Below are 123,287 nucleotides of genomic sequence, written 5' to 3' on the forward strand. Positions count from 1 at the left end.
GAGAGGTATAGCACGGTCGTGTTGATCCTCGTCTCATCGCTCTTCACTTTGTTACACTTGAAGTAATTCTCCAAGTGCCAAAGGAAGTTCTCCACCTCTTGTGCATCACGGGCACCTTTGAACATTGGTGGCTTGGGAGCCTCAATCTTGGCCTCCCGGTCCGCACTGGACGTCATGCATCTCTCAGCACCTATGTCTTCTTTGAGTGTTGCCATCTCGATCTTCATGGTCTCCATCGTGCTTAGTGCGTCCATGAGCCGACACTTCAAGGAAGTGATTACCTCCTTCATCTCGTACTCGGCAGTCTTGCGCCCCTCCAACTCCTTCCGGATGTTGTCGTTCTCCTCAAGGGTGAACTCCTCTAGAGACTTGAACTTGACGTCGACCTTGTTCAAGCACTTGCCTAATATCTCCACTGCTTGCCGGGCAGCATCCACCCTTGCAATCCACTCCATGCCGGGTGTGACGTCCACGGGCTCCTTGCCTCGCTCATCGTCACTCACCTTAGTGGTCGAGGGTGAGTAGGATGTTAGGGCCTCGCTTGGTGTAGGCTCAAGCGGCACCTCCTCATTTCTCTTAGAGTTTTTCTTTCCCTTGCGGTGCTTCCTTCCAACATCTTGCTTGACGTTGGTGGCGGTAGTGGCGTTGATGTCTCCCTCACTTGCCATATCCCTTAGTAGAACCTCGCTCTGATACCACGTTGTCACAGACTTAGACTTCCACTTCCACTAAGACTTCCGTGCGGCACTTGACAACTTACTCACGAATCTTTCACGATCTTGTAAGCTCAAGTAAGCCTTTAAGACTAGATCGCTAAGGGAATGCTAGATTGCAAGAAAGACAAGAGAGCTTTTATGAAGAAGGCTTTTGTATTGCTTTGGAAGAATGCTTGATTGCTTGATGGATTTCTACAAATGAATGCCCCTCTATTTATACTACTCCTAAGGGGCTCAAGTATAAATAAAAATTGCTATACAAGTCCCTCCATATTTACAAAGAAGTCCCTCTCTAGAATTCTCTACACACTCTAAAGAATTCTAAGTCTTTCAAGACTTCTCTACAAGCTTCTATAAGGATCTAGAGTCTTCCACTAACCTCTTCAAGACTCTAGATTCTTCTACCTTTTTCAAGATCAAGTGGCGGGTCATAAAAATATGTTCTAAAAATCAGGAGATTCGATACCAACCCATAGGGTTGATGGTCTGACAATTAATTTGCCTTGATAACAAATAACACATGAAAATTCATTTGTAAGAATCTTCAGGTTCTTTAACGGATGTCCAATCGAATTTTCAAGAATTCGTCTCATCATTATTGATCCAGGATGACTTATTCGATTTTACCATAACACAAATATATTTAGATCAGTAAACTTCTGGTTTACGATTAAATGTGCTTCAATTGCACTAATTTTTGCATAGTATAGCCAGATGACAAAGTTGGTAATTTTTCCAAAATATATTTATGCTTGAGACACTCTTGATTATACCAAGGTATTCAGTATTCATTTTATTTAGTGTCTCAACATGATATCCATTTCTGCGGATATCTTTAAAACTTAACAAGTTTTTTGGAGATTTAGAAGAGAATAATGCATCTTCTATAACAATCTTTGTCCCCTTAGGCAGAAATATAGTAGTTTTTTCGGAGCCTTCAATAATTTTTGAAGTACTAGAAATTGTAGTAATATTTGTTTTTCTTCTAAGCAAGTAGGAAAAATATTTCTCGTCTTTAAAAATGATATGAGTCGTTCCACTATCAATTACACAAATATCCTCGTGATTAATCATTGATCCAAATAAAATTTGAGGCATATTCATATTTTTTTTCAAAAAAAAATAAAGTAAACATTATAATTAATACATGACTCATTATATAAATTTTATTTATTTACATAAATTAGAAAAATACAAACATATTATTGAGTACGAACAAATAAAAAGGAAATTCTTTAAATATTATTAGGCTTATCAATATTAATATTTTCTTTTGAAAAATTAAAGAAATCAGCAACATCCAGATGCATAAGCTCAATATTATCTTCAGAAAGAGCAACAAATTTAAGCTTAGAGATATTTGACATTTTTAAAAAATAAAATTTTTATTTTTTTTGTATTTTTTTAAAATAGCCCAAAATAATTGAATCTCATACTGTATTATAAAGTATTATAAAGTATATTAACTTAGCTATTTAATAATAAGAAACAGTAACTAAGATGGTAGATTAATGATGAAGTAAACAAGTTGGTTTGGGGGGGGGGAGTTGAAGTGGAGAGGGAGGAAAAGGGCAAAGAAAAAGAAGGAAAAGTTTAAAAAGGAAGGAAAAAAACAAATAAAGAAATGGACGTCCACTTTCAAAAAGTAGGCAGAGCCAGATAAAGGCAAAATGGGTGTGAACTGTGCCCCCGTGGCACTATAGCCTTTCAGGCGTGTGATGCATGCTAGTATAAACTACCCACACTTCTCAGTCTTTTGCTATTCCTTGTCCATTTCTCCCAAAAACCAAACCCTTTCTTTTCCAATTTCTTCTTTTAAGAAACTTCTTCTGTATATATTTTCTGCAAATTGCCATTTGCTACTAGCTTCAAGGAAAGATAAATGTAAGTCACCAATCAAAAATTTCTTTATACTCGACAACAAAGTATCCATATACATGATCTCATTTTCCATGCATACGTGTAGTAAACATCTATATGGACTCAAGTCAAAAAATGAGTCAAAAATCTGTTGTTTTACAGTTTTCTTGCTTAAAATTCGTTTATTTTGCTTCATTGATGTTTCGTTTTCCTTACATCTTTGTTATATGTATGTATGTCCGTGTTATTTTTTGTATAGGAATAAGTGAAAAACTGAGATGCTTTCACTTTGTTTAAGTTTGATCAAATTTTTCAAGTAAGGTTTTGTTTATGTAACAGATATTATGTGTTTTTGCTATGTGGCAGGTCGAGTAAAAGGCACTGTGATGATTTTTCGGCTGAAACGCTGAGAAAGAAACCAGCTAGGGTTTTAAGAATCCAACTTGATTCAAATGAGGAAGTTGGTACTAATGAAGTAAAAGTTTTTTATTTTCGGGTTCTTTTGCCTAATGGAATAACTTTAGAGTTGCAAGTACCTGGGCCACCTAGTGAAATGCCTGTTGAGGACTTTGTTATTTTAGTGAGGCGAGAATACCAAAATCTCGGGCGAAGAACAGAGTTACGTAAGCCCAAAAGACAGATTAATTGGACTAGCAAGGATTTGCATTTTGTAGATGCTTTCGAGAACAGGATAACGAAGATGTTGGATTTCAGGAATTTTAAATCCGACAAGTCTCATATGCTAAGGCTCTGTGTATGTTTTTGCCTTCAGTGTTTTCAGTTTCTCAACTATTTTGGTAGTAAATGTTCCCATTGGTTTTTTTTTTCTTAACTTGCATTTTCCATACAGGATGGTTTAGCTGAAGCAGATAAATATGAGGTTGGTTCTTCGGCCTCTGGTGGCAAGATATTAAAGAATAAATGTTGTATATAGAATTTATATGTAACTGAGTGTATGCTTTCACTTGGCAGAATATGTGGGACCTTACACCAGATACTGATTTGTTGAAGGAACTGCCTGAAGAGTATACATTTGAAACCGCACTGGCGGATTTGATCGTAAGTAACTTTTGCAGATAACTTTTTTCTCCCAATCAATTGAATAACTTTCTTTATTTATGTTGATCACTTTAAGCATTAACTTCATTTCAATGGTGTATCAGGATAATTCATTGCAGGCAGTATGGTCTAAGTCTACAGACCAGAGAAGATTAATAAGGTATGGAATTTCGTAGTTCGATAGCTCAAGAAATCATATAATCAGTTCAAATTCTTAAATTGCAAGTTATTAATGTCCTGAGATGGTGTATATTCACTAAAGACTAAATTTTTTTCGAAAGATGCCAAAATATACTTGAGCGTATTCATGTTTATTTTCATTCGGGATTGAGTGTCAAGTGTTCACTTAAAATGGTGATCCCGACATGCAGTAATAAAATCTTTTCTGTAACATGTCATCTTGTTTGTGTCCTGCTCTTTTGAAAGTGAATTAAGTACACATCAATCTTTCCTGATCATTTTAATACCTTGTAAGTGTGCCTTGTCAATAATATGTATTCTCTATTGGGATATTAACTGTACAGGATGCTCCCAATTTTTCTTATTCAATTCAGTTCATGCTTCATTTAACTTCTTAACTAAATTACCCTTTTGTTTTTTTAGCCTAACAATGAATTCCAAGGAAGTATAATTGAATATTTGGAAAGTTAGATACTTGCCTCTTTTTGTCTCTCGTTTTAGTTAAATTTATTCTTATAGTGCAGATATATTCTTATAGTGTTCTGCATGTAGTCACATTTATTTGTTTGACCTGCTGTCGACAGTAGTTGCTTACCTCTGCTATTCTAGTTATTTGTAATCCTACATCTTAGTAAGATTGGACTACTTCTCCTTCTTTTTACTTGCTTTCAGTTGTGTAATAATTTGTTAGATCGAATGGCACCTAAGGCTGTTTCATTGTCTTTACCTGTAGCTCGTATTTCATACTGCCCTGAAACTGTCCACTGTTTCTCTTATTTTGCAGTCTGGAGCTAACTAAGAACAGGATTACAATATTTGACACAGGCCCTGGAATGGATGGAAGTGCTGAAAACTCAATCGTGAAATGGTAATTTCTTTTCCCTGATATAACTGGCATCTTGTTAGTTATCATAATTATTAAAGCATCAGTGAACTTAAGAGCTACATTAATATAATACCATCTTATGGGTTGCCTAAGTGTTTCTTCTTGAGGTTGGCACCAAAATATTAGAAATCAGTCTAATTTGGTGTCTTGGATGGTTCAAGTTTTAAGTTATATGGATGAACAACTATTCCTTTGAATGGCCTCAATTTCTCTCTTCTTTGACTGTTTTAGACCATTGCTTATGATGCCTTGTCTCTAGCATATATTGATAGATTGTTTTGCTTCCATATGTTGTACTTTTAAAAATAACTTCAGAAAAATCAGGTCTGTTTTTGTTTCTGCTATTTGCATTTATGTTTGGTCTATCTGCACCTACTAAAAAAGTTCATGTTAGGGATATTTTTTTATGATGCTTATCCTTTTGTTTTGAAAGAACTTGTCGTGAATTGAGGGAACACCACTGGTTAAAGATATGAGCTTAATGACAAATCTTTTTTTTTTTTTTTTTGAAAAAAGGATGTCAAAAGAAATTATAGACTTCTTTGACAATGCGATTGATACTTCTGTAACACTCAAGAACTCCAGAAAGGGATTGATACTGTGCTTGTATCCCAAGTTTGTATTGGCTGGAAATCCGATAAATAGCTCTGCAAAGTTGGTGCAGTGAAAAGCTGCATGTATTTTATTAATTTTCACCTTAACTGCAACTATCTTCATTCGATTCTCTCGTTATTTCCATCTTAAAACCATCTTGGAAACGTGATATTGTTTTCTTAAATTACGTTGGAAGTTCTTCTATTTTTACTGTATTTTACTGCACTTTCATGGTTTTTCAATTACGTGTTGCTGTATGTGTTTCAGGGGCAAGATGGGAGCTTCTCTACATAGATTATCAAGAGACAGAGGCATAGGAGGAAAACCTCCATACTTAACGGTTGTTGCATCATTCCAATACACAGTTTGATTAGCTGTGGTCAAAAGACTTTTATTAGAAATAAATTTCAAATATGCAGAACTAGATGTTTATTTTCTGTTGCTTTTGTCGAGTTTTGAAATCTGTATGCTAGTAATTGTTCCAGCTTGAACTTAGAGACAAGTAGTTACATATCAATGAACTCATGTTTGATTTTGATCTTGTCATTCCCCTGCAACTTGGCACTGTGAAGTATCCTGTATGTTATCCCATGAGTGTTTTGAACAAAAATGAGTTAAGTAACAGGAGATAATTTCAATTTTGAATTGGATTCAGAAAATCTTGAATGATCAATGAATATGTTCATTTCTACTATTAGGTGTAGTATCTTCAAATTCTTGGCTTTCCACGACTGGTTTTCCCTTGATCAATGAGATAGGTAAATACAAAAAATTTGCACCAGTTTTGACAAGAAATCACAAAATGACAATTACTGCTTAGGTTATATTAGTTCAGATATATTTACTAGAGTTTTTTGTTACTTCTATCGAAGAGCAGCCTCTACTTGAAGTTCTTTGGTGTTTTCGGAGTCATCTGCTAATGAGTTACAGTAGATACCTTTTTCAAATGTCAGTTTGATATTAGTTTACTTTGCAATTATGTTCCTTGTAAAGGTCTATATTACAATAGCTGTGAGAAATTCTCTGGAAATTTATATGTCAATTTGAAGGTGGTGTAGTTGACCCATGTTGAAAGTTTACCTATTTTTGAGGCAAATACTGAAATTCATAGTCAGCCATCAATAGTAGAAAGTCCTAAATTAATACTCTTTTATAGGAAGAAAGTAAAAAGCAACAAGATGATTTCAAGTATTTAAATGGAATATATAACTGTCTCTCGATATATCTTTGAAAACTTACCAACTTGTACGTATAACTTTCTTTCTTCCTTTTTAATCTCTTTTTTCTACAGATGGTTCTTGTCTCTTAATAAAAACCACGGCTGCTTTTACCTTATATAATGTGATTCTTAATTCATCCAACCGGCAAACTGGGAATCCAACAATATTTTGGTTCTATATCTAGCAGTTTCTTTATCCTCTTGGCTGACTTTTGCTTTTATGTTATCTGACATGGTGGTTGCTTTTACAGCCTTACTTTGGTATGTTTGGTTATGGAGGACCTATTGCATCTATGCATTTGGGAAGGTATGTCTTTCTAAAGTTTTGAATGACTTCATTTTAGACAAAAGCAAGGACTTATTTTTTTTCATGCTGCCTTTTCTGTAGACGAGCCTCAGTTTCTTCAAAGACAAAGGAGTGTAAGAAAGTATTCGTGTTACATCTTGAGAGAGAATCTTTACTCTGCTGTTCTTCTTCTCAACAAACTTGGAGGGTGCTCATCATTGTTTAATATTACTCTCTTCTTATCATTTGCTTCTCGTCCTTGTATACAGTTCTATCTCTTTATCTTATCTTCGTACGTTTATATATTCTTTCATTTAGACTGATGGAAATGTTAGAGACCCATTGGAAGATGAACTACAAGACTCAACTGATGGTAGCTTCACTAAAGTAAAATATTCTTCTGGGCTCTTACTGATCTTTTGATTATTAGAGTTCTTTAGTATCATCTTCCTATGCAGTAGATTTTTGCACTGACTTCCTATGAAGTCAATTTTGAGTTCATTTCCCATCCTAATGTTTTAGCTTGATATGATTGATATCCTAATAGATACTTTCTCTTGCAACCTGTATGGTTCTTGATTGTGTTGTGGTAGGTTGTATCCATGGACTGAGGCCTTTCTCAAGTCACTGAATAATAATACCTTTTATTAAATTGTTTTTATATGGTTTGTTATTGTGGTGGTGTCCAAATTATTTTTCTGAATAACAAATGTCGATAATCGTTGAAGGTTTATGGTTAAGGCTTCTCTTAGCATTTTGATGTTTTAAATGCTTATTTGTTTCGGTATATGATAATACTTCCATAAAATCAGTTTCAAACATGGTATGGAATTGTTGGTGAAAGTATATGATCAGCTTTGACACAATTGTTGCTATCATTATTGACAGGTTGAAATTTTTTATCCAAAGATGAGAAGCGAAAGCGTACAGAAACTACAATACACACTGAAAGATATATACTTTCCTTATATTCAGGTTAGTGGCTTATGGAGTTTTTCTGATAAGTTGGTTTAAGAGGTAGAAGCCCCTTGACTAATTTTCTGTTTTTACTTTCAAAGTTGATTCATAACATATGGACTAAGTACTATTATCCATGTGGGGGTCTGGGTATTGTGATTTTGAAATTATTACTTTTTGCTTTAAGCATGATTTTTCGTTTCTTTTGCTTATTAACCTATTCCATTTGTAGTCCAACTTTTTTAATACCCCCTTCGAACAGGCCTTGCTGTATTACACGGTTCACACTTCTTTTCTCTTAGTTGGATTTTGCTCAGTGTATGCTACTATAAAATTTCCTACTGTTAGTATATGAACTTTGCTGGTATGGAATTTACTTGACCTTTTCAAACTTTGGTAGCTCCCCAACTGGTTGGCACTGACGAAAAATTAGTTGTTATTGTTCAAACTTTGAGAATTCTTTTGCAGAATTTAATGTCAAATAGTCATTGGGATGACTATTATTTTAGTTAGATGACAATCATTAGAGCGCTGGAAGGTCACATTAAAAGGTTTGTGGATCAGCAGCCATTGTCGCTGATGATAGTACCATAGTCTGGTGCATGTGTTTATGTGATGATAATCTCTGCCTTTACATGATTTATCCTGTGCCGTCTGCCCTTCTGTATCTTACTCATTGTTATTTCTTTGGGCAGTGTGATGAAGTATCAAAATCAGGAAAAACCATGATGCCTATTGAGTTTCAGGTACAGTGTCTATATTTATTTTAATATTAAGAAGGGGTAGGGGAAGGGAAAACGGGGGAGGGGATTCCAAGGTGGAGAATCGTACTCTCATCAACCAGGTGAAAGCTTAGATAGCCAACCAATAGAGCTACTAAAATTTTCCAGGTACAGTATCTATATATTGTTGTAACTCAGGGATAACTTTATTAATCCCTGCAGTTGATGTCTCTATAAAGCTAAACAGACCCCAGACACTTTGTACACTTTAGGACTCCTTCATATTTTTGGTGTTCTTCTTCGAAAACCAGGAAATACCAATTAGTCTCAGATGATTGGTTGCTTTTTGTTGAGAATCATCTTAAATGTCCCCTTGGACTTTTGTATGCCTATTTTATACACAATCTTCCCTTTTGTAGATAAAAATGAATGAAAAGTCAGCATGTTACTTCCTGAACCTGATTGCATCGAACTGCGTCTCATCTTTAAAATTAATGTGGAGTTCCGTTTTCCTATAATTTCACCACATTGAGTTCCTCAATGAATGTGTTTTTACTCTCTTTATCTTAAACATCACCTTTTTCTGGCAATGTTAATCTCTATATCTTGTTGAGTATTTCTTTTTCGGGTCTATTCTGAAGGTTGAAAAATGAGCTGTACTGTAAATGTTATCCAATGTGGAGTTTATTTTTCATCATGACCTCTTATGTCGACACACCACATTATCATTATTCATTTGGTATCTTGGTTGTGTATTGATCTTGCATGTCGTGAACCAATCTTGTTACTTGCGAATTACGTTGGCCAAGTTTATCCTCTTCCTCAGTACCTGCTCTTTCCATTATCTTACTGCTTTATTCCCGATTTTGTCTATTATTCTGTGAGAAAGAAGAAAGTTTGAGAGAGAACCCAACTTTGATTATTCCCTCAAGCTATTGGGATTTAAATAACTATGTGATACATGTTCTAAAAAGGGAAGGAAGTCAATACCTAATTTCTTAAAGAGCTTTTTCTGGTAAGAAATTCAATCCTGTCTGTTGTGTAAATTAGTTGTCTAAGCAGATGTGGCACGAATGTTTCATCTCCGGCATTTCGTAATTGTTTTCTTTTAAACTGATGCTTGTAGCTGTTCTCTCTTTTTTAATCTTTAATGCACTTCAATGAGACTTGCCCTTGCATTTTGTTTTATGATGAGTATCCTGGTCCATTTGTCATGCAGTCTTAGAGTAAGCTTTACTGATCATATAAATAGGTAAACGGTCATTTGAGTGAGAATTTACAGCTACTATTTAAGTTTCCGTCATAACTTATGAACAGTTGTTTTCTTATCACCACGAAATAAGTGACTAGCTGGTCAAATTTCTCAGAAATATCAATCAGAGTTCCTTTTACCAATTTTTACTAAAGCAAATTTTAATATTTTTGGGAAATCTCAATCATAGTACCCTTTGCCAATTATTGTTCTAGTAGACAATCTCTTTCTTTTTAAGCAGATCTTTCCGCTTATGCAAATCCACAGGTCAATGGCACTAATTTAGCGGAAATTGAAGGTGGAGAGGTGGCAACGACAAACTTACTGTCCTGCAATGGTCCAGAGTTTGTAATGCAACTTAGCTTTCACGTAAAGGATAGCAATGGTTTGAAAGTTGGTTCAGGTAACATGTGCATCATTTGTCACGACAAACATCTGCCAAGTATTTTTCTCAAATCCTGTTATCGTAGTGAATTATATAGTCTGAGATCAATTTTCTCAGGACCAAAATCATTCCTCGAAGCACATGCTCGCCTGAGGTGTGTTTATTTTCCGGTGGTGCAGGTAAAACTATATTGTATAGTTCTGTTATGTTTCATTGAACCTTGCAATTTCTTTTTGATGTCATACAGATACTACACCATTTAAGAAAAAGAAGAGCCTGTTCTTAAAACCTTTTAAAGGATGTTGCATGCTTTTAATTGCAGGGTAAAGAGAGTATTGAGGTGATATTGGAAAAGCTAGAGGCAGATGGGTATGGAATTACTGAGAATTTTGAAAGTTTCAGCCATGTTTCTGTCCGTCGGTTGGGTCGTCTACTTCCAGATGCTCGATGGGTTAGATCAGAATCTTTCTGTTATTCCTAGTTTACAAATTATAAATTGCCAGTCTTGTATTCTGTCACTACACAGTCTACCAAAGAATACTCTCATGATAATATTTCTCCAAACTTTGAAAGAAAGAACATGTGTGCCTATCTTATTTACTAGAATCAGTGTATATTATGTTATTCTATATGAACTACTTGCCTTTGTCTTGCTGTCCAATCTTTAACTTTTTCTACTTATTTTTATTATGCCCTCAAAAAGCTTAAAAAATGTCAACTATATTTTCTGCTTTGTTTCTTTCAGTCTTGGCTTCCCTTTATGGAACCAAAGCTAAAAAAGAGTGATAGGGCGGAAGTCCTGAAGAGATGCTGCTTTAGAGTAAAATGCTTCATAGGTATAAAACCATTTGTACCAAACAAGTGCTCTTTTATTAATGAATAAGCAATTGCTTTGTTATTTTTCCAAGCATCACAGAGCAATATTCTGCTTGCAGAGACCGATGCTGGTTTCAACCCAACACCGTCAAAGGTACAAGACGACTTTCTTAAATGCATTCTGATGACTTGAGTGAGGATTTAATTGCACGTGTCCATACAGAAACTCATTTCCTGGAATGCAACAATGAGAATATTTATATACATGTCTATATATCAATGGAGGAACTAACTATGTGGAAAACAGGAGAAATACTTGTTCTGTAGACTAGGAAATTCTAAATATGCAAGTAATAGCTCCTTAGGAAGTTGAAATTTTTCTATTCCCAACATATTTGATCTGTTTTTTTAACACCACCAGAAACCATAAAGTTCATACTCAATGTGCATTTGGTATTGTTGCGCGTTCACCTAATTCTATTTGTCTAGGACAACCTTCTTATCTTTTCATATCTTCTGGAACAATCACTAACATATTCTTGAATTTGAACCTTTCCCTCCATTTTGTGCCCTTAGTAGGCCTAATATTTTTGGCAATTGCAATGATGAATCTTATCCCCTTCGTCTCTATAGCCGCCTGAATCTAACAACAGTTCGCATTAATGAAGGAAAGTCTAATCCTATATGTTGAAATAGAAGGTCGTGAGCTCAATTAATTTGGACCTAACCATTATGTAAGATTTATGTACTTGGTTATCTGTGGCATCCGGGCCTTAGAGGTACTCCAGATGTATTAAGGAAGAGAATTGGCACCATTGCAAAAACTATTTTTGTTGATATCAAAATTAGAGTTTAAAGCTTGATTGAATGAAGCCCCACCCCACTTCCACTAGATCTCTTCCCAGTAGACTCCAATTCATTGGAAATAGTAAAATCAAAGTGGCATTATTGGAATGAATCCAATTGTGACTTCGTTTTCAAAAGAATCATATCTCCAGAATCAAAGATAAGTGCCTCCAAAATTATATTCTGGAGTAAATGTTGAATGGTGGACAGTGTTAGCAATTATATGGATTTTCTAGATTTACTTGAAAGAAGATGTAACCAACTGCATGGCCATCCCTTGCAGGTCTTTTGTATCCTTTTTTAGTGTACCTTCTTGGTACCTTAATAATAGACCCCGCCTTATCAAAAAAATATAAAAATTATTGGAATGAAGGAGTTCCAATAGTGCGAAATGGATGTAGAGGATCCGTATTGCCGACCCCAACAACTTTGCAATTGAAGTCTAGTTGATTGATTTAAGTTAGCAAATCCTTCAGTTGAGGATCCACTCAAATGGATATGGGTATGAGAAATGGAAGCTCTTTGGCATGAACTATCTCTCTGCTTTTCATAATCAAGTTGTGCCTGTTGATGAGATTTTAGGGCTTTAGGGTGAGTTATGTTGGAGATTTCCTGGTGAAAGTGAAAGGATAGCTGTATAAGGTATGATAATAGGAAATTATGTCGTACTCTACCAACACTTTGAAAGAGAAGGGAATTGTAAGGCTTCCCTGACTATTACACAATGTAAATCAACTGAACCAGAACGATGCCTTCCCAACTACAAGTTTCCAATTTGTTTTTCTCAAGTCTTATTTCGATATATTATGTGCATGATTTCATGAATGATATGATTACATGTATTTTCCTCTTTTATCTCATGAAATCTGCTGTATGTATTTTCCCAGACCGACTTAGCACATCACCATCCTTGCACCATTGCATTAAGGAACTTTGGTAACAAGCCTTCAGATAAAGAGAATGGTAATGACTTATGGTTTGTTCCTCACTGTTGAAATGATATCCCACAACTATCCAATGAGGTGTCTTTGCTTTATGTTTCAAATCCTTTTTAGATGTTCTCATTGAGATAACCAAAGATGGAAAGAAGTTGTCTATCTTGCAATTGGAGAAGCTATATCAGGACTGGCTGTTTGAGATGCATGATCGCTATGACGAGGAGATTGACTGTGGAGAGGATCAACCTACTTTTGTAATTGGCCCTTTGCACAAGAAAGAGCTTGGCGTTTCTTCCGATGGTATAGATTGAAAAAAAAATTAGGAAATCTTACGATAAATTCTTACAACCTTATATAAGATTGTGATTCAGTTACAATTGATACTTATTGTTGGTTCCCTGTTTTTGTCTTTTAGTTCTGAGAATTCACAAGGCTTTCCAGAGGAAAGGCATAACTTGGAAAGCAGGGCAGAAGATTAAAATTTTGAAGGGAGCTTGTAGGGGTTTCCATAAGAACAACATTTTCGCCACATTGGAATTTATTATCCTTGAAGGATGGCAGGGGGACTCGGGCGGTAAGTTTTTATATGGTTCATGAAGCATGCCCTTCAGTATGCGTAATCCTTTGGGTAGGTAGTTAGTTTCTACTGGTACTATCCATTGACTTTGGCTTGATGTTGTAACATTTTTCTCAATATGTTTCAGGTGAGGCTCGAATCATCTGCAGGTTTGCAATTCACTATTTATATTTCATACCACTACTTTTCATGGTGTGTTTCCCTCCTTCAACCAGTGTTACCTGAAAAATTGTCTTTACCATGTCATTTACAGGCCATTAAATGTCCCTGCTGAGAGTGGTTGTCGCCTCACATGTGATAAAGGATGTGCTTGCTTTGAAATCCGCGATTCAAAATCTTTGCCGATTAGTGTGATTGATGCTGGAAAGGTTATGACTTTGGCTTCATATTTTCTGTTGCTCAATTGTCTCTCTCTCTCTCTCTCTCTCTCTCTACATATCTATCTTTTCTGAAGAATTAATGTCATCTTTTGCAGTGCTTATCTGTTGATAGTACAGAATGGGAGAACCAAATTTTGAAACACCAAGAGAAAACCACTCCATCATCAATTGACATATTTGATGCCGAGCAATGTCAGGAATTGGACATTGAGGGGGTTAGTCTACAAAGCAGCTTGCTTCTTCTATCCACTTGTTTATTGTCTGCCCTTTTCTTTTATCAAGGACTAATTTCATTAATAAAAACTACAAACTCCTGTATACAAGATATATACTAACCAAAAAAGGAACCTACAAAAATAATTTTTTCTCTACAATAGACATGCAATCATTGTACATATAGGAATCTCATGGGTGCACCAAAAAGAAATGAGGGCTATTATTCAAATGTGCAAAATCATGTTCAATTCCTTCAAAATCTCTTCTATTTCTTTCTCTCCTCACTACCCACATGAAAGCTAATACAATGTCCCATTGAACAAAGCATACTTTATCGTCCCCAACATAATCCACGGTTGTCCAACCCATCTAAGAATCATCCACTATAACCTTGAAGCAACCTGACAATGTAATCAAAGGTGATTCACATCCTCTCCCGATCTTTTGCACATAAAGTACCAACTAATATAGGGGATCCTCTAATTAGTTGCTAATTTTCTTTTATCGTACTCTATAGATTCATTTTGCTACATCTTCTTGAGGTCCAAGTCAGATTATATAGTCTTTTCACTAAAGGAAATCAATTTGAACAGTTCTACAGGGTTTTCAATGTATTCAGCCTGGTAGATATTGTTGTCTGTGTGTGTCCAGTGGAACATGTTTCTCCATTTCCTTCTAAGTTTCCTGTGCTTAATTCTTTGAATATCTTCGAAATTGATCAGATTTCAGCTGTTTATGATCTTTAGATTGTACCACATATGAATATGTTTTCATTAAATCGCTTAATTAGGGTTGCAATTGCAGGCGCTACCTCAGGATGTTGTTGATGCTGGACATGAACCTCCAGAGGAGATTACTGCAGTTGTTCGTCCAGCTTCTTTTAGTTCTGTTACCGCATCCAAAAGTTTGGATCAGAAATACATTATGAAAGATAATTTTGAGATGACTCTAGAGATCAAATTTAAAGCAGATGAGAATGAGAAAGAACTTAGACATATTTACTCTGGGCAATTGACTCCTTCATCGCTTAAAGGATTTCATGGTCTATATATGTTCCCCCTGAAGAAGAAGTCACCAAATCTTTTTCAGAAAGCAGGCATTTATCTATTTCGATTTTCTCTTGTAAGTAATATGATCTGTATATCTCCATTCTACTATATACGGAATAATGTATTTCACTTGATTTTCCTTGCTATTGGATATCTTCTTTTCAGAAAGAAAGTCGTACAATTTCTTTAAAGGAAGTGCGCGTAAAAGCATTGTCTGAAGCTGCTAGTTGGGAACTTGTAAGTGATGGGAAGAGTACACACAGTGTAAGGTGGGGCTCTCAAGTCTAAATGAACTTCTTATACAAGTTGTGCAAAATGAAAAAAATTCCATCACCGAGTCATAAGATTGTCATATAAATGTGTGATATCTTTGATGTTCTTAATTTTCAGACAATTCTTAAGCTTGAAATTATAAGGAAACATCAGAAGGACAGAGAGTAATTAGTCACCCTGCATTAAATCAATAAAATATGCTATGTTCTGTAGACAGAGTAATGTCAAGACTGAAAGCAAATAGAGGTAAAAAGATAGAGGAGAACTGCCTTATCTTAACGCTAACTCTGTTAAAGAGATGTCTCTTTTATTTGTTTTTTTTAGTTCTTCAACATGCTTCCTTGGCTGATTCTTTTCCTTGGGCTAAGCACATAGAAATATATTTGTTGAAGGTTGGCAGTGAGACTAGAACTCAAGACCTCTTCATATACTGAATTTCTGAATTGCTTCATCTATTGTTTTAGCTATAAGAGACGAGACTTTTGTTAAATTGTAGGATTTCAACAATATTGAATGCTCATTTCTCTTAATTCTTATGCATTCAGTCTATGAATTAATGGATTTTCATTTATTCCATTAAGAACTTTATCAAGTTGTGAGATGTATAGGAAATAGAAAATAATCTTTTTCCTGTAATAGTTCGATCACAAAATAGTTTCATAATCATCAGTATGATGTTTGAGAGGTTTCCTTAATTATGCATTCTTCCATTGTTTGTGAAGATATTTTGGATAAACCTATATACCAATTATTCAATATAACTCAAGAGTGTCGTGCAACATTTTGTTACTTTCTCCATTTAACTTAAGTATCTTGATTTATCAAAATTGAGAATCATCATCTGGTTTTTTCTAAGACAAGCTGACAATTTCTTTCACCTTTTTATAAGCAAGTCTTGCTCCTCCTTGTCAAAGTTATGTTTGATATTTTCCAAATGTGTATCTTTGGCAGGGTTGGTTCTTGTTTTCCAGAGGTTTTAAGTGTTGGATGTTGTGATAAATTCTCCAATCGTATACCATTCAAGTCGAAGACAAAGATAGAGATGAAGTTAAGTTCTGGCGGCAGAGCCATTTCATCCGAATGCAGTTATGATCAATGTATTACACATGACAGATATACCATGAAGTTTAAGGTGACGTTATATATTCCAGCTTCATGTCCTCTTCAGTACTAGCAAATCTTCTTGAATAAATAACTGTCAAAAATTTCCACTATACAGAATGTAACCATTGAAAGTAGTGAATTGGATATGATTCGACCAAGTTATAAAGCTACATTACGTATAGATTCAAAGGAGGATCCATTTTTTGTAGCTATTCCATGTGCAGGTAGATGATATTATCTTGTTGACCATTATTTGAGATATATAACATTCTGTTATTTCTTAGTTATTTTCGCTCTGTTCACAGTTATTCCAGGACCATTGCAACGAGTCCTTCTGCGTCCTGTAGATTTGGGCAAGAAATTGGTTCCTGGGATGGTACTTAAGGAGCTTGCTCTTGAGGTCTGTGTAATTGTATTTTAATTCAATATACTACTATCACTATAAGGTGTCTTGAGTGTCACATGAAGCAAATTTCAGCATTTATATCAAGACACAGATCTATGTTCCAGTGAATAGCTCTTTAAAATCCTTTCATGCTTGAAATTGTGAAAAACACTGTTAACTACAGTGTCATTTTGTGCCCTTGAGGAGTATAATAACAGAAATTTCTTTGCAAGTGTATTATCGAAAGTTTTATAGAATAGAGAGAAAAGGGGTACCATTTAAAAAAAGGTGTCCAATATGTAATTTATTCTTAGAAAATAAAGGCCTGGTATAGGATAGTAAAATCAGGAAGCAAAAGAAGCCAATACTAGTACCAGAAGATTGGATTTTTTGATGTCTTTGGTGACCCATCATCTTGGTGAGTGTTGAATATTGCAAAAGAGTTATGATGGAATAAACCAAGGTCCTGTTTTTTAGGTTTTGATGAGAAGTATAATACGATGATTACTTCTATGTTGCATCTCTGTGTTGAGTTTAAATGAAGAGTGCAAATTCCTTTCTCCTTCTTTAAAGGATATGATATTTGTGCTAGTGGTTTAATACAAAAAGCAACCACATGTGGATCAAAGCTGCTTGAAGCAAGCTCTAGTGAGTCCACTTTTTGCTTCCCTGTATGACAGTTTGACATAAGTTCATTGTGACCGGTAAGCATTCCTTGATAGTGCATTATATATTCATCCTTGTTTTCCTGAAAGGTAAATACAGTCTTCTTCTTTTTTCCATGAAATGTACATACAGCAATCCTTGATTTTAATCTATGGATTATATTTTCCTATATGTTTGTCAATGAGCATTGCTATATGTGCCTCTAATAATTACTGCAGAATTGATATTAACTGAAACTAATGGGATCTGAAAATGGTAAAGGATTTCACCGAATAGGATTGATCCGTTCAGTTTTGAACTTAGTCTTCTGCTCGCTGGAATCAGTGTGAGCGTTTTGCCTTCCTTGACAGAGTTTATAAAGTATAATTATATAAGCAAATCTGTACAAATCAACCAATTGTAATATTTTGCATCAGCATACTACATTTTTCTTAATTATACATCAATGTTGATGGAAACAATGGCAATCTTGTATCACAAGAATCAATCAATGACTGTGTACGATATGAGGAAGAGCATATGCTTGATTGCTGCTGAAAGCAAAAATAGCTAACTTAACAGCTGCTTGATAAACAATAATAACTCGTTCACTTCTTTGCTGAAGGGAAAAAAAAAAGCTCTAATGTCCCACTTGTTTATTCTTGTTTTCTGGTTTATTAGTGCATGTAGCTCCAGTTGGTTTTCCTGGTAGCTCAATTTTTTCGCTTGCATTTTGTCTAGTTGTATATTATTATTTTATCTTATTGATACAGACATTTGACAAATATGGTAACCATATGAGAAAAGATGAGCACATCAAGCTGGCGCTGGAAGGATTACATTTACTAGATAAAGGAGATTCTTTTTATAAGGTGGTTTTCGTTTTTCTTTTGGGTTGTCACATCCAGGTTCTAGTTTGTTAGAGGGAAAATCACATTTAAGAAGATAGTTTATACTTTCTTTTCTTCATTTATTACCATCTTTTTAGCAATTTGAAGAGTGAGAAATATTGGCTTTCCTATTTGACTTGTTTGATCTGATTATGTGCGTCAAGATTTGTGTTTTGGGGTCATTTCAAAGTCTCTCATATTTCTGAGCTGACAAGAAGTTTCAAACAGTCAGATGTATTAAGAAATAAAACTACGGATGATAAATAAAGTTTTCTCTTCCTAATTTATGCTTTAATTAGTTTAATCATTGCCAGACAAATTCCATTGGAGACCACGTATCCGAGATCTTATCTCACTTGGTAACTTATCAATGTTCAAATGCCCACTGATAAGCGGGGACCTTATATGATGATGATACTTGGAAAGAATGTTTATGGTTTGAAGATGACCAATGTATTGAAACTTTTTTGTCGAAAACAGTCCAAAAATCATGAATCACTCTTTTCAAGTTTGACCTATCACAATATAACAGGTTTAATATCAATCAAGGTGTTATTGGGTTTGGTATGGTTCCTATATACATTTATTTTTGGGGCTTAGCTAAAATTGAGAAAGTAGATATTTTCAAAGAGGTCTGAGCCAATTAGGAGTTATCCTAGTTGTACCATCTATTGTGCTATGTAGCTTGTATACTTGTTCGTGTGTACATAGGCGCACGAAAGTTTTTAAATATTACACCTTGAGTCACGTGGATTAGTAATGCCCCTTTATTTGAGTTTGTGGCTTGGTGCATGCCTTTTTGATTTTTGATGTCTAAGGTCTTTTAAACTTGTTTGTTTCGTTCTTTTGCTATTTCCAGCTTTCAAGTTGTTTACATTCATCAGATTTTGTGATGTAGGTCGATGATCATGGGTGTGTAAATCTAAGTGGAACCTTGAAAGTAACAGCAGGATATGGTAAACCTGGTATGTACTTCAACATAACGTCAAAGTTGTTGCAGTAATAAAGGTTTTGTGTTTAATATCTACTGTCATGTACAAAGTTTCATCACCTGTGTAACTTTTTGAGGTGGCATAAGAATATCAGGCTAACAGTGTTACTACATAGCAATGTGCTGAGTGCTGGTAATCTTGCATCTGCAGTAACTCCGTTTGTCCATAATGACTGAGACTTCTTCGAGGAACTGTTAAAATTGAATTTGGATCTAACTTAATCCCAAAAACTAGTTCATGAGGTGAGATTATCCAAGACCATATAAAGAAACAACAATTCATTCTCTACCAATTTAGGACACTTAAAACACACACACACTACTGGCGGCTGGACATCGAGCATGGACAACATAACGTGGCTCTGTTTCATTGTTAAGAAATTGGACCTTGGGCCTTAACCCTAAAAATAGATATGAGGTTGGAGATTGCCCAAGAACTTATAAGGAGATAATAGCCAATGTGCTTTGGGAATAACTTTTGAAAAGGAAGACCTTTAATCCTCTTGAATTATGTACTCCGCGGAACCAACAGGGAGTTATCATTAAGGATCCACAATAGTTTGGTACTTTTTTTCCATAGCTGTGTTAAGGTCTCTCTATATTGGTGGCAGTGATGGTGTGGAGAAAGTGGTGTGTGAAGAATAGCTAGATAATATGGTCCCCAGTCCTTTAACCAATAACTTTTGAAAAGGTTGACTTTTTAACCTCTTGAATTATGTACTTTGCAGAACCAACATGGAGTTATCATTGAGGATCCACAACAGTGTAGTATTGTTTTTTCCATATCTGTGTTAAGGTCCTTTATTTTAGTGGGAAATGGAGGTGTGGAGAAAGTGGTGTTTGAAGAATAGCTAGATCATATGGTCTCCAGTCCTTTAACCTATTATTTTTTGTGTCCACAGTTTCCCTTTCTGTTTTGTCTGGTGATGAAGTAGTTTTCAAGAAAGAGTTTCAAACTGATAGGAGATCGTTGCGAGTTGCATCTGAGGTTTGTCAATACTCCTCAAATCCTATATTTTTTGCCAATAGTTCAACTTTTGTTTGTCACAAACTTTGCACGACTTTTTTGCTTTCTAGCATTGCCCTTAACATACAGAAGAGTGGGGCCAATAATATTTAATTTTTCAATCTTTGAAACTGGAAATTACTTGGCTTTTCAGTTTCTTGACATTCTGAATCATGTCTCTTTAAGAATTTGAAGTCTCAAAGATGGACATAAATTAGGGGACAGAGAACTGTTTGTTATGGTAATGATGAAATGGTTTAATGCACCCAACCTACATCAGGTACCTAAAGTTTGTGCTGCCGGTTCTCATTTGGAAGAAATCGTTTTTGAGGTTATAAATTCTGCTGGTGAAGTGGATGAAGATATCAATAGTGAAGAGGAAGATGGCCACTCCCATACCCTTCTGATAAGGCAGGACTCATTGAGGGGAGAAGACAATGTGAGATACAGCTTCCATCGTGGGCGCTGCATTGTCCGCTCCATTCCTCTTCCGAATAACGAAGGGCTTTTCTGCTTTGTAGCCAGTCACTCTCGTTTCCATGAGCTGCAGACAAGCATAGAGGTTGTATTCTAGGTGATTTACCTTTCTATCTTTCTGGTATCATGGCCTCATACTTTTATCTGCAGGTGCATGTTGAGAAAGCAGTAATCAGTACGCATGAACCTACCCAACCTAGAAGTCCCATGAAAGAGATTCTGCTTCTTGAGGATTCATATTTTAAAGGCCGAGGAACGGTGTCTGATAACACCTATGATGGAAGTATAATGCTCTTCAACGATTCATGTTCTTCCAGGGATCTGGAAGACAGACTAAAAGTATGTGTTTTTGGATCAAGAGACCATTAATATTCTTTTTTTTGGTGGAGGGAAGAATGGCCTTTTTTTGAATGTGTTAAGTTTGAAACAATCTTTTAATGGATCTGGTCGATCATTTTAATGTATGTCTCCAAGTGCTATAAGTGTCTTGGCAATTGTTTCACGTAGTAGTAGTAGAAGTAGTTGTTGGTGTAGTAATAGAAGGACTAGAAGTAGCGGCAGGTCCTGCATGAATGACGCATATCTACCATCTTTCTTTTTTGGCTTGTTCGCTATCTCTCTTTGCTGCATTTATTGCTATTTAGACTGTCACTAAACTTGAGTATGTTTCGCGACAGAAACTTGGGGATGATATTTGCAGATATGGCCTATGCATCAGACAGTGTGAAGCAAATGTGGAGTCACTTAATATTAAGCAATCAAATATTGAGCTTGAGATGTCCAACTTGGGAGGTATTAATTCAGCTGATGCTTGTATGCTACATAACTGTCTACACCTCATGCCTTCAGCTTTCTCTAAAAGTTATCACGATTATGTCATGCTAGTGTGTTGCTGCAATTGTTTGGCTTTATGTAGTCTGGAATATTTTTTAACTGGCACATGAAATCAAAACAATCTTTTGTTATGTGTGCATCATGATCCATGCCTATTTCATACGATCTGCTTGGCATGTTTGCATTAGATGCCACGACCTAAACGTGTTAATTAGGGATATCTTGACATGTAACCATCTACTTATTATCTCTTCTTTATGTTTAATATTTGCAAGTTCCAGGGACGAATGCAAAAGGCAGTGGTAACTTCTTCTTTGAATTACTCATTCTTTAAGTTAATGATAAATCATGATCTTGAACCTTGTAGCTTAAAGTCTAAAGATTACAATTTGCGGAGATTCCATATCCGTTATATATTCTGCAATATTTTCTTGCTTTCAGTTTGTCTCTAGAAATTAATATGGTGTTAATGCAGCATTGTGAAATATTTCACCGAAAAATCTATTAAACTGACTGTCACTTTCCATAAAGTGAAATTTAAAAGATTTCAATATTGTTCTCTTCTTCTTTTTTTTGCGACTGAAATTTAAAAACGATAATTGGGGAGAGAAGTTTCATAGCATGTCGACATTGTAGATACTCTTGTTCTTACACATTGTATTCTTTATTTTACGTATGATCAAAGTTCTGCACTAATTTTCAAAAGAGACCTATAATATATAGGGGATTGCTGATAAATGCTGAATCATCCCGGTTTGATCTTCATTTGAAGGCTTTTTCGGTGATTCTTGTCAGTAGCTAGAGTAACATGTGTATCATTTCTAAAACTTATCCTTTAGATTATACATAGAAGGCTATGTCTTCTTCTTAAACTATCTTCTGGACTGAACACCGACTGTCTATAATTATCTAAGAATTAAGATAATAAATGCCAGAAAGGAAATTTAAACATTTATGAGGTAAGCCTTTGAAGTGGCTAATAGAGGTGAGGTAATTGAAATTGTGTTTTTTTCTAATTTAACTCTGCATAATTATTCATTGGCTATAGAATTGCATAGTGTGAATGTGAGTGAAAGAAGTCAACCAAAGAATAGGAATTTTGATTGGTGGCACCAGGTCCATGTTGTCCTCTGACAATTTCAAGGCAATGTTTCAACTTTCAAGGAGAAAAACTAGTTATTTTAGGAAGAGGATCAATGAAAGAAAAAAGAAAATTGATGATGGAGAAACTCTTGCAAGTTTCTGTTACTTCAGTATGGATGGTTTAAAGGTGGTCCTGACATTTCTTTTATGTTCCTTTTGTCTCTGGAGCTCTCCCCGAACTTCTCCTTACTTTTTGTTCCTGGTGCTATAACTAGTCTTGCAATTTAACAATCTGTTAAATTGGAGAGATTCTGTAGTTACTTGTAGTATAGTGATACCTAATTAGCAACAGACTGTCTTTAACTTCTTTTTAGACATATTAAATGCATCGTAAAAATTGTAACATGAAATTCTCATGGCTGCAGCTTGTATCGGTCTTGATTCTTTTCACGACGTGGGCTATGATAAAGACATGGTTGTGGAGAAGATTGAAGGGAAGGCGGACAGTGCAGCTGCTGTTATCCACAAGCTGCTCAGATCACCAAAACCTGAACAGCTTTATCACAAACTTGCTCATGACATACTTGGCGCGGTTGCACTTCTTGGAGAGGTTCAGACCCATAAGCTTAGCAGGTTGATGCTGGTATCCTTTTCTTTAAAACGACTGAGTATAAGGACTTCCTTGTCAGTATGGGAGTAATTGAGTGTGTTTTCTTGCCTTAGCATGCTTGCAGCATATCTTGGAGAAGATCAGATGCTTGCTGTAGTATGCAAATCCCGTGCAGCTGCCAGAGCTCTTGAAAATTATCAAATGGATGGAAATGTGAATTGTGCCAGTGATCTTAACATATTAGCAGCTAAGCTTGGAATTTCCATCAAGGGTCGATATCTGGTTATATGCCTAGAGGATATAAGGTAAAAGCCTTTCTTTCTCTGGTTTACTTTATACTAAATGTTTTCAATTGTTAGGATTTTAGGTTTCTCGATCCAGTTAACAAATCATGTTTCAGCAATGTCTGGTCAATGCTCTCTGAAAAAGAAAAACAATGTGTAAGGTCCCTGCTTTTTATTTCAGGCCATATACGCGAGGAGTCAGCAGTGATCCCCAAAGAGAACTTGCTCTTCCGCACCTTACTTTATCAAACGGAAAAACTCCCCCAGGCTTTTTGGGCTATGCGGTTAATATGATATTCCTTCCTGCAGAACATTTGCAGTTTAGAACTGCTTCAGGTCATGGTCTCCGAGAGACATTATTTTATCGTCTGCTTGGTAAGCTTCAAGTCTACAGGTCTAGAGAGCAACTTTACATGGCAAGTTCCTGCATTGAAGATGGTGCGGTTTCCTTGGATGGTGGAATGATGAGAGGAAATGGAGTTGTATCTGCATCTGTTGGATCTGAGTATGTACTTTTTCCTACTTCTCTACCATTTATTTGTTTCTCACATAGATGAGTAGATTTTGCATGACATATTTGGGCCTTAAATGATTAATGTCTCTCTTTATTTTTCTCCAGGGAACCATGCATTCTATTTCCAGTCATCTGTCTGGAAAGACAGTTGCTCCTCTCACCTGAGAAAGTAGAAAGAATGAAGAGAATCGAAGACTTGAAGCTGAAACGAAATCAATTGCAAGATCAGATACAGGAAGAGCTTAGGAATGGAGCAAAGTACAAGAAGAAGTTGGTCAAAAAGCTAGAGTATAAAAAGCATATAGATGATCGGTTGGAACCTTCGCCCGGAATGTACTACTCTGACATGGATATCAGTTGACGCTGGTTTTCTTCTTCTGAGGCCTGTACATGTAATTACCTAAAACAAGGCCTCTATGTTTATTTATGCCAGAGACTTCCCTTTATTTAAACATATTTTTGTGAAGAAACACAGGATAGTATACTGTACAAATCAACACCTACAGCCGTTCAAGTAAATGAATTATCAAGTTGGATCTTTTCACCTACTGTCTCAGTTTTGTCTCAGTTTTGGTGGTCAGAGTTAGTTGTCTTTCCTAAGGTCATAGGAATCATTTATTTTTCTTTGTTTGGAAAAGAATTAAAGGTGAAGCTGCTACATCTGGTTCCCTATTTAGATGTTTGTATGTGATTAAAATTGTTTTGGCTCATATATTTATATATACTAGTTTAGTGTACGTACTTTGCATGTGTGTATCGTGTTAATTAATAAAAATATAAGTAAATTGAATAAATTATTACATGTACTGTAACTCATATCATTGAGTACTCAACTTTTAAAAAAATATGTAAATATTACTAAATAATATATTTGAGTTACAAAATAAATGCCAAAGAAACTATTTAAGTTCCTAAAAATAATTAATATTGTTCCGATAAGGCCTCATTATTTGCACTTATACTTAAGCAAAAATGGGCAAAATATTGTAAAATTCTATTATCGCATGTTTCAAACCTTCTAGAGATATATATGGCATTAGAAGTATAGGCGGATGATTTCATCCTTAGACGTATTATGATTCTTGAATTGAGACTCTAATTGTATTTACCAAATAACATATGAAGTTGCAATGGAAGAAAATACTTCTTTTAAGTGAAAATCATATATGCACAAAGAGAATAAATGATACCATAACTCCTTAGGGTTAGTGGATTGATGAAAATTTAAAGTCTTTTTAACTTATATTTTATAGACATCACATGATGAGAGTTTTCGTTGGAGAAGGATACAACTCCACTAACTAATCAAAATATGACTTCATGTTGATGAAGAGATTCATGTTATTGTGTAGTACGTCACGTGTTTTCCAAGTAAACGTCCAAACATCCTTTCTAACATACCCGTCCGAAGAGTCAAAGGTAAGCTAGGACTGAAAATTCAAATGGAGCAAATTCTACTTCAATCTGAACACACTTTAAAGAAGTTTCTTATTTTTTCAAATCAAAATTTTAGTTGATTTGCTAGGACTAAATATTATAAAGATAATTAGATAATAATTTAAAGAAAATAATAAATGACAATTTTGTCTATTGTTTAAATTATATATATAGTATAATAATAATGACTCCTAAATCTAAAAGAAGTTTTAAGTGCGCATAATTTTTCTTCTCTGAGTCTTTCTTTCCCGGTGTTTCTAAGCCATGAGAATTGTTTTTAAAATTATTTTCTTTGACTATTTTAGGGTCAACTCTATTTTAGTTGAAAAAAAATTCTCCATATAGAAATTTAACCATAATAACAAAATCTTCTCAATTTATTTTTTATTATGTTTATTATAATCAATATTTAATATCATTAAAATAATGGTAATTATAATTGAACGAAAATGGTAAAAAGACGATTTTGTCTAAAGTAAATTTTTTTAATAAAGAGCAAAAAATTCAAATAACATTCTAAGATCCTTCGTGCTTTTAATATAGTGTAGATACATAGGCTCATCTATTTATTCATTCCCTTAAACTATTCTACCAATTCTTCTATGTCCCCTATTCATTCTAGGGTTACTTACCAATACGTATAGGCAACAAAAATTATTGGCAATAAAATGGTTATATGAATATTTAATTTATCTATCTATATATATATATATATATTGTATTGATATTGTATAAATAATGTGTAATTTTATATAGACGATACATAACTATATATCAATGATGTATATATATAAAGTATACATTGCAAATCATTTTTTGAAATTCCAACCAACTCAAATATTTTCTGAACAGTCCCAAATTTAGATAATCACTCTCAATATTTTGAGTGTTTTGATTTATTATTTACGGCACATCAATTTTTAAAGTGGAGGTTTGAATAAGATTCGAACATGGAAGAAGAAGAAAGAGGTAGAGGAGGAGGAGGAAGGCAAGAAGGAAAGCAACAAAGAAATAAGGAAGAAAATGGAAGGAAGGAGGAGAAGAACAAAGAAGGAAGAAGCCATTAAAGGCCGTAAGAGGAAGACAAAGCTGAAAGGAAAAGCAATAGCGAAAAATCAGTACACTTAAAATTGAAAGTGGTTGAATGATAATTGGTTATTTTAGATAACAAATTTTGACCTAATGATGTTTTGTCTAGTTTTCCCAAAGTTTATTTTAGTTGCTTTATCTTTTTTATATAATTTTCAATTCACCCAACTCTAATTAGAATCGGGGGTCATGACTCAATTAACTCAACTCTAATTAAATTTTAGTTGCTTTATTGTTTTTTTAATAATTTTCAATGCCTTAAAAAATAATATTTTCTTGCAATTATGATTATATATTACATTTTAAATAAAAAATATTTTGAATTTTTTTTCATGAATTAGTCTAGAGTAGATATAGGTCCAAAATTTTAATGGACTGAAATAGATGAACTGATAAATAACAAATCAATAATCAATTCAAATATGTATGAGCAAATTAGACGGATCATGATTTGCTATTTTGCCACCTCAAAATTAAAAAAAGGAGAAAATTAAAAGGAATTTCCATTCAATCATTTCTCTAATCAAAATATTAATTTACTACTCAAAATGACTATTCGATCATTGTACAAACCAAATTTGGCTCAACTAGAGTTCATGAAAAACTACATAAAATAAATCTAATTGTGAAACAATTTACCAGTTATTTATCCTTTTATTCGACTTTTTCGTTTCTTATTTCATGCATAACGTCAGTATCATTGCTATGAATTAATCCTTCGTGATACTCCATCAGTATATTGATATCATGCCGGACGATCGACTATTGAAGCAATCAATCTTATGCGGAGACTGGTGAAGAAATTTAAAGAAAGAAAAGGGGATCTCCATATGGTGTTCATTGACCTTGAAAAAAACTTATGACAAAGTTCTGAGGGATGTTCTCTAGAGGTGTCTGGAGGCTAAAGGAGTCCCCATGGTGTATATTAGGGCGATAAAAGACATGTATGCTGGAGCGAAGACTCTAGTTAGGACGGTGGGAGGTGACTCAAAGCATTTTTCTATTGAGATGGAACTACATCAGGGATCTGTGCTGAGTCCTTTTCTTTTTGCCTTGGTGATGGATCAGCTGACACGGTCTATTCAGGAGGAGGTTCCATGGTGTATGCTATTTGCGTACGACATAATTTTGATTGATGAGACTCGAGACAGAGTTAATGATAGGTTGGAGGTTTGGAGACAAACGCTGGAGTCCAAAGGGTTCAGATTGAGCAGGACCAAAACAGAATACTTTGAGTGCAAATTTAGTGCTACGATGGATGAAGAGGGCACGGAAGTGAGGCTTGCCACTCAACCTATTCCCAAGACAGAAAGCTTTAAATATCTTGGATCCATCATCCAGAGTAGTGGGGACATCAATGATGATGTCACGCACCGCATTGGGGCAGTGTGGATGAAATTGAGGTTTGCCTTTGAAATTTTGTGTGATAAAAAAGTACCACCTAGACTTAAAGGTATGTTCTACAGAATGGTGGTTAGACCAGCGTTGTTATATGGAGTGGAGTGCTAGCCAGTAAAGAATTTTCATGTTCAAAAGATGCATGTTGCGGAGATGAGGATGTTGAGATAGATGTGTGGACATACTAGGAATGATAAGATTAGGAATGAGGTTATTCGGGAGAAGGTGGGAGTGACATCTGTGACATACAAGATGATAGAAGCGAGACTGATATGGTTTGGGCATGTGCAGAGGAGAGGTGTCGACCCCCAGTTAGGAGTTGCGAGCAGTTGGAGTGGGGGGTTATGTGGAGGGGTAGGGGTAGACCAAAAAAGAACTGGAGAGAGGTGATTAGATAAGTTATGTCACTACTCCATATTACCGAGGATATGACCTTAGATAAAAATGAGCGGAGGTCGTGGATTAGGGTAGAAGGTTAGTTGGGATAGAATGATGTCTTGTTGTGTGTCGGTTTAAGGGGGTCGTAGCTCTAGGCGTGCCTTTATAGTTGTGTTGTTATTGCGTTTGATTATCACATTACTTTGCTATCGTTATTGTTCTTGTCTTGTCAAATTTGCATCATTTTTTTGCCATTATGGTATATATATTATTTGTTTTTCTCTCTTACCAAGATAATGACTTTTGAACCGGGGCTTTTTCGGAAACAACATGTCTATCTCCATGAGGTAGTGGTAAGGTCTGCGTACATCTTACCCTCTCCACACCCCACTTGTGGAATTTCACTGGGTGTGTTGTTGTTGTTGTTCTTACTCTGTCGGTATATTGATACCCTATTGATATCATATAGGATTAAACTTCTTTTTTTTTAAGAAATAAAATGAAACAATTAAGAGAAAATTATTAAAGTCACAATTTTATTTATTAAACTCTAAATTAGTAAAAAAATATATTCTTTGTGATACTTCATCGATATATTGATGATATCATATCGGTATCACATAGGACCGAGCTTAATCTTTTATGATACTTTATCGGTATATTGATATCCTATCGGTATCATATAGGGTAGACGCTGATGTCAGCGTGCGAATTTTAAAATAAATTTATGTCATTTTAAAATAAAAAGAAGATGTGAAAGTAATAAGGCATTTAAGGATAAATACTTTTCCCTTTTTGGGTATAAGTTCTTTTCCCTCTTATTAATCCTTGGTCTCCACCTCTTTTTCTCTTTCACGTAATTCTTTTAACTATTCCAAATTTGTATTTTTTTCTCATCCTGTAAAAGATTCCTTAGATCAATTTTGTAACAGTAAAAAGTTTGCAAATGAGTTGTTTCATGGAACTCACCTCTGATGGTGCAACACAAAGCATATAAAGACAATGATAGTTTTTGCTTATTTAGCGATAACTAGCTTCTTAAAACAAAGGTTGTCTCTCAATAAAATGTACGTGAATTGATTATCAACGAGCTAGATTTACCGCAAGTATAAAATCGTTTTGAGTGAATAATATATTAAAAGAATTGAAACATCAAAAAGAATGCATATTAAAAATTCGAGACTGTTTAGAGGAGATTTGAGTTGTTTAGAATTAAAAAAAAATAGTCTACATATATACTTTATTATATCAACAATATATGTGGATATAGATAAATCTCTAATATATATATATATATATATACACACATCATCTATGCACGAATATACACTATTTATACAATATCGATACATTATATATAAATATATTGTATATCATTTTTATATATGTCATTTTATTAAAAATATTTTTCTTTGCTTGTATCGCTAATTTAGGACTATTTTATATAAATAAAAATTTGACTATATTTGGTGCAATCTAAATTACTTTATTATATATTTATGAAATTTTTTCTTCAAAATATACTAGCAAAAAAATTGAAAAATTTGTACACGTGTAGAGTGAGAGCTAGTATTTTATGCACCAAATAAATGCCAAAATGCCTTCACACCAAATCACTTTGCTGTCAGAACTCACGCTCGTTGTTGTTCTCCACTCTTCCCCTGGCCTTAACGGCGCCAGTCTCACTCTTCTCGGAATCTCCGGCGATTCAAAGATGGACGGCGGCCAACGGAGAATGTCGATAGACAATAAGAAGGTGCAGGTTCTCCCTTTCCCTCTCCCCCCCCCCCCCCGTTTTACCTTCGATTGTTTAGTGAATTAAATGACTTTCCTACTTAATTGAAAATGCTCATTCTGTCAATTGAGTTTCAGGATAAGAGATATAAACTATAAAAAACACTTAATTAATGCTAAAGGGCACCGATAAAGACGTCATGCATCTATGCTGATACAATTCTTCGTCAACTTCGATGTTCCTTTGGCTGCTAGTTTAAGGTATCAGGGAATCTAGGGTTCTAGTTAGAAATTTTTATGATATCCAACTGTATATCAATGTAGATCATGATTACGTAGGAAGGAGGATGTTAGGATCTTTTGGAAATGGAAATTTTACATAGCAAGAGCAGGCGAGTGAGGTGAAATCGTGAAATGCTTTTTCTTTAAAGGAAAAGTCTCTCATAAAATCCACCAGTTCCTTTCTCGCCAGGGGTATATCGACCCTCAAGTTCCATTTGATCGATTTCTCCAAATTTTAGTTCTCTTAGCAACTGTTTAATTTAGGCTAGCTCACAAGTTGCTAAAACCATTGCTCGATATTCTACTTCTACACTAGATTGAACAATCATACTCTGCTTCTTACTCTTCTAGGATACCAAATTACCTCCTACTTGTGAGAAATATAGGAGAAGAATATTATTGAATTGTGTCTCTACATTATTACATTGACGCCCTATTTGTAGACACTACATTAGACTCCTTTTCCAACTAGGACACTAAATTATAATCCCTTTTCAAGTAGGATTCTATATACTATTCCTATCTAAGTAGGATTGTATATACTATTCTTGTTCCTATTCATATTCCAACACTACCCCTCAAGCTGGTTCATACAAGTCATATGTACCTAGCTTGCTGTAAATGTAATTAATATGAGGACCGGTGAGGGGTTTGATGAATTTGCAATTTGATCACTCGACTTCACAAAATTGACATTCAATCTCAATGTGCTTAGTCTTCTCATAAAAAAATGGATTTAGGTGAACATATGTTATTTTAGCCACAAAAGAGAGAGTATCACTGTCACTGGAAAAACAAACGGAGTTATGCAAATCAGATCTAAGGAGCTATCAAAAAGACGCACGGTGCTACGTAACTTAGATATGAGAAAGTAGTCATCCAAAGATGCACGGTGCTACACAAATCTGATATGAGAAAGTAGTTATCGGAAAGATGGCACAGTGCTACAGAAATCAGATATGATAAAGTAGTCACCAGAAGAATGTCACAGTGATACACAAATTAGATATGAAAAAGTAGTCACTGAAAGGATGGCGCGGTGCTACACAAATTAGATATAAGAAAGTAGTCACCGAAAATATGGCACAGTGCTGCACAAATCATATATGAGAAAGTAGTCACCGGAAGGATGTCATGGTGCTACGCAAATTAAATATAAGAAAGTAGTCACCGAAAGGATGACACGATGCTACGCAAATTAGATATGAGAAAGTAGTCATCGAAAGGATGGCACGGTGCTACACATATTAGATATGAAAAAGTAGTCATCGAAAAGATGCACGGTGCTACGCAAATCGAATATGAAAAAATAGTCATCGAAAAGATAGCACACTACACAAACACTGACGGATACGGGTTGACCAAAACAGTCCTAGAAAGTCGTCGGAAATTGATGCATAGTGACATGTTTGACTGAGTTTTCTTCTCCTGAATTTGGGGTTCATGCATATATCATTGGTCCTACTTTTGTTAACATAGTCATTAGCCAGACGGGCGACATATATGGGTCATAGCCGCCCGCCAGCAGCAGAAGCCCTTTGATTCTCTACCAGGATCGTAGAAGCTTTGATACCATGTGAGAAATATAGGAGAAGAATATTATTGAATTGTGTCTCTATATTATTACATTGAGACCCTTATTTATAGACACTACATTAGACTCCTTTTCCAACTAGGACACTAAATTATAATCCCTTTTCAGGTAGGATTCTATATACTATTCCTATTTCTATTCTAAGTGGAATTGTGTATACTATTCTTGTTCCTATTTATATTCTAACATCACTAAAACACAATATTCAAATGTAAAATGCCTATCCGAGGGTGATCCTGCTCAATCAACGTTTGTATATCCAATGATATGCTTATGACCTAGTTCATCGAAGAGTAGTCCTTTACCTGGAGATTACTTTATATATTGCAAATTACAAACAACTGCATCCCAATGACTACTACTGGCAAAGTCAACTATCTTGCGAAACTCACAGGAAAAGAGATGTCAGGTCTAGTCACCGTAATTCAACTTTCCTACTATCTATCTATACTTTCCAGGATCGCTGAGTAGCTGCCTCTGTCTTGGCAGGAGTTTAGCATTGGGATCCATATGAGTGTCAATGGGTCTACATCCCATCATTCTTGTCTCCTTAAGAATGGCCAAGGCATACTTGCGTTGCGAAATAGCAATACCTAGTCTACCAAGGTCTTTAGTCTGGAAATGCTGAGAGAGACTATACTTCAAATTAGTGATACCATGCTGATCATTGACGGTGATAATGATAACGTCAACTTAAACCACCAAATGAATACATAGGTTAGATGCAAAATATCGATAAAACAAGAGTGATCAACTTCATTACGAGTCATGCCAAACTCCTACATTACTTGCTAAATTTCCCAAATCAAGCTCGAGAAAACTGTTTCAGACCATAGATTGACCTGCACAATCGATATACAAAGATAATAGACTCCCCTTGGGTAACAAAACCATGTGGTTTCTCCATATAGACTTCTTCCTCACGATCACCTTGGAGTAAAGTATTCTTAATGTCCAACTGATGAAGAGGGCCAATAGAGAACGACAACCATAGGTAGAAAAAGGCAGGCATATGCTATTTTAGCAATGGGAGAGAAATTATCACTGTAATCCAGCCCAAGTGTTTGAGTATATCCTTTGGTAAAAGTGAAATTGAAACAAAGAGAAAACACTGTTGGAAAACTTAGATCGGTTGAAAATAGTGCAGTAGTCACCGAAAAGTGCTCGAAATTTGGTATAACATATATGGATCGCCTCGAAATCACGAGTCGATATTGAACAAGAAAGTCGCGAGGCTCACGCATCGGTGCGTGGTACTATGCGGTTGCTGGAATCCATGATCTAGCCTTGCGTGAGGTATTTGCGACCATCGATACTGGTTGAGCTTTGGTCGCCGGAGGTTGCTGACTTTGTGGTGGTGTTGGATTTTGCGCAACACCAAAAAAAAACAGAGTTCGTTGCGAGTAGTCACTGGAATTTGTCAGTGACTGCTCATTTCGCTGGAATGATGTACATGATACTATTTTTGAAAAAGTGTCAGAAGGAGGTTCACGTGCCCGGGTTTGGTGTTGATCTCACTGGAGAAGATTGCGTCCAATTGGGCATGGGGCATGTAGGAAGTTTTCTGCCGTTGGAATTTTGTGGGTTATGGTCGCAAGAGGCTGGGGGACCCTGTTGTGGAGTTGGTTTTCACACAACACTGACGGATGCGACGTTGACGCAAAACAGCCCTAGAAAGTCGCTGGAATTTGACTCACGACAATTGTTTTGACCTAATTTTCTTAAACCATATGTTTCTCACCAGTGCTCCAACACTGTGAGAAATATAGGACAAAAATATTATTGAATTGTTATTTACATTATTTCACTTAGCCATATTTATAGACACTACATTACAATCCTTATCCAAGTAGAATTCTATATTATTCCTATTCCTCTTCTAATTCGAACAGTAGCCTTGTCAATCACAAGTGGTTCCTGCACAACTTTAGCCATTGAGAACATGGATTCTTTATCAAACAAGTTTGTAGGAGGCCTGGGAATGATATCCATGCTATAGCAATCGTGGTCTCTTCCTCAGGATTAAACCACAGATGCTACTCCAAGAATCTTATTGGAAAATATCAATTTCGAATATGTAACTCTCATGCTTATGACATTAAGTCAGCATAGTCTTCCAATAATGATAATCTAATCAAAACATGCCTTTCTTCAAGATAGCCAATATTGCCTGCTCCTTTGATCTCCAATTGTGTTGGCACATTCTTTTTCAATGAGTATCAAACAGGTCTGCCATATGAAAATTTTGCCACTAGTGCATATAGAAGGTTTTGCCAGATACACAACCTATCAAAATCTTTCTTAGTCCATGGGATGGGGGGTTCTCCATGTAAATATGTGATAGGTTTAAGCATAATAAGTTCGGTTTTCTCTTGGTTAGTGGTATTGTGTAGGGCTGCAATGTAGTTCGTCGTTGTAGAGGGAGCTGTAATGTGCAGACCAGCCACTGGTGGTGGCTTGCTGCCGGCGGCCATGGCCATATCAGTTATTCTGGAGAGGTTAGGGTCACAATGGTAGAATTTTCACTTGGAGAGTATTTTACTCAAGTGTAAGTTATGAGACCTGTTTAACTAAATTATTTCACCCAAGCCCCAACACTGAACCTAACTCTAAAACCTACATCTTAATGTAGTTTCACTCAAGATGGTGTCAATTTATAGGCAGATTCGGCCTTCATGCAAATCCTTTGTGTTTGATGTAACAAATCTTCATAATACAACCTAATTTAATTCTTCACATCACACTTCCTCAAAGAATCTGCTTGTGGCACCCATTTTGTCAAAACAATGCATGACTTGCTAATGGTTGTGTTACGTGCTCCTGACACCACAACAAAGCCCCAATTTAGATAATGACATCCCCTATCATATCACATCTGGTGGAATTAGATTTAAATGATTGTGGAGTTACTGTTGATTTTGCTAGCTCATTACATACTTTTTATAGTTTCCTCTTTCAATTGCAAGTTTTAACCTTTTCATTCTCTTTTTGTTGATGTATCTATAAAAGTTACTCTTTACCAATTAACAAGAAATATCTGGTGGAATTAATGAGGCTGCCGAGTTGAATAAAGATTACCCACCAACTTGTTTTGAGAAGATATGCCAGCTGAAATAAGGAGAAACAAACAAAGGAATTTGTGTGTCTACTTACAAAAAAGTTAAAGACTCCTAAATGTTTTTGGTTTTATCACCATACCTGAATATTATATTTAATTTTTATTATTCTGTTACCTTGACAAAGTAAGCAGAGGGTCTACCGGAAACGACCTCTCTATCTCTATGAGGTAGGGTAAGGTCTGGGTACACTCTACCATCCCAAGACCCCACTTGTGGGATTACACTGGGTATGTTGTTGTGTACCTTTGACAAAGCTGCAAGTTAATTTTTACTTGTGCATTAATTTTCAACAACTACTAGAGGCTTGATGACATGATAGTTGTGTTCTTTTGAGACACTCATTAGAAGGGAGCTACATGGATATAACTAACAGGCAAAACATTGTCAAGTTTCTAGCAAATCAGCTTGATTTATGGGAGCAAACATGCTCTTTTTAACTTTGGATCTGATTACATGATTGAAGGCCCTTAATATAGTTCTTATGTAGTAGGATTCGTCAAGTCTAGTAATGGCAAGTAAAACGAGGTTACTTATAAAATGGCATGTAAAATGGGGTTTATCTTGTGGTTGAGAAATAAATTAGGACTATTTTCAAGAACTGAGATTACTATTTAGTCCCTGCCTTATTTTATTTAGTTTTATTACCATTTAACTGCTCACACTTTGGATATGGGAGAGTCCTCTTGTTTGCAAGATATGTTGCGTTGGTGAGGTTGGCTAAGGGTTTAGCTGACTTGCCTGGATGTTACTAGGTAGGTCTTGGTGGCAGATGCTGGTCTGCTGGTATTCATCTGTATGCCAATTGACTGTGGAAAACCTGAGAGTCCTACTATTATTTTTTGATCGGTAAAGGATAAGTATATTGATACTTGATGCTGGAGAAATGTACAATTAGCAACCTTACAAGGAAGTCCTACTATTATTTCATTTTTCACTTTATATTTATGTTGCCCGTGCCCTTCAAACAGTTTGAGAATGCACTTGTGAGTAGTTTTTTATTTCTGAACACAATAATATCAATCCCTTTGCGGCTCCCCTTTACCAATTTTTATTTTATATCTACAAACTTAAGGGACTTGGCTTCAAAGCACTTCCATTAGTTAATGTTGATGCCTGTATTTGAACTAGTACCTGAAATTGTCAAGTTTGTTTTCCATTGCCCAATAGTTGGTCGCACGTTCTAAATTTACTAAAAATGAGGGCTGTTCGATTAAAACCTCAGCCTCAGCTTGGCCTCTTTCCATCTATGTAGTTTATTGCCCGAAGAAACTTTGGCATGCTGTTGCGGAAATATGAATGTTCAACCTTCATTATGTATTTTCAGAAGGAAAGTATAGTTTATGTTCCTCCTAAATGAAACAAAGATTAAAAAAAATGGCAAGTATGATTTGTGCGTTAGTATTACTTGTTACACTGTAGATTCTAGTACCTTATAATAGACACTTGTTGAATTGTTTCTTAATAAGCAACTCTAACAAACTGATGTTTACTTTTACGCTCCTTTTCCAGCTACCAATCAGCCCTAAGGTACTACTTATGCATGATCCATCGCTCAATCAAGGAGGTCAGATTAATACCTTTACTTTTGCTGGTAATCGTGACATAATGCAAAATGGAACTGCTGAGGCTGTTATTTTCAATTCCAAGGTGGTTAAGATTATGAAAGATATCTGCCTAGTTTATTTTATTTTGTCATTCATGGATGCAATAGACACTATATTCTTGATGATAGGTATAGATATTCACGACTGCATCATTTAATTACTGCAGAAACTTGAGGATGCAATGAAGGAGATTGGTCTTAAAATTAAACACCATGAAGATAATATCAAATTCTTAGAGGGTCAGAAGAACAGGTTGGATGGTTCAATTTTGGATATACAAGGTATTGTTTCCTTCTTTTCAAATTAATTAGGTGTGCTGTAGATTGCATGTGCAAAATTTTAAAAGGTTACTGTAGTTATTTTGTTCTTTCAGTAACCTAGAATATAATGCTCTTATTCTGTCTTTATGGGAAGGAAACAATAAAACATTGTAAAGACCATTTTGAAAAAAAAGAGAAAGAAAAGAGTTAAAGTGAATGCTATAGTCTACACGGGAGTGCTTATAAATAGGCAATACACAACATTAAACCCATGAACAATATATTAAGCTCACTCAAACAAGCTGATGGCTGATATTTTGCGCTACAGGTAATCACGACCATATTTACTTGAAATGTGAAAGACGTCCATTGATATAAAAATCTTACAATGTTTGATTGTTTCCTTCCCATAAAGACAGAATAAGAGCATTATATTCTAGGTTACTAAAAGAACAAAATAACTACAGTAACCTTTTTGCATAATCCTTTTCACTGTTTCTCAATTTTAATGTCTTGTGCTTGTGGGGTATTGTAGTTGCTCTAGGCAAGATTTATTCAGCAAGTGGAACTGGTTCTGAAAATAAGGAATCTTCTAATGGGTGGAATGAGTTGGAGACCATTGAACAAATGTTAAGATGGAACAGATGCCAGCTGCAAACTCATAATGGAACTCATATTCCGTTTATGAAGGACGTGATAGGAATTGTTGCTTTGCTTGGGAAAGTTGATGATGATAATCTCAGCAGGTTAGTTTCACCTAGCATCCAGTAATTGCTGGCTTTTTCTACAAAAAATTAATAAAGAAGAAAAAAGAAATAAGCTTTCTAAGAGTCCACTTTCTATGCTAGTTCTCTACAGCCATGTTCAAGAGATTATAGCACTTGTTCACTCTGTCCCAATCAAGATGATAATATGTGGCTTCATGAAGGTGAAGACTTAAGTCAAAAAGTTTGATATATTCTGGTCTTTGAATTTGTCACAGGTATACTTAGAGTGATTAGGGTTTGGAGGTTGCAAATTAGGGTAGAAGGTTAGTTGGTAGACTCGCTTTCTTACATGATAGGCTTGGTGTTCGTACTAAGTATACTATTATTATTATTATCATAAATAATAATATTTTTATTATGCTTTTCATCCTCTCACTGGGTATGTTGTTGTTGTTGTTAATACTTTTGGACCTTTACTTTGTACAATTGACCTGGGAATAACCCCTTAGCATGTGGAGATTCTTTTGTGTATGAAAATGAACATCTCTTTGGTTAAAGTTAGGTCTTGTCATGACGTAGGAGTTAGAATATGAATAGTTCTTTGCATTTTGAGATAGAAGATGAAAGAAGCATGGCGTTTAAAGAATGTTAGAGTAGGTTAAAGTCCCATGTTGGTTGGGGAATAGACGTGTGGTTTGCGTATATGGACTTTGGCAATCCTCCCCTCATGAGCTAGCTTTTGGGATTGAGTTTGGCCCAAGTGTCATATCTTTACATGATATCAGTGCCAGGTCAGTCCCTGTTTGGGCTTTCGGTCCATGTTCCAATTGGGTATGGGCATGAAAGGGGTGTGAGAGTGGGTTAAAGTCCCACATTGGTTGGGGAATGGAGTGGTGGAATGCTTATATAGACCTGGGCAATCTTCCCCTCAAGAGCTACTTTTGGAGTTGAGTGATGCCCAAGTGTATATCTTTACATCCCTGTTTGGGCTCGGGGTCCACACTCCAGTTGAGCCTGAGCGTGAAGGGGGTCTTTGAGTAGGTTAGAGTCCCACATTAGTTGGGGAATGAATGTGTGGTTTGCATATATAGGCTTGGGCAATCTTCCTCTCATGAGATATATTTTGGGGTTGAGTTTGGCCCAAGTGCCATATCTTTGCCAAGAAGTAGGCAGATAATGAAAGTTCACTGTACTTATCAAAAGAAAATGGAAGTTCACTGTATAATGACTGACATTTGTATCTTAATGTCTGAAATCCAGGACTCTCTCAGATTATCTTGGGCTAGAAACCATGTTAGCAGTTGTTTGCAAGACGCATGATGGACTTAAAGCACTGGAAGCATATGATAAGGAATGTCGTATAAATAAAAGTTTTGGTCTTCATGGAGTTGGAGCTTCAATTGGGAGACCTTTGGATGACCGATATCTTGTAATCTGTCTTGAGAACTTAAGGTTTGAGGTTATGATGATCTCTTCTTGTAAATGCATCTCATATTCCTTAGCACTTCTTTACTTTCTTTTCTTTTTCCTTTTTTGGTTATCATTTTAGACCATACACTGGTGAATTTATTGCCGATGACCCTCAGAGGAGGCTTGCCATAAAGAAGCCAAGATGCCTCAATGAGGAAACTCCTCCTGGTTTTCTTGGTTTTGCTGTCAATATGATCAATATTGACACTGCAAACTTATATTGTGTTACAAGCACTGGTCATGGCCTGAGAGAGACCCTCTTCTATAGACTCTTCTCTCGGTTGCAAGTATACAAAACAAGGGCAGACATGCTGCAGGCACTACCTCTTATAGCTGATGGAGCCATATCATTGGACGGTGGGATCATAAAGAGTCATGGTGTATTTTCCCTAGGCGAAAGGTAAAGAGGCTTGTCTTAAATAGTGTGATTATTATATTCATAAGTTTTCTTCTTTCATAGTTCAACTTGTTTGTTAAGATACTTCAAAGAATTGATTGCCTATTAACTTGTTCCTTTTTGAGTATCAAGTAATATACTTGATCTCTAACTGTGCGCCTTAACTGGGAAGCTGGTGTTATTTTGTGACCATGTTGCTTGACCTTTGTGGAGTTCAGTAGTTCGACCTTTCACGAACTTCCTCTGTCAATCTGTATAGAATGGTGTATGAAAGCATGTTCTTCCATTTCTTTCAGTACATCTACAGTAAATCTTCTGCAGGTAATCTTTGTTACATTTGTTTGTATTGCATTTTCATTTCAAAATGATTAACAAACCATTGGCATATTTAATGAATTATTCTAAAAGAGGGGGGTGGGGGTGGGGGTGGGGGGAGGATTGGGAGGGGGGAGAAGAAAAGAGTGATCAACACATTATAGAAGTTAATCTGGAAAGATAATCTATAATATAATTTTCTGGGGGAGGAGTTTTCTGGATTTATCACGTTCCGAGTATACAACACATTTTAGATTTACCTGAATGACTTCTGTCAATTATTTATATCTTAATCTCACTGTCTCCTAGGAGTTGTTTTTAATCCTATTCCTATGTTTATATATCATATGTATTTGAGTTTGTATGTTTATATATTAGATGTATTTGAATTTGCAGCATTTTTTATTTTTCTTGTTGATTGCTTCACTGAATCATTATCCTCTCTACCTTCCCAAGGTAGGGGTAAGGCCGTGTACACAACACCCTCCCCAGACCCCACTTGTGGGATTACACTGGATATGTTGTTGTTGTTTGTTTGTATTACATCACTTAATCATTTGGATTCTTTCTTTCTCTTGCACATTTTTTATAAAGGGAAGTAGAGATCAAATTTCCAAAGAGTTCTGGAAGCTCGAATCTACCTGAAAACTATTTTGACACTCAGAGACGGATGAAGGAGCTGAAGTGGAAAAGGGTAAGATTTGTGGAAGATTTACAGAGAGAGCAATCATTGCTGGACCATGCAAAGAACGACTTTGAAATAAAGAAACAAGAGTTTGTCAAGTTTCTTGCTCATCCTATGTTTCAGGGCTAATTACTTGAGTGTGTCTAGTTAGACTATGCATGCTAGTCATTGATTTTTTATTTAGTGTTGTTGATGCAAAGCAGATATAAATTAAGTCATCTCTGAGTTGGTTTAGGCAAAAGCTTGAGCATTTTTTACTTGATCCTCATTGTTCTTACATCCTGCATTAATTGATTGACGATGTCATTTAATAACTGCACACTATGCTTACATTTTATCATGCTAGCAGAGCACTCTGCATGGATAGATATGCTATTTTTTTCCCTGGGAACTTTTAAGCTTGTGCTTGCTTTAGTATGCAAGTTATAGATGTTTTCTTTGAGAAGTCTAAAGATGTAGATATAGGAAGTGAGATGCTAAAACATAGGTAATTTTGGCTAACAATTTCATGAGAAAGGGACGAAATGGGTTTTTCTAGGATGCAGTAAAACTGTCCTTTCTCAACTGAAGATGTTCATATTCTAATCTCATTACAGGTGAGAGAGAACACATTTGCTTCAAGTTTGTACTGGAATATTTAAATAACAAGTAAAGTTTTGGCGTCTACATATTAGCTTTTTTTGAAAAAGGTAATAACTTGTATATATATTAAAAGTCAACACCAGGTATGTTTCTGGAGAGTAATTACAAACTCCATAAAAAGGAGCCAAAGGAGGGGCTAAAACAGAGGACTAACAGCTTTCTTTATTGCACTTTGCCTGTCAGTTCTATGAGATCCCCTGTATCCTCCAAAAGATCATGTTTACACCAAAAAAAGAAGAGACAGACAGTTCATCCTAGTTTAGTGGATGGATTGCTTGACTCTTCAAAGAGTCCTGAATTCCTTTTTTTTCAGGCTACCCATCAAATGCAGGCTGGAATGATTTGCCACCAGTGCTCCTCTCCATTCCTTTTGCCAATCCCCTTTCAAATGTTAAGGAGTTCCATAGTGGTTTTTGGCATATTGTCACTGCACACAATCTTCCTTTAATCTGCAAATATCATTCTCGATACCTGCTGGTCCAAAGGGGGACCTCTGTATTCTGCTCCAATGGAGTAAGTTGCTGGTCGGTTCCATCCATGCTTGGTATCGTGAAGAAAATCCACCATTCTCTATTGTCACTATCTTCGGAATGTCATTGCCGTCTCCTTTTATTTTGACCCTCGCTCATTTGAGATCATCCCGGAGTTGTGTTTCCTCCTCCGTCTCCATGCATCCCCCACTATGATCTCCAACAGATCTGAAGGTCTTTTGCGACCACAAATGTTACGGTAGTCCTACAAACTTAACCCGAAGCTCGGTTTCCTGTCCTGCTCGATGGCTCCAATTGTTGGTGACCACCATTGGAGTTGAATTCGAGATTTCTTCCATTTCCATTCACCATGTAAGACCTGCTCTTCATCTGCTTTGGAAGCAAATTCTAAAAGGAAACTGTGGTTACCCATCTCATAGATATTTAATCCATGAGCTTGTTTCCAGAGGCTATAGAACCACTTCCTAATATCTTAAAGTGTGGCTAACTCAGAGAGTTTTCGTGGAAACTGCAGACCTCACATCTGTTCAGAACTTCGTTCTGAGATGGGTCAAAAGATTCATCAATGTGAATGGCTCTTTCCTTCGACAGACCAGTTCCTTTTTCTTTGGAGTTGCTAATAAATTCCATATTTCCCCATTTACTGCTCCTAACAGCCTCTGAATAGGGGATGTCTTTGTTGATCAATCTTGAATTGATTGTCGATGGTAGAGCGGCATTTATGAATCTGCCTATCTTGTTAGCAATGTCTTCCCACCCAACATTAAAATCTGGATCAGGGATGACAAGTACAGATCTTCTTCTTCCAGACTTCCACGTAGGTTTGGTATTGACATATTTGCTTCCTTGTATTTGGAGTCCTCAAGTGGCAATATCTGAAACTGTGGACATTGGTTAGGCAAGTCAAATGAGGAGCTTGGGAAGGATCTTTTGCAGAACTTACTTTTAAAAGAAAGATCTAATTTATGTAAACTTCTGCTGAAGTAATTTGTTCCAAGAGGAGACATGGAAAAATTGGAAATTTAGTAGTTCAGGTATTAAATAGTCATTTAGTCGCGATGTTTTTGCCATAATGTTAAATCTCCTAGTAATACTGGTAAAAAATTAGGAGAGAGAATATTGGAGAAATGAGTGGAATATATGTCAAGGGTACCAAAGGAAGACTACTAGTAGATTGAGGATGCAATTTAGGTAGATCTGGATAACATGTCCTTTGTATATCATCTGGACTGTTTGTAAAGAAGAAGTTGGAGTTGTTTTGAGTGTAGAGCAAAGTGATAGTATATAGTATATGTACATGTTTGTGAATCTAGCTTTTTACAGTAAACGCAAATGCTGAATCTGTAGAATCTAATGGGGAATTCCCATCCACACCCGAATTGGCTAAAATCTATGGGTCTTGTTTTGATGCGGGGAAAAAATCTTTTTGAAAGGCATCTCGGCGAAAGAGGACAGCGAACCACGGACCATAAGGCAAGTGCCTAAACGCTAGTACAAACTTCTCCCACATACACACATGATAAAGGGGGTGGGGACAACCAGGCCCCCACTTTCTCCAGATGAGTCCAGAGACCCAAGAGCCCGCCACTAGAACCCAACCCTTAAGAGGCTAAGGTTCAAGTGGCTACCGCAGGAAGTAAGCTTCACCTGTAACCTTAAGGAATAGCAAGTTATTCGAAATTCCTAGCAAGGACTTTGCATGCTATTCCTAAATTCCTTTCACCCTTAACTAGCTAACTCGAATCAAATAGAGTGAGGCCATGGATTTTTTTCGAAGACTTGAAGATATCTCGAGAGTAGAACAGGAGAAGCTCCAACCGGAGCGAAGGTTGGGTCTGTTTTGGTTGCATTTTCCTCATCTCGACCCTGAGGCTGTTGCAAACATGATGCAACAAATCTGGAACCACATTTGCGGTCCGGAAGAGAGAAAGGAGAGCCTGCTCCACGAATGAAGAGAACTAACTGCACGGGTCGCCGGCATAGCTTCAATTCCCAAAGAGAGTAGAGTAGAAGAGTCCGTCAATTCTTTTTTGTTTTAGAAGGTTTAAGTAAGTGTAGACACAAAGCAATGTGTTTAAATTTCGGGTGTTCTTAGTCTTTTTTAGTGGAGATCTACTATGATGCCGACTGGAGATAGACTTCCATCTATGCTCAGTTTTATCAAAAGCAAAAAGCGCAACAAACCTCTAAGGTTCGTTGGATCTTTAAGCGCAAAGTACAAATAAGACGCGAGCTTTAGTGAAAAAAGACGCAAAGGGTGAAAAAAAGGATACAATTATATATATGTTTAGTCCAAGACTAATAATTATTAGCATGAATGACAAATATAAGAACAAAGCAATTGAATTTCTCTTCTGATAAAGTGAAATATCAATTGTTTAGTGTCGCATCTTCATAAGAGTTTCATTAACAAGGAAAAGCACACCTTAGAATCTTGATGACGACACTGAACCGCACATTTAGCAAGGCAAAGTGCTCTACACGTTTTGAGCCTCACTTCAGGTCTTATGCGCGCTATGCTAACTATCTTTGTTCGGTTTTATTTATTATGTTTGCATGTATGGCAAAAACCCTAATTGACAACGTTTGCTACTTATGCTAATATAGTAATAAAGACTTATTCGTATAGATGTGCTGAAAATGTTATTCTTCCCATTTTTTCTTTCTATAGTGATAGTCGCACGTAATGACAAACATTTTATGAAAGGACTCTACCTTTGCTTCCTTATCCTTGCTAAGTAGAAATGAACCTTCACGAGTTGAGTTAAAGCACCTAGCCTATCTTACGCCCTTCACAAATTGCAAAACAGATGTATAATATGATTTTGACTCCGATGGACCTTACAGATTCCATTGCATTGTTGTAAGTCTTTTGGAATAAAATGCAAGATGATTTTAACTCTTTATAGAATCTATTACAGAGTTTTAAGAAAGGTAGTCGATACTCTACCTACATGTTTCTCCCTCACTGCTACTTTTTGTAAAGTTATCCGTGTATTACTCACTACTAGTACCTTATGTCAGGATGTATTACTTACCACTAGTACCTTCTGAAGTTTTGCTCTCAGTGTATGACCTATTGTCGCCATGTATGCAGCCTCAACTTCCGTCAAGAGGAGAGCGGTCAGCCCCGATATCATGATTGTGTGGGAAATTCGAGATCCTGTAATTACTTGTAGTAGAGTCATACCTCATTAGCAACAGACTATCTTAACTTCTTTCTAGACATATTAAATGCATCTTACAAATTGTAACACAAAATGCTCTGTTACCTTTGTCAAAAAAAATTGTAACATAAAATGCTCATGGATGCAGCTTATCGCGGTCTTGATTCTTTTCACTACGTGGGCTATAATAAAGAAGTGGTTGTGGAGAAGATTGAAGGAAAGGAAGACAGTGCTGCTGCTGTTATCCACAAGCTGCTCAGATCACCAAAACCTGAACAGCTATATCTCAAATATGCTCATGACATACTTGGTGTGGTTGCACTTCTTGGAGAGGTTCGGACCCATAAGCTTAGCAGGTAGGTACTGGTATCCTTTTCTTTAAAACGACTGTGTATAAGAACTTCCTTGGCAGTATGGATGTAATTACGTGTGTTTTCTTTCCCTAGCATGCTTTCAACACATCTTGGAGAAGATCAGTTGCTTGCTGTAGTATGCAAATCCCATGCAGCTGCCTGCTCTTGCAAATTATCAAATGGATGGAAATGTGAATTGCGCCAGTGCTCTTGACATATTAGCATCTAAGCTTGGAATTTCCATTAAGGGTCGATATTTGGTTATATGCCTTGAGGATATAAGGGTAAAAGCATTTCTTTCTCTGGTTTACCTTATACTGACTGTTTTCAATTGTTAAGATTTTAGGTTTCTCGATCCAGTTAACACATCATGTTTCAGCCAATCTAAACGTGTTAATTAGGGATATCTTGACATGTAACCATCTCTTATTATCTCTTCTTTATGTTTTATATTTGCAAGTTCAGGGACGCATGCAAAAGACAGTGGTAACTTCTTTGAATTATTCATTCTTTAAGTTAATGATAAATCATGATCTTGAACCTTGTAGCTTAAAGTCTAAAGATTACAATTTGCGGAGATTCCATATCCGTTATATATTCTGCAATATTTTCTTTCTTTCAGTTTGTCTCTACAAATTAATATGGTGTTAATGCAGCATTGTGAAATATTTCACCGAAAAATCTATTAAGCTGACTGTCACTTTCCATAAAGTGAAATTTAAAAGATTTCAATATTGTTCTCTTTTTTTTTTGCGACTGAAATTTAAAAACGATAATTGGTGAGAGAAGTTTCATAGCATGTCGACATTGTAGATACTCTTGTTCTTACACATTGTCTTCTTTATTTTACGTATGATCAAAGTTCTGCACTAATTTTCAAAAGAAACCTATAATATATAGGGGATTGCTGATAAATGCTGAATCATCCCGGTTTGATCTTCATTTGAAGGCTTTTTCTGTGATCTCTTGTCAGTTTCTAGAGCAACATGTGTATAATTTCTAAAACTTATCCTTTAGATTATACAGAGAAGGCTACATTTTCTTTTTAGACTAGCTTCTGGACTGAACACCAACTGTCTATAATTGTCTAAGAATTAAGACAATAAATACCAGAAAGGAAATTTAAACATTTATGAGGCAAACAGGTAGACCTTTGAAATGGCTAATAGAGGTGAGGTAATTGAAGTTGTTTTTTTTTTTTTCTGATTTAACTCTGCATAATTATTCTTTGGCTATAGAATTGCATAGTGTGAATGTGAGTGAAAGAAGTCAACCAAAGAATAGGAATATTTGGTTGAAAGAAGTCAACCAAATAACTCTGCATAATTATTCTTTTTAGACATATTAAATGCATCTTAAGAAATTGTAACATGAAATGCTCATGGATGCCGCTTATATCGGTCTTGGTTCTTTTCACGACTTGGGCTATGATAAAGACGTGGTTGTGGAGAAGATTGAAGGAAAGGTGGACAATGCAGCTGCTGTTATCCACAAGCTGCTAAGATCACCAAAACCTGAACAGCTTTATCTCAAATATGCTCATGACATACTTGGTGCGGTTGCACTTCTTATAGAGGTTCGGACCCATAGGCTTAGCAGGTTGGTGCTGGTATCCTTTTCTTTAAAACGACTGAGTATAACAACTTCCTTGTCAGTATGGATGTAATTGAGTGTGTTTTCTTGCCTTAGCATGCTTTCAACATATCTTGGAGAAGATCAGATGCTTGCTGTAGTATGCAAATCCCGTGCAGCTGCCAGATCTCTTGAAAATTATCAAATGGATGGAAATGTGAATTGCGCCAGTGCTCATGACATATTAGCACCTAAGCTTGGAATATCCATCAGGGGTTGATATTTGGTTATATGCCTTGAGGATATAAGGTGAAAGCCTTTCTTTCTCTGGTTTACTTTATACCAAATGTTTTCAACTGTTAGGATTTTAGGTTTCTCGATCCAGTTAACAAATCATGTTTCAGCCATGTCTGGTCAGTGCTCTCTGAAAAAAAAACAATGTGTAAGGTCCTTGCTTTTTATTTCAGGCCATATATGCAAGGAGTCAGCAGTGATCCCCAAAGAGAACTTGCTATTCCGCACTCTACTTTATCAAACGGAGAAACTCCCCCAGGCTTTTTGGGCTATGCGGTTAATATGATATTCCTTCCTGCAGAACATTTGCAGTTTAGAACTGCTCCAGGTCATGGTCTCCGAGAGACATTATTTTATCTTCTGCTTGGTAAGCTTCAAGTCTACAAGTCCAGAGAGCAACTTTACATGGCAAGTTCCTGCATTAAAGATGGTGCGGTTTCCTTGGATGGTGGAATGATGAGAGGAAATGGAGTTGTATCTGCATCTGTTGGATCTGAGTATGTACTTTCTTTTTCCTACTTCTCTACCATTTATTTGTTTCTCACAAAGATGAGTAGATTTTGCATGACATCCTTGGGCCTTAAATGATTAATGTCTCTTTATTTTTCTTCAGGGAACCATGCATTCTATTTCCAGTCATCTGCCTGGAAAGACAGTTGCCCCTCTCACCTGAGAAGGTAGAAAGATTGAAGAGAATCAAAGACTTGAAGCTGGAACAAAATCAATTGCAAGATCAGATACAGGAAGAGCTTAGGAATGGAGCAAAGTACAAGAAGAAGTTGGCCAAAAAGCTCAAGTATAAAAAGCAGATTGATGATCAGTTGGAACCTTCGCCTGAAATGTACATCTCTGACATGGATATCAGTTGATGCTGGTTTGCTTCTTCTGAGGCTTGTACATGTAATAACGCTGTAGACTTCCGTTTTTTGGAACATATCTCTGTGAAGATACACAGGGTAGTATACTGTACAAATCAACACCTATAGCCGTCCAAGTAAATGAATGATTTAAGTTGCATCTTTCTACCTACTCTGTCTCAGTTTTGGTGCGCAGAGTTAGTTGTCTTTTATAGAGTCATAGGAATCATTTATTGATCTTTATTTGGAAAAGAATGAAAAGTGAAGCTGCCGCATCTGGTTCCCTTTCAGATATGCTTGTATGTGACAGTGGGAATAACTACTGATTCAGTGTCCTTTGCCGTGTTGCAAACAGTTGCAGTAATATATAGTTACATATTACTAATTCAAGTAAAATACATGCCATGGTCAATCTTTAATCAATCTCCTGTCTTTGTATATTATTTCATAGAAATGTGATTGAATTTTTTGTCCTTCCTTAAAAGACTCTAGACAAAATTCTCAATTTACTATTTTACTCTAATAGTTATGACATAACAGGAGTCCACTGTTAAGACTCAAAATATTTGATTTTGGCTCATTAAGAGTCTTCTATAGAAAAGTAAGAAAAATCAAAGCAGGACAATAATTTTTTTCTCTTAGACCATGTTCTTTGTCTTTTAATTTGGAAATTTTTATTTCCTTCGTTCGAAAAGTATAATGATTTTTTATTTGCTTGTAGGTAATATTAATTGTTTGGAGATTTTCAAATGGAATCATATGACAGATTTAGAAGGAGTATTAATTTTTAGAGGTCTTCTACTCTTTTAAATTCTTTAATTCAATATAGTTGAAGAATTATCAAAAGCCGATGGAGGTATTTTTTTTTTGTCGTAATTAATAATAGAAACTCTTTATTTACTCCTTTTGGTTTTTATTATTTGGCCCTTATTTACAGAATCCTGAAATTTTGAACTTGAATTAGATGTGAATTTTATCACTCTCTTAATTAGATATGTATTTTGTCAATCTCTAAATTTTACTATTACTATTTATGTAGTTATTAATACCAAGAGTTGAAATGGAAAAATATAATAAATTCTATTTGTTTCATAATTAAAATAACTATATTTAGTATATGAGCCAAGTAATATGAAATAGAAAGAGTAATTTCAAGTCATATACGATAAATGTTAGAAACAAAATAAAATTAATGATGTAATTTCAAGTCATAAATTATATATGATCTAAATCTCAATCTCGAATTTCACCACAACAATCAATGTTTGTAATACTCCAAATCCATCATTTCACTCAATCCATAACATGCCTTATACAATAAGTTATCACCCCAGCAAAAAAAATAAGTTATAACCTAACTTAATGTCGAGCAAACATGTCATGATTCATAAACCCTCATATCATTGTTTTTCCTTTGAATAAAGCCTCAAAACGATCTCAATCTATCAAAATTATGATTTATTAGTGAATACGGGTCTATCGATACTCATATTGCAATATAAAAATCTAAGTCAAAATTTAGTCCAAAAAGTCAATCATGTGAGCCGACGTCGAAACTAATTTTTTCTTTCAAAATCAATTCACGCATAAAACAGTGAACTCAAATCTTAAATTTTGTCGAAAACAAATTTCAAATCAACCCTTAAGTCATCAAAATATAATTGTAACTAATATAACTACAACAAAAAAACCCTAATTTTTCATATTCAAACGATAAAATCAACAATAAATCAATATAAGATTGTCAAATAGTAAGTTATAATCTTACCAGTACAATGATAATTCGAAAGAACTTCAAAATCTCTCTAATGCGAGCTCGAAATCTCACAACTTAAAAATCAATAGTCCAAATTCTATAATAGAATTTTATTTGTCTAATTAGTCCCATGAGTTTTTCGTGAATGCAAGTTGACGAACCAACCCAAACTCTCTCGAACGCAAGCCCGTCCCTTTAAACTCGATGAACAATGTGACATGGTCCATAAACTCTTCTTCGTGAATGCCTCCAAAATAATTATATTCTATCTAACTCCTATTTTGTAGCTGCAATCGTATCAGGCTCTTTGATTTGGTTGGAACTGTAACCTTGAATTATTGGGGAGACTCCTCTTCTTCGCAAATGCAAAAAAGGATTTAGTTAGAAGTAGAAACAACAAAATTAATAGTTCTAGATATGAGTAATTTACAGAATGAATCTTCAAAATTCATTCGAAACCTCTTGAATATAAATTAACAGTGCAAATCGATCACCAAACACATTTCATATCTATTGGAATCATCAAATCACCATTCTAAGGTTGTTTTTACCAAATGTTACCGTGGTCAACTCTAAGCTTATAAAAATTAGAATATCCCTATAGAGTCTAAAACTCCCCGAAATTTTTGAGAATCATTCAACCCTTTATCTGAGTCATAAATCACCATTCAGATCTAGTAAAATCGTCAAAACTAGAAATTGACCTCATTAACTTTAAATATTGACTTTGATCAAAATTTTCGCGTTTTAAATTTTCAAACCTCAAAAACTTATTTAAAATATATCCGATCATCTCGAAAATTGGGTCATCCATTCTCACAAAAGTCACAAACAGCTATCCAATGCGCTAGGGAGGGTCAACCAAACACGGGACTGGAAAATTATTTTGAAAAATTTGTACACGTGTATAGTGAGTTAGTTTATATGCACCAAACAAATGCCAAAGCGCTTTCATTTCCCAAGCCCTATATTCACTTTGCTGTCAGAACTCACGCCCATTGTTGTTCTCCACTCTTCCGCCTAACGGCGCCAGTGTCACTCCTCTCGGAATCTCCGGCGACCCAACGATGGACGGAGGCCAACGGAGAATGTCGATAGACAATGAGAAGGTGCAGGTTCTCCCTTTCCCTCTCCCCCCCCCCCCCCTCCATGTTTTACCTTCGATTGTTTAGTGAATTAAATGACTTTTCTACTCAATTGAAAATGCTCATTCTGTCAATTGAGTTTCAGGATAAGAGATATAAACTATAAAAAACACTTAATTAATGCTAAAGGGCACCGATAAAGACGTCATGCATCTATGCTGATACAATTCTTCGTCAACTTCGATGTTCCTTTGGCTGCTAGTTTAAGGTATCAGGAAATCTAGGGTTCTAGTTAGAGATTTTTATGATATCCAACTGTATATCAATGTACATCATGATTACGTAGGAAGGGGGATGTTAGGATCTAGTGGAAATGGAAATTTTACAAAGCAAGAGTGGTGAGGTGAAACCGTGACATGGTTTTCCTTTAAAGGAAAAGTCTCTCATAAAATCCATCAGTTCCTTTCTCGCCGGGGGTTTACCGATCCTCAAGCCTCTTCAATATTTATCTTCCCTTTCCTTTTAGAGTCAGAGTTCTTTTTCTTTTCGTTCACTAAAAATTAAAATGACATAAAATATCCTCGACTGAGGATCGAGGGGGTGGGAAGCCTCAGGAAGAAGTAAATCTGATGACTTCACTAAGACAGTAAATCATAATATGATGGAACACAGTGTCTGCGTGCATTCTGGTTGACTTTAGGGAAAGAAAGGAACTCTAGATGATGGATGGTTGAAAAGGAGAAAAGCCAAAAGTTGGGCATACTTCCTGGGAAAACAAGAATGCTTCAGATGAAGATAAATGTAAAACCTTTCAGCATGAGTGACATACCATTTTTAGAAGAAATTTGGTTTTAACGAAATGCTCAGGCACGAACCCAAGGTAGAAAGTTGAAGCCCCTTCCGAGCTTCTGATCCCACTCCGGTGGTCTTACACCGCCGGGCAACCTTTTCTTTTTTCTTTCTTTCTGCGCCTTGGCTCTTTTCTTCAGGTTTGAGATGGAAAATAACATTTTCTTCCTAATGTGGGGGGCAGGAGTCTTATGAGATTACAACCTCTTTGATGGCGGCGGGGTATGGCTCGATTGGGTGGAGAGTTCGAAATTCTCCATGAGCAAAGTGATCCTCAACAAAGGTGCTTTGTTATGGCTATGCAAGAGGCTTCGCGAAGCATCAAAAAATAGGGGGAAAGTTTCAAGTCATGGAGATGCAAGGACATCACCGCCTATATTTATTGCACTCAAAAGTTCAATAAATTTGGGCAGTAAATCTCAGTTATTACAGTTAAAGGACTCAGCAGAACAATTATCATAGTTCCAAAGAATAAATTTAATGAAGGTTGGGAGAATCTAGCAGATGGGATAGAAGCCTTTATTATGAAATTCTCAGGCACACAAGGTGCGTTTATTACAGTAAGGGAAAGTAACAAAAAATTTACAGGGAAAGGGAACTACATCAGTGCCATTTAAAAAATGGAGTTAGGAGGGGACTGCAACAAGGAAGGAAGGAGAACCAGGAACAAATGAGAAGTGAAAATAATGCACTTCTGCATAGATCCTGCTTAGAAATTTTAAAGGTGGAGAAGAAACCCCTCTACTCAATGAGGTGAGAAGATGGGCAACCTAGACCTAGAGAGGGATCCCAAATATCCAGTTATGTGATATGAACAGATTCTACTTTCTCTTTGACTTCCAAAGAAGGAAAGCTGATGAGCACATATTCACGAGAAAATGGAGGAGACAAGGTCAAGTTTTAGAACTTGAGTAGTGGTCACCAATGATAAGTGCTCTACCAGAATCCCTCCGTCTCGATTGGTTTTGAATCAGAGTACTGGGCTTACCACTCCATTTGTGGAACTCAGAGGTGATGAAGCAGATCGAAGATGCATGTGGTGGATGGCTGGAAAATAAAGAAGAGATGGAACTCAAGAATCATCTTAGATAGGTGAGAATTAGGGTTAGAGGTCCAAGACAAAAAATTCCATCGGAGATAGAGATGGATGACGACGACTTCATCTATTTACTTCTGATTTGGTGTGAAGCTCCGGCATTATTCTAGAAAAGGAAAGTGAAGATAGGATGTAATAGAGAGGACATGTTTAGTTTTAGCTCTGTCCTTGACACAATAAAGAACTCAACAGATAATCATGAAAAGGTAATGCCTTTACAGTGGAAGACTCTTTTGAAATCTGACTTATACAAGAAAAGGAGAATAATAGCTGTTGAGGACCATGTGCCAAGAGGAGATCTTTTATTGTAGATGGGCCCCAGTTTGAGTGCATGTGAGGAAAGGGGAATAATAGCTGGCAAGCACCATGTGTCGATGCTAGGTTTTAGCTCTGTCCTTGACACAATAAAGAACTCAGTAGATAAACATGAAAAGGTAATGCCTTTACAGCGGAAGACTTTTTTGAAATCTGACTTATACAAGGAAAGGAGAATAATAGCTGTCGAGGACCATGTGCCAAGAGGAGATCTTTTACTGTAGATGGCCCCAGTTTGAGTGCATGTGAGAAAAGGAGAATAATAGCTAGCAAGCACCATGTGTCGAGATGAGATCTTCTACGGCAAATGGGCCCCAATTTGAGTGCATGTGACTTGCACAGGAAAGCTTTAATTGTAGAAAAGTCTAGTAACTTTGAAATTGGGCATGTAGAGCCCAACACAAATATGGACCTACTGCCTACAAAGGGGAAATTTATCTCAAGCCCAAGGAGTCAGGATTCCAGAAAACACACAAGTTTTTTATTGAACCTTTTGTTGGTCAATTATTCACAATGGCACATACATCTGAAGGGAGGGATTTCGTCCTCTTCAATGGAGAAAAGGAGAAAGGGCTGTGCATGCAATAAAGAAGGGAAGTCAACAAATGGGTAACCAACTTTTACTAAATAAAGTTGAGGGTGATATTCTACAAAATGTCTGGTAATTCATAAAGATGAAAATAGGAAAAAACAGGGAGAAGTTGTGGATGATGATTTCTCTAAAACTTTAGTATGCATGTATAACGAACATGAACCAATCCCGTTACAGATTGATAATAACGCATATGAAAAGGGCTTCAACAAAAGCAACTAAATTGGTACAAGCCAACATGATCAAATTGAGTCAATTTGGAGTGGATATCAAAGGATGTAGGTAGGAAGCTTTGGAACTACTAAGAAGCTAGATCGATGAAGGGAGGAAGGGAAGAATAAGGGGGAAGCTTTAGTGATCTCATCTCCAAAATCTACCATTCCAAAGGAGGTTAGGAACTTGATTTTTGATGTAAATTTCAAGAATGGGGAACCTAGAACCAAAGGGAGAATTCTAACTCTCACTCATCAATGAGAGTCAAGTTAATCTCTTGGAATGTTAGGGGGTTGAATGGGGAAGTAAGAGGGAGTTGGTGAGAAAGCTTTCTTAATAGTAGGGGTTGTTGTCTTTGTGTGAGTAGAAATAAAACTTAATGGTCAGATAGACAATATTATTCAGAGTATATGACACAATAGATGGATGGGAAAGATCCAAAAGAAGGCTTAGGGGAGCAGTGGAGGAATCCTAAATCTTTGGGATAAAAGAATTTGAAATGGGGAGATGGTGGTGGATGGCAATCAATGTATAACAGACAAGTTCACCAGTTTAAATGATAACTGGAGCTGGCACTTGACTGGTGTGTATGTTGACTGCAATAGAGTGATCAGGAGAGGGTAAGGAGATATGCCATCTAATGTATGCAGGTGACACCATCATATTTTGTGAGCCAACAATGGATCAGATTAGGTTTATCATACTAATTCTGATACTCTTTGAGGGTGTTTCAGGGTTGAGAGTTGAGGGTTAACGGGGAAAAAGTAGCCTTTTTCAAGTTTTGGAGGTTCCTCAGGTTCAGAGCTTGGCCAACATACTAGGATGTAGAATAGAAAAGCTACCAACCACTTATCTTGGTATGCCCTTGGGTTAAAAACACAAAGCACTAGAGATATGGGATGTGATTTTAGAGAAAACTGAGAGGAAATTAGCTAAGTGGAAGGCCAAGTACCTATCTCTTGAAGGTAGATTGATCTTAATAAATTTTGTCCTTGATTCATTACCTACTTATGTGATGTCACTTTTTTCTAATCCCAGCAAAGGTGGTGAAAAAACTGGATAGGATGAGTAGGAAGTTTCTGTGGCAAGGGAATAAGAGGGGAAGGGTTACTATTTGGTGAAATGGAAAACACCACTGCTTAGTAAAAAAGTTAGGGGTCTGGGAATTAGAAATCTCAGGCTGCAGAATGAGAGTCTTCTATTAAAATGGTTATGGAGATACATCACTGAGGACCTAAGTTATGCGGACTCTTCATTTTTACTACCACACTTGTGTCGACACGAGCCGGGTGCGGGATGTGTGGGATTCGGTCAATCCACATCAGATACTTTGACCAAGAGTCCATGGATAACCCATATCAGATACATCAGACTGGTGCGTGTGCGGGTGCAAGATACTTGTGGGATTCGGTCAACTCACATCAGATAAGATACTTGTCCTCTTGGTCAATATTCGTTGCTTCATGTTTCAAGCCAAACAGAGAGATGCTAAATATTTAAGCGGTTGTGTTCCGACTTATGGTAGGCAGTAGCAATGATCTGTAAGGAGAGTCGGTGGAAGGTCTTGAATGACTTTCTTTTTCTTTTCTGAGGGGAAGAATATCTTTATCTTTATAACTATGTTTTTATAATATTGAATAGTTTTAGCCGAATCCCCGCACCCATATCCATACTCGGATTCTTATCCCCGAATCTTAAAATTTAGATTTTGCTGAATCCGACTCGGATTTGCAGTCGGATTTGTATCCGTCTCAGACACCCGCACCCCAGTACGAGCAACTTAGTTGAGGACAAGGCTCGGTGGAAGGAAGTCATTGTGTCTAAGGCCCTGTTTGGATTGGCTTATTTTAAGTGCTTTTAAGTCAATATAGTTTTTAAGCACTTTTGGAGTGTTTGGATAAGTTTAAAAGTGCTTATAAGCACTCATTTTTAAGCTTAAAAGACAAAAATAAGCCAAAAGCCATAAGTTAGAATTTCTTACTTATGGCTTTTGACTTATAAATCAAAAGCAATAAGCCCATCCAAAAAGGCTCTGTGTATGGTGAAGCTAGCCCATGGTGCACAGAAATGGTAACTGATACCTATGGAGTGGGAATATGGAGAACAATTAGGAATTTATGGCAATCAATGGAAGACAAGATTTGCCTCAATGTTGGCAATGGAGCAAAGACAATTTTGGAGAGCTAGGTGGATTGATCAAACTCCTTTAAAGCACCTCTGTGTATGGTGACTGAGGAGACAAACAGGCACCTTTTTTTGCATTGCAAGTACACTGCTCAGCTGTGGAAGTTGTTTCTCAACATGGCTATAGCTGGTCCATGCCTGCGCATACAACAGACCTTTTTAGCTGCAGGATTAGAAGAGGGGCAAGTAAGAGCCAATATGGTGGAGATTGATTCCCTCATGTATATGGTGGTCAGTATTGAGGGAGAGAAATGCCAGATGTTTTAAAGATAGGTCCAATTCCATTCATAAAGTCAAATGGAATTGTGTTGTATCTTTACTTTTTTGGTGTAAGCAGCTATATATAGAAGATACTGAACAGATTATAGATCTGATAGGGAGTTTGGAATTTAACTTTTGGTGGTGGCCAGCATATACTTATTGCTGAAAAATACAAACTTACCAGTTTCCAAAAAAAAAAGGAAGAATGGAACTCTAGATGTTTTGAAGACAAAGCAAACTCTATACAGTGGATCAAGTCTAATTGTACACTTTTGTTTTCTTTTTGGTGCTAGGAAGAAGTTGTAAATGAAGCAGAATCAATACTTAGCCTCTTAGTATCCTACAAGATTAGAAAGGGATTATTCTTTTGTTTTTTGCATACCTATACCTGTACATTTTTCAGCACTTGCTTAGTGCTGTTGTTATAATGAAATTACATTTTCTATAAAAAAGAATATGGAAGAGAAATATACTATGAAGGACAAAACATATTACATGGTTGGCCAATCAGACCTACGTCCACAAGTGGAGAGGAGCAATTCACTATTTCAGTGATGGATATAAAGAGTAAAGAAGAGATGACACTCTAATAATCTCGGTAAGACTTAGAAGATAGAATAATCTCACATAATACTGTCACAAATGCTCACAAAGAGGTTTACTCTTTTTTTTGTTTTGTTTTTGTTTAAAAGACGAGGTCTCACAGCGCTATTTTATGGATAAGTTAAATGATAAAAACAAAGTAAAGGGAAAAAGGTAAGTGTACTCGGAATCAAATGAAAGTAGAAGGAAAGAAGCCCTATTCTAGAAAGTGCAAGGAAAAATCTTCTCGGAGAGGGACTGCACTCCCACTTTCGAGCTTCGATTCCGGTGCTTGAGCTGAGCACATTGTTACCGTTGAAGATCAGGAGCTGTAGTTGTATAACCCAGATTGTAATTTAGCGTTTTGTTCATCTGGTATCTTCTCTGTTGTCCAATTGTATTTGGTCTTGTTGTAAATTGTCTTTTGTTTCCTGTTCATCCTGCTATTTTGAATCTTATGCTGTTTTATTCTTGTGGATTTGTTATTAGCTGTTGTTGCATGTATCTTGTTCTTCTACTTTTTGTTGTCTTGATTTCCTTTTGATTGTTGCTGGTTTCCTTGTTGCATCTGTTCTTGGTATCTGTTTTTATTTTCCCCGTTGCCACTTTATCCCCCTCCTTCTGTCTCATGCTTTAGCAGTTACCAGTTGGATTAGTATGTTACAGGAAGAAAAGGTGTTTCCCATTGTTATTAGCCTCTGTATTTCCCATAAAATCTGCTGATTCTCCTCTTGTTGTGGTAGTTGGTTCCCATTGTATGTACCCTTAATACTTCCTTGCTCCTGCAAAATGAAACAAACTGTTAGTCAACAAAATCCCTTTGCTTTCTTCCCAAAGGATTTGAGCATAGAGATTCCAAATTCTCCAAATCTTTTCCTAGCTCCATCATCTGCATGGTCTTCTCCTCAAATAGTACAACTTCAATTTTGTCATTGTTGATTAGTCTTCTCCCTTCCACCTTCATCTGCTGAAATGATGTAATCTGGACTCTGCCTTGATCTAGAGCTAAATTTGCTAAGTGATCAGCAATTTTATTTCCTTCCCTTTGAGTGTGTGTCACTGTAATACTCATGTTGCCCATAATTTCCCATAATTCCTCCATCAGAGTTACTATTGCCATGGCACCTCCGAAGTTTTGTGTATCACTTTCAGAAGTAATAGGGAATCTGTTTTAATAATCACGTGTGTATTCTGTGAATATTTAATGAATCTCAGAGCATGTAGAATAGCCATTGCTTCTTCTTTTGTATTTATAGTCTATGAATCCTCCATTTCTTCTGCCTGTGCATATATGATATCCCCTCTGTCATCTGTAACACATAAACCTTATGAACTCCTTTCTAGATTTACCCCTTGATGCTCCGTCTGTATTACATTTGATCCATCCCATCTTAGGGGATTTTCATAGCACCTGTCTAACCTTGAACTTAGGAGTATAAACCTGTAGTGCCTTCAACAGTTCATTCCATTAAGGTGCATACTTGATATTACTCCTCCTTGCTTTCATGAACATGACAACGGCATGCATAACTTGATACATAAGATTTACATGCAGCATCTTCCCCCATGTTTGATAGCATTCCTTCTTTTCCATTGTTCCCATATTATGATGATTGGGACAACTTGGAAAACATATCTAACATTCGGGTTAACATGAGCCTCCCACTAAAGATTAATTACTTGAGTAATCTGTAGACCTTGTATATTCACTCCAACTGGTCTATCGAATTGTTCCCATAGAAACTGAGCTGCAGGAGACTGTCAGAAATTATGTGTAAAGTTCTCAACCTTGGGATCTTGACAACAATAGAACTGGGAGGGAATTGAAATCCCCATATTCCTCACATCATCATCTAAAGGTAGTTCGTATTTCCAGAATCTCCACAGAAGGAAAGAACCTCAACTGGTAGCCCTATAATCCACATTTTCTTATATAATAATATGCTTGTTTCTGAATTTACCAGTTTCAAAAAAAAAAAATGCTCGTTTCCATTCTTTGCCTCATCAACTGATATGCAAACCATAGCAAACTCCACTTGAAATTTGTCTCTTGCTTCTAGCTTCCAAAATGGTTTATCGGTTGTTTCATGCTCACTTGGAGGTAGTATGTTACTCAAAATATGCTCCACTATAGCATTAGGAATCAACTTCATCAGTTTTGCATTCCATCTCCCTAGTTCCAGTACCTCATGTACCTGCACCACAGTTCTATCACAGTCATGATTTGTTATTTGTACCAGTAGCATGATCTAGTGCTCCTAATCCACTCCAGTTGTCCAGTGAGATTGCCCTTGTTTTTTTGTTACCGCCATAGTCCTATTCTATTTGATTTCTCACCTGTAACATCTTCTTCCACAACTTCCATTTAGCCAGCACAACATGCTCCTTCTTTAAGTATTTGTTGCTTAGAAACATCCTCCACAAAGATTGTTTGGTTCTAAAGTTCCACCACAATTTAGCAAATAAAGCTTTTGAGACATCCTGTAGGCTTTTAAATCCCAGTCCACCTTCATCATAAGGATGACATAGCACAGTCCAAGAAGTTCAATGTTTGCTAGAATTTCCTATTCAATTACTCCCGAAAAACTTAGCAAACATCCTGTGATAACCCCTGCAGGAGGGTCAGTCACAAGCTTACAACAGTCTGACAACAAATGTATGGGCATGTTTTGTAAGACATGAGAGTGATCCTCCCACCAATAGATAGCCATTTTCCTATCCAGGAAAAGAGTTTGTTACTCACTTTATCAGTGATTTCTTTGTAATGTGCATTCTTCTTCCTGCTATAGTAGATTAGCACCCCTAAGTATGTAAAGGGAAACTCCTCTTGTAATTCTTGTAATTGTGTTCTCTAATGTCACCACCTCTCCCTTTGTATTGTCATGCATACACACTGCAGTGCACTCTTTCCTTTGTTAATCAGCTGTCCACTCACTTTCTCATATGTAGCCAATGTTTCCATCACCAATTTTTAGGAATATTCTTTTGCTGAAGTGAAAATTATAGTGTCATCAGCCTATGCTAGTGGTTGATGTATGGGCTCCACTTTGGCATTCCAAATCCTCTGAACTTCTCATCCTTGTGTAAGGCATTCAAGGCTCTTGACATGCATTCAGCACCTATGATGAATAAAGTTGCTTTACTCCCCTAGTAGATTTAAAGAAACCCTGTGGCTTACCATTTATTGGAATAAAATTAAAATTGTTAGAGACTATTCTGTATACCATGTCAATTAGCAAGTCTCCAAAGACCATTCTTCTTAGCACTTTAGTCAGGAACAACCATGAAACTCTATCATATGCTTTGTCGTGTCCAGCGTTATCACTGCTGGCTTATCCTCTATCTTAATATCATTCACAATTTCTTGTACCAATAATATACTTTCAACTATTTGGAGGTCCATTAGAAATCTCTGGTTGACACTCAAGGCTAACACAAAGGTCAAAGTTGGAAGGGGGGATAAAATCTCTTTCTGGAAAGAGGATTGGAGTGATCATGGCACCTTACAGTCTCTATTTCCAGGACTCTTTTCAAAGTTGGAAGGAAGGATAAAATCTCTTTCTGGAAAGAGGATTGGAGTGGTCATGGCACCTTACAGTCTCTATTTCCAGGACTGTTTTCTCTATGTGTAAACCCTGAGTGCAGCATACAGGAAATGTGGTCACCACATGGATGGAACTTGGTCTTTAGGAGGATGCTTAATGATTGGGAAATACCCTGGGTAACAGATTTGCTGAATATGATTGTTGGATTCCCTGGTACCAACATGGAAGAAGACAAATTGATTTGGGGGCACCACAAGGATGGCTTGTTCTCTGCAAATAAAGTTTACAAATGGGGATTAGCTGAAACTTCAGGTAGAACAGCAGGTCCTTGGAATACCATTTGGAAGAGTGTGGCTCCACCAAAGGTGAAGTGCTTTACTTGGTTAGTGGCTAAGAGAGCCTGCTTGACACGTGAGGCTATGCAGAAAAGTAAAATTAATATAGCCTCTAGATGTACATTTTGCAAAGAGGAATTTGAGACAAACAAGCACCTCTTTCTTCACTGCAAAGTAGCTGCACAAGTGTGGGAACTCTTCTTCAGCATAGCTAATCTGAACTGGAGCATGCCAGAGCACACAGCAGACCTCCTTAGCTGCTGGATGAAGAGAGGAGGCAGTAAGAGTCAAAAGAGGTGGTGGAGAACAGTTCCAGCCTGCATATGGTGTATTATATGGAAGGAGAGAAATCATAGGACCTTTCAAGGGAAAGAGTGCTCTGTACAGAAGATTAAGTGGAAAGTTATTACTATGTTAGGTTTTTGGTGTAAAGAATGGAATATAGAAAAAGAAATCCAATTAGTGGATTTTATAGGATCCTTGTAAGTATCCATGACTCTTTTGTAAATTTTTGGAGGTGGCCAGCATAGCCCTGAATGCTGATGAATACAAATTTACCAATTTCAATAAAAATAAATAATATAGTTTCAACTATGCTTCTTCCTTCCACAAAACCTGGTTGCTGGAGAGATGAGGTGTACCAGTTTTTCATGTATGATCTTGGAGAAAATCTTTCATGTGAAGTTGCTCAAACTGATCTGAAAAGGTCACGGTCTCCTTTCTTTTGGGCAATAACACAAGATTTATGCATGTGACAATGACATGTCCAGGTAATTCATGTCACAGAAGAAAGATTGCACCATTGTTACCACATCTGTTGCAATTATGTCCCAACAGTTTCGGTAGAGCTTTCCAGTGAAACCATGTGGACCATCTGCACTATCTACATTTAGAAACAAAAAACAACTTTTTTCACATCTTTTATCTCTGGAATTTCATGAATCTAATAATTCTGTTCTGCATTAATCAATTGAGGTATATGATTCAGTATCATCTCAAAGTTTGTAGGAATGTGATCCTCAACAATTTGATCTGTGTAAAATGTATATCCTCCTCCTTATCTTGCCAGTTCCCATTAGGATCTTTAATCTTCTTGAGTTGTAGTTTATTTCTCTTACCCGTTACATGAGAATGAAAAAACTTGGTGTTCCTATTCAGCGTTTTTAAACCACTTCATTCCAGCTTTTTGCTTCCAGAACTTTTCCTCCATATCATAGAATTTGATAAGTTCAGCTTGTACTTTTTTGTAGCCTCTTCCTGTTTCCATTGGTAGGATTTTGTTCAAATTCCAGCTCATGACCTTAGCTACTTCTTCTAGAGTTGCTATCTCTTTGAGTATGTCACCATATGTATCGCTATTTCATTTAGACAATGCTTTATTGACCTTCTTCAAATTATTATGTACATGAAAAATAGGGTCTGGACCAAAGTTCCCTGACCAATTTCGTCTGACTACCTCCCAGAATGTCTCATGTTCCACCCAAAAATTATGAAATCGGAAATATTTGTTAGTTACTCTGCTATCCTCTTTGTAATTTGTTAAGAGAGGTGCATGGTTGGATCCTTGTTTAATCAAATGCTCCACTTCCAGGTTAGGAAACATATTCTTACCTGATTACCCAAACATTTATCCAGTCTTTTAGAAATGCAAGTTTCATCCGATCTACCATTCAACCAAGTGAGCATGCTACCAGTGAAGTGAATCCCATATCTGATAATTGACATTCATTTAGGCAGTGCAAGAAGTCTTCAGTTTCAGCCCACCAAACTTCTGATGTTCATCCAGAATCAGATTAAAATCTTCCCCTACTTCCAAGGAGTTTGTATTTGAGTAGGTAGATCATAAAGTGCATCCCAAAGTTCTATTCTACTATCTCTGTCATTACTAGCATATTTCTGTAAGATGAGTCAATTGTAATGTTAATACCTGGTCTGTGTCCATCATTATTTCAACTCAAAATTCATCTATCACAAACACCCAGATCTTCCCATTGATATTATGCCTTTTTGTACCCATTCCCAACCAACGTCTTTTTTAAAAAAATTGAAGCTGCCCATCAACCAATGTCTGTACTATGTCTAACATGTTTAAAAGGCTCCATCAGGACTATAAAGTTGAAGTGTTTTTGTCTATTCATCACGACAACTCTTTCAAAGGCATGTTGAGTGTTTACCGACCTTATAATCCATATTAGTGAATTATTCATTGATGACTAGCTTTGGCACTAGCTAAGATTGTTTGCACACTCCTTGCTGGCATAGGAGGCACAATCTTATCTCTGGTTGCTTTTGTTTGTCTGTTTTCTTTCCTTGCTTTTGAGGTGTGTCTAGGTAATCAATCTCCCCTGTTGTTTCTGGCCTCTTCATTTTGTATGCTTGTATTGTTTTACACTTCATCATTATCTTCAATATCTATTTGATCCTCCTTGTTGTCTTCCCATTTAAGCCCCTTGTTTCAAAATTCTTAGCAGCTATCTGGCCTTTGTCCGTATATGTTTCTCGATCAGAGTTTTGTGGTCTCTCTTGTATCCCCTTCTCTCTGTCTTGACTATGCGATGTGTCTGATGTATTTGATTGTGTCTCTTCATTCCCCTGTTCTTATGTTCTACTCATGCCTTCTTTTAACTCTTCTGCCAGTTTAGTTTAATCAAGTGGGTTTCTCCTTTGATGGTTCAACATCAGGATGGTTATTATTGATACCATCCTCAAATTTATCCTCCTTCTCATGTATCATTTTCCCGTTATGATCCTAGATTTCTGCCTTGTCTTGTTCCTCTTGTACCTGCTCTTCATTATTTTGCATTAGTTCACTATCAATGGATTTGATTTCCTCTGGCTTTGAACTATCACTATCAGCGACACCATTGATATCTTTATTCAACCTTCATTATGTATTTTCTGAAGGAAAGTATATTTTATGTTCCTTCTAAATGAAACAAAGATAAAAGAAAATTGGCAAGTACAATTGGCGCGTTACTATTACTTGTTACACTGTATATGTGGTGAGCACTCTAGGACCTTATAATAGACACTTGCTGAATCTTTCCTTAATAAGCAACTCTAATAAACTGACGTTTGCTTTTATGTTCCTTTTCCAGCTACCAATCAGTCCTAAGGCACTAGTTGTGCATGATCCATCGCTCAATCAAGGAGGCCAGACTAATTCCTTCGTTTTTGCTGCCAATCGTGACCCAATGCAAAATGGAACTGCTGAGGCAGTTATCTGCAATTCCAAGGTTATGATTATGAAAGATATCTGCCTAGTTTATTTTATTTTATCATTCATGGATGCAATATTCACAATAGTCTTGATAATAGGTATAGATATGTGTACTTACATCCATCATTTGAGATGATAATGCACATGATATATATTGTGAAGTAGATGGGTCAATACTCATGACTGTGTCATTTAATTCCGGCAGAAACTTGAGGATGAAATGCAGGAGATTGGTCTTAAAATTAAACACCATGAAGATAATGTCAAATTCTTGAAGGCTCAGAAGAACAGGTTGGATGATTCAATTTTGGATATACGAGGTATTGTTTCCTTCTTTTCAAGTTAATTAGGTGTGCTGTAAAATGCATGTGCAAAATATTTGAAGGTTACTGTAGTTATTTTGTTCTCTCAGTATCCTAGAACGTAATGCTTGTACTCAGTCTTTATGGGAAGGAAACAATCAAACATTGTAAGATTTTCATATCAAGGGACGTCTTTGTCATTTCAAGTAAATATGGATTTTGTGATTGCCTGTAGGGGAAAATATCAGACATAGGCTTGTTTGAGTGAGCTGACAGAGACCTAATATATTTTTCATGAGTTTAATGCTGTGTATTGCCTATTTAAAAGCACTCTGTGTAGACTATAATATTCATTTTAACTTTTTTTTTCTTTCCCTTTTTTCATATGCCTTTTCACTGTTGCTCAATTTTGATTCCTTGTGCTTGTGAGGTATTGTAGTTGTTCTTGGCAAGATTCATTCAGCAAGTGTAACTGGTTCTGAAAATAAGGAATCGTCCAATGGGCGGAATGAGGAGGAGACCATTGAACAAATCTTAAGATATGATAAATCTGCAGCTGGCATCTGTTGCGAGCTGCAAAAGCGTAATGGAACTCAGATTACTCATATTCCATTTTTGAAGGACATGATAGGAATTGTTGCTTTGCTTGGGAAGGTTGATGATGATAATCTCAGCAGGTTAGTTCACGTAGCATCCAGTAATTGCTGGCGTTTTCTACAAAAAATAGATAAAGTAGAAAAAAGAAATAAGTTGTTCTATGAGTCCATTTTCTATGCTAGCTCTTTACAGCCATGTTCAAGAAATTATAGCACTTGTTCACTCTGTCCCAATTAAGATGACAGTATGTGGCTGCATGAAGGTGAAGACTTCAGACAAAAAGTTTGATATGTTCTGGTCTTTGAATCTGTCACAGGTATACTTAGAGTGATTAGGGTTTGGAGGTCGCAAATTAGGGTAGAAGGTTAGTTGGTAGTTGAACATTCTCTCACTTTCTTACAAGATAGGCTTGGTGTTCGTACAAAATATTATTATTATCATTATTAATAATAATATTTATATTCTACTTTTTATCCACTCACTGGGTATGTTGTTGTTATTAATACTTTTGAACCTTCACTTTGTACAATTGACCTAGGAATAACCCCTTAGCATGTGAGACCCTTTTGTGTATGAAAATGAGCATCGCTTTGCTTAAATTAGGTCTTGTCGTGACGTAGGAGTTAGAATCTGAATAGTTCTATGCATTTTGAGAATAGAAGATGAAAGAGGCATGGCATTTTAAGAATGTTAGAGTGGGTTTGAAGTCCCACATTGGTTTGGGAATGGACGTGTAGTTTGCATATAGTGACTAGGGCAATCCTCCCCTCATGAGCTAGCTTTTAGAGTTGAGTTAGGTCCAGGTACCATATCTTTACAAGATATCAGAGCCAGAGGTCTTTCCCTGTTTGGGCTCCTGGTCCACATTCTAGTTGGGCCTGGGCATGAGGGGGTGCTAGAGTGGGTTAGAATCGCACATTGGTTCGGGAATGAAGTGGTGGTATGCTTATATGGACTTTGTCATCCTCCCCTCATGAGCTAGCTTTTTGAGTTGAGTTAGGCCCAAGGTCATATCTTTACATCCTTGTTTGGGCTCCCGGTCCACCTTCTAGTTGAGCCTGGGCGTGAATGGGGTATTAGAGTGGGTTAGAGTCCCACATTAGTTGGCAAATGAACGTGTAATTTGCATATATGGACTTGGGCAATCCTTCTCTCATAAGCTATATTTTAGGGTTGAGTTAGGCCTAGGTGCCATATCTTTACCAAGAAGTAGGCAGATAATGGAAGTTCACTGTACTTATCAAAAAATGGAAGTTCACTGTATTATGGCTGACATTTGTTTCTTAATCTCTTAAATCCAGGACTCTCTCAGATTATCTTGGGCTCGAAACCATGTTAGCAGTTGTTTGCAAGACGCGTGATGGACTTAAAGCACTGGAAACATATGATAAGGAAGGTCTTATAAATAAAAGTTCCGGTCTTCATGGACTTGGAGCTTCAATTGGGAGACCTTTGGATGACCGATATCTTGTAATCTGTCTTGAGAGCTTAAGGTTTGAGGTTATGATGATCTCTGCTTGCAAATGCTACTCATATTCTTTGACACTTCTTTACTCTCTTTTCTTTTTCTTTTTTGAATTATCATGTTAGACCTTACACTGGTGAATTTATTGCTGATGACCCTCAGAGGAGGCTTGCCATAAAGAAGCCAAGATACCTCAATGAGGAAACTCCTCCTGGTTTTCTTGGTTTTGCTGTCAATATGATCAATATTGACACTGCAAACTTATATTGTGTTACAAGCACTGGTCATGGCCTGAGAGAGACCCTCTTCTATAGACTCTTCTCACGGTTGCAAGTATACAAAACAAGGGCAGACATGCTGCAGGCACTACCTTTTATAGCTGATGGAGCCATATCTTTGGACGGTGGGATCATAAAGAGTGGTGGTATATCTTCCCTAGGCGAGAGGTAAAGAGGCTTGTCTTAAATAGTGTCTTTATTTCATTCATAACTTTTTCTTCTTTCATAGTTCAACTTGTTTGTGAAGATACCCTAAAGAATTGATTCCCTATTAACTTGTTCCTTTGAGTATCACGTAATATACTTGATATCTAACTTTGTGTCTTAACTGGTAAGCTGATGTTATTTTCTGACCATGTTGCTTGACCTTTGTGGAGTTTAGTAGTTCGAGCTTTCACGAACTTCCTCTTTCAATCTGTATAGAAAGGTGTATGAAAGCATGTTCTTCCATTTCTATATTCATCTCAAAATGATTAACAGACCATTGCCATCTTTAAAGAATCATTAGATTTACCTGAATGATTTCTGTCAATTATGTATATCTTAATCTCACTGTCTCCTGGGAGTTGTTTTTAGGGACAATTTCAAATATATTCAATAAACTAATTAGTTTACAACAAATACAGTCATGTTTTATTTACATAAAAAATAGCCAAAAATCATAGGAAATATACAGTGACTATACAATATAGCTTGCCAAAAGCCATAAAAAGTATACACTGAGCTATACACTATAGAAAGTATACACTAAGCTATACACTAGAGAAAGTATACAATATAGATTACTTATACATGAGTTATACACCGAATATACATTATAATACATTCTATACATGAAATATACACTGAGTATACATGAATATACCGAATATACACCGAATGACCAGCTTTTTGGCAATTAAAATGGCCGAATGGTCATCTGCTGTAATCATCCCTTGTTTTTAATCCTATTCCTATGTTTATATATCATATGTATTTGAGTTCGTATGTTTATATATTAGATGAACTTGAATTTGTAGCACACTTTATTTTTCTTGTTGATTGCATCACTGAATCATTATCTACCTTCCCAAGGTAGGGGTAAGGCTGCGTATAAACCACCCTCCCCAGAACCCACTTGTGGGATTACACTGGATATATTGTTATTGCTTCTTTGTATTGCATCACTAAATTATTTGGATTCTTTCTTTCTCCTGTATGTGTAAAGGGAAGTAGAGATCAAATTTCCTAAGAGTTCTGGAAGGTCGAATCTACCTGAAAACTATTTTGACACTGAGAACCGGATGAAGGAGCTGAAGTGGAAAAGGACAAGATTTGTGGAAGATTTACAGAGAGAACAAACATTGCTGGACCATGCTAAGTTCAACTTTGAAGTAAAGAAACAAGAATTTGTCAAGTTTCTTGCACAAAGCTCATCCTATATTTCAGCGGTAATTACTTATAGTGTTTCTACTTGGGACTATGCATGCTAGTCAATGGTTTATTCATAATAATTTGTGTTGTTGATACCAAGTAGATATAAATTAAGTCATCTCTGAGTTGGTTTAGGTTGCTTGAGCATTTTTAACTTGATCCTCGTTGTCCTTACATCCTGCTTTAATTGATTGACGATGTCAATTGATAGCTGCGAACTATGGTTACATTTTATCATGCTAGCAGAGAACTCTGCGTGGAAAGAGATGCTTTTTTTTCCCCTTGGAAAGAGATATAGGAAATGAGATACTAAAACATTGGTAATTTTGGCTACAACAATTTCATGAGAAAAGGACGAAATGGGTTTTTCTAGGATGCAGTAAAACTGTCCTTTTTCAATTGAAGATGTTCATATTCTAACCTCATTACAGGTGAGAGAGAACACATTTGCTTCAAGTTTGTGAATGTGAATGGCTCTTTCCTTCGACTGACTAGTTCCTTCTTGTTTGGAGGTGCTAAAAAATTTCCTATTTCCCCTTACTCCTCTGAATAGGGAATGTCTTTGTCTGTCTATCTTGAATTGAATGTCGATGGTAGAGAGGCATTTATGAATCTGCCTATCTTCTTAGCAATGTCCTTCCACCCAACATTAAAAGCTAGTCAGGGATGACAAGTGCAAAACTTCTTCGTCCACGTAGGTTTGGCATCTACATATTTGGTTCCTCGTATTTGAAGTCCTCTAGGGGCAATTATCTGAAATTTTGGACATTGTTAGGCAAGACAAATGAGGAGCTTGGGAAGGATCTTTTGCAGAACTTACTGTAAAAGAAAGGTCTAATTTATGTGAACTTCTGCTGAAGTTATTTGTTACAAGAAGAGACGTGGATAAATAAAAAATTTAGTAGTTCAGGTATGATATATTCAATTTGTTGCGATGTTTTCCCCGATCCCTACATCAATTTGTTAAATCTCCAAGTAATAGTGTTAAGAATTAATGAGAGAGAAAATATTGAAGAAATGTGTGGAATATATGTTAAGGTTGCCAAAGGAAAACCAAGTAGATTAAGGATGCAATTTAGGAAGATCTGGATAACAGGTCCCTGGTATATCATCTGGACTGTTTATAAAGAAGAAATTGGAGTTGTTTCGAATGGAGAACATAAGTAATAGTATATAGTATAAAATGTACATGTTTGTGAAACCTAGCCTTTACAGTAAAACTCAAATGCCGAATCTGTAGAATCTATTGGGGAATCCCCATCCGCACCTGAATTGGCTAAATCTAGTATAGTTGGTCTTGTTTTGATGCAGGAAAAATCTTTTTAGAAGGCATCTCGACTAAAAAGGACCGAGAACTATAAGGCAAGCGCCAAAACGCTAGCACAAACTACTCCCACTGTCCCACATACATGCATGATAAGGGAGGGTGGGGACAACCAGACCACCATTTTTATTACCAAATATAAATCCGGACGACCCAAGAGTTCGCCATTAGAACCCAACCCTTTAAGAGGCTAAGGTCCAAGGGGCTCTTGCAGGAAGTAAGCTTCACCCTTAACCTTAAGGATTAAGGAATATAGAAAGTTACTCGAAATTCCTATCAAGGACTTTGCCTACCATTCATTTCCTAAATTTCTTTCACCCTTAACTAGCTAACTTGAAACAAATTGAGTGTAGCCATGGATTCTTTTCTAGGACTTCAAGATATCTCGAGAGTAGAAGAGGAGAAGCTCCCATCAGAGTGAAGGTTGGGTCTAAATTGGGAGCATTTGCCTCCTCTCGACCCTGAGGTCATTGCATATATGATGCAACAAACCTGGAACCACAATCGCAGTGTGGAAGGGAGGAAGGATGCCCTATTCCACAAACAGCGGGAACTAACTGGAGCAAACGAAAACTAACTGCGTGGGTCGGCCACATAAATTCATATTCCCAGAGAGAGTAGAATAGAAGAGTCAAATAAGTGTAGACGCGAAGTAATGTGTTTTAATTTAGGGTGTTCTTTGTCTTTTTTTAGTGGAGATCTACGACGATGCCTATTGAAGATAGACTCCTATTTATGCTCGGTGTTATCAAAAGAAAAAAGCGTAAAAAAGCTCTAAGGTTCGTTGGGGCTTTAAGCGCAAAGTGCAAATAAGGCGTGGGATTTAATGCAAAAAGGTGCAAAGAGAGATAAAAATACAATTATATATATGTTTAGTCCAAGACTAATAATTATAAGCACAAATGACAAATCCAAGATTCAAGAACAAAGAAATTGAAAAAATAATTATGATAAAGTGAAATATCAATTTTTTAGTATTGCCTCTTCATAAGAGGTTCATTGACAAGGAAAAGTATGCCTTAGAATCTTGATGACGACATTGAAAGCGAAACGCTCAACACGTTTTGAGTCTCGCTTCAGGGCTTAAGCGCGCTATGCTAAATATTTTGTTTAGTTTTATTTATTATGTTTGCATGTATGGCAAAACCCTAGTTGAAAACGTTGACTACCTATGCTAATATAATACTGATAAAGGCTTATTTGTACAAATGTGCTGAAAATGTTATTCTTTCCTTCTTTTCTTTCTATAGTGGATAGTCACACAAAATGACAGACATATTATTAAAGGAATTTACCTTTACTTCCTTATCCTTGCTTACTAGAAATGAACCTTCACAAGTGGAGAAAAATAACCCAGCCTAGCTTGCTCCCCCTATGCAAGACAGATGTATAATATGATTTTGACTCTGATGGACCTTATAGATTCCATTGCATTGTTGTAAGCTTTTTGGCATAAAATGCAAGATGATTTTAACTCTTTATAGAATCCATTACAGAGATGTAAGAAAGGTAGTCAATACTCTACCTACATATTTCTCCCTCACTGGTATTATTCTTTGTAAATAAAGTTATCCATCCTTATAAACTGAAAAAGAGGATATCAGGTTATACTTCTCTTTTGACAGTAAGTATTACTTACCACTAGTACTTGTGAAGTTTTGCTTTCAGTGTATGACCTATTGTTGCTGTGTATGCAGCCTCAGTTTCCAGCAGGGGGGGAGCGGTCAACTCCGATATCATGATTGTGTGGGAAATTAGAGACCATTTCTACATTAGACGGATGCTTTATCAGTTGATTTAAAGCTCCAGCTTTTAATTTATATTCTGGACAAAGCCCTCTTGGATAATATGTGCAGTTTAATGCCATCCTTGTTTGGGTCAATTTCAGCATTGGGTGAAGTGTTATGCCAGTCTGATTCTTGTTTAGGTCAATTTTCATAGATGAGGCGTTCAGCCACTTGAGTGGTTGGAGAGGGGCGTTGGTAGTTCGTTCATTCAGGACAGGTTCCTTTTTCTCTTTTCCCATCTTTTAGGTGTAGAAAATGCTGTATCAATGAACAGCATCGTGTTAGTTGTTGAACTTTCACTTGACGCTTAAGGTTGAACTGTATTGCAACTAGCGTCCCCCCTACTATTGGTTATTGATCTAGTTTCAATTGGCAAACTGGCTATGCTTTTCCCTGACTCACACCTACAGATTATGTTCGCTTTTATTTTGTTGCTTCCATCAAAAAATTATGTAGATGACTTATATAGTAAATTTTAATTTTGTTTTGTATCATGTTCGTTTGAGATGAATATGAAGGTAGAAAAGTGAGGATTCATATATCTGACTTCTCATTCTTATGTCGTCACATTTCCAAATAGCAAATTAGACATAGAGAGAGTAAATGGTGGTTCTCATTTTATTACCACTAGTTTACATACATGTGAGGAATTACATGTGTTATGTAAATGATAATATTAGTAATGGAGAATATAAAAAAAGAAAACCTTTTCTCCTAATTCTAAATTGTAGTTGATAGAAATACACAAGTAATCAAGTATAATAATAATCTAAAATCTTCTTCCTTTCATTACCCCCACCCAACACACATCCTATGGTAATTAAAGGAAGATTGTCTTCCACGTAATGGGATATAAAATGAAGCACTCACTTTTCTGAAAAGGTGTCATTGAGCGTCTTATTTGGCTCTCCACTCCCTTCTCAATTTCATTTCAACATTTTTCTAAAATTAATTTCGAGTAATGCGCATCTGAAAGCACACCTAAAAGTTTTCTTAAAATTTAAATTAAAAGTGTTTAATGTGTTTAATGTGTTTATCATGTGTTTAGATACTCAATTAGAACAAGTCATAGTTAGAGTATCCAATTAAAATTTGCTAGCGAAATTGGAGGCTATCGATGTTTTAAGCCTATTACCTTTTTAAGTTATCGCAATGATTAGTTTGGCTCGTGACTTGAAAAGTTTGGGTTTACTATCACAACATGGTAGTAAATATAAACATATGAATTTTCAAGTAATGACTACACATTGTATTTGCCTTCTTTTTTCTTTTCTTGAAAAAAAAGAAAAGTACGAGCAAATTGATTACTTTCTCCATTCATTTTATTTGTCTAGTATACTAAAAAAATTGTCAATTTAAAAATAAAGAGATAATGCACCACTTTGTGTCTATTTTATCCTTATGATTAAATACTACTCTTCCCAACATTTAGTTGACTTATAATTAATAAGAGTGATATAGTAAAATTATACTTCTATTTACTATTTCTTAAGAATGTGTCAAGTCAAATACGGACAAATAAAAATGGACGAAGGGAATATTACTTGCAAAACAAAACCAGAAAAAAACATAGAAAAAGGAAAGGTTCCACCGAGACTTGAACTCGGGTTACTGGATTCAGAGTCCAATGTCCTGACCACTAGACCATGGAACCAATTGTTACTAACTCTGGTATCCATTTTATATATACATATTTAGATATGGTTAAGTTTTTCAAATATTAAAACAAAGCCTTCACCAGTAGAATTTTTGGCCAAAATCATCCTTAAACTATACTCCAAGCTTAGATTACATCCTTAAAATATTTTTCTTAGCAGAAAATATCCTTCAAATATTTAAAATTTAATAATTTTCATCCTTCTACTAGAATTTTTCAGAAAACTAACAAATCCTACAAAAATCAAGTCTCCCATTTGTATTTATTATTCTAAAATACGTCAAAATATTATTGTGAACTTTTTGGAAATTGAGTTTAGCATTATGCAAAATCTTTTAATTCATAGTTTTTTTCATTTATTTTTCATGTGATTTAATATTAAAAAATTACCAGTTGAAATATGTTTCTTCTCAACTGAATCTGCTTAAGCGGTGTTTGTAGGAGACTTCCAATTCTAATAATGGAGAATGAAACTCAAATGCGAGACATAATCAGAATTTTGATTAAAAACTCGAATTCGAGACATAAATAAAATTTTGATCACCTTAATATCAGATTGCACCAAAAAATTATTGATCTAACTATAATTTGACTTTAAAAAAAGGTGAAGATAATTAAGCTACAGCTTCTTTCCGTTGGTAAAAGAGAAGAAGAGCGGATCTTGTATCCTCACACCTTTCTAACATTTTTTGTTTCGGCAAGCAATGGTGTCCACGATTTTTAATATTCTTTTTTTTCAGGAGCTTTTTATAGAAGGTAACGAATTATGTAGAAAAACTTTTTGTTCACATGAATTGCACATGTTTTTGTAGGATCCCTTAATTTTTTGACAATATCTAATTGAATGATGAAAATTGTTAACTTTTAAATACTTGGAGAATGCTTTCTGTCAAAAAAAATATTTTAAGGATGTAATTTAAGTTTGGGGTATAGTTTAAAGATGTTTTTGGCCAAAACTCTTCACCAGTATGTATTGTTATTTTCAATCAACTACAAAATGATTTTTACTTCGCAAATTATAGATAATTTTTTTGGACGAAAAAATGTAAGGATGTATATACTTTGGTAATTATTAAATTACTAAAAAAAATAGTAGTATGATTTCAATATTACGATATTTAATATGAATTTTCAATTTTTTTAATATTCAATATTCATAAAAAGATATATATCAAAATAATGAATTACTTATTACGTACAATATTCATATAAATTACTCTTATATAATTTAATAATCTTGATATAAACTATTTAATAAACTGAAATTCTGCTAACTTTTTCTATTAAATATAAGCTAAGTACTTAATTATATATAATCATATCAAATGTTGCTTTCGCATTATTGTTTGTCTTTGCCTTTCGAATATTACCCATATTTATAAGATATTATGACAACCCCCAGATGGCAGAGGTTATCATGCAAATGCCCAAGTTTCACTATTAATATATGGTAGAACTACACTATTTTGCAGTGACAATGTGTTATTGATGGTAAGTCAAATCAAATATATGTATTTACAGGGAGAAAAGTCCCATAATTCAGATAGATAAAAGAGAAATGTGAGTTTGGTCTAGATTTCTTTGGTTTTTGAATCATACATCAAGGATCTATTTTTATTCTTTGTCTACTCTTTTTTTTATGTGAATCAATATTAATAAAAGAAAGTTTTACAATTACTCACTCAAATTCATTGTTCTATTGGGGCTTTCTCTTTCGATGGTAAGGTTTTTTCCTTTTTCTCTCAAAGGGTTGGGCTATTTCAGAGCACTTGTGTCACAACTCTTTCTACCCATATTATATATTGTCTCATTTATTTCATGTTGAAATAGAACCTTAATTTATTACTTTATTATTAAATTTTAGATTGTTAGATTATTTAGTGATTAGATATTAATATAGACGGGATTTTATGCCCTCTGAACGATTAGAATAAGATAAAGTTTGAAGATAAGTTCATTCGACAGTTATCACGGCCCCTGCTTCTTCGGTGGAACTCCAGGTTGAGGAGTTACTCAGAATTTCTTACTCATTAGTTCGAGTGCTTCATCGAAGCATTGATATAGAGATAAAATGTCTATATTTCTTATGTAAGCCTATCTACCTTGGGGTAAGCGATCACCAAAAGTTTGAAGTTGAATTTAATGAGCAACACTTCTTCATTGGGTCACCAAAGCAGACTCAATTAGTCGTTTTGTGTCACGCCTTGGGAGGGTATCCTAGACGTGGCCTGCACTCGAAGACCATTGCTAGTCCCCAAGCGAACCACTTGTTCCAATCACACATTCATTCAATCACATTCTATCAGCGGAAGACTCAACTCACAAGAATACTACTCATAAATAAGGCCAAAGGCCAACCATTTATCCAGTCAACAACTAGTAAGAATGAAACTAGTCAAAACGAAACAAATCAGTATCGTCAACACTCTAGTTTATAAAGCCTCTATCAACAATCTAAGAGGCACTAATGACAGGTTCATGGCTAACACAAATCAGATAAAGAAAAGCTAACTCAAAGCTGAAAAAACAACTGCGATATCCTCTGGAAACAGGGAGGACTCACCAACTAGCTGGAAACGAATAGATCCTCAACGGTGTGCCTGTTGATGATCTCTAGTACCTGTCTCTAAATCATGAAACAATGCAGCCCAAATGGCGTCAGTACGTGGTGTACGAGTATGTAAAATGGCATAATGAAATATACATCAGGGTATAATCAAATCACTCAAAATCTCAACTCAGAAGAAGGAACAACTAAATCAAGATGACCTAAGTCTAAACAAAAATATGATTTAGACAAGACCAATCATATACCATCCAATCCGACTAAGAGTACTATCAAGACTTATATGAGAGTTTCTCTTATCCGGCAACTATCACTTATGAGCCAGTGATAGTACAACAAACTGACGTTGTTGTCATGTCCGTTCATACCTTGCCAAGGTAGGAACGAATCAACAATCATGGATCCATAACCAATCAAGTCCTATCATGTCAGGACGGTAATTTGGGAAGCATCCGACTTTAACGGCTTAATCCTCTCTTATATTTGGCGACGTAGTTATTGGGTTTGAATTATTACTTACTCTTAACCAATTCGGTGCTCGATACTCCTCCCAAGACTCAACTCTCATAAAACTCCATCCAATCAGTTCAATCTAGTCATTTCGACAAGTCTCTTTTGGACCCTTATCAATTCATCAATTCCATCACAATCAAACCTCTCGACCGATCATACTATCCAATCAATCCAAATTACATTTTTCAAGAGTACTTTAGATATACATTTATGACAACCTTCGGGACTATCAATTCGTCAACACTATCAATACTATCATCATGCTCACATTCCAATCACAATCAAACATTCATAATTTAAGGTTCTAGACTCAATCTTAGGATGCATACAACTCACTATCAATCAACATGCTACTAGGGTTTGAGTAACAACTAGTTCAATTCATGTGTTCAAGGAATTTATTGGTAGGAAATCAATATTTCATCACTAATAAGTAAAACATGTATATTTTTAAGACAATAATTTCTCAAGAAATACAATCATGGAGACTCAATCCGTTCACAATCAATCTATCACAATCATGGGCACATGGAGAAACAAAATTCATGTTTTAGTTCAGCCTTACATACATGGAATGAAGAACAAATTAAGAGTTTGAAGACCTCGCTTGAAGAACTTGGACCCTAGCCTTTATCTTTTTCTCAAATCCTCGCTCTCAAATAATCTAAGTGTTAATGAGAGAGTAATGCGTTTAGGGTACTATTAAGGAACTTAATTTAGTCCTAAACATCAGGGTTTTAGTCTAAGAAGGGTGGAAAAAGACTAATCTACCCTTCGTTAAAAACTGAATATGGAGATCTACGAGTCATAGGTACGGCTCGTAGAATCTTCTACGGGTCATCCTCTTCACATGGAGAAACAAAATCCATGTTTTAGTTCAGCCTTACATACATGGAATGAAGAACAAATTAAGAGTTTGAAGACCTCGCTTGAAGAACTTGGACCCTAGCCTTTATCTTTTTCTCAAATCCTCGCTCTCAAATAATCTAAGTGTTAATGAGAGAGTAATGCGTTTAGGGTACTATTAAGGAACTTAATTTAGTCCTAAACATCAGGGTTTTAGTCTAAGAAGGGTGGAAAAAGACCAATCTATCCTTCGTTAAAAACTGAATATAGAGATCTACGAGTCATAGGTACGGCTCGTAGAATCTTCTACGGGTCATCCTTTTCGATCGTGGAATTGGGCTGAAAAATGTTGGGGTCTACGACTCGTATCTATGAGTTGTCAAGGACTCGACGAGTCATAGATTCAACTCATCCTGCAGGTCCTCGAAAATCAGAGAAACTAAGTCTCTGAACTTTTCATACGAGCCGTTATTACGACTAATATACTCCTCGATGGGTCATCAACTTGACTCATAGGAATGACATTCAGGGTTCGGAATTTGGCTAAGTGTCGGGGGTCTCTACGAGTCATTTCTACGACTCGTGATCCTTTCTATAGATCGTCCTGTCAACTCGTAGTCAAGGTACTGAGGCTTTTATTTTCAAAATTTAGGCAAGGCTCTACGACTTATTCCTACGACTCGTAGGAATGATTACGGCTCGTAATGGTAGCTCGTAGGAAGGCTTCTCCCAATCAAAATTTCACTAAGTGTTGGGGAGTTCTACGAGCCGTTCCTACGACTCATAGAACAGTCTACGAATCATAGACCTCCCTCGCCGTCCATTGTTCAGTCCAATTCATCAATCTTTCTCATGGTTCCCGAACTTAGTCTAGGCTAGAATAACACTAGGTGTTACACTTCGATTGCTAGACTCATTTCACACCAATATAATCATTGATTTTCTTCTCTTGAGATTTTCTTTCTACATTAAATTTGTCCATCAATCGACTTCGGCTATGGTGCGATAAATTGATCAAATTTGTGAACACTCCTATTGTAACACTCCAAAAATTATGTATCAGATCAGAAAAGCCCAAAAAAGAATTCAAGTTCTGTAAAAAATTGACTTATACAGACACCGTCTACGGCATGTAGAAGTAACCATAGACCGTAGATAGGCACGTGAAGTCAAACTCCTGAAATTGAAATTTCAAGTTTGAGTTTCACGGATCGGACTATGGATCGTAGATCCCTCTACGGACCGTAGAACGACCCGTGGAACAAATCTTGAAATGTTGGGATTTGCTCTGATTTTCACGGACCATTCTATGATATATGTCCAAAGTGTGACGAATCAAATCAAATTGAGGAGCTTGACCAACTACTTTTGTCTCCAGCCCGACAGGTGGGTGATCCATCTTCTTTTATTTCATCTATGATTCGACTTGTATCATGAATATCAATAGAAATTCAACCAATATGGTATGAAAAAGTTTGATTCAACTATCGAAAAAAGTCATTGTTTGAGGAGAGACTATGCGTTTTTAAATTTAGTATAGGAAAGAAAGCAAAAATGATTCCTACAATAGCGACGGGTGGAATTGGAGCTGCCTAAATAGTGAAAATAGCCTTATAAGAAAGAGATAAGTGATGATTAATCTACTAATATTGAAGTTGGTAAAATGAAATGGTTAGATAATTGAAAAATGAGATGCTCCTATCTCGACAACAATCGCGTGAGTGTGCAGTTATGCTTCAAATACTTCACCATAGAATACATCGATCCACTTCTTCCCGCTCATTCCGTATAATCCGACAAAATAGGAGTTTGGTGAAGTCAAACAAATCTTAACTATCGAGTTACCTTATACACAAATTGAAATCTATCACATTAATTAACGATCCACTTCTTCCCGCTCATTCCGTATAATTATCAAGTTAGCTTGCACACAAATTGAAATCTATCACGTTAATTAATTTGATGATATAATATTTTTAAAAATCCTGTGAGAACATGTTAATTGGAGAAAAACAACTCAACAATACAAGGCTTCCCAATTTTAGTCCAATGGCTTCACTAGTAATCTTTTCCCAGAAACAATAAATCGATAAAACCAGCTACCCAAATTAGTCAGCGCTGCTATTATATGCTTCACAACTCCATATCGACAGCTGAAAAAGGAAAAAAAGATCAAAGCAAATAGAAGTCCAAGGAGAGGTTAGTTCTTGGTCTTGTTCCAAAGGAAACAGCGGCATACTACTCCATGAATTCCCCTTGTGGCCCCTTTATTTATTAGTCTCTGTAAAGGCTGCAATTTTATTTTGTGGGGTTCTCTTTTCTTGGGAAATTGGGGGCTCTGGTGAATTCTGTTGGTGATTTCTTAGGGTTTATGTTAAATACAGAAACAAAATCAAGAACGACATGAAAAGGGTGTCCACTGATGACCAGAGTTTGAGGTTTGTTCATCAGTAGGTTGGAGGGTTGTTCTGTTTCCTGTCAAGATTCACTTTTGGTGGTTGATGACAAGGTTATGGAAGAACTGAATCAGAAGCAGGGGAATTTTGATGGTCAGCAAGTTGTGGTACCTTTTTTGGAAAATGTAGTAGCTAATGCTAGTGTGATAAGTTCAAAGAAAAGGGGAGGGCCAAAGAGTTCTAAGAAAAGGGGAAGACCAAAGGGTTCTAAGAATAACATGGGAAGTGTTGAAGGAAATGTGGGAATTTCAGGTACAGTTAGTGTGATGGAAGGCAGTGGACAAGGGGTTCTTATGAAGAAGAAGAATCGACAAGGCAGGCCAAAGGGTTCCAAGAATATCAGGACAAGTGGTGAAGAAAATGTGGGAATTTCAGGTACAGTTAGCGTGATGGATGGCAATGAAGAAGGGTTTCTTATGAAGAAGAAGATGCAATTAGGCAGGCTGAAGGGTTCCAAGAATAACAGGAGAAGTGGTGAAGAAAATGTGGGAATTTCAGGTACAGTTAGCATGATGGATGGCAGTGGAGAATGGGTTCTTATGAAGAAGAAGAAGAAGCGACTAGGCAGGCCAAAGGTTTCCAAGAATAAGAAGAGAAAGGTTGGAGAAAATGGGGAATTACCCAGTGCAATTGGCTTAGTCAATGGCAGTGGTGAAATGCTTATGAAGAAGAAAAAGCAACCAGGCAGGCCGAAGGGTTCCAAGAATAAGAAGAGAAAGGTCGGAGAAAATGGGGAATTGCCAAGTGCAGCTGGCGTAGGCAATGACAATGGTGAAATGCTTATGAAGAAGGAGAATGTTGGACGGAGGCACAAGGGTTCTAAGAGCAAAAAGAAAACTATGGAACAAAACGGGGAGCATCAGGAAAGGAGAACCAAGAAGGAGGGTGAGGTAAGGAAGAAGGATTGTGGAGAAGAAGGGAGTATCAAGAAGCGAGGTCGAGGAAGGCCAAAGGGTTCAACGAGTGAGAAGAAAACTGTTACTGGTAATGAAACGGGGGCAGTGTTACCAATAGATGATACTTGTGTTCGAAAGAGAAATACAGATGTTGTTGTTGAGAAGGAAATCTCTACAACTGACATTTTTGCAGCTGATGATTTTGGAATAAGGGAAAATCAAGTCAAGAAGAAAATTGGTCGGCCCAAGGGCTCCAGGAATAAGAAGAAAGTCTTGATTGGTCGTCTGAATGTTCCTTGTCACAATGGAAGTGGAAGCAAGGATATTGATAGCAATAAAGGGAAGATTTTTATGCCTGCGGAAAATGCTGGGAAACTGGACGATTTTGTTGTGGGTTACAAAAAACATATAGTCAAGCGAGGCCGGCCCAGGGGTTCAAAGACTACGAAGAAAATCACATTAGGCTATTTGAATAATGCTAATGCTACTAGTGGACATGAACTAGATGCTATGTGCCAAGGCGAGAATGAGAAAAGAATCACAATGGCTGGTCAAAGTGGGGAAATTCTGAATGAGGAACAAGGGATGATAGTCAAAAAGAAGGACAGGCGTGGCAGATCCAAAGGTTCAAGGACCAAGAGCGAAGTTGTACCAGGCCATTCAAGTGGTACTAATACTAATAATGGAGACATGGACGCAGTCAGGAAGGAAGATGATGAAAAGAGAAAATTTGTAGCTGGAGAAGGTGGGGGCAATGGAATAGCTATCAGTAATGGAGAGAGGATATTCAAGAAGGAAATGCGTGGCCGGCCCAAGGGCTCAAAAAATAAGAAGAGAACTACTGACGGTAATTTCATTGATGCTAATTTCAATAATAGAGGACGAGATGTGGGTACTATGAGGTTAAATGTGGCTGAAAAGGGAATGCTTTTAACTGAAGAAAATAAGGGAGACCTGAATGAAGTTGCTTTGGTTTCTGCAGTTAGAGTAGTCAAGAGGAAGGGTGTTCTTGGCCGGCCAAAGGGTTCAAAGAATAAAAAGAAAACTATTATAAACAGCTCCAGTGATGTTTATTCTGGTCATGGAGTTGGAGCGATGAATATCAGTAAGGAACATGAGAATAAAATGGCGAGCCTGGCAACTGATCACATGGTGGGGATACTGAGTGAAGTTACTATTACTAAGATGGATAGCTGCAGCCTGCCCCAAGGCATGCATAATGAGAATAAGGTTGTTGAATCTGGCGAGAATCAGCATGCATTTGTTGATGCTGCTGAAGATGGCACCAGAAGGATGGTTAAGAAGAAGAAATGCCGAGGAAGGGCGAGAAGTTCAGAAAATAAGAAACAAGCAGCAGTTAGGCGAGGGAGGCCAAAGGGCTTGAAAAACAAAAGAATGACAGGTGAAATTGCTACTGTTACTGATGGGGTAAATTTGAGCATGAAGCGAAAGAATGGATGTGGACGACCTAAAGGTTCAAAAAATAAGAAAGCAAAAGTTAATAGTGAAGAAAATAGTAAAACTGCAGGAGCACTTATAGTGTATGATGACGGCGGAGGTAGTCAAACTCAGCAGGAAGTGAAACACTGTGGCATGCTTCCTGTTGCCACCGAAAAAGGGGGAATATCAGGTGAATCTGTTTTATTGGATGCTTTGGGAGGTTGGGTCAGTAAGAGGAGAGTTAGCAGCGGGAGACCAAAAGGTTCAAAGAACAAGAAAAAGGCAGTCGCTTTCAATCTGGGATTTCCTTGTCAAGTTAGTTGTCAAAATGCTGTTACTAAGATGGTTAAGCGCAGAGGGAGGCCAAAGGCTTTAAATGATAAGAAGAAAATTACTGTTGTCTCTGAATGCATGGGAGAGCAGGAACTTAGTGCAAATGCAGAAACAAGTGGACTGACAGCGCAAGGAGGATTGGTCAGGATCTCTTCTTACCAAATATATCAGTCTTCATGTTATGTGTATGGAATTTTATTTGTAAAAAACTGAAGCTAAAGAGTCAAATATAAATAAAACTTAAGAGCTGCAAATGGAAGTTATAGTTTATCAGAATTTTTTGTTTGTCTCGTTGCAATTAGAGACTTGGGAAAGTTTTTGGGTTACCATCGGTAACTATATTCTACAAATTGCCTCCTGCCATTTATGAAACCTGCTCATCTTTTAATCAATCCTTTGTTGGTAGTTAGATTCATGTGAGGCAAGGGATTTTAGAGGAAACAATTCTTATTATCAATGGTCCATCCTAGCATAGTGAAGCAGACATTGGATACTGCTGGACATCTCAAAACACAGAGGCCAACTTCCTTAGGAAAGTGGGGAATCTTGTTTTCTTTTGCATGCTCATTAGAGTCCTCATACTGATCTCTGGCTTATAATTCTCAATCCAACTTTTGTTCATGCTCGATTTCTCAAATAAGTGATCTCTGACACTGTTCATCGAGTTAATAAAGCTCGAGTTGTAGCACTATTATATAGATTCATTTGCCACAGATGGTCATTATAATAATTTGAATTTGAGCTTGAACAGGAAAGCTTCTCCTATGCTCATGAAGCATAAAATGAGTGTGCTCCTGGAAAAGAGGATTCAAGTGCTACTAAAGTTATTTTCATTGATGTAGTAGGCAAATTTGGCATATTGTGGAAGACATAGCATGTGGGTTTAAATTTGTAACTGTGTCCTAATGAGGTATCCATATGTAGGACGCTATCAGTTGGAAGGATCAGCGGGACTTTTTGTGTCATCAGTGCAAAAATTATAAAGCTTCTGTTGTTACCTGTTCAAGATGCAAAAGAAAACGCTATTGCAGCGACTGCATTGCAAAGTGGTAATGAAATTAATCTCTTTTGTTCACAAGCCAAAAAAGAAAGGATTCTGTATTTGTTGGTCTGCAATGTTTTTTCTTCTTATTGGTGAATGGTAGATGCTCATTAGTGTTATAACAGTTTTAACTATGTTAATTCAAATTGAGGTGGTTAGTCATGTTTTCTAAGGTGTTGAGATAATGAATAGGTATCCAGATAGAACAAACGACGAAGTAGAGGACACATGTCCTTTTTGTTATGGGAATTGCAATTGTGGAGCTTGCCTTCAATCAGATGTCTTCTTAAAGGTCTGTGAACAAGTTAAATTTACCTCTTGTGTGATCATGTATTTATAGTTCAGGTGCTGATACTTCTAAATAACTTAGCTATTTTTTCTTTTTATTAATCAAATAATTGTCACTCATGCAACACAACAAGCTGGTATGAAAATAACTAGGTCTGTTAGGGTTGCAGGACTGCTGCAAAGAAACTGATGAAAATATGAGATTGGAGGGTTCACTTTATTTGCTATTCAACATTCTGCCCCTCCTCAGGCATGTTCTTCAGGAGCAAAGGTTTGAGCTAGAGGTTGAAGCAACCATTCGTGGTACTATTTTAATTCATTCAGATAATTTCAACTTTGCTTGTGGTTGGTGGCTCAGAATGTTCAGTGATGTTTCTGGTCTCTGTTGTTTTCAGGTGTTCAGCTGACAGAAGAAGATGTCACCAAATCAGTCATTGATGATGATGATAGAGTGTATTGGTATGAACCCCAAAATAATAAATTTATTGTTGCGCTATCTATGCTCATCATACACCATGTATAATGTTTAATGAGTTATTATTCATCCATAGGGACATAAGATATAAGTTGTTTCTCCATGGGAGTAAACAGTGGGATTGATTGTTCAAATATCTTTCTGTTAAAGACAATTTTGTTTCTAATCTGTTCTTTAACCCAGCAGCCTTTGCTTACATGATCTGTTTCTTGAAGCTGCATTGTTCATTCCTCCTGATATTTACCGTGTACTTTGATACCCAAGGATTTCTTTGACCTTTTGATTTATGAACACTAATTATGTTTAAGCACATAAAGAAAAGTAGTGTGTCTGTGGACTGCGGTAGTCAAAGTTTCCAGACCTTCTTTTATTAGTTTGAAATGTAGTTTCTGTTGACCATATTCTTTGTCTTTATTTGTTTATTCTGGAAGAAAGGATGTAAGCTTACACAAAATGTTTACTATTTCCAGAGCTCAGTTTTGTCATGACACAATAGCTGTAATGATGCATGGTTCCTTATTTGGCAGTGATAATTGCAACACATCCATTGTCAATTTCCATAGAAGCTGCCCAAATCCTGATTGCTCTTACGATATCTGTGTCAATTGTTGTCGGGAACTCAGAGATGGTGCCCCACATGGAGCTACTGAGGCCAGCTCATCTACCAGCAAGTCGGTGGAAGCCAGTCGTATTGCAGCATTGAAGGGAAACAATGTGCCAGATGGCTGGAGAAGTCCAGAGACCCTCCTTGCTAATGGTTATCCAATTCACATGTCCTTTGATGTTACTGAGTGGAGAGCCAAATCTGATGGCAGTATACCTTGTCCTCCTAAAGAGCGTGGTGGTTGTGGCTCTTCTTTAATGGCTCTAAGGCGTATCTTCGAAGCAAATTGGGTAGACCAACTAATTCAAAGTGCTGAGGCCCTCACATGCAACTACCACCTTCCAGATATAGATTTATCGCATGGGTGTTCATTTTGTCTTGCTACCGCTACTGTCCAAAACAGTGATAACCACTGTCAAGTAAGACAAGCATCTTTTAGGAACAACAGCCACGATAATTTTCTGTACTGTCCTAATGCTGTTCATGTTGATGGTAACGACTTTGAGCATTTTCAAATGCATTGGAGGGCTGGTGAACCTGTAATAGTTAGAAATGCACAAGCTAAGGCCTCTGGTCTTAGCTGGGAGCCAATGGTAATGTGGAGGGCCTTCAGAAAAGCAAGTAAAAAGCTGAAAGAGGAGCATTACTGTGTCAAGTCCATTGATTGCTTGGATTGGTGTCAGGTACACATTTGATTTGTGTAAATTATCCCTTAGGGAAAAAGGAGACACAATCACATCATATAAGTTCTCAAGTTGTCATATGCTTCCTCAATTTTGGTCCTAAAGTTACTATATATATGTATAACATGAGTTGCTAATTTCCTTTCGCTAATTTTTATTCTCGTCAAATTTCATTGCATTGTTCACCATGGCTACTTTTTAATCTGAACTTCGCAGGCTGAATGCAGTTGAACCTTTTTTTTTTCCAATCTAAAATGAATTTGAATCTGGGAAATTATCTTTTGTGTGATTTTACCCCAACATCTCCTAGTTGGTCTCGTGTCTTTTACCCTAGCTGACAAGACTGCTGTTTTCCATTACCTGTTGAGAATTGGAAAATTATCCAAAAAAATATTTTAAAAAAAAGAAGTCTAGAATTGGCAATTACCTTTCCTGGTTGGTTGGTGCTAATTTGCTATATTGGTTTGTCTTTGTTATTTGCACCTTGCGAGGATCACAATTTGCTGGTTTACCTTAAAATGAATCTTGGTGTTATTGCTGTGCTGTTATTATTTTAATTACTATTATTATTATTATTAATGATGTTGTTGTTGTTGTTGTTATTATTATTATTATTATTATTATTATTATGCAGGTTGAGATAAATATTCATCAGTTCTTCAAGGGCTACTTGGAGGGTCGCAGACATCACAATGGGTGGCCAGAAATTTTAAAACTGAAGGACTGGCCTCCGGCTAATTCTTTTGAAGAATGTTTGCCGAGGCATGGAGCTGACTTTTTTGCTATGCTTCCGTTTAGCGAATACACTCATCCTAGACACGGTCTTCTAAATTTGGCCACTAAGCTTCCCGATACTGCCTTGAAGCCAGACTTGGGACCTAAAACTTATATTGCTTATGGATATGAAGAAGAGCTTGGGAGAGGCGATTCTGTCTCAAAGTTGCACTGCGATATCTCTGATGCGGTATGCTCATTCCAACAACTGTTCAATTAATTTATTCCAGGTTTCTGTTTGACTGATTTTATTTTGCTTTTCATGGGGCTTGCATCCCTTTCCCAAATTCCATACTGACATTCTAGTGCAAATTTCCCCTTGAGACCAGAAACTGCCTGTGCTTCAATAGGCAATTGTAAGGTTGGAGTTGTACTTTTTATTGGTTAGGTATAAATCACAGGACTTTACTATGTCTTAAATGTTAATCATATAATATTTTAGAAGGTGCAAAAGTGTAGTGACCATGATAAACGATGTGAAATACTGTACCTAAATGAACAGTAGTTGCCTTATGGAAACAAATCTTATCATTCAATTAAATTAGTAAAAATCTTAAATATTTATGATTTTTCAATCTTTAAAATGGGAAGACCTAAAAATCCAGATTAATTTTTATTTTTTGAGAAGTAATATATTTCCTGGTTAGGGTAGCAAAAGTGTAGTGACCATGATAAACGATGTGAAATACTGTACCTAAATGAACAGTAGTTGCCTTATGGAAACAAATCTTATCATTCAATTAAATTAGTAAAAATCTTAAATATTTATGATTTTTCAATCTTTAAAATGGGAAGACCTAAAAATCCAGATTAATTTTTATTTTTTGAGAAGTAATATATTTCCTGGTTAGGGTAGGATTTTTCTTTGAGAAAAGAAAATTTTGGGGAGGAGTTGGTAAGGGCAGAATTCCAAGGAAAAAATTGAGGAATTCCAAGGAGCTGGTCAGCTCGTCATAACACATCACAGTTTTCCTCTCAATGCTACTTTATATAATCAACCTTTTGATCAATTCAAGTTTTAGGTATGTTCTTTTTCTTTTTTGGATTTGTAAAATTATTGTTACTAAAAAGCAGCAAACTGCTGCAAAGTATTAACATAGGAAAGCCTCAGTACAGGTTGTGTAATGAGCTCAAAAAGTATATCATGGCCTCTGTGTCATGTGCTATTGTCATGTTACACCAATAAAACAATAAGGTTTTGTGTGTGTTCTTCAGGTCAATATATTGACTCATACAACCAAAGTAAATATTGATCGCGAGCAACATGGAATCATTGAGAAACTAAGGAAGCAACAAGAGGTTGAAGATTCAAAGGAACTTTGTCCAGGCATAGCTGAGGCACCAGATTCTTATCAAAGATCTGACAGAACTGAAACTATTGACTTTTATTCTCAGGAAAGCACTGACGATAACAAAAGTTGTTTGTCAGAGGGGAAAGACATTGATAAAGGAGAAAACATAATTTCCGATATGGATTACGCTGATATTTCTGGCAGAACTTCTCTACCCAATGAGATAAACCCGAGTACCAATGCCTTGGCACTAGCAGAAGCGAATGTAGCTCTCGAAATCAAGCAAGATCGTGCAGAAGTTGAATGTGGGGGTGCAGTATGGGACATCTTTCGCAGACAAGATGTACCCAAGTTAATAGAATACTTGCAGAGGCATTGGAGAGAATTTCGCCATTTTAACAATACTCCAGTGGCTTCAGTAAGTATTCTTGCACTTCATGTTTGATGATATCACAAAGTGCTGAATCGTTGAATTTACTCCTTGTTTTCACTCTTAGGTTATTCATCCTATCCATGACCAGACATTCTATTTGAATGAGAAGCAAAAAAAACAGCTGAAGGAGGAGTTCAGTAAGAATCCACTTTTCCTTAATTGATTCTGAAAAACAGTAGGTAATGACTTTGGAAGGGTATCTAATCCCACCCTTTCTCCCTCTTGTGTTCTACAGACGTTGAGCCTTGGACGTTTGAGCAGTACCTTGGTGAAGCTGTTTTTATTCCTGCAGGATGCCCACATCAAGTGAGAAATAGACAGGTGAAAGTCCTAGTCTAACTATGCATACTTCGAAGTATCAGAGGTTTTATATTTCATCAGTAGTATGGTTGTACCTGAATTTCCTGTGTGTTTGTTATGTTATCCAATGGATTCATCTTGTTAATTCCCCTTGCTTTTAGCACAGTGCACTGCTAGTTGTTTCTATAGATGAAATGAAAACTATAGATCCTTTCATGGCATATCTGATCACCTCCAATTTTTCTGCAAAAGGCGGTGCAGCCCAGCAATTAATGAAACTATCTATTCAAACTGAGAAGAGCTAAACCAAAGGATACCTCCAGTGGAATTTCACGGTGTTTTACCTCAAACTTATTGGGGGTAAAAGCACTATATTCTTCAATTTTATGCAAAAAGGAACATGTTTCAGAAAATCAAAACCTGTTATAGTTTGACCGTGGGCGATGATGTTATGAGACAGTATTAAAAATAGTACAACATTGCTATAGTAATAGAATTTTGAATTTGATTCATGACTTCGAGCCAAATGTCTGCTATGCTCTGTCTGAGCTTTGATAATTTAAGAAGCCTTGTGCTTGAAGCAAACTCTGAGCTCTCTTCTTTTGGAATTTGATCTAAGCTGAATCTGACTCTGGCTAGAACAGTTTTCCGGGATTGTCTTTATGCTGTGTAGCTCTTCTCAGGTCCTTGCAATTTCTTTCTTTCTCCAACGGGTTCTGGAATTAATACTATTTGAAGTCACTTATACAAATATTAATGCTACATGAGATGTAGTATCTGCAGTACTCATTTTCCTGATACTTTGATTGATGAAATTTATTGCTGCTTCTATCTGTGTTCACATCTTAATCTACTGCACTTGGTATTGATTCTATCACTCATCTACTGCTCTTGTACTTTGACAGTCATGTATCAAGGTTGCTGTTGACTTTGTGTCCCCGGAAAATGTTCAAGAGTGTATTCGCTTGACGGAGGATTTTCGTTTGCTACCCAAAACCCACCGATCTAAGCAAGATATATTGGAGGTACATTTATTAATGCATATTACAGCACAAATGTTATTTTGCATTCTGAATTCAACAGTCTCTTTCCGTCACTATGCATTAGTAAATCACAGGAAGATACTTCTATCTGCTTAAAAGATTTTAACTGAGTATTAGTAGAGTAGGAACCCAAACAAAATATCAGTGATGCTATGAGGATATTATCCCGAAGCTTTTCTGAGACATACAAACGAAATGCTAATGCTCTCCATCATTCCAATTTTACATTCTATCCTTTACTTTTTCTTTACAAAAGGATCTGCAGAAGAATTGTAAATATATAAAGTATTTTTCTTGTATACGCTGACTTGCAATTCATGTGACTTTAGGAAATGGACTTTATTTGAGCATTTTTAGTAGATTTATCTAATACGTTTCCCATACATCAATATCATAGCTTTGCCAAATAACCATACATTACATTCCTTTGCTGAAGAAATTAGAAGACAATTGCTAGGAAGTGTAAGGAGGATTATTCATCTCTTCAATTAATTAACCACATGTGTTGCAGCGCTCATTAGGAAATATTGTCTGATTTGAGAATCTTTTGCTATCCTGGAGTTTTTTTATGGTCAAATGATGGCACTTAATATTGTGTTTGTGTTTGTGTGTGTGTGTAGTGTAAAGCTTAAGCATTGTAGTTATCACTGGCACCATGTTTTCTATGTTAAGCTCTTTCTTCTCCCTTTTTTGGTTGGTTGTTAATCTTCATCCACTGGATCTTTACGTGTACTGTAAGTTTGACCTGGCTTAAAAATCATATTTGACATTTTGCCTCTATGATTCGAACTCGAGATATTGTCCATCCACTGTTCTTTTCCCTGTATTTATGGTAGTCAAACGTAGTTATTTAACGATTGTGACATTTGACATGCTGCACTTTTTGAATGTGAAATCAGACTTGATCAGTTAGTTCTTTCTGGTTTCTTGATTAACATTTGGCACTTGATGGCTCAAAGTAAGTGATGTGTATCTTTTTCTGCTTACTATTTTGCTGCTCCCTGGTATGAAACTGTAAATGTAAGATACTACTTTTTGGTCACCAACATGTGCTTAAAAATGTGATGCATCATGCTCTTCAAATGTCCTAATCTTATGTATTGTTTGATGATATTGTTATAGGTGAAGAAATTGGGGCTTTATGCTGCTAGTGTTGCTGTTAATGAAGCTACAAACCTGTTGTCAAAACTTAAGTAAGTTTTTTGTTACTAGGTCATGTTTTTCATGGTTTTCCCATGTTTTTCTGTAAAGACAAAAAACATCAGTGTGATTGATTACTGAATTTATGACAAATATCTGGGCTTAACTAGGTTTGTGTATTTACGAGGCTTTCATGAAAGAAAGATGTCGTCCAGATTTATCTTTCAAAGATCTCCCCAAGATGGAAGATAAAAATGCATACTTAGATTTTCTTGTGATTGTCACAAGTCTAAGTGATACTATCTGTAAAGGTCGTCAACCTTTACAGATAGAAACAACTACTTGGAAATCCCTAAGTTGAATGTCAGCTTACACACTAGGTGTGAAGCTCATCTGCTCCAGCCTTAGTGAGGTGGATTGCCTTGGCAATATGTGCTTGTCGGCTGGACAGGCTGCCTGGTGTATTGGCTGAGGTGCATGCAAGCTAGCCCCACCAGTATTTTAAAAAAAGAAATAAAAATAATACTCTGTAAAAAGTCAACAATATAAACTTGTAACTGTTTCTTGAATGTCAGGTGTAATCACACTGCCAAAAGACAAAGGATGTCAGTTTATTCTTCTACTTACCATTTCATGAAAACAAAGATGTCAGTTTATTCTGATTTCTTGGACAAACCTATTTGCTGAAATTGATGCATATTAAAGAAGAAATAAACCAAGGGGTCGTTTGGTAGCTGGTTAGAGTTATGCCGGTAGTTTCAAAAAGTAATGTAGGGATTAGTTATGAGTGAATCTATGTATTATTAGTTATACATGTATTATTCCACCTTCTATCATGCATAAAATAGTACATAGATTCCCTCATAACTTATACATGTATTAGTTATTGTCAACCAAACATTGTATTAATTTTATACATAAATAGCTTGTTTTCTATCTACCTACCAAATGTCGTATAAGTCATACGAAAATTAATACATGGATAACTTGTTTCTTAACCAACTACCAAACGACCCCTAAATTATTTCCCCGGAGAAGTAGGGCAGTGTGGATAAAAGTTCTGAATTTTTTGAAAGAAGCTACTAATCCTTTTTTTTTGTGTGAGCTTAAATGTTCTATCCTTGTAAGCTTTGCATCTTTTTATTTTTTATGACAAGGGAAACCCGCAGCCATTACCCTTTGGATGTGCACAGGGTAAAAAAACCCTCCTATGCAATAGCTCGCAAACCACACAGGAGAGGTAACTCGCACTAGGCAATCCCGGTGCGACGAGCTCGACCCCATAAGGCAAACCCCTTGCTTTCGCTGGCAAGGGGTTTCGAACTTGAGACTTCCAACATGGAAGTCCCAAGCCCAAACCACTGGGCCACCCCGAAGGGTTGTAAGCCTTGCATCTTCTTGATGCCTTTTACTGAATCTACTCCATCAAAAAAAAGTTCTAAAATTTTTTGCCTGGATTCTTCCCAAAAGTTTGACTCTTTTCTTGTGGATCTCTTCTCGAAGGGTAGGCTGCCTACATTACACCCTTTAGGGGTGCTTCCTTCCCCGGAACGTGAATTCGGGATGCTTAGTGCACTGGGCTGCACTTCTTTTTTCATCCGAGCACCAGTCATGCTTTACATTCATCAACTGCTTTGACCCACTGGATTAGAAATTTAATCAGTCACTATTTCTGTACTAGTTTAGGTGAAATTAGACATCACACTATAAGCCGCAGGCATCTCCTGAATGATAGTAATTGATAGTAATGCAGAACTTCCAGTTGGAGCTCCGTGGACACCTTAAATGAAAATGGACTCGAGTTCATGGTGATGGAACCGCAATGTCTAGGCCTCTAGGGCAATAGGAATGTCAATAGATGAAGCTTAAAGTTCACAAAAAGGTGAATATAAATATCTACTGAATAAGTCGGCCAGAGGTGGGATGGTTGACCTAATCACCGTGTTATTGCTTCTGGCTTCTGAAATCTGAGATATAATGATTTACCCCCAAATATCAGTTAAGTGTTAGTTTTCTTTGACATAGTGGCCATCCGTTAGAAACTTTTGGTCCTTCTAGGAGCTGGTGTGTCTCTTCAGCTACTGCCTCTTTGTCCAAAGAAAAGTTGTCACTAGAGAACTGATGTACACTCAAGAATCCCCTGCATTTTTGTTGCACAATGTCGTGGGTAAATGATTGATCTGAGGCATTTTGGAATTTGACTCTCTAATTTTCATACTCCTGGAATGAGCAACTTTGTATTTCATTTGGCAGTGCTCCTCAATCTTGTGATGAATTCCAACAGCAAGAACATGCTGCCGGAACGGGGAGCTCTATTGCAGAAGGCCTGGATAATGAGATCCATCAGCTGTATTAACCAAGACTGAAGGCTGCTCTTATTAAATATGACGATTTTGAAGTTTTGGAGAATATTTTTTTGATTCTAAATCTTTTGATTGCATTGTGAGGCATTTCTGTTTTTATATACTCTTTTTTGGTCTCTGTAAAATAATCCATTGAGGCGTTCTTTTGGATGTCTTAATGGCTCATTGAAGCTTGTAATGAACTCAAGTTCACGGGAAATGCAAGAGTAGAAAGAGTATATCATTGATGTTCAATCCTATTCGAAATTCTACTGTATTGATTATTGGCGGAAGGAAATACAAGAGGAGCAAGAGATAATATAATTGTTCCAACTCCTTGGAGGTTTGATGGGATCAGATGAGACCCCTCTCCTTTTACTCGATGAGATTTCAGATTAGTCACTGAATGCATCAAGCAAAAGAAGAAAATATTTCCAGCTTAATGACCCGGAGTGAGTTTAGGGGGGTGTTTGGTAGCTGGTTTGGAGATGAGTTATGCATATATTAAGTTCTTCATAAATAATATTACGTTTGGTAGCTGATTAGGAACTAAGTTATTCATGTATAAAATTATGGTGTTTGGTTTGCAATTTAGAAACTCGCATAACTAATACATATATAAGTTATAGATTTATGAACGAATTTATGTATAATTTTTTTTAGGATAAAAGATGGAATAATTGAATAAGTAAATATATGAATAATAAAATCTTACATAACTAATTTCTGCATAAATACCTTCAAAATTAATTTTTGTATTATTAATACTGCATAATTCTAATAAACTATCAAGCGACCCTTGGTGTATAATTACTTTGTTAACCATTCCCTTCAACAACTGCTTGATTCTCTAGCATATATTTATCAAATTATGACAAAGCTGTACATTTTCCCTTTCAGTCTAGTAGTAATATATTTCAGTTCACCAAGTTATCTGATATTCTCTATATCTTTCAAGGTGTGTGAAAATTACAACAGTCTAACAGAAACAAAAACAGTTTCTTTTCTTCTTCCTCCATTTTTTATAACCAAAATTATAATCTTAGGGAAATTTTGCATTATTTTATTCAAAGTGTTGAACTTTCAACTTTATTCTTCCTCCATTTTGACCGACAAAGTTATTTAATATCTTTATTAGTAAGAAATAACATTATACTTTAAGAAATAATTAAGGCACATTATAATTATTAAAAAATTTCAAAATCTCAACAAACTTAATGAAAGAAGTAGAATCTTAAGGTTAGAAATATAGTAAGTAATGAAGACGAACCTACTACCCTGCCTGCCACCCCCGTGCCCCGCACACCAAAAAAAGACAAAACAAGAGAAATGACGAGAAATCAAAAAACCAAGAGGGTCAGTACGACATCGTTACTAACTTCCAATAGGTTTTCTTTCCCAACACTTCATGCAATAGATAGATTAATACAGGAAGCACCAATCTGAGATATGGTATAATGGTGAGATTGTTTCAATTTTAATAGGAGATTTTGAGTTTGAGTACGAAGAAAATCTTGTTGGAAACAAGAAAATTTTGTTGAGAGTTTTATTTTCAAACTCTACAATACGCAATTTGAATTTAATCGAAACTATAACGAGGGAGTCCAAATACCATTGGGAAACCAGAAAAAAATAAATTAATACATGAAGTGCCAAGATTAGATATTCCCGAAAGTAACTTTCATTTCTTTGCTTGCTTTCACTCTTTTGGATATTAATTCAATTCTTCTGTGTTGCTCTAGAAAATCCTCATTCCTCTTTCAGTCCCTTGTGTAAAACATGTATCCCAAAATTCTCTAAACAAAAATTTCTCAATTTTAGTTCTTCTTTGTCTGATGGGTCATCTCCCAAACCCCAGAAAAGTCTCCTCTCTTCCGACAAACCTCAAATCTTGAAATTGTAACCCATACCCACATCCCCTTAAACAGATTTCATTACATAATCATTCATATCTTGTTCAGACATATAAAAGAAAGAATCTTTACTCACTTTTCTTGTTTTTCCTTGTTGGGGCATTGAGTTTCCACTGAACTAAGCCGATATGGCAGCTGCACTTAGATCGAAATCATCGAAACACACGGCCTCTATGGCTATTACCCACTTCAGATATTTTATCATCAATGATTTTCACACGGCTCATTTACCCAATTTCCATTTGTGTAATCGAACCAAATGGGACAATTTGCTCTCAAACTCTGGTCATAGTTCTTCTTTATTCAAACCTGTATCGTTTCGTGGTGAATTCGTCGACCGATGTTATGATAATTTGAAGAATTCACAGAATTCAAATAGGAAGAGTAAAGAGAAAATTGGTATGTCAAGTAACTATGGGGAACCTCCTGAGATTTGGCAACCACCTGGTGAGGGAATTGTGGTTCGTCCTGGTGTGAAGTTCGTTCAGGTGGGTGAAGGGGAAGGTCCGGGTTCGGGTTCTGGAGGTGGGTTTGGTTCTGGGTCAAAAGATGGGTCTTGGGGTGGATCCACTTTGGGTACCCAATTTCCCACCCCAAAGCAACTGTGTAAAGGACTTGATAAGTTTGTAATTGGACAGGATAGAGCTAAAAAGGTAATCTTTTTCCAAGTTCCCTCTTTTGGAACTGATAATTCTGGGTACCCTTGTCATAGATAAAGATAGTCTAGTCCTTGGTTTATGCTTGCTTCACTGATTGCAATGTGAATAAAAGAGCTCATTTTGTGTCCAAGGGTGATTGAGATCTAGTAAAAGAGACTATTCTTGAGCTGCTAGAGTAACTTTCTTTATCATTTTGTGATTGTAGGTTCTGTCTGTCGCCGTATATAATCATTACAAGAGAATATATAATGACTCTTCACATAAGTGGTTAGTTTTAAACACTTGCATAATTCCCATGCTTTTTTCACCTACTCCCTTCCCTGTATTTTATGTTTCTCCATTTGACATGGAAGATGAAGCTATTTGGACCATTGGAACTCAGAAATGGAACTTCCTATACCTTTTCTATTCTTCTAATGCTATTGTTTAAATGTGGTACCTAGGCCTGCAGGAAATGACAGTAGTGAAAAAACAGATGGAGTAGAAAATGAATCCGTGGAGCTTGAGAAGAGTAACATCCTTTTAATGGGGCCAACAGGTTCAGGTAATCTTTATAATTGTCCATTGCATTTCTTGAGGTCTAAAATGTGGTAAAGAAGCATATTAGATAAACACGCCCTTGAAGTATGAAACTTTAGATTCATCAACAGAGAAAAGTTTTTTCCCCTTTCTCCTGCTTTCTTTTTCTTTTTAGTTGTGTAATTTTTCAGAAGATACTGTGAGGTGCTATTGCTTATAGTGGTGATATGATGGTCTCAAACTAATGCTCATTATCTGCTTCATAATGTCCACATGTGCGCTGATATGTAGATAACTTTGACTATGTATATTGAAGCTAAAACTGTGATGATGAGGGTGCCACCTGAATTTTGCTTTTTGACTATGCTTAAGTAATTTTAATGCATCGTTGTCCTTTATCTTTTATCGTTTTAGTCCATCAACGTATCCTGGCTCCCTGCTTTTTTCATTGGAGGGGGAGGTGTGAATGAGTAGAGCTCTAACATTGTCATTATCATCGGTAACAGTGTGATCCTTAATTTAATAAAAATTACTTTTTCACTTGAGTATTTTGTGTCATATCAAGGACAGGGAAAACTTTACTTGCCAAGACCTTAGCTCGATTGGTGAATGTTCCCTTTGTAATAGCAGATGCTACGACACTAACTCAGGTATGTTGTTATCCTGTCACCTTGGTAGAGATAGGAAACTACTCTCAGCTTAATAATCTTTCAATGGAATCAATATATTTCTAAATCTTGTTCCCTTAACTGTAAATTATGTCAACACTATCCTTAAAATCCAAATTTCTTATTTCAATACATAATTTCCCCCTTGTATATTTGTTAGTCTTGCACATAAATTGTGTTTGTTAAATTGTTTGACATTTTCTTGAGCCGAGGGTTTTATCGGAAACAACCTAGCTACACCAAAAAGGTAGATGTAAGGTCTACGAACACCCCACCCTCCCCAGATCACACTTGTGATATACTGGCTATGTTGTTCTTAAATTGTTTGAAATTTGAAGATTGGAGATCCCATAAGCCTTGGGAACCGTTTGCAGATAGTCTGTTTGAGGCCGGGGTTAGTCCGTGTAAGGTGAGAAATCTAAATTAGCTCTTTTGGAGCTAACAACTAAAGAGGTTTTGTGTTTGACCCAGTGTAAATGTAGAATGGAGAGGACCTGTCTTCATCTATGAAGGTGAGAGTGTTTTGAGCACTAGTGTTGGCATTGAAGACCATGTAGTAGATTGGTGCACGTGAGGAACTTTTGTGGGGACAAATTCATGGTAATGGTTCTCCTTAGAAGCTGAAATGAGAAAGATGAGAAAAGAAGTTCAAAATAGTGAGGTTGTAAGAAGTTGGAGAATAAAGAATTGCTGCTCTCATGACGATTAGGCAAACTCAAATTTCACATTTCAACTTTCTGGAACTATGGAACTTCACGAGTCTACTTTTCAAAGGGTTATTACAATGAGCCTAAAGACAAAAATAGATAGGTTGTTCTTCATATTGACATTCAAAGACTATTGACACCTAAGCATGTGTATGGATCAATGACACTTGGTATCCGAACTTTAGGCCATCATGAAATGAGATGCCACTGTTAATTTAAGTCTATCTTGAGATTAAATAACTAGAATTTCCTGGTGGCTAGGTTAATTTGGTCTGATCATGTTTACTATTCCTTGCTTACCCTGTTTCCAGAGCTTAATCACTGAAGCCTTTCATAGAAGTAGAGTAGCAGAAACCACATGATGTTATCATTAAAAATGGGGATAATTACAGTCCAATGCCTTTGGGTGATCTAGTTTACAAAATAGCCAATAAATGTATAGGTTTTGTATATCTAAGTATAATATACATATACTATACATATAAAATACATACCTATACATAATCAGTGGACAGGTTTTGTATACATCAGCCATATTGGTAAATAAGTTTGGCCAAACTGTACATATTGGTAAATTTCCCATCAAAAATAGTTGTCACCTTGATAAGAGTCCTGAAGCTGTGGGTTTCCATTTAATGGTATACTTGTTCTGAAAAATCCAGTCAATGATAATACTTTTTACTGCAGGCTGGATATGTTGGAGAAGATGTGGAATCTATCCTATATAAGCTCCTCACTGTAAGTACTAAACCTGTTGATCTCTTATCTTTAATTTATTGTTCTATTCCTGGTCTTTTTTGGAAAAAAGAAAAAATTACCATTGCTATCCTAGCATCCTTGGCAACTTATGTGTATTCTTTAAAACTAGCTTTTGGGATATAATGCAGATTACTGTTATCTGATGATTTTGCAGAATGTGACAGATGAAGCCTCTGAATATAAGAAAATGTTCTAGTTTATTTCCTATTTTACCGGAGCTTTTTGAACTTTGTGTAACAAAAGACTTAGTAGACGGAGTAGATGTAGGATCTTTTGTCTCTTAGCAATCAGGTGGCCAGAAGTCTATAACACCAACTGCAACCTTTTTTTTTCTGTTTCTATGCGTCTAGTTATTTGCATATCATACAATAGTGTCACATTTTTTCCCGAGATCACTGCAATATCTAACTAAGCGAACTTAGAAATGGAGGAATGAGAAGTGGTTACTACTTGTGAAATGGCCGTGCTTCTTGATCAGAACGCATGATTTTGCGCATCCTTTCCAGTGATTTCTAGCCTTGATATGAGTTGTCATTTAATTACTCTGGTCTGATATTATTGCAGGTTGCTGACTACAATGTAGCAGCTGCTCAGCAAGGCATAGTGTATATTGATGAAGTTGACAAGATCACGAAAAAGGTTAATGTTGACTTATTGAGTGCTTTTTTTTTAATTTTCAGATTTAGCTGATTCCTCTTATACTGATATTTCCAGGCTGAAAGCCTCAATATTAGTAGAGATGTCTCAGGAGAGGGTGTCCAGCAGGCATTGTTGAAGATGCTTGAAGGAACAGTAAGTGTATAGCTTAGTTCTTGCTTGTTAATGGTGAATTGATCGCCACAATCTGTTACCAAGTGTGGATATTATTTAATGTTGCAAATGTAGAAGCAACTTTGACTGCTAATGGCTCATTAACATTAGACCTAGACAAATAGCTTTTGTATATGACAATAATCAGGCTGTTATGGAAGGATCACTTGAGATTTGGAGGCTTAGTATTGGTTGCTTTATCTAACCAAACTATATAAGCTGCTTTCTTTAGATCCCACTGACTGGCTGAATGTAGCTCATCTTCTATGAAATAACTTTTATCTTGCTGGTGGCCTTGATACTTGTTTCACGTCTTTTTTGGTTTCCTGCAACAGTCTGCATGTGGTAACTGCGAGTCCTTTTGCCCTTTCTGTTAGTTTTATTCCAGAAGTGGTAGTGGTGGTTTTCTCTTGTAATATTCTTTCCTCTTTCTTCTCGATTCTGAAGATTACTTGAATCTTGTGTGTCCAATGCATTTAGAAAAGGAAGGAATAGTTTTGTTTTGTTTTCTCCTTTCCATTTTCACATTTCTATTATTATCTATCCTCATTCAAATGACCTCAGGGTGATCAAAGAATGGTCTGATTATTTTAATGACTAGACTTGCAATAGGGGATCATGGTTTGATCTATAGTTCAGTGGTAATGATTGGAAAAATTAATGGTTACATTTGTTTGTTACTATAATTGGCTTTCTGTTACTTATCCCAAAATTAACAATAACAATGAGCTTTCATTGCAGATTGTCAATGTGCCGGAGAAGGGAGCTCGGAAGCACCCTAGAGGGGATAATATTCAGGTAGGTTATAAAAACATTTCATTTTGGGATTAAGATATTTATACGCAATCAAGAAGAATTTGGAGTGTCCTGGGAGGAAAAATGTTTATTTCTTGGCTCTGTAGTGTTAACGGTGTATATGGATGTCTTCAAATGGATAAAGATTTGTATCCGATAAGATAATTTGATGTGCTTATGAGTTTGAGTTTAGGATGAATTAATTTACCTTCGTAATTATTTACTGATTTCGTAACTGAGGTATAGTGACTGTTTCATTTGGCCTTCTGTTAGTGGGCGGATGATAGTTGTTCTGGAAGAACTAGTTAAGAGATCTTTGGCTAATTCTTTTGTCTAAGTTTATCTTCATATTTATTTGTTAACTCTTTGAGCCTTTCATATCGTTGGACGGCCCTTTTTTCTTTTGGCATGCTAGGTTTTACAGTTGATTTGATGTTTCAGATATGTATATCTTTGAACAAAAAGTTTCTTATAGCCCAATTGTTTATGTCATTACAGATTGATACCAAAGATATTCTCTTTATATGTGGTGGAGCCTTCATTGACTTGGAGAAAACAATCTCAGAAAGGTCTTCTACTTTTGCGTCATAGTTTTATCTCTTTCCTTTAGTCTGATATTCACCTTATTCCTGATATACTTGTTCATGTTTTCAGGCGCCAAGATTCTTCTATAGGATTTGGTGCTCCAGTTCGCACAAACATGAGGACTGGTGGTGTTACAAATGCTGCTGTGACGTCATCTTTATTGGAGACAGTAAGTTCTTCTGAACCCTTGCAGCTCAGCAAACCTTCCGGACTACAAATACTAATAGTTTCTTTAGCTTGATTGTGGTTGTATTTTGCATGATCGTAGATGTAGCCTCCTTGTTAGCTGAATTGAGAAACTGATGTCTATGGATTGCTGTGCTTATTGGTCAATAAAAATTAGTTACATGTGCATCAGATGAAGTCAAATGTATGCTACAAAATGAACTGAGATATTAATTTACTTATGTGAAACTGTGCTATTGCTGTTAGTTATCATTATTCTTCTGCATCTCCAACACGTTTTTTCTGGAATTTGGTTTTTCCCTGCATTTGTAGTTTGAGCATATGCAGAGTTGTTTGTGTTTGACCAATTAAAAAAGAGAGTTGTATGTGCTTGTGTTTCATTTTCTTCCTCTGGCTTGTTTGATGTCAGTTAAATAAAGTGATATTTGTCTGAGATCTTTAAATGTATTATTTTGCCACTTTAATATGGAAAAAGTTCTGACCCATATAGTACTTCATGTAATTTCAAAATATTTAAGTTTCATTTTTTTGAAATATAGATTTCTATGACCAATTTAGCTCTTTATTCTTACTTTTTTATGGTAGGTTTTGAAGTATCTACTAATCATAGTACGTATTCTCCGATTATGCAGGTTGAAAGTAGTGATCTAATATCATATGGTCTCATACCTGAGTTTGTCGGGCGATTCCCCATCCTTGTTAGTCTGTCAGCTTTAACTGAGGATCAACTTGTGCAGGTAATGACTAGTGTTTCCCTAAAATTGGTTCTTTGGCACTAATTGCATTGTGCACATTATTATGATTTGTATGGGAAGCTGAGTCTTCCTTTGCTTGAATAAGGTGGAACTTTTTGTACATAAGTTATGCCATTGGGTTTAATCTTTCAGTATTTTCATCCAGAATATGAGACTATAGGGAAAATTTAGATTTTTCTCTTCTCACTGTTTCAGTTCTTTGCAGGTTCTAACTGAGCCAAAAAATGCACTAGGGAAGCAGTACAAAAAGATGTTTCAAATGAACGGGGTGAGTGTTTGCCTCTCAAGATCTTTTCCGTCTATGCAGAAAGATGCATCCATTTATCTTTTTTAAACCCTGTCTCATTTGGGCAAGGAGCAGAGGTTGGAGCTTTTCTAGGTTCCCGTTAATTTGATCAGGATGTTACTTCTCTCATACTTGGAAACTTCTTTCTCAGGTAAAGTTGCATTTCGTTGAAGATGCACTAAGATTGATAGCTAGGAAAGCAATATCTAAAAATACTGGTGCTCGTGGATTGCGATCCATATTGGAGAACATTTTGATGGATGCTATGTATGAGGTATGTAGTATGCCTCTTTTCCTCTTCTTTTTCTCTGTGGACCTACAGCGTCTAGTGAGGACTGTTAGCATATACATTCTGTAGTTGTTAATGCTGACCTGGAAATGAATAAGTTAATTATGTAAAGCACACTGCTTGCCATTATGATATTCAAATACACATTTGCTTTAGTGTGCTTCTCTTCTAAGTTGCTCGGATACTTCACTTTCGGTGCCACAACATGGATGTGGGATCCATACCCGATTTGGTCAACCGTTTTGGGTATTTTGACCAAACTCGACGGAGAAATTCAGTACAGATACAATGATTCTGTAATCAAAACAAAAGCTAAGGTAAAATTGAAGAAAATGGAGTATTATGTATATAGAAATTTCTGTCATTCATTTTCCTTGTATCACCTTCTGGGATTCTCCTCTTGATGTGTATTTTTTCCTCATAATACCTTGTAAGTTTCCCACATAATGTCTCATAATTTAGACATATAACTCGATTTTTAGATATTTGAATTATTTTTAGCCGAATCTCTACACTCATAGCTGTATTCCTGAATCTTAAAATTTAGATCATGAAGGATCTGTCTCCCATATCAGACACTCGCACTCGAGTCCGAGAAACTTAGCTTTTCTTTGGCTGGGGATTATATTGCTGAATGTAATGTTCAAAATAAAATTGATCAGACCATGGTGCTTATTTCAAATTTTGAACATCTCTATGATTGTGCTTAGAACATGCAGGTTGAATTCTGTGCATGTTTATATTATAAAGTATGTACTGGGTTAATGGCAAATACTTGTTGGTTTTCACCTAGTATACTATGAAAGCTTTAGCTGACATATTTTTTTGTAACTAATAAACAGAAAACAGTTTATCAAAATTTAGAGGGTATCATCTAAACAAAACATAATAGCCTAGAGAGATACATTCTAAATAAACTGTAGCCTGTTGCTTGACTCCCTCAAACTTGCTTGTCCTGTATTTTATTTCCTTTTGTCGTTCTTCTGCTAACATATTTCTGATTTGTATGTCTTGCAGATTCCTGATGTCAGAACAGGCGATGATGTAATAGATGCTGTTGTAGTTGATGAGGAGTCTGTAGGAACTGAGGGGAGAGGATGTGGGGGTAAAATCCTTTATGGCAAAGGTGCATTTGGCCGACATTTTCCACAGAATAGATCAAAGGATTCTGAGGTAAGTTTAACTTGGCATGATCTAGTTATTGATGTTTTATTGCAAATACAATGTCAAATTATAGTATTTAACATTTTTCATGTTGCACTACTACAGACAAACACGGAGGGGTCTGATGGAGACCATGAGGCGGAACAGGAGCTTCCTTCCATTGTTGCTTTGTAAATGTTCTGTGAGGTGTATTTCTGGTCTCACTTGTGTACAGTAATCTAAATTCAAATAAACAATGTTATTTAAATAGAACTCAATGTGCTTTCATACTGCATTTTGTTGTGTTTTACTGTTATATTACTATATTCTTTGATCAGCTCTAGCTATATAATTCATGAGTTGAAAAGTGCCACCCATCTCAACTTCCCTCTTGGCTACTATTTGAACAGATTATACATCTTATGTTCTAGCCATCCCTTAGAAACACAATTAGAAATGACCTTTTTTAGGGGAGTCTTGTCGTAACAGGTAAAGTAGTTATGTGAGAAGGATTTTCAAGCCGTGGAAACAAGCTCTTGTAGAAATACATGGTAAGACTGCTTAGAATAAACCCTTGTGGTGGTCCGTTCCTTTTTCAGACCCTGCGTATAACGGAAGTTTAGTACACCTGGCTGCCCTTTTAGTCTATCAGAAACAGTCTCTTTGCCTCTCAATGTAGGGATAAAGTTTGCGTATACACCACCTTCTCCAAACTCCACTTGTGGAATTACATTGGGTATGTTATTGTTGCCCTTTTTATGTATTTGCTTGGGTACGGCATCTGCTCCTTTATGTAGTAGACACCCTACTACTCGATGTAGTAATAGAACGGGCCAGCTACTTTTCAACCCTCTAATTGAAGAATAACCATTGTCTTGGAGTTTCAACTTTTACAAGTGAAACTCCATGAACTTGACTATTTTTCAATTACATGGGTTGAAAAAGTGAATTTGTGAAGTTTTTCCTAACGGTCCAATTAGCTATCACTTTGAAGAGAAAGTTTGGTGGGGGAATCAATGTATGGTCTATCGGTTAATGAAGCGGATGAATTATAGTAGACGATAGTTCAAATTCCGATATAGTAAAAATAAATGTAATTCTACTCCTTTCTTTAGTGATTAAAAAAAATGGTGAAAATCTGGTGGGTACCTTTATTTGGAGAGAGTAATGAGGTGTATAAAATGATATGTTTGGTACTCACACTCTGGCATTTGTTTAAACCATAAGATTTCTTTTTGTTGTAAAAGTATGGGAAGATGAGCACGCAAAGGTGAGAGAGATCTAGTAGTCTCCTTAGAAAGCAAAAGGAGTAGCAAATTGCATCATTTGACTGACTATTATTAAACAACAACCTCCTCCACTAATTATTGGGAGAACTAATTTTATAGGTCACTTACTATATATAAAAAATTCATATTTTTTTTATCAGAAATTTTTATTTTTACACATAAGATTAAAATGGATGGAGTAATTATTTTTTAGATTCCTTCAACGTATCTCTTCATCCCACTTTATTACTATGGTGCATCGTGTACTTATAATTTCAGATTGCATTTGAAATGAATTATTATTTTTTAATTAAGAAGAGTGAGAAATAAGAGATCTTTTTTTTTTTACATTTGTCCAATTCTACATCATGGCGTCACCTGCAGCCCACCGGCCATCTCCATAAAGAATAAATCCTTTTCTTTTTTAAATTATATTTGTTGTTGGATTGTTTACATTTGTTGCTTAATTTGGATAGTAAAAATAATAACAATATTAGCTGTACCAAAGTATGACTTAATTCCTAATTAATCATCGATCAATGCATATAAATCACGCCGTTATTAAACCTGTAATATTTCTTTAATGTATCAACCATTAAGCTATTCATAGTTCATGATTAAATAAATTAAATTCCAAGTCTTTTTTTTGGTATCTCACTTGGAGTTTGATACCTCATTAGAACCCGATTATATTTATGTAATTAGATAATTTTTTCAAAACAAAATACGGATAATAAACTTTTTACTTTTTTTTTTTCAGAAGACCAAAAAACAAAAACAAAAAACGCCAAATAGGCAAATAGCTGTATTGGGAATTTCAGATAGCCAAAAAAATCACATCAAAATAGCCAATAGGTTTCTAAATTAATCATTTCCATTTAAAATAATAATAAAAAAACAGCAATTAAGAAAAATCATTGGCCGTCAGATAAAGTATCTAACAACAAATTATGTCGGGGATTTGACGGTGATCCTTATTTCTCTCGCAGAAATTCAGAGCCACCTTGAGGGGAAAGAAGGGGGCGGGGTGGTGGAGGAAAGGAAAAAGTAGTAGTTTTTCAGGGAGAAAAAGGGCTTTTTTGGTTTGGTTGTTTATCAGAATCCGTTACCGATCTTTCCTTTCTTTTCTCCTATTGCTTCATCTTTCCGTCAATATCAAGAAATGTGAATTTTGCGATATGCGCCATTTGTGACTTGAAATTTATTGGGTGGAGAGAAAGATTGAATCTTTTTCTCTATTTGATAATTGGGTCAAAGTGGGTTGCTTTCAGATTTTTGTAAGGAGCAATGGAAATGGAGAACATTGAGTGTGTTTCGTCAATTGATGGCATTGAAGATGAAGAGATCCAGTTATCTCATCATCATCATCATCATCATCCCCATCAATTTTCTTCTGCAAAAACTCATAATATTATTCCTGCCGGAATTGCCCCTGCTAGTGTACATGAATTGCTTGAATGCCCCGTTTGCACCAATTCTATGTATCCACCAATTCATCAGGTCTTGTCTTTTTCTTTTTTGTTTGTTTGTTTGGCTTTTGTCCCTTTTCTTCTTTGTGAGATTCGTTTGTTTTCATTTTTCCCGATGTAAAGGTTTGGTTTTTTATGTCTTCAATATTAATTTTTTACTGTTGTGTTGATGGACAATGATGTTAAATGTATTGGAAAAGGTATGTTGATCTTTGTGCTATTTTTACCTTATAGTTGATTTTGTTAGAAATTTCAAACGCTCTTTTATCTCTTTAGAAATATTGCAAACTTTAGATTGACGTAAAAGCATGATGGGGGGTTGATAGTTTTGGTTGTGGTATGCTGAGGAAGTGAGGACGATAAAAATCTTTTTTGAGGATTTGATTAGTTTTATTTTTAATCAATTTCAGAATATTTAAAGAATTGATGATCATCTTGTAACAGCTTGAGTTCTCGAAAAATGACTGCAGATTATTGGATATGCTGTTTACTTTGTGACTGTTCGGTGTTCGCGAAATGACTGGCAACTGAGTTTGACTGTTTTGCGATTTACTTGGTTACTTCAATTACTTCATGAATATGAAGAGAGATGATTTGCTGCTTGTTGAATAAACATATCAGCTTTATGACTCTGTACTTCAATTTGAATCCTTCCATGAGAAGGATTAATGAGAAAGATTTAGTCAGCTCCTTGCACCCAAAGATGTGGGATGACAGTCAATGAATTGGGTGAAAATGATGTGAGACCAGAGTTCAAATTTTAGCTGAGAAGAGAAAACTTGCTTGGTGATTTCTAAGCCTAAGTGACAGAGTTACTTGATACTTATGCTAGTAGAGATTGTAGGTACACGGTGGAATAGTCTAGGTGTGTTCTAGTAGGTCCAAACACCACCGTTATGAAAAACATAGTCTACTCCCTTTAGTGATGACTCAGTATAGCAGCTCTGTGGGGGAGTTACACTTGTCACATCTGCTGCCTGTGTAGATTGGTTAGAGTCATGTTCTGCTTATTAATGCATTTCGAAGCTCATTGTCTTTGATTGAGATTTGTGCAGCCTTTTACGCTTTTGCCATTGGAGCATTGTATAGGATCAAACTGGTGTAGTCTTGGAAGGTTGGATCAATTTGGTCCTATATATGTTCACATATGTGGGATAGGGTTGTCAGGGAAAAGAAATGAGGCTTCTGTAAGGAAGGCACTCAATCTATGGCAAACCACATAAGCCCTACTACCCTCACCCCATTGAATAATAAAGAAATAATCACATGAAATTCCTCCTCGCTGGACAGAAAATGAGTGTCTTCAGAAGATGGAATAGTAACTCTATGTGCAAGTTTGATGTGTTTGTATAACTGCAATTTAAGAAGGTAAATCACATTGCTTCACTCTGTAGTCATATGTCCAAATTTTCTTGGATAAGTTATAAATGGTACTCTCGGTGAGAGTACTTCAGCTATGGCCATCCAGGAAATATCGAATGCCACTAGGATTGTATAAGCCAAAATTAGAAATGCATCAGCATATATAGGTATCGTCTTTCTAGTTCATTTATAGGAAGCCTGTCAGTAGGTATAATCTTTGAGTATATTTCAGGTGACTTGATTTATTATCATTATTTCAGGTGACTTCACTTGCAATTCGACATTGCTTGATTCTAAATCCACTAGGAATTCTATAAGCAGAAATAGGAACTCCTCAGCATATATAGGTGCTGTCCTTTTGTTTCATTTTAGTAAACCTGAAGTACAACCTGAGAGTATATTTCAGGCGACTCGATCGAAATTCACATTGCTTGTATCTTATAGAATAAATGTGCAAAATTTGTTTCCTGTAGAGATCAAGCTGGAGACTTGTCACGCGTAACCGCAGTTGACTAAAGATCCATCATGGTTGAATCACAAGGAAGAAAGATGGTAGTGTAGGGTAGAGTAGATTCGTAATTTGCATACCAAATTATTATCAATTAGTAAAAGAAGGCTTTGCTGGCTAAATCTTATAGCGGCCTGCTTTCCTACATCATATAGAGTGGAAGGCATGTCCTTGGAGAATGCTGGGCTTGTATAACCACTAACGAATATGTGTCCTCTCCTTTCCCTAGAGCTTTCTCATTTATTAAAATTTGTTTTGTTATGATTCTCCTTGCTCCTAGTAAATTATTTTTTTTTATGATAATTTGGTGCATAAACTTGGTGACATATGACAATCATCTATGCATTTGTTCATTTAGTCTATAAAATTAAAGTTCTTACTGTGGTGAAAGACTTAAAAGTTTGTTTATTTTGCAGTGTCACAATGGGCACACGCTTTGTTCTACCTGCAAAACAAGGGTCCACAATCGATGTCCTACATGTAGACAAGAGCTTGGTGATATAAGGTGCTTAGCACTGGAGAAGGTTGCTGAGTCACTTGAACTGCCTTGCAAATATTTTTCTTTGGGATGCCCAGAAATATTTCCATATTACAGTAAGCTCAAGCATGAGGCACTGTGCAATTTTAGACCATACAATTGCCCATATGCTGGATCAGAGTGCTCAGTGACTGGTGACATCCCTTATTTGGTTTCACATTTAAGAGATGACCACAAAGTGGATATGCACACGGGATGCACATTCAACCATCGTTACGTGAAGTCAAATCCTCGAGAAGTAGAAAATGCCACATGGATGCTGACGGTAAGTCCAGTAACTTTTTAGCTTTTGAAGTTTACTAATGATGCTCAGCATAGCATCATGATTCATGTGTTGTATGTTTCATGCTATTTTGGATTATGAAAGTTTTAAGTATCCTTTTTATTTACCCTAACCACCAGGATGCTGACAAATAGAACTATAATAGTTCTGTGGATGAATTATTGAAATGGGAAAATGTGGATAACCAAATTATACTGTGACCATTTCTTAAGGTTTTGGGAATACCCTGTATTATCTTGTTCTCTCTTTCTGCAATATTTTCTCTCATGTTTTCTTTGATAGGTTGATCCTTTCCTAGAGACTCTTTTAAGGAATACATTGGACAGTATTATATCATTCTATTGAAGGTCACATGTCTCTCATTTATTGGATATTGAGTTTCTGAATAGCGACATAGGAAGAAAGGCATCCTGATGATGGTCTTTAAATAAAGAAAAATGATCTTCATGATGTCAAAGGAGGTGTATTGTGGCATTTTACTTTAATATATACAAATACAACATAGGTAAGGATGAATTTTAAGGCATGCCATGTTTTAGTTTTTCTTCCTAGACATCTTGTGGTTGCCTGCATTCTGCATAATGTCATTTTCTCTCTTATTATATATATATGGTGACGTATCCTGAGTTCATTCTCATTGACCAACCCTTGTTGCTCTTTTCTCAGGTCTTCCATAGTTTTGGACAGTATTTCTGTCTCCACTTTGAGGCCTTCCAGCTTGGTATGGCCCCTGTTTATATGGCCTTTCTACGATTTATGGGTGATGAATCTGAGGCACGAAATTACAGCTATAGTCTCGAAGTAGGAGCAAATGGTAGAAAGCTCATATGGGAGGGAACACCAAGAAGTGTTCGAGATAGCCACCGCAAGGTCAGGGACAGTCATGATGGTCTAATAATACAACGTAACATGGCACTTTTCTTTTCTGGAGGAGATCGAAAGGAGCTAAAACTTCGAGTTACTGGAAGGATATGGAAAGAACAGCAAAATCCAGAAGGTGGAGTGTGCATACCAAATCTGTGTAGCTAATTTATTTCTCGGAGTGATTGTTTTTTTTTTTCCTTTTCCTTTACTTTTCCCTCCCCTATTTTTTCCTGTGGATGTATGTGTGTGACTGTGGGTGTAAAGAGACAGGCAGCAATCTGTTTGTACCCTCGTAACTTCATGCTCTGCCCAGCTACACATCATTGTCCCTCAAGATTTAGTCATATCAATTGTTAATAACCATCTTACAGCTCCTTGTGTTGTAGTGTCATCTCGATTCTCGAATAATTCATGATATTAGAAGGAATCTATCATTAATGTAGGAAGTAGGAAGCCAAATAATTCAAAGATGAACCTAATGCATGGCTCCTCCGTGAAAAGAGCCAACCCCAGAACATGTTTACAATGAAATGATTGGGGAGAACTACCCAGATTCACTGAATTTTTAGTAGTTCTTGATCAGTTAAAGGGGACAACAATATAGGAGGACAGACTAAATTGAAGAAGACATAGTAAGGGCAGTTTTAAGGTGAATCTTGCATATAAATCTTAATCAACCTGGTCAACAGTTACATATATGGAGCTGTAGAGCAGTGTGGAAAGTGAATGAAGGTGTTGATTCAATGTTAGATATCATACAATACCTGTAGAAGCTATGACTTTTGATGTTTTTGTTAACGGTAAAGATGGCCTAGCACAGCCTTTGTGCTACACACATAATATTGTTGCCATTCTAAAAAAAAATAAAGTGTATCCATTGAAAGCCTAGATGGGAAGTTAATGCTTCATAAGATTCAACTACATGAATACTTTGATTAAAAAACATTTAACTACGTTAATAACACTATCATACAGGTCTCACGGTACATTCACAAAATAACTTGGGTATGAGTTAGATTTCACCAGATATTGTTGCATTACAATTTGTTACTCACCATTTACTTAAAGATGATCTAAAATTCATTCATTTCATGTCCATCTAAAGTACAAACAATTTTCCACTAGCAATTTATCATAAGAGGATCATAGTACGGGCTTGCAAGTGCGGCAGAACGAAAAGAAACCTACTATGTTTCTCATTAATTGTCACCAACATATTTTATCATGCTGCTACCTGATCAAAGTGCACCATCACTTCTAGCTTCTGTAGCAACCAGGCTCTCAGCTTCTGCACCCTCACCAGCAGAACTAGCCTCCACAGCAGTTTCTTGAACAGTCTCACCAGCAATTGTTGACTGCTCTTCAGGCTCCTTATTTCCAAACAATTTAGGACTATTTATCAAAGAGGAAACAGCAGCTCTTGCACTGGCCTTCGCTTTTTCAGCTGCTTCAGCCTCCCGGTCTGCGGCCTCTTTCTTCTCCCTTTCGATATCCTCCATGAGCTTGGTCAACTCCTCATCTCTACCTTCCTTCGCCAGGGCTTCTCGAACAAACTCTTGCAACTCATCAGAGAAATCAGCTGGATCCTGCCTCAACATTCTATCCACAATCTTAAGCACCTCATCATGCTGCCCAATCTCAAACAATGCATTCATCATAAACTTGTAGCTATTATCATTCATCCTGAGCTTTCCCATCATCAGGTCAAAAAATGATTTTGCTTCATCAACTTTACCAACTTTGACCAAACCATCAACCAACCTATCATAAACCCCAAGATTAGGCCTCAATTTAGACTCAACCATGGTCTTAAAATACGCAGCGGCGTCATCAGGCCTAGTTTCTTTAAAGCAAGTATCCATCAGCAAAACAAACGTGAACTCATCAGGGCTGACCCCCTTTTCGCCCATATCCTTATAGAGCTCCTCAGCCTCACCCAACAAGTCATTTTTGCACAACTGCTCAATCAGATTATTGTAAGACAATGTGTCTGGTCTACACCTCTTCTCTCCCATGCTATTAAAAACATTAATTGCATCTTTAAACCGTCCCAATGCACAATAACCGTCCACCATTACATTAAAGCTACCCAAATTCACAGTCAATCTTTTTGGAGGATCGTGCTCATTCAGCATCCTAGCAAATAGCTTCAACGCCTCATCAAACTTCCCATTCTTGCTTAAAGCATCTAGAATATAATTAAATGCCACAGCACTCATCTTAATCTTAGAATTCTCACCCACAGCTTCCTCATAACGCTCCATAGCCTCCTGCTCCATTCCCCTCAAGAAATAACCTTTCATTAAGCTCCCATAAATCACTCCATCTGAAACACTCCCTCCTAATTTCTCCTTCAATTCTTCATAAAGATCGAAAACTCCATCTGGATTCGAACCCTTAGCATGTCCAGACATCAAATAACTATACACAATCGAATCAGCACTAAACCCCTTGGACAACATTTCCTCCTTCAACTCCATCGCCCTATCAATCTTGTTATTATCAACAAGCCCTTTAATAAGTATCCGATACGTAGTCGGGGAGGGGTTAAATGGTGCATTATTTATGAGCTGCTTGTAATGTTCCATAGCCATATCCGTTTTCCGGCAATCCATAAAAGCCGTGAGGAGCAGATTATGTGTGACAATATTAGCCCCAATACCAGCTTGCGTAATGAACCGGTGAAGAGAAAGTAGATCAGAATATCGGGACTGCCGGAGTTGCGCAGCCATAACAGCGTTACAAGTAAATATAGTAGGGCGGCAATTGGAGTAGACAGAGTGCCGCGTGTACAAAGCAGCTTCATCCAAATCATTCTCACGAATCAATTTGAGAATCCGATTATGAAGATTAAGTCTATTACCGGATAGTACAGAAACAGTTTCAGGGATCTTCGGTGCATTCGGGTTATTGTTGGAGCTAGGGTTTTGAGGTGTAGTGGGACGAGGTTGGTGTTGCTGACGGAGGGAGGATAAAGGAGGTTCAATACGGAGTCGGCGTTTGCGTTTACGGCGTTCGGCGGCAGCCTCTTCTGGAGTGGCAAATGAGAGGAGACGGAGGGAAATGAAGGAAGGTGGTGGTTGAGGGCGGCGGAGATAATGGGGTTTTGCTAGGGTTTTGAGGTGATGGGTGAAAAAAGTGTGCTTGGAGAGAGCCATCGGATTAGGGTTCTGTCAGGGTTTAGCAGTGGCAAAGGGATTGGAGAAGACATAGAAAAGTGTTAACAGGCCGGGTTTTCCTTAGCTAAACGACCAACATCATTTACAAAAGCCCAGAGTTTATATTTCAAGGCCTAATAGCTCGACAGATTTGCACAAATAGGACTATTGTAATTTGCAAGTATTCAACCAAGTAGAGGGTCTCTCGGGTTCGAGTCCCTGAATATGGAGTTGTCTTTGTTAAAAAATATTTTATCTTTTTAATATGAGATTTTTCAATGTTATTTCGAATTTAGTCGGAGTCCAATGTGTGATATCGAACACCGAATGGAAAATCAAAAAAAAAAAAAAAAGAGTAAGCATTGGTACAACAACATATTAGTGTATTTCAAGAGGTCTGAGGAGGATAGAATATATGTAGATCTTACCTTTATTCAGAAGTGAGATAGAGGGACCCTTTTCGATAGATTTTCGACTCAAAATTAATAGGTTAGAAAAAAACATCTTTTCATTGAGATTTCTTTTGCACAAATTCTTTTAAAAGGGATAAAAGTTGAGCACCAAAATACTTGGGGTCGTTTGGTGTAAGGGATAAACATAAATAGTCTTGGATAAGAAAATAGTCCAGGAATAAAATTTTGGTGTCTTGTTTGGTTGGCAAGTTTGAATAACTTATCCCACCATTTATACTATAGTGATGGGATAAGTTATCTCATATACATAGTGAAATAAGTTATCCCACCTTATCACAAGATAACCAATCCCAGGATTAGTAATTCTGCAATAACTTGTTCCCAACCAAATAATTATTTCTTGACAAATTTAACAATAACAACTTATTCATTGTAATTTCACAAATGGAGACTTAATTTTTAATAAATTTGAATGATCAAAATTATTAATGAATATATTTAAGGACCATTTTAAACCTACCATTAAACATAATTATCCACTTTTGTCATTTTTTTTCTCTAAATTTGTGACCTCCTAAATGCTAATGCTATATTGCTAGTTATTTCCTATGTAAAAGAAATTCAAAAAAGAGCTAAAATGTAGGGACCTTTACATGAATATCAAAGAAAATTGGCAATAAGACTCTGAAAATCAAAAAAGTAATAAATCACCTAATTTGAGTCGTATGTCCCTTTTCAACATGAGTCTGCTAAAACTCCATTAATGGAGGTTATCAGTACTCCATTAATGGAGGAAAAATAGAAGAGAAGCAAGGAAGAAGAAAGCTTAGAGAGAGATAGTGAGAGACGTCTGAGTTTAGAGAGAGGAGTAGAAAGAGAAAGAAAGATCTTCTATATCATTCTTTCTAACTGATACATGTATATATCTATATATGTATGTGTACTGTATTATGCATTGTGTACATATACACTCTAACAGTATCTGTAACTAACTAATAACTAATTAGTTAATATCTAACAATCAATTAACTACTCTTGTTAGCTTAACTACCATTTGTTAGCCATGGTAGCTTGACTAACCATGCCTTTTAGTCAACACTCCCTCTCAAGCTCATGGCTTAAACAAGTCCAGTACTCCTAGGCTATTCAGTAGTAGTTGATGTTGGGCTTTGCCAAGGCTCTTTGTGAGTAGATCAGCTAGTTGATTTCCAGTGGGTGTGAATTTAGTTTTCAAGACTCCTTGACATATTTTTTCCCTTACAAAGTGACAATCTATGTCTATGTGTTTGGTTCCTTCATGAAATATTGGATTTGCAGCAATTTGTATGGCTGACTTGTTGTCACAGAACATTCTGACTGGGAGTTCAATTTGAATGTCAAGTTCTTTGAATAAACCAATCAACCAAGTTACCTCAGCTGCACAATTTGTCATACTTCTAAATTCTGCTTCTACTGAACTTCTGGAGACTGTCTCTTGTTTCTTAGACTTCCAGGATATGAGGCTTTCACCATACTTAATCACATATCCAGTGACTGACCTCCTGGTCTCTAGACATGCACCCCAGTCTGAGTCACAATAGGAAATGAGCTGTTCTGATGCTTCTAATGGCATGAATAGCCCAAGCCTTGGAGCTTCTTTGATGTATCTGACTACTCTAAGTGCTGCATCCATATGTGATTCCTTGGGGCAATGCATATATTGACTCAGCTTCTGAACTGAAAATGCAAGATCAGGTCTGGTCATAGTAAGATATAGAAGTCTTCCTACTAGCCTTTGATACCTGTCAGGGTCCTTCAGAGCAGGATCTTCATGTTCTCCTTTTGGAGTAATAGCTTCATCATATTTGGCTGAGGTCAGTTTTAAATTTTGTTCAAGTAGTATAGTTGCAGGCTTGGCTCCCCCTAAACCAGTTTCAGCTATTAGTTCCAGTGCATATTTCCTTTGAGATAGATGTATGCCTTTGCTGGATCTAGCAACTTCAATCCCAAGGAAAAATTTAAGTTCTCCTAGGTCCTTCATCTTGAATTTCTTCTGCAGATCACTCCTTGTGCAGTCTATCAGATATTGTTTGCTGCCAGTGATTAAGAGATCATCCACATAGACTAGGACAATCACAATACCACCCTCAACTTGTCTAGTAAACAATGAGTAATCATAATGGCTCTGGATGAATCCCAATTGTACCAAGGCTTCTATCAATTTGAGATTCCACTGTCTGGGAGCCTGCTTGAGGCCTAGGGCTGTTCAAAACCGTCCGCTATCGATAACCCAACCGCAAAATTGGCTTATTGGCTTATTGGTATTGAGTTATCGGATTAACGGGTGGGGAATGGATTTAAATTTTATAATTAACGGCTTATCGGTGTGGGGAACGGATTACTCAATTTTGTTATTGGGTAAACCGTTAACCCGTTAAGAATTTATTATATTTTACTATATTTTTATCCCTAAACATATAAAATATGTATGATAATTATAATTTATAAATCTAAAATAAGCCTCAATAGACCAAACTCATTTAATTAAACAGGCCAAGCCCATTTAAAGTATACTCAGCAACTAATTACTAAACATAATTTTCCCTAAACCTAAATAAGAGTATAAGAGATTCAGAGTGCCACTTTGCCAGTTGCCCTCTGTCTCATCTCTATTCTCTCATTCTCTCTCAAAGCTCAGTGTAGTGTTAAGTTGTGTATACTGTGTACTCTTCTTGACTGCCATGGTGGCTTGAAATAATTTAAACTAGTTTGATGTTGCTTGAGCATTGATTGGTCTCCAAGATGTCAACAGAAACGTTGTGGCTCCAAACTCCGGCGAACAACAGGCTATGCGCCGTTTCTGCCCACCCGTGCCTGTTACACCACAAAACAACCAGATGGGTCAGGTATCTTCTTTCTAAATTCTTTTTTTTTTCGTTTGGTAGATATTATAAATATGTATTTATTTTCTAAGATTTGTGTTTATCTAGATATTCTGGATTATATTTGTTATAGTTTAATTTTATTATTTTTGTCCAAGTCTATTTTCAGTGACTAGTTTACTAATTTTTTTTAATCTTCAAATAAGTTATGCATTGTTAAATTGTCTTTATTCTTTTATTATTGGTTTCTCACTGATCTTATCCTCCATTATTTCATGATATTATTTTCTATCATTTCATCTTCTAAAAATCACGTGTTGGTGATCTATTTAGATTAGCTTTTGTTTCTGCATTTAAGATATATGAATATATGTGATATTTTTTTTTAACAACGTTGGATTTGTATTGCTGCTCCACTTGGTTCACAGTTAATTTTCCTTAATTTATTTGAATTGATTTCATTCACTGTTTAAGAATTTGTTGGCAACCCTTGTGTATGTCATTTTCATTTGACTACTTTTTGTTGTTTGTCTTTCCTTTACATGTTACCATACCACCAATACACCGCCCGATAACCGTCCGATAATTGCTAATCCGATACCGAACCAACCGATATCTTATAGGTTGGCTAGTGGATTAGTACTTTTAAAAGCCGATAACCGTTAAATCAAACCGTTAAGCATAATAATCCGTCCGATCCGCCCGATAAGCACCCCTATTGAGGCCACAGAGTGATTTGTGGAGTTTGCAGACCTTGCCTTGCTCCCCCTGTCTTGCAAAACCAGCAGGAACAGTCATGTATACTTCCTCCAAGAGATCACCATTGAGAAAAATATTGTGAACATCCATTTGATGAATACACCAGCCTTTGGAAGCAGCCAGAGCAATAACAAATCTAACAGTGACCATTTTTGCAATAGGGCTGAAGGTCTCACTGTAGTCAAGACCCTCTTGTTGGCTATACCCTTTGGCCACCAGCCTGGCCTTATACCTTTCAACTTCACCTGAGGCCTTGTATTTCACTTTGTAGACCCACTTGCAGCCAATGGGTTTCTTGCTAGGAGGCAGATCAACCACACTCCAAGTGTGATTATCCTACAGGGCAGCAATCTCCAGTTCCATAGCCTGGATCCATTTAGGATCAAAGGAGGCTTTAGAATATGAGGTAGGTTCAATTATAGCTGAGTAGGCAGCCGGAGCATGAGCATAATGGGGAGACAGATGAGCATAAGAGATGTGATCAGATATGGGGTAAGAAGAAGAAGAGGAACCATGATGGACAGTGACAAAGTCCTGAAGCCATACGGGATGATGGGTTTATCTAGATGACCTCCTAGGAGGTGAAGGGGGAAGTGAGGAAGGTGGGTCAGGATCAGGACATGAAGGAAGAGAAATATGAGGAGAAGGAGGTACCAAGGAGGGTAGTGTCATAGATGGGGAATCAACACTGTGAGAAGGTATAGTGAGAACTGGAAATAAAGGATTAGAGGACACTTGTAAGTCTTTGAATGGGAAAATATCCTTCTTAAACACTACATTTCTATTAACAAACATAGATTGTGAGTGCAGATCATAGAGGAGATAGCCCTTTTGGGATAGGGAGTATCCCATCATGACTACAGGAATAGCTCTGGGGGAAATTTGTCTGATATCTTGGGACAAGCTGCATAACACATGCAGCCAAATGTCCTGATATGGGAGAGGGAAGGAGGTGAAGAGTGAAGCATTTCAAAAGGGGACTTATAGTGAAGAAGTTTGGAAGGAAGTCTGTTCAGAATATACACAGCAATAGTGACACACTCACCCCAAAACTTCAGAGGCATACTAGCTTGGAACCTGAGTGCTCTAGCCATGTCTAGAATTGTTCTATGCTTCCTTTCAGCAACCCCATTTTGTTGTGGAGTGTAGACACATGTACTTTGGTGAAGGACACCAAGATTAGATAGTAGAGATTGAAAGTCATGGCTAAAAAACTCATTCCCATTATCAGTTCTGAAGGTTTTAATAGTAGTAGAGAAGAAATTATGAACTTGTGCAAAGAACTTTCTCAACACCACTATAGTATCAACTTTGGATGAAATAAGAAACAGCCAAGTGAATCTGGAAAAATCATCCACTAATGTCACAAAGTATTTCATACCAGAATGAGTGGTAACTCTGTAAGGACCCCAAATATCACAATGAACTAGATCAAACATTGATTTAGAGACATAAAAGCTAGTTGGAAAAGGTAGTTTAGTTTGTTTAGCTAAGGGACAGACAATGCAAGGTGAATTTATAGTAGTATGAACCATATCAAGACTAGATGACTTCTTTATTATGTCTATGGGGGCATGGCCTAATCTTCTATGCCACAAGGAGTCAGATTCAGCTTGACTTGTTGAAGTAGAGGCAGTATGTGTTGAGTGTGCAGAAAAAGGAAAGACTGAGTTGATAAGGTTTTCTTTGAGAATGTATAGGCCTTGATCTTCTCTACCAATCCCCTTGACCAGTCCATTTGAGAGGTCCTGAAAAATGCAAAAGTCAGGAAAAAAGGCTGCCATACACTAAAGCTCATTGGTAAGTTTTGACACAGACAGTAAGTTACACTTGAAGTCCGGAACAAACAACACATTACTAATACTTTGACTACTAAGAATTTTTGTGCTCCCAGTGTGTAAGACTGACACTACATTACCAGTAAGGAGGTGAACTTCTTTTCTCTCAGGACTAGGCACGGGTTGAATTGCATCAAGCACATCAAGACTAGCTGTCATATGATCTGTAGCTCCAGTATCTATTATCCAGTCCAAAGGCACATATTTGGATACTAAGGCAGATAAGGTACTACCTGCGGAAGCTGCTTTAGAGACATGCTCCCCTGCATTCTCACTTCCTTTTGTAAGCATTTGGATGATTTGTTGATATTGATCTTGTGTGAAAAAAGCAGCAGTTGATGGAGTTGAAGAGCTCGGGCCATTGTTAGTAGATTGAGAGACTTCAACTTGATTAGCACAGGAACTTGTGCCTCCACCTTTCTTCTTTGATCTCCACCCTACATGATAACCTTTAACTTTGAAGCACTTCTCCTTAGTGTGTCCCCTGTATTCATACACTTCACATACAACTTTCTGAATTTTCTGAACCTATGGCTTGTATTGAGAGTCATAGTGACCTCTGTTTGGATTACCATCACCATTTCCAAAGTTTCCATTCCCATGAGTATATGCTTTCTGACTGAACAGGGCTGCACTTTCAATAGTCCTGTGAAGAGAAACCTCTGAATTGGTAGGGACTAGATTTCTCTAGCTCTCATGATCTAGGATGAGTGAGAAGGCTTTGTTTAGGTTTGGGATAGGAGTTTGAAGTAGAATTTGTCCTCGAGCAGCTGAGTATGATTCATTCAACCCCATTAGGAACTGGAGTAGCCTTTGATACTCACAGTGCTCCTTAAATTTTCTGGATTCATCACATGAACATCCTGGACAAGGCATGATGGAGTCGAACTCGTTCCACAGGCTTTTAAGTGTGGTGTAATAATCTGTCACTGACATTGTTCCTTGATTTAAGCTGTGAATCTCCTTGTGAAGGTGAAATACATGTACTCTATTGATTTTATCAAATCTCTCTTTTAACTCACACCATACTTTGTGAGCGTCTTCACTGTATACTATACTACTGAGTTGGTCTGATCTTACAGAGTTCATAATCCAGGACAATACTACTGCGTTGCATTTTTCCCAAATATCAAAGTATTCAGAGGGAAATTTTGACTTAGGATATCTACCATCCACAAACCCTAACTTACTCTTACCTAGCAGTCCAATACGCATTGACCTACTCCATATTGCGTAGTTTTCTGAACCGGTGAGCTGCACGGAGATCGATGAGCTTCCTGGAGTATCACTAGGTTGAAGATAGAGCGGATGATTGTGGTCTATCACTGGAATGTTGAATCGAGCTGCCTACGTTTGTGTTTTGGTTCCTGGTTTCAGTAGATCCAGCTTCAAATCCAGTTGTAGTCGCCATTTCCTTTGTTTGTTGTTGTTTCCTCTTACCCGCTGACTTGCAATTTTAGTGCTCCTTGGCTTTGAATCTCAGCAGGAGGTTGCCGCACTTAGTAGATCGTAGTGCAGGCTCTGATACCATGCTAAAACTCCATTAATGGAGGTTATCAGTCTCCATTAATGGAGGAAAAATAGAAAAGAAGCAAGGAAGAAGAAAGCTTAGAGAGAGATAGTGAGAGACGTCTGAGTTTAGAGAGAAGAGTAGAAAAAGAAAGAAAGATCTTCTATATCATTCTTTCTAACTGATACATGTATATATCTATATATGTATGTGTACTGTATTATGCATTGTGTACATATACACTCTAACAGTATCTGTAACTAACTAATAACTAATTAGTTAATATCTAACAACCAATTAACTACTCTTGTTAGCTTAACTATCATTTGTTAGCCATGGTATCTTGACTAACCATGCCTTTTAGTCAACAGAGTCGTCAACGAGAAATGAGTTGATAGATTTAGAGAAGAAGAAGAAGAAAGACGTTGAAGAAGCACTAGCCGTTAAAACGATACTTAAGCTAGGTTTAAAACGTCATGAGATGCTTTGGTCCATATTTGGTGTGAGCGCTACAATATTGAGAGGATCTTTCTCTAATACAAGAGGATTGAGAAGGGTGCACCTTTGATGATGTAGTAATTATCGCATCCATAATGACAAAGAAAATAACTGCTGAAAGTATCTAAGTAGGAAGTCCCTCAAGATAAATGTTGTTGACTTTCATTGTCATGGTAATACAAGTTTTTTCTATTTTTTTTTAATTTCAACTAAAAACTAGGGGATCAAAGAATTAATTATCCTAACCAAAAATAATAATAATACAATAGAAGTGTATCGGAAAAAAGACAATTCTATTGTAAATTAATGGATAAGATATAATGGAATAAGGTGTGGATTATCCACTCACCTTTTCCTTTCTCTTATCCAATTACTTGTCATGGTAATACAAGTTTTTTCTTTTTTTCCTTCCCCAACCCCGACATTTTTCAATTTCAACCAAAAACTAGGGGATCAAAGAATTAATTATCCTAACCAAAAATAATAATAATATAATAGAACTGTATTGGAAAAAAGACAATTCTATTGTAAGTTAATGGATAAGATATAATGGAATAAGGTGTGGATTATCCACTCACCTTTTCCTTCCTCTTATCCAATTACTTAGCGGATGTCCATGTTATATTTTAGGCTATAAATAGCCATTTGTATATGTAATTAACATGTAGATACAATTCTCTTTTCAATTCTTTCTCTCTTACTGTGTTCCTTTTCACTTTATTAATTTAATTTAGTTTATAACACGTTATCAGCACGAGACTCCATCACTTTGATCTATTTTAAACGGGTAACAAAAGGGTAAGCATTTTATTTTCTTAAAATGTTAATATCTCTAAACTTGAATTTGTTGCTCTTGATATATCTGGAAAAGGTTGTTCATCATGCACACTAGATGCCGAAATACACCTAGAATTGATGGTTCTAGCAAACAACATCAAAGATGACGATAAGACATCTAGTCAAAATCGTGCCAAAGCCATGATATTTCCCCGCCGCCATTTTGATGAGAGGTTAAAATAACAGTACCTCACATTAAAAGACCCGTTTAAACTATAGAAGAATCTAAAAGAAACATATGACCACCTGAAATTGGTCATCCTTCTCCAAGCACGTCATAATTGACTCAATTTGAGATTAATGAATTTTAAAAATATAACTGAATATAATTCTATCTTCTTTAGAATTATAGCATAGTTAAATTTATGCGGAGAAGAAATCACTGAGCAAGACAAACTTGAAAAAACATGCCCCACATTTCCACCCGCGAATATGTTCCTACAAAAGCAATATCGCGAAAAGTGTTTTAAAAAATATTCCGAATTACTTTCTCACCTTCTTATTGCTGAACAACATAACGAACTGTTAATGAAAAATCATGATACCCGTTGATTCTTTGCCACTCCATGAAGTGAATCAGACAAACTATAATTAACGAGAATGAGGTCATGACCCCAGTCGTGGTCGTGGTCGTGGTCGAAGAAGAAATTATAATCATGATGCTCGTCTGACATCAAAAAATGATCAACAATACAAAAAGAAGAGTGAAAAGCAAAAGGTTATATCAAAGAAAAATTGAGAAAGTATATGTCATAGATGTCGAGGTATGGAGCACTAGTCACGGACCTGTCGGTCATTAAAACATCTGGTTTAGCTATATCATGCATCTTTGAAGAGAGCAGAAAATAATTCAGAGACAAACTTTATCTCTGAAGACAATATTAAGCCTATGCATCTAGATGTAGCTGATTTCTTTAATTTCCAGAAGGAAATATAAATATTGCTGAAGCCTGATAATATTTAAATAATTTTTTTTCATTTGTCTGTACTAAATAATATATTTATATTTTTCTAATCTATGTAAATAAATAAAATCTGTATAATGAGCCATGTTTTAATTATAATGTTTACTTTTTTCTTTTTGAAAAAAAATATAGATATGCCTCAAATTTTGTTTGGATCAATAATCAATCACAAGGATATTTGTGTAATTGTTGAGACACTCTATAAAATGAATATTGAATACCTTGGTATAACTAAGAGTGTCTCAGATCAAAAATATATTTTGAAAAAATTATCAACTTTGTTGTCTGGCCTATATCATGTAAAAATTAGTGCAATTGAAGCATATTTGAATGTATATCGGAAGTTTACTGATCTAAATACATTTGCGGTATGGCACGATCGAATAGGTCATCCTGGATCAATAATGGTAAGATGAATTTTTGAAAATTCAACTGGACGTCCGTTAAAGAACCTGAAGATTCTTACGACTGATGAATTTTCATGTGCTTCTTATTATCAAGGTAAATTAATTGCTAGACTATCAACCCTGAAGGTTGGCATCGAATCTCCTGGATTTTTAGAGCGTATATATGGAGATATATGTGGATCTATTCATTCACCTAGTGAATTGTTTAAATATTTTATGGTCCTTATAAATGCATCATCAAGATGTTCTCATGCCTCTTATCATCTCGCAACCTGGCGTTTGCGAATTTATTAGTACAAATAATAAGATTAAGGGCACAATTTTCAGATTATCTAATTAAAGTTATTCGCCTTGATAATGTTGAAGAATTTACATCCCTAGTTTTTTATGATTATTACTTTTCAATTGGGATAAAAATTGAACATCTTGTTGCTCATGTTCATACTCAAAATAACATTGCAGAATCATTTATTATGCACTTATAATTGATAGCAAAACCTCTACTTATGAAAATAAAATTGCCAATTACTATTTGTGGCCATGCTATCTTACATGCTGCAGCACTTATACGTCTTAGACCGACAAATTATAATAAATACTTTTCGTCATAATTAATATTTGGTGATGATCCAAATATAGCCAATTTATGAATTTTTGGTTGTGCGGTATACGTGCCTATAGCACCACCTAACGTACAAAGATGGGCTATCAATAAAGGTTGATCATATATGTTGGGTTTGACTCACCCTCTATAATTCACTACCTTGAATCGTTGACAAAAGACTTATTTACTGCTCGATTTGCAGATTGTCGGTTTGATTAAAACAACTTTCCCTCAATTAGGGGGAGAGAAAAAGGAACCCCAAAGAGAAAGAGAAATTATGTGGAAAGTTTCATCACTATCTCATTTTGTTCCACGTATCCTCACATGTGAGCAGGAGGTCCAGAAGATCATCCACTTATACAAAATAACAAATCAAATGCCAGATACATTTACTAATTTGAAACGGATAACTAAGTCACATATCCACGTAATGAATGTGCCTATCCGGATTGATGTCTCAAAAGGACCATCTATTAGTATCATAACTTCTAAATCCCAAACACGCCTGAAGCGTGGTAGACTATTGGGTTCAAAGGATAAAAATCATAGAAAGAGAAGTGCGAGAAATAATAAAGATGATACTACAAAAGAACCTCCTAAAGAAGGTCAAGATTTGAGTAACCCTGATATTTTTGAAGAAATTAGTGAACCCGAGACTCAAGTGAATGAAGAACTTTCAATAAGTTCTACCGGTGATGAGATAAATTTAGATCGATCAAAAATTACGATGGATAATATTTTTGCATATAATATTGCACTTAACCTCATGCAAGATAGTGAAAGTCTTGAGTCTAAATCTGACGAAGAATGTCTACGCATATGTGATTGACCAGAATGGCAAAAGGCAATTCAATCAGAATTATACTCACT

The 123,287-nt window shown here is 36.3% G+C and overlaps 8 protein-coding genes and 1 non-coding gene across 11 annotated transcripts; 7 read left to right on the plus strand and 2 right to left on the minus strand.

The window, feature by feature from the left end:
• The first annotated feature begins 2,471 nt into the window (after window positions 1-2,471).
• LOC129894348 (structural maintenance of chromosomes flexible hinge domain-containing protein GMI1) lies at window positions 2,472-24,771 on the plus strand. The gene is made up of 38 exons (XM_055970002.1): window positions 2,472-2,600; window positions 2,943-3,330; window positions 3,427-3,456; window positions 3,549-3,635; window positions 3,740-3,795; window positions 4,600-4,683; window positions 5,563-5,635; window positions 6,766-6,821; window positions 6,903-7,008; window positions 7,119-7,187; window positions 7,689-7,775; window positions 8,453-8,503; window positions 9,999-10,134; window positions 10,234-10,295; window positions 10,439-10,567; window positions 10,862-10,952; window positions 11,052-11,086; window positions 12,666-12,741; window positions 12,834-13,016; window positions 13,132-13,290; window positions 13,421-13,442; window positions 13,547-13,661; window positions 13,769-13,888; window positions 14,694-15,011; window positions 15,104-15,207; window positions 16,163-16,343; window positions 16,431-16,539; window positions 16,621-16,715; window positions 18,119-18,217; window positions 19,134-19,200; window positions 20,129-20,214; window positions 20,513-20,794; window positions 20,860-21,048; window positions 21,387-21,501; window positions 23,052-23,259; window positions 23,350-23,541; window positions 23,702-24,025; window positions 24,140-24,771. Coding segments are annotated over exons 1-38 (4,842 nt in total). The 5' UTR covers window positions 2,472-2,598; the 3' UTR covers window positions 24,396-24,771.
• Window positions 24,772-29,958: 5,187 nt separating this feature from the next.
• LOC129894350 (protein DEFECTIVE IN MERISTEM SILENCING 3-like) lies at window positions 29,959-45,071 on the plus strand. The gene is made up of 8 exons (XM_055970005.1): window positions 29,959-30,092; window positions 36,575-36,712; window positions 36,836-36,950; window positions 37,465-37,675; window positions 38,897-39,088; window positions 39,186-39,506; window positions 40,413-40,592; window positions 44,952-45,071. Exons 1-8 carry the CDS (start codon window positions 30,051-30,053, stop codon window positions 44,965-44,967), a joined length of 1,215 nt encoding a protein of 404 aa, XP_055825980.1. The 5' UTR covers window positions 29,959-30,050; the 3' UTR covers window positions 44,968-45,071.
• Window positions 45,072-45,308: 237 nt separating this feature from the next.
• Window positions 45,309-48,291, plus strand: LOC129894351 (protein DEFECTIVE IN MERISTEM SILENCING 3-like). Of its 2 annotated transcripts, XM_055970006.1 has the most exons (5): window positions 45,309-45,440; window positions 46,593-46,755; window positions 46,846-47,037; window positions 47,196-47,519; window positions 47,636-48,291. In XM_055970006.1, the coding sequence occupies exons 4-5, from the start codon at window positions 47,203-47,205 to the stop codon at window positions 47,889-47,891; spliced, it is 573 nt and encodes a 190-aa protein (XP_055825981.1). In that variant the 5' UTR covers window positions 45,309-45,440; window positions 46,593-46,755; window positions 46,846-47,037; window positions 47,196-47,202; the 3' UTR covers window positions 47,892-48,291. The 2 variants fall into 2 exon arrangements, with proteins under 2 accessions (XP_055825981.1, XP_055825982.1); XM_055970007.1 differs by lacking the exon at window positions 45,309-45,440 and having other exon boundaries at window positions 45,447-46,755.
• Window positions 48,292-50,495: 2,204 nt separating this feature from the next.
• On the plus strand, window positions 50,496-71,572 carry LOC129894349 (protein DEFECTIVE IN MERISTEM SILENCING 3-like). The gene is made up of 8 exons (XM_055970004.1): window positions 50,496-50,744; window positions 63,791-63,928; window positions 64,118-64,232; window positions 64,654-64,891; window positions 66,113-66,304; window positions 66,402-66,722; window positions 67,762-67,984; window positions 70,989-71,572. Exons 1-8 carry the CDS (start codon window positions 50,703-50,705, stop codon window positions 71,031-71,033), a joined length of 1,314 nt encoding a protein of 437 aa, XP_055825979.1. The 5' UTR covers window positions 50,496-50,702; the 3' UTR covers window positions 71,034-71,572.
• A 1,088-nt stretch (window positions 71,573-72,660) lies between these two features.
• On the minus strand, window positions 72,661-72,732 carry TRNAQ-CUG (transfer RNA glutamine (anticodon CUG)). Its single transcript has one exon. It is a non-coding gene; the product is annotated as a tRNA-Gln (tRNA).
• Window positions 72,733-78,666: 5,934 nt separating this feature from the next.
• Window positions 78,667-92,456, plus strand: LOC129895370 (lysine-specific demethylase JMJ28-like). The gene is made up of 13 exons (XM_055971079.1): window positions 78,667-81,926; window positions 82,710-82,834; window positions 83,020-83,119; window positions 83,286-83,418; window positions 83,511-83,574; window positions 84,118-84,877; window positions 85,512-85,841; window positions 86,867-87,361; window positions 87,441-87,513; window positions 87,612-87,697; window positions 88,582-88,701; window positions 89,842-89,912; window positions 92,113-92,456. Exons 1-13 carry the CDS (start codon window positions 79,173-79,175, stop codon window positions 92,213-92,215), a joined length of 5,214 nt encoding a protein of 1,737 aa, XP_055827054.1. The 5' UTR covers window positions 78,667-79,172; the 3' UTR covers window positions 92,216-92,456.
• Window positions 92,457-93,865: 1,409 nt separating this feature from the next.
• LOC129894329 (CLP protease regulatory subunit CLPX1, mitochondrial) lies at window positions 93,866-102,570 on the plus strand. The gene is made up of 15 exons (XM_055969970.1): window positions 93,866-94,767; window positions 94,979-95,040; window positions 95,217-95,317; window positions 95,863-95,942; window positions 97,355-97,405; window positions 97,991-98,065; window positions 98,141-98,218; window positions 98,978-99,034; window positions 99,530-99,600; window positions 99,686-99,785; window positions 100,435-100,539; window positions 100,763-100,825; window positions 100,995-101,117; window positions 102,150-102,305; window positions 102,402-102,570. Exons 1-15 carry the CDS (start codon window positions 94,243-94,245, stop codon window positions 102,468-102,470), a joined length of 1,716 nt encoding a protein of 571 aa, XP_055825945.1. The 5' UTR covers window positions 93,866-94,242; the 3' UTR covers window positions 102,471-102,570.
• Window positions 102,571-104,465: 1,895 nt separating this feature from the next.
• On the plus strand, window positions 104,466-108,941 carry LOC129895936 (E3 ubiquitin-protein ligase SINAT3). Of its 2 annotated transcripts, none has more exons than XM_055971725.1 (3): window positions 104,466-105,043; window positions 107,299-107,685; window positions 108,370-108,941. In XM_055971725.1, the coding sequence occupies exons 1-3, from the start codon at window positions 104,831-104,833 to the stop codon at window positions 108,730-108,732; spliced, it is 963 nt and encodes a 320-aa protein (XP_055827700.1). In that variant the 5' UTR covers window positions 104,466-104,830; the 3' UTR covers window positions 108,733-108,941. The 2 variants fall into 2 exon arrangements, with proteins under 2 accessions (XP_055827700.1, XP_055827701.1); XM_055971726.1 differs by lacking the exon at window positions 104,466-105,043 and adding an exon at window positions 105,094-105,212.
• Window positions 108,942-109,497: 556 nt separating this feature from the next.
• Window positions 109,498-111,886, minus strand: LOC129895610 (pentatricopeptide repeat-containing protein At3g49240, mitochondrial). Its single transcript, XM_055971341.1, has one exon. It carries the CDS (start codon window positions 111,723-111,725, stop codon window positions 109,806-109,808), a length of 1,920 nt encoding a protein of 639 aa, XP_055827316.1. The 5' UTR covers window positions 111,726-111,886; the 3' UTR covers window positions 109,498-109,805.
• Between the last annotated feature and the right edge of the window lie 11,401 nt (window positions 111,887-123,287).

Source organism: Solanum dulcamara, chromosome 7 (assembly GCF_947179165.1).
Source record: "Solanum dulcamara chromosome 7, daSolDulc1.2, whole genome shotgun sequence".
NCBI lineage: Eukaryota > Viridiplantae > Streptophyta > Magnoliopsida > Solanales > Solanaceae > Solanum > Solanum dulcamara.

Coding starts and splice junctions, on each gene's coding strand:
- LOC129894348 (XM_055970002.1), top strand. Junction 8,504..9,998: donor TGATGCCTATTGAGTTTCAG/GTACAGTGTCTA, acceptor GCAAATCCACAG/GTCAATGGCACTAATTTAGC. Junction 21,049..21,386: donor ATCTGGAAGACAGACTAAAA/GTATGTGTTTTT, acceptor GTTTCGCGACAG/AAACTTGGGGATGATATTTG.
- LOC129894350 (XM_055970005.1), top strand. CDS start 30,051: ATGGACGGCGGCCAACGGAGAATGTCGATAGACAATAAGAAG. Junction 30,093..36,574: donor TGTCGATAGACAATAAGAAG/GTGCAGGTTCTC, acceptor CTCCTTTTCCAG/CTACCAATCAGCCCTAAGGT. Junction 36,951..37,464: donor TTCAATTTTGGATATACAAG/GTATTGTTTCCT, acceptor GGGGTATTGTAG/TTGCTCTAGGCAAGATTTAT.
- LOC129894351 (XM_055970006.1), top strand. CDS start 47,203: ATGCAAGGAGTCAGCAGTGATCCCCAAAGAGAACTTGCTATTCCGCAC. Junction 47,520..47,635: donor TCTGCATCTGTTGGATCTGA/GTATGTACTTTC, acceptor ATTTTTCTTCAG/GGAACCATGCATTCTATTTC.
- LOC129894349 (XM_055970004.1), top strand. CDS start 50,703: ATGGACGGAGGCCAACGGAGAATGTCGATAGACAATGAGAAG. Junction 64,233..64,653: donor TTCAATTTTGGATATACGAG/GTATTGTTTCCT, acceptor GAGGTATTGTAG/TTGTTCTTGGCAAGATTCAT. Junction 64,892..66,112: donor GATGATGATAATCTCAGCAG/GTTAGTTCACGT, acceptor TCTTAAATCCAG/GACTCTCTCAGATTATCTTG.
- LOC129895370 (XM_055971079.1), top strand. CDS start 79,173: ATGGAAGAACTGAATCAGAAGCAGGGGAATTTTGATGGTCAGCAAGTT. Junction 82,835..83,019: donor AGCGACTGCATTGCAAAGTG/GTAATGAAATTA, acceptor GATAATGAATAG/GTATCCAGATAGAACAAACG. Junction 88,702..89,841: donor CTAAGCAAGATATATTGGAG/GTACATTTATTA, acceptor ATATTGTTATAG/GTGAAGAAATTGGGGCTTTA.
- LOC129894329 (XM_055969970.1), top strand. CDS start 94,243: ATGGCAGCTGCACTTAGATCGAAATCATCGAAACACACGGCCTCTATG. Junction 101,118..102,149: donor TGATGGATGCTATGTATGAG/GTATGTAGTATG, acceptor TATGTCTTGCAG/ATTCCTGATGTCAGAACAGG. Junction 102,306..102,401: donor ATAGATCAAAGGATTCTGAG/GTAAGTTTAACT, acceptor GCACTACTACAG/ACAAACACGGAGGGGTCTGA.
- LOC129895936 (XM_055971725.1), top strand. CDS start 104,831: ATGGAAATGGAGAACATTGAGTGTGTTTCGTCAATTGATGGCATTGAA. Junction 105,044..107,298: donor TGTATCCACCAATTCATCAG/GTCTTGTCTTTT, acceptor TTTATTTTGCAG/TGTCACAATGGGCACACGCT. Junction 107,686..108,369: donor ATGCCACATGGATGCTGACG/GTAAGTCCAGTA, acceptor CTCTTTTCTCAG/GTCTTCCATAGTTTTGGACA.
- LOC129895610 (XM_055971341.1), bottom strand. CDS start 111,725: ATGGCTCTCTCCAAGCACACTTTTTTCACCCATCACCTCAAAACCCTA.